Genomic DNA, 144,179 nt, shown 5'->3' on the forward strand with positions numbered 1-144,179 from the left:
GCCATAGCCAAGAGGAGCCTAAGGAGATGTGACCAAAAAATGCAATGTGGTGTCCTGGATGGGATCAGAACAGAACAAGGACATTAGGTAAAAGCTAAGGAAATCTAAATAAATGATGGACTTCAGTTAATAAGAATATACCAATCTGGGTTCATTAATTGTAACAAATGTATCATACTAATGTAAGATGTTAATAATAGGGGAAACAATACAGTCACGGGCCTCTCTAAACCATCTTCTTAGATTTTCTGTAAATTTAAAACTTGTCAAAACCAAAGTATCAAAGAGAAAAACAGGTGGGCCATGCCAATATACCCCAGCCCTTCATCCAAGTGTAGACAGTGGGTCAGCTACTTGGGAACTGCAGAGCAGACCCCCTGACCCAACATTGCTGCCCAGGACCGCAAAGAGAGGAAACTGAATCCCCAAGATCTGAAGGCATTTATTTGATTGACCCCATCCAACCATGGGCCACTGGCTGTGACCCCAAATCTGGTCACTAAGGTGGCCTTCATGGAAGGTCAAGAAAAGGTTGCAAGAGGCCAGATATGTTTCCAGAGAGGCTCAAGGCAAAGCACTCAGCACGTGGATGCTTGGGCTTGGCTGTCTGAACGCAAAGCCTGGGTTTGCCACTTTCTCCCTGTGTGACTTTAGCAGGTTGCTTAACATCTCTGAGTCTCAGTTTTGTGATCTGTAAGATGGAGACGGCAATAGAATCTACCTCAGTGGGCTGGAGAGGATTAAATTAGATCCTACAGCAAAGTGGGTGGAGCAGTCCCTGGTACACAGTAAGTGCTCGATGAGTGTAAGCTGTTATTATTACTCTCATAGAAACAGAAAGCCAGGGAAAGAGGTGCTCTCCCTGACCTAGCAATCAGCGTGGGAGAGGATGCTGTAGCCCAAGAAGCAGCCCTTGCTCAGGCAGGAAGGTGAACAGAATTGAGGGGGGCACGTCAATGCTGTGGCCACAACCCAGGGTACATGTGGGAAGACGGGCAAGATCAGACTGGAGTGGAGATTGGCTCAGCTGCGAAGCCAAAGAATGCCAGGATTCTGAACTTCTCTAGGGAGAGACAGAAAATATTAAAGCTGCGGTATGCAGACTTTTTCTATAAAAGGCCAGGTAGTAAATATTTCAGGCTTTGCGGGTCAAGAGTCAAAATCAAGGACATTATGCACCTGTTATATAACTATAAATACAGGCCTACCTCGTTTTATTGTGCTTCGCTTTACTGTGTTTTTTACAAATTGAAGGTTTGTGGCAACCCTCCACCGAGCAAGTTGGCGCCATTTTTCCCATGGCATTTGCTCACTTTGTGTCTCTGTCACATTTTCGTAATTCTCATGGTATTTCAAACTTTTTCATTAGTATTAGATTTGTTATGGTGATCTGCCATTAGTGATCTTTGATGTCACTATTGCAATTCTTTTGGCATTTTTTAGCATTAAGGTGTTTTTAAACTGAGGCATGTACATTGATTTTTTTATCCATAAAGCTATTCCATGCTTAATAGACTACAGTATAACGTAAACATTTATATGCACTTGGAAACCAAAATCTTATGTGACTCACTCGAGTTCAGTACTTGCTTCACTGCCTTTGTCTGAATCCGAAATGTCTCTGAGGTCTGCCTGTAAATAACAACTCCTAGGTGAGCCTAGTGCAGTTGGATGGCTTAATTTCACCCCATCTCAAATGCACCCCACCCCACTTCAGTGTAAGCATAGGTTTAAAAATTAAAACAACCGAGGTAAATTGTGGGATTCTCTGGTCTACAGTTGTTAGCAAATCCATCCTCAGCAACACTATGTTAGGACCCAGAGCTTCAGAGTCACTCACTTCTACCCTCTTGTTCTCTGTCGTTTGAAGTCTCTGGAACAGCTGGTAATAAGAAATAAAAGGAAATGCTCTAGTACAGCCGTAGGGGCAGCTCCCCAAATGCTGTTGAGTTACAAACGCAGATTTACAGCGAGCAGAGCAGCAGAGCAAGGGGATGAGGGCATCATTTGGGCTCTTGGCGACTTCTCTGCAGCTATGGCAGGGAGCCACCATAGACAACTTCAGACCAGTGGGCGTGGCTGTGTTCCAATACGACTTTATTAACAGACTGAAATTTGAATTTCAGATCATTTTCACATGCCACAACATGTCATTCTTCTCTTGATTTTTTTCCCAACCATTTAAAAGTGGAAGAACTACTCTTAGCTCCAAGACCCTGCAAAAATAGGATGAATTCAGCTTTCGGGCCATAGTTTGGCCACTCCTGTTTAGAAGATGGTTCTAAATAAAGACTTAATCCTATCAAGTCATTAGCAAACTACAGACCTAAAGTGTCTTCTCTCCGTTTCCTGGGGCTGATGGTAGCAACCTCTCTGCTTGGAGGGTTCTCTGCATCAGAGACTTAGTGAAGCAGTTTGACTTACTCTGTTTATCCATTTTCCTTGTTTGCAGCTTCTCACCCCTCCCTTCCACAGCAGTTGCTGTCTCAGATGGCAGGAGGATGAAACTCAGAAAAATCCTTATCACTCTAAACTGAGGTGATTCTGGGCTCCTACCACCATTAAGAAAAAGCTTCTTTTAGCCTCATGACTGTTGCCAGGACTGAATGAGCTCAATTCAGTCGCTATAATTCACTTCCGGAGCAGCCACGCGAGGTGTTACACTAGATGGAAGCTCTAAGCTCCCAGCCTCCTGGAAAGGGGCTTAGGATGCGCTTGAGGAAAGTGACATGTAAACAACCAAGGGTATGGTTCAATCTAGTAGCGACACCTCCACAATTAAAATAGTCTCTGATTTGGTAATCTAGTGGCTTGCATATTGAAACAGGAGATTTGAAATAGTAACAATAACCGTAGGTGCTGCCATTCACACGTTGGTGCAGAATGAGGGATGAACAGGAGTTAACAAAGAAAAGGAGGAGGGAACCAGAGCACACGTTCCTTAATCAGCCCTGAGACTGCACAACTGGCCCATTTTACAGAGAAAGAGACGAGGCCACAAAGACCAGTGGCTCATCCAAGCTCACTGGCCAGGTAGAGGTACAGTGAAGGCTGGACCTCAGAGTCCCAGGCTGGGAAGCACACGTCAGACATAGACTTCTATTAGCAAACTGGCTGAAATCACAGGATTTATATCAGTTTACACCGTCGGTTTCATGTTCCTCCACTTAAGGAAGTGGGCATTAGGGTGGGTGCCCAGGACAGTCTCGTATATATTTTTGTCCTGTAAATAACAGTACCCTTTTCACTCTCAACAGCGTCTGGCTGAACAGTAAATGATATGGTCACCCTAGTATTTGGCTGGACAGATAGCCAGCGTCTGCCAGGCCTCAGAGACTAGTCAGAGGGGAAGCGTTCCCCGACTCAGCTGTAGGATGGCAGGCTCCCTTGGGATGGCCTGAAGCCTGTGTTCATAATGTTCTGTGTTTTTTCACCCAGCTCTTAGCCTAGGTGTCACTTCAAGTTCAAAGAGTCTTTGGCCCTGTACACTCTGTAGTCATTTTCTTCATGCACACAAACCGACAAGTTCAAGAGCAGAAGCAGGTCGGTGCTGACACCACCTTGCAGCACATGTGCACCCGCCCCTCAGAGCAGCCCCGGCCCCTCCTGACTCTCCCGGGAGAGCAGCCACGCCAAAGCTGCAGAAAACCTTTTCACCCTGCAAGGTACGGCTTTGAAGCTGGGTGCCCTCTGGGAAACAGAAAGGTTAGAAATGCTTACTTGGTGTTGAAAAACAAGTACCTAAGTCTGGACTGAAGGGAGGTGGAGGTAAACACCAAATGGGCCAGAGAAACACAGTGTGACTCTAATCATCCTGACGTGCAGTTAATAAAGGAAGGAAGGAGGGAGAGGGACAGTATTTTGAGCAGGTTTCCCAGAATGCGACCTGAGGGCCCCCCCCGACGGGCACGGTAGAATGAAGATTCCTGACCTCCCGCAAGGAATCTGAGGATGAGGTCGGAGGTTGCATCTACAAAGAAGACTCCAGACGATTCCAATATGCACCACATGCTGGGGTTTAGAAACATGTTTCAATAAATATACTTTGATCATTCTTCTCTCTTCTTCCTACCTTTTACGCTGCCTTGTGGTGGCTTCACAGGCCTTTTTCCTAGAACTGAAGGTGAGATCTCCAAAGACGGATTCTGATGAGAGAAAGAACCAGTCAATCAATCAAAGAGGGGCAAAGGGAGCAAGAGGAGAGGAATCAATCATGTGAACATCCGTCTCTAGAAGAATTTCCAGCTGCTGTGTGCTGAACGCCCTCTGCCCTCTCCTCCCCAGATAATGCAGCGTGACTGGACTCATTAATTCACAATATGCCCCGTTTTGTGGGGTGGGTTACAGGTCTGATCCCTCAGAGGCCAGCTTCTCCGTTTGCTGCACTATGCCATCAAATATCTCTTTCAAGGCATCTTGTGAGGTGAAAAAGATTGGGAAGCGCTATAATTACTGCACAACAAACATGTGTATTAGCCTTCTCATGATTGCGCACTCAGATCTAATGTGTGTGACTGTGCGTGTCGTATGGATTCCCCCACCAACAAATTCTCCCACGCCAGCAGGGTGTTATACAATTCAACCCAATTCTGACCCTACCTACCAGGAGACAGCATCAGATCTCACAGGTTAAGAGCTCAGTCCTATAGGAATGCCCCCTCACCCTGCTTCAGATGCCAATCACAAGCCCAGGTTGTCACCTGTGCTTCTGACTGACCAGCTACAGACCAGAGGTTCCAAGGACCCCCTCCTTGGCTTCGATGCATTTGTTAAAGTGGCTCACAGAACTCAGAAACATTTTACTTACTAGATCACTGGCTTATTATAAAAGGATGTAACTCAGGAACAGCCAGATGGAAGACAGGCTTAGGGCAAGGCATGGGGAAGGGGCTCAGCGCTTCCATGCCCTCTCCAGGTGCTCCGCTCTCCCCAAAGTTCCTCGTGTTCACCCACCTGAAAGCTCTCTGAACCCGTCCTTTTGCATTTTTATGGAGGCTTTATTATATAGGCATGATCGATTAAATCATTGGCCATTGTTGATTGACTCAACCTCTAGTCTCCTCCTCTCCTCCCAGATCAGGGGGTAGGACTGAAAGTTGAACCCTCTAATCACCCCGTTGTTTCCCCTGGCAACCACCTCCCCTCCTTAGGTGACCTAGGGGCTTTCCAAAAGTCGCTTCATTAACATAACAAAAGTCACCTTGATCATTCTCATCACTTTGAAAAAATTCCAAGGGTTTTAGCAGCTCTGTGCCAGGAACTGGGGCTAAGACCAAATACACATCTTATTTTAATTATAAATCACAATATCACACCTTCTCTTCACAGATTAATTTGGGGTGTGGGGAGTGCTTTCAGCTTGCTTGCAATTGAGTGGGAAGAGGATGCAACATTGTCAGATCCATGTGTTTCTGTCAAAGTCCCACAATCAATACAGGACTGGCTTATCACCAGGAACAGATGGAAGATTACGCTTCCTTTCAGAAAAGGCTGAAGCTCGCAGCACTAATCTGATCTGAAAACCTCCCATCCAGGCCCTCTCCTCTCCCCTGGCTTGCTTTCTTTCTTTCCCAGTTAATTTCTCCCAGCCCTCGCCATGTGTTCTGGATGCTTCTGATGTGTCAGCAATGAAAAGGAGAAGGTGGGGGCGGAATCCGGGTTGAGGGAAGGACACAGAAGGAAAGTGCCGAGGTGACTGTTTCTTGCCACAGCTGGGTCATTTCACTTCAGGTCATTCTCCTTGAAAGATCAAAAGGCCATTCATCCCTGCAACCTGAATGGACATGGTGTTTCTCCTGAATCATTTTACAACTGATTTGCCCTTTTAAGCTACCCAGGTGCAACTCTAGAAGGTGTGTGAAGCTATATTTAACTTCAAACCCAAATCTGAACTACTGCTGCTGTGAAGGCTGGTTGCTCCACCAGGAACCGGCCAGACTGGCCTTTGCTCTCGCCCACCCCTCACTCACCGGGCCAGGCCTGCTGGGAGCCCCCTACGAAGGATCATGCCCTTGCAGCTGCTCTACAGACACTCCTTTTCCAGAGCGAGGGCTGCAGCAGACTAGATGGACACGCCCCGGCCTGTTGGGTTCCACGGCAGAGAAGGAAAGCCATCTGCTAACTTTCTACATGCTTAAGTAGCAGAGTCAGAACATATGTCCAGGGAGTTGTGGAGATACTGCCCATTTAGTGCAGCCTTTGTCCACACACTTTCTAGAACAAAAGCCCTTATTAATTCAATGCATCCCTCACATATCCCCCCTCCCCAGACATCTGTCAGCCCCTTGACAATTCTACCGAGCAGTTTTTTTGTTGTCCGAAGAAGGTTGTGGGTCTTTCTTCATATCTTCCAGACAGTGAGGGCCTAATGTCATCTATCACCGGGGGCCTGAGAAAATGGGCTATGAGCACACCAATTTTTTAAGTTAACTATAAAAAAAGACTTTTCTGACAGAGTGGCGAATATTGCAACGGGAGGTGGTGATGTCTCCCTGGTTATGTCCCTACAAGAGGAGCGAGCCCCAGCTACCTGATGAAGACCTTGCTCAGCTATACGTAGGTAGATATGCACAGACTAACTTGTTTTCTTGGATTGCTTTTAAAATCCTGTGACTTCAAAAAAAAAAAAAAAAAAGACGGGAAAAGGGCCAAAATGTGTGGTAAACAGTGTGTGGTACAATTATAGATTAGGTTTCCCTTTCTTCCTATTGGATGTATTTTCTAACGTTCCAGCACAAGCTTTTATTACCTTTATAATCAGAAAGAAGGGGGAGACACTGTCCTGGCGCTTGGACAGCTATAGGCTGTACTATGCAAATGAACTAACTTAGTGGCAGATGCTTCATGGGGGTGGGGGAGGGCGGGCACGGTGCATCATTTCCGTGAATCATGCAGTTGGAATCCAGCGTCAAGTATTCCACGTGGGCAGAGCTGCCTTCCTTCAGGAACATGCCCAAACCCACCCAGCCCTGGGGTTAGATGTGGAAGCAGAGACTGGTGAGGTATCTCCCAGCCACGTTCATAAAACCAGTTAAATTCAGGCTTCCAGAAACTTCCTTATGAATTTGGGAACCTCAACTATAATGAGAGCTACCATTAGCCATCCAGTCTTGGCTAAGGGGTCCAGGAACAAAATTAGAAGAGAAAGAAAGGGAGATGAATGAGCTGCCTCTGACCCATCTGATTCTGTGTCTCTGGCCCATAAAAGCGACCATTGTCAGCAATTCTCTTGGAGCTTGCCCCAGCCTGCTTTAGCAAATCATTTCTCCAAACTGCAGAGAGCTTAAGCACAAATTGGGATCAGGGAAGAGGGTAATTGTTTAGACCTTTCTAGGTAAGTATATTAAAAATAGGAAGCAATGAGAATTTCCCCTCTCGCCAACTCCCGGCATTGATGTTTAATGGCATATGCTGGACAAAGGAATATTCAGATACTTCCTCAGTGCTGTGAAGAGGATAGCTTGGTAGGTCTTTATCTATTCCAACCTTCTTCTAAGAGCTTTCATATACTGCAGTCACTTTGAAGGATTAAAAATGGAATTTCCCAGACCCTTGGCCGGTTTGTCCTGCAATCATGTTCTCCTGAAAATCATTCCTGGGGACCCAGCCTAAAATCCCACGCCTTTAGCCCTTCCAACAATTTTCTAAGCAAAGTAACTACAGTGGACTTTGCTATCTGCAATTGAACCCTGACTTTCAGCAAAGATGTGCTGAATGTCCCATATGCCAGGCCCTGTGCTACCTGATGAGAGCATAGACATTATGTCACCTGTTTTGAGCACCTCTTATGTGCCACAGATCACTCTGCTATTCTTTCCCTTCAAGACCTTATTGATGATAAAATTACATTTGGATAAACAAAAATAATTACGAATGGTACGTTATGATACAACCAGTTAGTGGATAACAGGAGAACTAGAGTTATGGAGGAACAGAGAAGACAGAGACCAAGGGTTAGATAAGCTTTCAAAAATGGGGTTCCGTGCCCCCTAAATGAAACACTGCTATTAACTGCTCTTAGGCTTCTCCAAAAGCCTGCTTCCTTTTCTGGTTGTCTGCCTGCCTGCTAGGCTCAACACTTTCACTCCAGCCAGGTTGGTGTTCTCGTGATTTCTCACCTCGCCGTCTCTGCTCATTTTAACCCTCGTACCTTGAGTGTTCCTCTTTGCCCATCAAAACCTGACTCCTCACTCATCCCTACTTTCTCTGAATTCCTACAGCACTTGGGGGCCACACTCACTGCTTTGTGCTCAGTCTTCCTCGTGTGGGGTCTGTAGAGTTTGTGACGGTCACCCATCTGCTTATCCTGCTATGGATAAGCACGGGACTAGGCACTAAGCACGCGGCAGTCGCTAGATACATTTGATTTGTGAACAGCCTCTGCTGTGTGATTCACCTGTTTATCCACACGGCCCTCACCCTTGCTGTCCTGAAGTGAGATCAGCACAAATAGGAATTCAAGGAAGCAGAGGGCGGGGTACACTCAGTTTAAGAGTGAAGAGGGGGGCTTCCCTGGTGGCGCAGTGGTTGAGAATCTGCCTGCCAATGCAGGGGACACGGGTTCGAGCCCTGGTTTGGGAAGATCCCACATGCCGCGGAGCAACTAGGCCTGTGAGCCACAACTACTGAGCCTGCGCGTCTGGAGCCTGTGCTCCGCAACAAGAGAGGCCACGATAGCAAGAGGCCCGCGCACCGCGATGAAGAGTGGACCCCACTTGCTGCAACTAGAGAAAGCCCTCGCACAGAAACGAAGACTCAACGCCACCAAAAAAAAAAAAAAAAAAAAAAGATAAATAAAAAAATAAAAAATATTAAAAAAAAAAGAGTGAAGAGGGGACAAGAAAGACGGGGGAAAGGGATGGTATTACACACGAAAGCAAATGAAAGAGGGAAGGGAAAAAATACTTTGCCCTTGGGCTAGACAATGCTTTTCTGTCTTCCTTGGGTAGCATCTCCATCCTAGCTGGTACCTGTTTGACTTCCTGAGCGCCTGTTCAGATGATATGAATCATGTTGGATTCTCCTGATGCTCACACGAGTGTGACAATAGAGGCCAAGTTCTTCATAATGACCCCAGCCTGCCATTCACAACCCCCATCAGCTGAGGCGGTGCAAACCACTGGCATTTCCTAAGTACTTACTGTATTTCCATCGTCCCGGTACCCAACACAGAATCCTATCCATCCTTTCCTGTCCACCACACTGCTGGGAAAACCGATCTGCCTCTCTTCCTCTACTGAGCTCAGAAAAGCAAAATACTTCTCCTGGGAGCAAACTAGGATTTGGAAGCCTTTGTAATATTTATTTCCACCTATTTATCTCCAGATGAGAGTGCAAGCATTCATTCATCCGTATTGAGCACCTCTTACGTGCCACAGATCACTCTGATATCCTTTCCCTTCAAGACCTTATTGATAATTACATTTGGCTAAACGAAACAATAGTTACAACCAGCCAGTGCTATAACAAGAGTTTACCTGGGAGCAAACCGGGTTTGGAAGGCTTTGCAATATTTATTTAATCTACTCACCTTCCACATGTCCCCATATAGGGTCGTACATTTGACCAATGAAAAGGCTCGTCAGCAGCTGCGCTGAATATTCTATGAGCATGGATAAATACAAAACCATCACATGGAGGTACTTGGCCCTTAAATGGATCCAAGGGTTTTTTAAACTTGGAACTCAACGGCCCTTGCTTTGAACACAGAGACTCTCGCTCATGCTGCTGTGATTCTTCCCCAGGGACTCTTCTAGACACCATTTATTCATCTAGATGCTCCCAAGAGAGAAATTACTCCCTTCGTGTGGGGCACTCAGGGCAGGCACGGTAGCTCTCTGACGCCCCTGGACGCTCATTCATCACAGGCTGCTGACCGTCCCCCCTCAGAGCAGAAGGTCGTGGTGCAGTTGCATCCATGCGCCAAGGGGGAGGTGGGACCCCTCCGCGCAGGCACGCGGGTCCCCGCCCGCTTCCGACCCCTCGGCAGGCCCCCCTCACACTGCACCACACGGCAGCCTCACAACCTCTCGAGGCAGATGTTTCCCTCATGCGTCTAACGATGAAAAGGAGCAAACAAAACAAACAACAGCAAAACCCAGGCCCAGGTGGTGTTAATACCTTGGCCGAGGTCACACTGCAAGATAGATTCCGAATCCTCAAACTCTTCAATGGCTCCTTTTGCCGATAAAGTCCAAACTGCTCAGCACATGTGCGAAGCCCCTTGCGCATGGCTCTCGGCTTCACCCCTCCCGGCCTCGCACTGCGGCCTCCAGCCCTGCTGAAATCACTGACGTCAGAGACTCCTGGTGCCCGTTCTCAGCCAGACGCTTGAGCCGTGCCATTACCGCCGCTAGAACATCCTTCTCCAGCCGCCAACCCACCACCTCGGACGCCTCGTCCCGGCTCATTCCCGCTCCTCCTTCGGGTTCCAGCACCTCATTCATCCTGTCGGTCAGTCAACCCACAGGCATTCTGCTAGTTCCTTCCCTACGTGATGGTACCTGGCCCTGAGGGTACAGCAAGGAACCCACAGACCTGGTCCCTGCCACCCAGAGTTCATAGCCCAGTGAAGGGACATAAGTAAACAGGCAGTGATAAGATGCTGGGAGGAGACGGTGTGACAGGATAAGAACAGGGTGTGTATTCAGGGTTCTCTGCAGAAACAGAGCCAGTAGGCAAGAGACTGTGTGTGTGTGTGTAGATAGAGATATAGAGATTTATTATAAATAATTGGCTCGTGTGATCCCAAAGGTGGCCAAGTCTCAATCCCTGCAGGGTGAGTCGTCAAGCTGAGACCCAGGAGAGCCAATGGTTTAGCTCCAGTCCACGTCCAAAAGCGTGAGTGCTAGGACAGCGGGTGGTGGAGTTCCAGCCCAAAGCCAGCAGGCTGCAGATCCAGGGAAAAACGAAGTTTCGGTTCTAGTCCAGAAGCAGAAAGAGATCTGACGTCCCAGCACAAAGGCAGGAGGAATTCGCCCTCATTTGGGGGAGGGGCGGCTTTTTTGTTCTATTCAGGCCTTCAGCTGACTGGATGAGGCTTACCCGCAGCAGGGAGGGCAATCTGCTTTAGTTGCTCTACCCATTTAAACGTTAATCTCATCCAAAACGCCTTCACAGAAACACCCAGAATAATGTTTGACCTAGTTTTCCTGTGGCCCAGCCAACTTGACACATAAAATTAACCATCACAGGGTGCCATGGGGACACATAGCCAGACCCCCAACTCTGGAAGTGCTTCCATGATGCCCCCCAAGACTCCATTCAGGGTCCCTTCTCTCTGTTCCCACAGCCCCCATTACACTCCTTACCATAATTCCTGTGGGCTTGCCAGTCTCTCCCTCTAGACCGTAAACTCCTTGATGTTTTTAAAATGCTGTTAAGACCTTGCTCTGAAGTCAGACCAATTAGGCTAACTTCCTGACTCTCTTACTTTTAGCTGTATACTTGGGCAAGGTTTCTAACCACTCTGAGCCTCAGTTTTCTTTTTTTTTTTTAATTAATTTATTTATTTTTGGCTGCACTGGGTCTTTGTTGCTGCTCCTGAGCTTTCTCTAGTTGCGGCAAGCCGGGGCTACTCTTCTTTGTGGTGCACAGGCTTCTCATTGCGGTGGCTTCTCTTGCTGTGGAGCATGGGCTCTAGGCACGCAGGCTCAGTAGTTGTGGCACGTGGGCTCGGTAGTTGTGGCTCACGGGCTCTAGAGCGCAGGCTCAGTAGTTGTGGCGCACGGGCTTAGTTGCTCAGCAGCATGTGGGATCTTCCCGGACCAGGGCTCTATCCCATGTCCCCTGCATTGGTAGGCGGATTCTTAACCACTGTGCTATCAGGGAAGCCCAAGCCTCAGTTTTCTTATCTGTAAAACGGGATAGTATTACCAGCCTCACAGGAACGTTGAGAGGATTAAATGAAGTAATATATGGAATAGCTGAGTGCCTACTGGCACATGGTAGATCCCCAGAAAACAGCAGCTCTTACTATCATCCTCTGTTGAACTTCCAGCCCATGACAGGCTCTTGTTTAGACCTGCACGGCGCCACCTGACTCTCTTTCCTGTCCTGCCAGCAGTTATGTCTGTGTCCACGAGCATCTCAGGGCCTTGTTCTCACAGAAGGCTGCTAGTATCACACGAGACAGGCGTAGTGGGAAGGGAAGTGTCTGGTCTTGTCGGAAGGAAGGTGATAACAGTATGCATATTTGTGAAAGGCTGTAAGTGCCTGGAGCAGCTGCACCGAGAACTATTCCCAACAGCTGACCAACAGTTGTCTTTAGTGACCAGCTCCGCCAGGCTTGACCTTCAGTTAACAGCAGGACCGACTTCAATTGGACAATTGATTTTTGGCCAATCACCTTCAAAAGGTGGAGGCCTCAGGACAACTGGTTATTCAGTATTTGATTTCCACTTCAAGGAGAAACAGTACCCAGGGGAATGAATTAACACTGTGCAATTTCACCTTTTCCCATCATTAAGGGTTCTCCTGTCTTTCTGGGAGATTTGGAACAAGTCCTTTGTGTATTTTTTTTTTTAATTGAAGTATCGTTGATTTACAATGTTGTGTTAATTTCTGCTCTGCAGCAAAGTGATTCAGTTATACATATATATACATTCTTTTTTTAATATTCTTTTCCATTATGGTTTATCATAGGATACTGAATATATTTCTCTGTGCTATTAGTAGGACCTTGTTGTTTATCCATTCCATATATATGAGCTTACATCTGCTAACCGCAATCTCCCACTCCATTCCTCCCCCCTCCCCCTCTCCCTCCCCCTTGGCAACCACCAGTCTGTTCTCTATGTCCCTGAGTCTATTTCTGTTTTGTAGACAGGTTCATTTGTGTCATATTTTAGATTCCATATATAAGTCATATCATGTGGTATTTGGCTTTCTCTTTGTGACCTACTTCACTACCACTGCGCTCCCAGGGAAGCCCCCACCATAGCTTTTTATTTCTAAATCATTCCAACCCATGTTTCAGCACTACAACCACCAACTAAATGAGTGTTTATTGTGAGATACAAAAAAAAACGATGTTAAAATATAACAATGTTAACAGCACAATGGCCCCCAACATCACTCTGGCTGGGGTTCCTCAGCACATACCACAGAGCTGTTTGGAATTGGGTATTTACTCATCAGCTAAAGGGCACTGCCTGAGGCCAGAGTATAAGCTATTTACAGTTCACTGGGCCCAGTATGAAAGCTGGGTATCATGGGTTTGTGTCCCCTCCAAAAGACACTGAAATCCTAACCCCAGTACCTGTGAATATGATCTTATTTGGAAATAGGGTCTTCGCAGATGATCAAGTTAAGATGAAGTCATTAGGACAGACCCTAACCCAATATAACTGGTGTCCTTACAAGAAGGGGAAAATTGCACATAGAGACAGACACACATAGAAAGAAGACAATGACCATGTAAAGACACAGGGAGAAGCCAGCCTTCTACAAGCCAAGGAACACCTGACATAAGCTACAAGAACCTAGGAAAGAGACATGGAACAGATTCTCCCTGCAGCCCTCAGAAGAAACCAACCCTGCCAAAACCTTGATCTTGAACTTCTGATCTAATGAACAATGAGAGTATAAATTTCTGTTTAAGCCACCCAGTTTGCGGCACTTTGTCTTAGCAGTATATTGCTAGTATATTAGCAAACTAATATACTAAGCTATCCTTGATTATTTTAATTTGGAGGGACTCTCTCCCATAAGGTAATATCTTTTAAATTATTAAATAGCATACTGCTTCCAGTGTGCACAATTAGCAGTGGTAACCTAGGAATCTATGAACTGTTCAGGAAAGAAGAATTTGTAGAACTCTGGCCTTCCTACAAGTGAAGAATGTGGGGCTCAAAGCAAAAGAGTCTAGGATAGATGTGTAAATAATAATGGGAATAATAGCTAATATTTATTGGCTATTTCTATGTACCAGGCACTGAGTTGAGCCCTTCACATGTATTAACTCACTTAACTTGCACAACAACCTTACGTAGTAAATACAGTTATCACCCCCATTTTTCAAATGAGGAAGACAGCCAGACAGGTTTAGTTACTTGCCTAAGGTGGTACAGCTAGTAAATGGCAATGCTGTGATTCGATCCTTGGCAGTCAGGCACCAGAGCACATCTCGTATGGCTAGAAAGACCTGGAAGTCACCAATTTTATAAGATAAAATTAATTCCGTGATCAGCGTCTCTAAGATCCCTTCAGTCCATATTCACTGAAGGCCTCCCATGACCAGGCATCATTCTGGGCACTGGGGATGCAAAGCTGAACTTGATGCAGACCCTGCCTGCACGGGACACAGCGTCCATGGAACACAGGCCAGTGCATAAATCCTCAAGCTCATTTTCATCCCTCTGTGCTAACTCTTATTTCTGCTTACCACAAAACTGAGACTTATACTAGGGGGATTTCTATGATATAGTTGTGATGGTTAGTTTTATGTGTCAACTTGGCTAGACTGTGGTACCCAGTGACTTCATCAAACAGTAATCTAGGTGTTGCTGAGAAGGTATTCTGTAGATGTGGGTAATTTCTAAAAGCAGTTGATAGTAAATAAGGAGATTAAGCTCGATAGTGTGGCTGGGCCTCATTCAATCAGTTCAGGACTTTAGGAACAAAAACTGAAGTTTCCCAGAGAAGAGACATTCTGCCCCAAAACTGAAGCATTAACTCTCATCTGAGTTCTGGCCTGCCAGTCTGCCCAAAAGGTTTTAAACTTGCCAGCTGCTACAATCACATAAAATAATCCTTAAGATAATAATAATATGATAATATTGATAAATAACAATATTAATAAATAATATTATATTGATAATACATAATTCTGCAATTAAAAAAATAAATTTTATACACACACATATATACACATACACATTTGTATCGATATATGCATATGTGTATATGTATGTGTGTATTCTATTGATTCTGTTTCTCTGGTGAACCCTGAGGGAACAATAGTTTTGTTAAAAAATCTCAAGATTAAGAGTTGAAGATTTGGGTGTGAGTCCCAGATCCATCACATACCAGCTCTGGAAACTTCAGAAATTTCTGGAAGACATAAAAATTACCTTCAGAAATTCTCTTCAAGCTTTAAATTCTGTATTTATAAAGTGACAGTAAAAATTTTTTTGAATAACACTACTTGCCTCAACTCTATTTCATAGAGTCGATGTGATGAGCATCAAATAATACAGATGAAAATACTTTTTAAACAAAATGCCACACCAGTATCAGTTATTAAATTCCAAAGGCATATTTCTTACAGGTGATAGGTGACTATTTCTTTTCCTTTCCAACTTTGCACAACTGGCCTCAAAGTGGGACAATAAAAAGACGGTGCTTGGCGTCAGAGGGAATGAATGAAAACGAGCCAGCTGGAGGTCACGGCGAGTCAGGGCCAGGAGGTGATCAATACATGCCGCGGGGCATCGGGGAGGACAGAGGCAGGCAGGCAGGACCTGTGTGCGCTCTGTTGGCATGGAGACAGAGGAAAGAAGGTATTTTCCATCAACCCTGCAATCTCTTTAGGAGACACGTTGTAACAGGGAAGAGCCAATCCTGACTCCATGTTGGACCTGTTTCTTTTACTTTAACCTTTGCTTCCTATTGCTTTTGTTCACTAAACGGATACTGTCTATACATAATGGCCTGCCTCGGGGAACCCCGCCCCTCTGCTTGAATGTTAAACCAAAGTGCCTTTGTTCAGGGAAGTATCCTGACCCGGTCCACCTGTGAACCGCTGCAAGAAAGAAGAAATTAACACATCCCCACCCCGAGGCTGGCTATTCCAGGGGATATTCTCAAGATTGCCTTTTTACTTTACTTCCCCACCTCCTCCCCCTCTCTGTTCTATAAAAGAAACTGGCATCCAAACCCCGATGAGATGGTGTTTTGGAGACATTAGTCTGCCATCTCCTCGGTCCAGCTTTCCGAATAAAGTCACATTCCTTGTTTCAACACCTCGTCTCCTGATTTACTGGCCGGTCATGCGGTGAGCTGAGCAAGCTTGGACTCTGTCACAGTGTGACCACGAAAACCAACAGGCAGAGTGCCTGCTCCGAGCCTTGCAGTGAAACTACTGGCCGAAGCCTTGGGATCTTGGGTCAGGATGTCCCTGGGCTCCGGCTGAGCAGCCCCCTGTGATTTGAGAGGTGGGGAGGGAACCCCTTGACCCACCACTGGGCCAGAAATAGGCCTTCGGAGATGTACAGCCTTTGGCAGGGTTAGGAGCGGTGTCCCGTGGGAGGGGTGCCTCCTTGTAGGTTGCACGTGGGCAGGGCACGAGACGTGGGGCGCAGAGTGCCGGGGAACCCAGTGAGTGTGCTTGCGAGCAAGGCACCCTGTGTGCCGCATGCAGAAGGGTGTGGACAAGTCAGCCACCAAACCACCCAGCAGCACCCCTGTCACTGGGACGTCCTGCAGTTACTTCCCCGTCTACACAACACGGAGGCCAAGCTGCCAGTTTAGCTGCGTTCCTCCAGGAGCCCCTGGTGACTCCGCGTGCTTCCGCCCCTGCATTACAGAGCGCTCAGCGGTCACCATCTCAGGTGTTTGGGGAGCAGCCTCCATCCAAGCCCTTCTCTTTACTCCTCTTTAAGCCAATGACACCAAAAGCCAAACGACACCACACCTGTAGGGCCACAGGGCCACTGAGTATTTCCCTGGTCTTCCGGGTTTTATCCAGGCCAACCAATTAATTCTGAGAACAAAACGCTTTCTTCTCAAATCCAACAGGGTCAACCCATTCCTCTAATATCATAGTTGGAACTTAAAACGTGTCAAGTGTGACTGGTGTGAGCTTGTTTGAAGCCCTGCAGCCTGTGGTCTGGAATTTCTCCATTTTCTCAAAGCTCCTTACCGTACACTTTTCATTGCAAATATTGATTTCACACTCAGCCCTCAAGACGTGTCATATTTTTCTTTTGTATTTTCAAGACTGTTCTGTGTTAATGTTATCTTTGTCTTCCAGGATTACCGCCATTCCCCATATGTTTTCTTCCCTAGATAATCATAAAAATTAAAAGCCTTCATTAGTATGCATCATTAAGAATGTCAAGTAATCCAAGCACATTTATGGCTATGCGTCCAGTGAACACTACCTGGCCCGCCCCGTGTCCCCAAGCAGCATCTGTTCTGGGGCTCTGGCTCCGAGAGGCAGGAAGCATTTCCGCACTGTACCGCCTGCTTGGGCCACACACCGGTTTCCAGAAGTGGGATAAGCTTCATTCTGTAAGAATTTTATGGAGAAGAGTGACTCTGGCACTCTGCTCCTCAAAGGTAATTGATAAACATCTGAGTTCAGGGCTTCCCTGGTGGCGCAGTGGTTAAGAATCTGCCTGCCAATGCAGGGGACACGGGTTCAAGCCCTGGTCTGGGAAGATCCCACATGCCGCGGAGCAACTCAGCCCGTGCTCCACAACTACTGAGCCTGTGCTCTAGAGCCCGTGAGGCACAACTACTGAGACCATGTGCCACAACTACTGAGCCTGCATGCTTAGAGCCCATGCTCCGCAACAAGAGAAGCCACCGCAATGAGAAGCCCGCGCACCGCAATGAAGAATAGCCCCCGCTTGCCACAACTAGAGAAAGCCCACGCACAGCAATGAAGACCCACTCAGCCAAAAATAAATAAATAAATTTACTTAAAAAAAAAATCTGAGTTCAAGCAAGAGGTTCCCATAAAAATGATAAAACGTGCAAGCAGCATATTGGATGGAAGGAAGGAAGGGAGGGAGGGAGTCATGGACTATCAGGGAGAAAGGGGAGGTGACAGATTTTGTGACTCTCCAAAATCATCTCGGGAGCATTTGACAGTATCTAATAGGTTCAGAGACACAGGTAGCCTCAGCCCGGTGGTACTCAGAGCAGGACCATGCACTAGCTAGTTGGCCAAATCTGCCAGCGTACTGTGTACAGTCCTCAAATTAAGAATGGTTTTTATATTTTTACAGGATTGTAAAGAAGTTGGCTTGGAGGGTGGGGTGTAGGGAGAGAATTGACAGAGACTGTCAAAAGCTTTGTGGCCACAAGGCTGAAAATTTTTACGATCTGGCCCTTTATAGGAAAAGTTTGCTCTGGAGTTTCCCAAACTTGCCTGATCATTTTAAGACTCACCTGTGAAGACAGTCACACGCATAGATCCCCTGTAATGACGAGTCCTTCATAGCATTGTTCATAATCACTAAAAGTCGGGGCCTAAACATCCATCCAGGAGAGAATGGACACCTCCTGTAGAATAAATGAAGTGGCCAAATTATCACACAGGAAATTTTCACATGTAAAAACCAGGTTACAGACAGATACATGGAATACGATGCTATTTACATGAAGTTTTTAATGCAGTATTGTTTATGGATCCTACATAAGTAGTGAAAGTATGAAGACATGCATGGCAAGGATATACACCAAATTCAGGTTCATATTTACAGCTGCAGAGAGAGAGGGAAGGGTCAGCGAGGTGTATAAAGAGGGCTTCAGTTTTATCTGTTTCCCTTCTTAAGCTTATGACTAGTAGATAAATAGGTGATGAATAGATACAGATATTTACATGGATATAGATAGATACAGATATAGATTTTTTTTTTTTAATTTATTTATTTGGCTGCTTCAGGTCCTAGTTACAGCACACGGGCTCTTCGCTGCGGCCTGAGGGCTTAGCTGCCCCGCAGCACGTGGGATCTTTGTTCCCCAGCCAGGGATTGAACCTGAGTCCCCTCCACTGGAAGGTGGATTCCTAACCACTGGACCACCAGGGGATTCCCCAGATATAGATATTTTGATATTGTTCCTTGGATTTTTTTGTACACTAGAAATATTTTGTTGTAATAATTTCTTTTTAAAATTACTGCTCAGTAATTTATAGCTCTTAATAGATATTCCAAGAAGCTGAAGTCTTTTAGGGTCAATATGTGGATCACATGAAAGAAAATGCACAGTCTCTGTTCCCTTTTTAGATTAATTTATCAAGTGATGAAGATTTAAAATATCAAGTGACTTTTTCTAATCATTTTAGGGCGTGATGTCAACTGGGTTGATGCTTGATTAAGGAGGTTCCTCCATTTCTTCCCCTGGAATTCCTTTTACACTTTGGTTTTTCTGGTTGAAGGAGGGAACATAGCTTCTGTGAGCTTCTTTCTGAAAGCAGCAAAGAATGCTGGTCAACATCTTTATTAAATACATGGACAGGTGGAGACTGATTTGGGGAAGAGCCAGGAGTGAAAGTCAGTGGGGTAGGGATAGGCAGGGGATGGCGGTTTAGCAGGCTGTGGTCTCAGCCGGGCTTACAACAAAGACACACTGGGAGAGAAAAAGAATGCAGCCTAAGGCAGCCAGGGTAGAAATCGTACAGATGATGCTTCCAGACAGAATGAAACAGGTTGGAGCTGCCAGAGTACGGTGAGACCTGCAAATAAAACCTCGGGGCTAGGAGAAAGGATTCTGCTAGGAGAAAGGATTCTGTTAATTGGAGTGTATAATTTAAGAGGTGAACACAGTACAAAGCCCTAGAGGGACTGACTGCAGGTTTAATTAAAGATGATTTTCCATAGCCTTGTCCTTGATTTAAAAAACATCGCCCTGAGAAATGCTGGAAAAAAACATGTGTGCTTTGTTAGACGGATTTCTCCTTCTTTGAAACTTAGATATGGAGGTCCATTTTCCTACCCATAATTTTCCCCCATGGGGATGGCTACTGGATCTAGGGTACTTACTCAGTGACCACCTCCACCCACAGCCAAGTATGACCCCAAGAGGGAGAAATGATACAAACACATTTCAATACTAACGAGTAGAAAGTGTAATACACAGACAACAAAGATCAAATCAAAAGTTCTTTCAGGTCCTCCAAGCTTCTAACTATGGAATTGGAGAGCTTGAGAACTGTGGGGTACAGACACTTGTCCCTCACAGGCAGGTGCTCCAGTCTTGCTTCTAGAGACTCCTGATGGTGGCCTTGCAGACTTAAGGTGTGCTGTCAACTCCTCTGAACTCCCCCTGGTTTCACACCTGTGGTCGAGCAGAATCAGATCAACGATGGGAACAGATCAAGAAGGAAGAGGGAGGAGAAAAAGCAAGGGCCTTAAGGGTAGAGATCATCATTTTTAAAACTGAAAATGAGCAAGAAAAGTATTCTAAGTAACTACATGCAGTATCTCTCTATATAATAGTAGTAGGGTGCTGTATGTTTATATATGCTAATATACATATAAACTCTAATCCTGTTGCTTTCCCACTTTACAGATAAAGAAAGCAAGGGGCAGACACTTAAGGCAGCACCTGAAATCACATAGATAGTAAGCAGCAGAGCTGGGGCTGATTCCAAGCCCAATGCTACTGATTGATTGATTGATTGATTGGCACCATGTCTATGCAGCTACTCAAGCTTCCGATCTGATGAACATACTTACCATACTTACTTGCTTCTGGTAGATGGTTTTTTTTTTTTTTTGGCCGAGCCTTGCGGCTTGCGGGATCTTAGTTCTCTGACCAGGGATCGAACGTGGGCCCTCAGCAGTGAGAGTGCGGACCCCTAACCACCGGACCACCAGGGAATTCCCCTGCTTCTGGTTGATGTTTATGCTGTGCCCGACCTTTTGCATTTATTGTTCATTTGCACCTTTCTACTCCACAAGATAGTTAAGGCAAATATTCTTAATTTTAAGAGGAGGAAACAGAAGCCCAGACAGAATCAGTTGCCCAAAGACCCCAGGCTGGGGTGTGACAGATCCAAGTGCTTTTTTCACTCTGCCAACCTCCTAGAGCCCACTTGAGGCCCACTGTGGACCTTATCACAGTGAAGACCGCGCCTGCCCCATCCACCCCCTTGCAAACTTCAATCTCATGGCCCCTCGGGTATTGTTCTGAGCAAGACCTTTCTCTATGATATTTGTATTGCATGAAATTTTCTGTGGCGGAAATATGCAGATCGATGTACCAGAATCACAGACTGCTTCATCTAGCACCAAGGGAGGGCCTGCCTCAATGCATATTTAGTTTTGCTATTTGAAAACTTTTAGTTATGAGAGATGCCCTTACTTTGTTTGGGGAGGCTTATATCACAAGATGGGGGCCAAAAGACGTGATGGCCCATACACAGCCCTCACCCACCCAGACCCTCCCCCTCAATAAGGAATCTGACAAAAGCAAAGATGACTAAAGTTTAAGACCCCTACCAAGAGTATGTGCTGGTTAACTTGAAGGAGAACAAATGTCTGATTGTTGGGTCTTTGATGAATGTGGTGGAGGGTGTGATGTGGAGGAGGGCAGGGGACAAGGGGCCCCCCCTATGGCTGCTGAAAACTCTTCTAGTAGGTGCTGCTAACCCCACCCCTCATAACAACCTAAGCTTGCTTCCTATAGGAGTCTTTCTTGTAAAATAAGTGGCACTAAGGGAACTATATTCAATATCATGTGATAACTCATAATGGAAAAGAATTTTAAAAAGAATGTGTATATATATGTCTACGTATGACTGAATCACTTTGCTGTACAGCAGAAATTAACACAAAATCGTAAATCAACTATACTTCAATTAAAAAAAACAAATAAAATTAGTGGCACTATAGCTTGGCCTCAGGGCCACCATTTAAAATGAAAGGGGGAGACCAGAGGCGGCAGCAGCATTATTTTAAAAACCTGAAATGCAGAGGGTGGTGGGCAAGCTCCATCCACTTTCCTGAGGAGACAATCCCATCTGACAACTACAGGTAATTTAAAAGCTCTTGCATAATGAGAACCTGCTGTAGAGCACAGGGAACTCTACTCAGTGCTCTGTGGTGATCTAAATGGGAAGGAAATCCAAAAAACAGGGGATATATGTATACGTATAACTGATTCACTTTGCTGTACAGCAGAAAATGACACAGCAGTGTAAAGCAGCTATACTCCAATAAAACAAAAACAATAAATAAATAAATAAATAAAAGCTCTTGCAAAGCCTTGGGTGGAAAACCAATGCAATTTCCACACTCAACAAATCCCGTATAAAGATCTGAAGAGTTAGTCATAAAATATCCATGGCAGACATTAACATGTACTTTCCCAATTACTCATAAATAACCCCCAAGGACTTTTCACTGAAACTCTGACAACATAAAAATAATGACCCCCTTAGTAATGAAGTTAGTATTTGAGGGAGTTGACTGGATTAATGATTGGTTATCAGTTTAAAACCTCTTCATTTCTGCTCGTTTTTCCCCAGACGGTCATCACTGAATTAACATTCAGTTCGATATTTGTTGTTGGCAATAAAATGGGAGTTTCAACTCTTAAAGGGTTTCTGCCTTCAGGGTCTGCAGCTCATTAGAAGTATTGCTTTGTCTGGTTCATCCTATATATGGATGAGTCATTCTTGATATCAGGGAGGTGGAAGGGTGGGCGACTGCTTAAGTAAGGGCAATTTCTGTTCCGAACATTAAATGTGCAACCTGCTTGTAGAGTGGCTTTATGAAGTATCTTTCACGTTTCCTCCACATAAAGATCATAAATTATGAAGCAGCACCTTGGATTAAATGAGACTCATGATAAAACACGAACAAAAAGAGCAATTAAGAGCTTCTTCCTAGAAGTTATAAAATATTTTATGGAATTTAAATTCCTGGCCCAAATATAACACAATAACTTTCTTTCTTTGCACACGTAGGAAACAACAGAAGAATGTACAGAAAAGTGGTTTGTTGAGGGCCAGGGCATCATTCTTATCCTTTCTTCCCTTGGTTTTTTTCCCAGGGACAGGATGATAAAGTGTGGACTTTTCTTCCACTCCTTGCTCTGCACTGCACACCGCTGTTCACATGCTTGTCCTTCACGTGTTTGCTTGTTTGATGACCTAAACAAGATGCTAGAAGGGATGGGTGAGGGAGGAGGAGGAAAGGTATTTCTCCAGGTGTTCTGTCAGCCCCGGGTGTGCACAGATTAGGCAAAGGGCTTTGGCCTTTGAAGCAGACCTGTGAAGCTGAACCTGTTCAAGGTAAATCTACACCAAAGGCTTGTGACCCTCAGAACCTATGGGCGGAGCTCACCACAAAAAGCAGAAGAGGAAAGGGACGTGGAACCCACCTCCCAAACGAGCCGGTGTGTGAGTGAGACGGGACCAGCCCCACTGGCTTCCCTGCCGGGCAGACTGATGCTTGCTTCGGAACAGCATCTCGGGGAGAAGCTAATATGCGTGGAAGGAATTCAGCAGAGTAGAACCTCCCTCTGAGGATGAGGTGGGAAGGAAGGAGACCAGGACATCAGGGAGGTCTGAGGCCCAGGAGGGGAGGCTGGGCTCACCCCAGCTCTTCTGGGACAACCAGCGACCCTGGCTTCCTGCAGGGCTTGCAGTCTCCAGAGCTCGGGGTCCTGGTTCTTCACCTGTTCTAGGTACGGACATCTGGGGAACCTGAGGGGAGCCTAGACCCTCTCCTCCCCAAAATGTTCCCACCTCTCTGCTGCTCTTTGTGTCTCTCCTTTCTGGCACTCTTTCTCTCTCTCTCCCTGGCACATGATCTCTCTCTGCTGCTCTGTGTGTGGCTCTATCTCAGTCTGGTCTCTCCCTCTCTCTTACAAAGTTTCGGAGATGTTGAGGACCCCCTTAAGGCAGGGAGTTCTCAGCTCTAAAAGGAGCACACGTTTGAAACAAAAAATAAGTTTAAACAAAAACCCAAACAAACAACTATGCTTTTTTTTTTTTTTTTTAAAAAAAAAAGCAGTTTGGGAGGTTTTATTCAACTCCTCGTCCATCATTAATTTCAGAAAGAGGTGATTCTCTAAGGCTTTGGAGCAGTCTGTTAAAGAGATACAAGCCTACACTAGGGATTGTATATTTTGGTAACCCATGTTGGGAGTACAGCCAAAAACAGTGAGGTGCTGTGCTAACTGCTATAAAAATACATTTTTAAAAAAGATGCATTGCCTTATTTATCCCATAATCCATAGCTCAGAAAGGGGGTTTGAGTCAGCAATGACCCCTTTTAAGAATCTAATCCACACCAGGAGTGATTTCCTACTATTGTACTAACAATAGGAAAACCAAACTGTAAATCACTTACCCTCAGGCAACTTGTGACCCAGAGGAGCGTGTGGGGTTACACTTTATATGGATCACCTTGCAATCTGGGAGCACCAGATATTCATTCCATGAGCTCACTTTGCTATTTCTGGGTTCAGTGACCACTGGGTAGACTGTGATACTGCAAATAAATTATGCTCACTAAACTGCTTTTGGAGTTTAATTTGGGAACATCAAGATGACAGGTGATAATATGCTACTCATTATTTAGGCACGTATTTTAAAGAGAACGATGCAAGGCAAGAACTGCCATTTGCTTGTCTTCTCTACCTCACTCTAGAGTGTCGTTTTTCTGTAAATAAGGTATGTTGCTCTTCCATCAGCCCATTTTCCCTGATCTCCACCAGGCGGCATCCCCCTTTTGTTGCTAACAAGGAGGAGAGAGAACGTAGCTTTTGTGAAAGTAAATTCTGTCCACAGAACACCCATTTCCAGGCATAAAATCTCTTTAAAGAAAACTTCTGACCCCGTATAGTTGAAAATGATGGATCAGATTAGGGTCTAAACACAAGAAATTATCTACTAGTTACAAGAATGATGCAAATCATACTCAAAGAGACCAGGAAGACTGACCATTGTCAAGACTTGGGTAGGGTATGAGACTTGACCCTACTTCCAAGCTGACAGGTTAGCCCGCCCCAGCACCATGGATGCACCAAAGACCGGACACTCCTGGATCAGAGAGAGAGGACGGCTTATCACTCACAGCAACAGCAGCATCCAGAGGAGCAGCATTTCTTGGCAGTGATTTTGTAAGTCCCAATTCCCACAGGGGGTTGCAAAGAAGGCTGGGTGACAACTGCACTTGCGGAGGGTTGCACTGTAGGAGAAAGAACGCTGAGCTTAAGGAACTCGCATTTTTATTTTTTATTTTTTTTAAATTTTTTTATTTTCTGGCTGCTAAGATCCGGGGATCTTAGTTCCCCGACCAGGGATCGAACCCGCGCCCCCTACATTGGAAGCGTGGAGTCTCAACCACTGGACCACCAAGGAAGTCCCCGGAACCTGCATCTTTTATAATGGGCAGTAAGCTCACGTGCATTTTGCTTTGGAGGGAGAAACAATCTCTATCCTCCAAGGCTGTTTGCTGCACATACAAACATATTGAAAACATTTGTCCATAACTAAGGCAATGTCTGCCCACAGACATGCAGAAACATGAGAGACCTGTGTAGAATTGTCTCCTTACAAGGATAACACTGAATTTATATATATATATGTGTGTGTGTGTGTGCGTGTATAAATGTGATCAAGTCAACAGCACTAACGTTAAAAGTGCCCTTTTTTAAATCCCCATGTTTGATAGGACTTCCTACTTCTAGAATCCACCAAAACAAGGTGAACCCCCCAGCAAGGTCATTTAATACACCCTACTTGAAGAGCCTAAAGTCAAAGGCAATATGTATCAGAGATAAATCTGGCCTTATTTATTCAATGGAGCCAATAAAAGCACCAGGAAAACAGATTTCCAGGACCTAATTTGCAGTCGTTCTCGTATCATTACTCTACTGAGATGCCCGTCTGGTGTGCTGTGGTGGGAACGTGCACACAGCCAAGAGAGGTGGAGAACAGTCCAGTCTTACACAAACAATTCATCCCCAGGCAAGCAACACCACAGTGGCATCAGAACCCTTAAGAAGTGAAGCATTTCCAGCCCTTGTGTCTGAGTCAGGGCGGAAGGGAACTCCATGAAGTCTGGATTGTTCTTTCTTGCTCACAGAAGACTGTCAGAAGCCACTCGATTTTCACAGGCAAATTACAAACACATAGCTAGTTCCATCCCGAATCCCAAAAGGAATGGCACTAGCTCTCAGTAGTAACTCTCCAGGATCCTTTGGGTTGAAATAAATTCAAGGAAGAAGAAAACAGCAATGTGGAAAATCACCAGTCCCCCCTGTCTGTGTCCAATCTGAAACTGGCTTTCCCAAAGTTCCAATTACCAAATACACTGAGTTCTTCTGTGATTTTGGACAGACCACAGACAAGGGGTCCTCCCCACCCACAGTACTTCCCCGCCAAGCCATCTTGAGCCATTTGAGCCATCAAAGGGTCCTGAGGCTAGTGCCCAAAGCAGGGGTGAAAGGAGGGGGATGACAGGGGTGGGAGGAAGCTCCCGCAAAGTGCCTACACTCAGGGAAGGTCCCTGAGAAGCAGAGGGAAACCCCAGCATCTTTGACTCGGAAGCAAAAATGAGGTGGGAGCGGGGGGGGGGGGTGTCAATCAGCAGTCACACGAACAGGTGGCTCTGGGCCTGGGCGTCTCACCGAGTAACAACACCCGAGGGGCAGCAAAAAGAATGACAAGCTCAATCCCAGTGGGCTGGGAGTGGAGCAATGCCCAGAGCAGCGCTAAGCCACAGGGCAAACATCTGGCTCCCACTTCTGACCGTGGAAAGGGACAAGGTCATCTCCCAGATGCTCTCCAACCTGGATCTCCAGGTGTGGCCCTAGTGCTTGGCTGGCTATCTCTTGGCTGTGGCCCCTTCTCTGTACCCCTCCGTGAAATGGTAGTCATGACTCAAAGAGGGCTCACGTTCCCAACCATTTAGTCTTCTTGGAAAGAGCCAGATGTAACCACATACTCCCCGACTGTTGATAAACTGATTCCGCGCAGCACACAGTCCTTCATGGGGACTCCAGGTTGTAAATGAAAATCAAATATCTGTGTGTTACAAGAATTGGAAACCACACTACCCTGGGCTGCTCTTTCTCCTAATTTTGTTCTCTCAGGAAACTGATGAAAGGGTGCTCCATGCGAAGCTGCTAAGGCCAAGCCCAGGAGCTTTTTGTTAGGGGAGAAGGCGTGAGAGCCCGGAAACAGAGGGGCCGCAGTACAGAGCCTGGCTGTCCTGCGGCTCGGGAGCCCTTCGTTCTCAGGACTGAGAGAGAACTGGCAGGTGGCCGAGGACCCCTCTGACCCCAGAGCCTCCCCACGCCCACCCGCCAGCTCAGGGGCCCGGCTCACTGTAGATGGAGTTCCCAGCTTTCACTCCTGCGCATGGGACTGACAGTAGCCCCTGTAAGAGGCAGATAAGCCTAATGGTCAAAGGGTTTGAATCTCAGCTCTGTAACTGTGTGACCTCAGGTAAGCTGCTTAACCTTTCTGAGTTGATTTTCTTATCTGTAAAGTGAGGATAACGCAACCCACCTCATGAGATTAATGTCGAGATTTAATGAGATAAGGCAGGTAAGCACTTAGCACGATGATCAAGAAATGGGAACTATTATTATGATTGTTGTAAATGGACACCACTCCGTAAAGTTTAAACTTAGATTCCCCAGTGTTCGAGAGATCACTGGGCCAGAAGTTGGATACTTTGCAGTCATTTCCCTAGGGCTGTGCTTTAATTCCCCTCCAGCAGAAAACACAAGGAGAAATAGTTAATGTGCTCACGTCACAGCTGCCACCTGCCGTGACAGCACAAGCAGGATGCCATGTGATCAGATGTGTGCATCAGACTACACAAGAATGACCCAGTGGCCCAGGGCCGCTCAGCCTGGGGACCTTAAAAAATGCCTAAGCTCTGCTCCTACAAATTCTGATTAAGTTGGTCAGGACTGGGGTCTAGGCATCTGCTGTTTTTAAAGCTTCCCAGGTGATTCAAACGTACACTCAGGTCTAAGAACCACTCTCCTAGCTGGGAAGGAAACAGTTGAGTTTTCTTGAAGAATCTTTTATCATATTTATTCAACTGGCAAACACCAGGGGTTTGATTTATAAGACCCAGTTCTAACCTCAAGGATCCTAGAGTCGAAGAGAAGAGATAACAGGTGAATAGCCAGTAGTAATACCGTGGAGACATGCCACGAAGCTGTGCACACACTTAGGAGGGGTCCAATCCAGCTCTCCATAGAGACTGTTGGTGGAGAGGGTGTTCCAGACCCACGCAATAGTTTTAGCAAAGCTTTGGAGGAAAAAAATACAGAGAACCTTCCAGACACCCCAAGGAATTCAACATGACTGGACATTAGTCTAAGGCCAAAAGAGAAGGCTGGAGAGGCAGGGACCAATTCCTCGTAGGGAAGTCAGAAGGGTTTGGGTTTTAAGTAGGCGGGTGGAGTGATCAGAGCTGTCTTTGGGAACGATTATTCTGGCTACTGGGTGGAGAACAGCTCAGAGGGAGGTAAGACCGGCCAGGGGGAAGCCAATTCCAAGGTGGTTGCAGGAATCAAGGCAAGATTCCACCAGGGGCAGATCTGAGGGGCACTGGCGGGGGAAGAGCTTAGAGACTAAGGGTGTGCTGGGACCGGGATGGGGGGTCGAGGAGGAGGTCCAAGCTTGTGGCTTGAGCGCTCAGGGGAGTCAGGAGATGCCAGTCCCTGAGCAAGGGCAGGGAGGAAAGGCAGGCAATGTGTGATGTGGTAGCATCAGAGGCCTTTGGAGGAAAAGTTCATTCTTATTTCCTCTGAAGACCGTAACTTGGGCTGGTCAAGCCTAACAGAAGTCCTGCAAATTCTGATTTTTCTGTACTCACAGGGTGCATGGGATTCTAACAATAATTGGAATATCTGATTAATCTGAAATCTTGAGGATTTACACCAGATGGGCAAAAGGGAGTTTTAGTGAAACGCAAGGGGCATGGCCTGAGAGAGGCAGGCAGGGCCAAGGGCACAGAGTCACTTCCTGTTTCCTTCTCAAGCCGGGAATGTGTCCCGGTCCCTTTGCTTTCACTGCCTGATCTGGAGACACCTCAGGTGAGGTCTAGGATCAAATGACCAAAGACCTGAAAATGAAAAGCTAGAGAGAGGTGCTTGGTACCCTTGTCTGCAGAGCATCTGACAAAGTGAAATCATCACGTCAATGTTGTTTTTTCCAAGGCAAACACGTAAGCAGAATTGTAAGCAGCTTCATTTATTTGCGTAAATAGCTTGTAAATAAATCATTGGTAAACATTACAAAATTAAATACATTTTCAAAAGCTTGCCAGTGTACGTAAAATTCACAAACATAGTTCTTTTAAAAAATAAAATATGTTCTGAGCACCCTTGATATAAAATGCCTGACCCCTGTCCTCTGACAGAGCCACCTAGTGACACCTTACAGTATGGGTGGTTTCTGTGGGGAGGCAGTGGGGACCTCCTGGAGGAAAGCAAGAGTTTCTCCTCTGACCTTTGACCCCGCCCACATCCATCTGCATTTTGATCCTTCTCCAAGGAGCTGGTATAGAACTGAGAGGGACAGGGTAGGCATCCCAGGTTCCGCTCCAAGCAAAGGGATCAGGGTGCACAGTTAGGGCCAGAGTCCTCACCGTACGCCACTGAGAGAAGCCAGAAATGAAATCTCCACCACGCTTCCAAACCAGCAAATGCTCCTGTATCCACTTTCTTGAGAGGAGGTGAGGCTTTCTCCCTTTTACACCCTGGTCTGATGCTGCCCGGGCACCGAAGTGACCAGATCTACTTCTAAGGAGGAAGAAACTTAATCTGCTCACTTCCTTATGACCTGCTTTCATGGAGAGAGAATAATACATAGTATTTGGTTGAAAGCAGAGAATGAATTGCTACACGGCGCTTCCTTGTTCCACTGCAAAACACCACTCAGGTAGCATGGGCATTTCTCTAGAAATCTGAATAAACATTCAAAGAAAGGGTTCAGGAAACTTGAATAATACCACAAATGAGGCAATAAGTACATAACCTGGCAAAGCATCCGATTAACAAAATAATACAAAGTCCATAAATTAAGCCCTTGACCAACTCCACATTGTTGTAGTGTAGCTCATTAAAATAACGGATACACTGAATTCTTTCACTTTGGTGCATAAAGTGAATGTTGTAGGTCTCCAGCACTCACACAAAGAATACCTAGTGGCCTCTTGAAAACATACGTGCCGTGACCTCCAATGAAAGGACAACCACAAGTTTATTCCATCAATGTGAAATAAAACTCACATCAACATGTTAACTTAGTTGCCTGAAGATATATACAAGCACGAGAAATTCAACCTCTGAGTCAAATGTACAACTTAAGAAAAAAGCCTAAGAAAACCATCATCCCTGTATAGTTAGGCCCTAAACATCTGGTTTCTCCAAGAAGATGCCTGGCCCAGCCCAGCCCTGCGTGTCTGCCTGGTTTGTTAATCCCTGGTTGGGCTGAAACCAGAGTGGTGATGTCTTTGCTATTAAAATATCACACCAACAAAACCTTTAAAAACAACCAAAAAAAAGTAATGTTCTTGAATAAATGTCTAATAGATACCACCCCTCCCTACCCCCAAAAAAGTTGCTCATAAGGACAACTATTCTTTAATAAAAGTCTTCGTGAAGTCGAAATCCCTTCATGGGTCTCCAGGAGAGTTCCACCTGGTCCGGAATTATACAGTCTTCTTCTGCGGGGGGCTCAGTTTCCTCATGCCTCTTACCCGGGAGAGCAGCTCCTTGATAAATTCCTAAGAGATCAGAAGAAGTTATATGAGGGGGTCATGCTATTAAAATTTGGGTTTAAAATCTGCTTGAAGTCACTGATGTCAACTGCAGTTAACCTTAGTTGATGAGCTTAGTTGGGTGTGTTAACTCAACTGGTACAATATAGGACATTTTTAAACAAATGAAGATGCTTAACCTTCACACCATCCTGCCTTCTCACTGTTGTACTCTTTAGAGAGAAAACCAAGCTGCCTTTACTCACTGACATTAACCACTTGGCCCCTGAAGGCCTATGTGGTTTAGATCAATTCCTCCCAACCTTTACTAAATCTTTAATCCGTGCATACAAATCACCTGGGGAGCATGTAGATTCTGAATGAGTAGGTCTGGTTGGGGCTGAAGATTTTGCATTTCCAACTGGCTGCCAAGTGATGCCAGCGTTAGTCTCTGGACCACACCTGAAATAGCAAGGCTAGACCAGTGGTCTTCAAATTTGAGTGCACATCAGAATCACCAGTTGTGGGGGGACCTTATTATATAAACCAAAGAGTGCTGGGCCCACTCCCAGAGTTACTGACTCAGTAGGTCTGGGGTGCGGCCTGAGAATTTGCATTTCTAACTAGCTCCCAGGTGACACCTATGCTTCTGGTCTCAGAATATTACTGAGAACCACTGGTCTAGATCACAGTAAGAGTCTCTTGACTTTATTTGGCTACAAATCACAGTTTGAAAAGAAAAACAGACACGTTTACATTTACAGCCCAGTACATACAAAAACATACCTGAAGTAAGAATTTAAAGAATGAATACTTACTATATGCCATGCACCCTATCGTTCCTATTCTGTTCTAATTTCATTTAAAAGGTAATGCTGGGGGAGACCCACTAAAATGATGTCGTGACTATTCATGGATGAAAACCCAAAGATTAAAGGACAACCTAGAATGCTTCCCACTTTAAACCCTCAGCAATCTTTCATTGTTGCCTCATGTATTAAAGTTTTTGCCTACCAAATGTCACATTTATTAGATAACAATTACTTTGTCCTCCTTTTTTATATTTGTTGAAGCAAAGCTGACAGCCAGTCAGACTTTCTGATCAGCAAAGGACAGCCAGTGCACGACAGAACTGCACACAGTAGGGGCATCCCAGAGCAAAAACACTAAGAAGCCTTCCTCTCTGTTACGGCCTCTGAAAAACAGCTCTCAGACAATCTCGCCTACCAATTACAACCCCTAGGCATAGCACCCAGACTAAATGGTCCCTGTGCTTCTCTCCAGCTCTAAAACACAATATGCTTAAATAGTTAGTATTTTATTAGCCACCACGATTTCTTTTTTTAATAATCTTTTTGCTATTATAAAAGTAACATGTGCTTTTTCTAGAAAACCTAGAAAATACAAACCAGCAACAATTACTCTTCAGAATGAACCACTATTAACATATTTTCTTCTATGGAAATTATTTTTACCTAATTAAGATCATACTGTATAAATATATCTTTTTTTCACTTAGCATTATGCCAAGGCTTTTTCCCACAACATTAGTCTTTTTAAAAATTAATTTTAATGGTTATACGGTCCTTTATTATATGGATGTTCTACAGTCTGCTTAATTCCTCTATCACTGGATATTTGGTTGGTTCCTGGCTTTTCAAAATTATAAATAATGCCACAATTAACATCTTTGTGTATAAATCTCTCTCTGCAATTTGGATTATTCCCTTTGGAGAGCTATCCAGTAGTAGGTCAAAGGACATAAACATTTTAATCACCACTGTTTCTGAACTTGGACACAATGGAATACACGGGAGGTAAAATGACACCCTATTTTAGTTTTCTGAACACTACTTTTATCTAATTTAAGAACTTTCTAGGATGAAATAATGTCAAATTTCCCCACTTATATTTTCCCCACTTATATTAAATTTTCATTTTGTAAAGTTAAATGCATTTCTTGTTGCCCCCTTTACCATGTGGTTTAAACAATACATAGGATACTGAGCATACAGTTTTACTTTCATTGTTTTTGCAATCTCTTACTCAAATGACTGCTGTGAAAATTTCAGCACTGGAGTGTAGTTTTCCTTTCCTTTCTTTTTATTTTTTTGAAGCAAAGGTCAAAATCACAAACCTTACCATTTATCTTAACTCTGGTCATATTTCTGCACTATTTTAATAACATTTTTCATAAAGACCATTATAAAAATAAAGACTAAAATCACATAAGGAATAATGTACCCTAAGCTACAGACGTTTCTTCTTCAAGAGAAAAGCGATTTGGTAATTTAAGTCAAATTCAAATTTTCTCCAAAAATTGGTCATGCTGTACATAAATCTCAGTGATTAAGAAGTTTAAATAATGCATCTTATATTTATGATATATTGACATTAATGAAAAACTCTAATTTTAAGTTTTATATTAATGCAATTTATATGTCTATAACTGTATTGTACATATTTTAAACCATTCAATAAATTTGCATAATGAGATGCTCAGCTAAGTTAAAAAATAGCAAGACCAATATTGATTCTTCAGAGAGAAACTTGATAACACCACTTGTACAGAAAGATTCCGTTGATCACAGATGATTCTCAAAGAAGATTCAAGGATCTCTAATCAAAAATACTGACTGATGAGTCTTGGCTTATATTACTCAAAAATACTTTATAAAAGTAACAACATATGTCACTCACTTCCAAAACAGATCACTCGGACTTGGGTTGGGGACACTAATTTAGCCAAAGAAGGACTGCCCCTTTGAAGAAATGACTTCTGAGTTGAAACTTGAATTAATAAAGAGAGCCAGCTTGAAGAAGATCTGGGGGTCTGGGTCATGGCACGTGTGCAGAGTCATTGCAGAGAAACAAGCAAGGACATGGGTGTTCCTGGTGCAGAAAGGCCAAGGTGAGCATGATAGGCGCCACGCTGGAGGTGCGAGGGCTAGCTCACCAGGGCCTTGTAGGCCACAGGGAGGCCACGAGGGAGTATCCTCGGTGTAATGGAAGACCACTGGAGGCTTTAAGTAGAGAAGCAACATCGTCTGGTTTAGGGTTTTAAAAGATCCCCTTTGGCTGCTATGTGGAGAATGAGTTTTATGAAGACAAGAGTGAAAGAGAGATCAGTTTGGAGCTGTTGCAATGGTCCAGGCAAGGGATGCCAGTGGCTTAGAGTAAGTCCATGGAAGCCAAAATGGAAATAAATGGGTAGATCGGAGATCCATTTCAGAGGCAGAGCCTAGACCTTGCTGCCGGACTGAAAGTGGGAGCAGGTGCAGGGAGCAGGAACAGGAAAAAAGGAAATTAAGGTCGCTGATCCTCAGCAGAACACTGGCAGAAGGGCGGTGATGATTACTGAGACGGGGGATAACTGGAGGGAAAAAACAACAAGTTTACAGACTTGAGTTGCCTAGTAGGTACCTGAGGGTAAATGTCAAGAAGTCAGATAAATGTAACTTCAGGTCTCAGCTCATGGCTGAAGACATAAATATGGGCATCACCAGCATCTAGATCAGTGGCTTTCACCTAAAAACAAAAACAAACAAAAAACCCTAAAAATCTCTATGCGATCTATCCATGGTTATAGCAACCTAGTACACAGAGATGCAAGAAGGAAACAAAAGTTTTTATGTAAAAACATAACTTATACTACATGTATGATATTTTCTATTCTATTTCATATTTTGAAAAAAATACAGGTCAAGACCACTTAATGGTTACCACCCATAGTTTGTAAACACAATGATCTAGACCCAGGCTATTCAATACAGCAGCCCCTAACCACATGTGGCTATTTCAATTTAAACTAATTAAAATAAATAAAAATTAAAATTTACTTCCTTGGTCACAGTAGCCACATTTCAAATACTCAATAACCATATACATCTAGTGGCTACCATATTGGACAATGCAGATATAGGATTTTTCCATCATCTCGGAAAATTCTATTGAACGGCACAAGATGACAATACTTGGAATCACAAAACCAGATGAGAAAACTTTGGAGGAAAGTGTAGATAGAGAGGAAGAAAAGGCCAAAACCAAGGCAAGAGGCCCTCTAACAAGTGAGATCTGGCAAAAGAGTTGGAGCCAGCAAAGGACACCTTAAAAAGAAGAACCGGGCTTCCCCGGTGGCGCAGTGGTTGAGAGTCTGCCTGCCAATGCAGGGGACACGGGTTCGAGCCCTGGTCTGGGTAGATCCCACATGCCGCGGAGCAACTAAGCCCGTGAGCCACAACTACTGAGCCTGCGCGTCTGGAGCCTGTGCTCCGCAGCGGGAGAGGCCGCGACAGTGAGAGGCCCGCGCACCGCGATGAAGAGTGGCCCCCGCTTGCCACAACTAGAGAAAGCCGTCGCACAGAAACGAAGATCCAACACAGCCATAAATAAATAAATAAATAAATAAATAAATAAATTTATAAAAAAAAAAAAAAAAGAGGAACCGATGAGATAGGGGAGAACTCAAGAAAGTGTGCTGTTTTACTTTATTTAAAAATTTTTGTAATTGAAGTATAGTTGATTTACAATATTGTGAAGAAAGTGTGCAGTTAAAGCCAACAGAAGGACTTGCTGATGAGAGGTTGAGTCAGTCAAAGACAAGCTATTGGATTAGGCAAGAAAGGGGCCACTGTGTCCTGGAGGAGAGAAGTTTCAGTAGAATGGTTGGGATAGAAGCTCCCAACACTAAAAGGATTCCAGGGACTTTTCTGTAAACAGCTTTATTAAAATATAATTGTTATGCCATAAATTAGACATATTTAAAGTATAAAATTACTATGAGCATACCATCTGTACAGTGAACATAATGGACCTATCCAATACCTCCAGCAGTTTCTTCATTTCCCTTGGCAATCCTTCCCTCTTCCCCCTATTCCTCCTACCCCAGGAAAACACTGATCCGTTTTCTGTCACTATAGATTAGTTTGCATTTTTCTTGAGTTTTCTATAAACAGAATTGTAACACTATATACTTTTTAGTCTGGCTTCTTTAGCTCAGCATAATTATTTTGAGGTTCAGTGATACTGTTGCATGTATTAATAGTTCATTTCTTTTTTACTGCCAAGTGGCATTCCACTTTAGAGAAGTATCACAATTTGTTTACCCATCCACCTGTTGATGGAAATTTGAGTTATTCCCAGTTTGGGGCTATTACAGATAAAGTTGCTGAAACATCACGTACAAGTCTTTGTATGAAATATGCTTCCATTTATTTTGGGTAAATACCTAGGAGTGGAATGGCTGAGTCATTGATCTGTTTATGTGTCTGTCCTTACACCAATACCACAGTCTTGATAAGTATAGATTTTTATAAGAAGTCCTAAAATCAGGTAATGTTAATCAGCCAAATTTATTAATCTTTTTCAAAACTATTCTAGGTCCTTTAAATTTCCTTAATAATTTTAGAATTATTTAGCTTGTAAATGCCTACCAATAAAAACCTGCTGGGTTCTCACTGAGACTGCATTAAATCTATAGATCAATTTGGAGAGAACTGACATCTTAACAATAATGAATCTTCTCACCCATGAAAACGGTATATCTCTACACCCATCTAAGTCTGGTTTAAGCAACATTTTGTGGTCTTCAGTGTACAAATATTACACATCTCCTGTCAGATTTATTCCTAAGTATTCAATATTTAATATTTATGTTATTGTGACTGGTGTACATTTATTTCAATTTTTCATTGTTTGCTGCTAGTATATAGAAATACAATAGATTTTTAAATATTTACCTTGCATCCTGCAAGCTTGCTGAACTCACTTATTAGTTCTAGTAACTTTTTTGTACACTCTATTGGATTTTCTACATAGACAATCATGTTGTCTGTGAATAAAGACAGCCTAAGTGAGTATCAGCAGAAGAGAGGATAAGTGTATTATAGTATATTAATACATAAGAATGTTATTGCTTTTTTTCGGGAAAGACTATTGCCCTGCATTTGCAGTACTTGCATTCTCTTGGGATTCCAAAAAACTTGATTTGGGGAGAGCAGAGCAGCCTCGCCTAACTTCTTTGCAGTTAACACTTAATCCTTTGGGGTCCTTTACTTGGCAAGGAGAGCTGGTAAAGTGAGTAATACACTATTTTTGGAAGATAAGCCTGGACAGTTTGCAAATGTTAAGTTTGGGCACAATTATTTAACCCTGGAACTGCACCTTAAAAGCCAGTAGAGTAATAGAATGTTCTGTTGCCCAGGTGCCCACTGAAATTTATAAGGAATTCCAGAAGACACTTGAGTGTGGGCAGGTCTGCTAAGACAGTATAGTCTCAGGACCTGGGAGGCCCAGCGACCCTTTCAGGTTTCCTATGAGGTGAAGACTTGTCACAATGACACTAAGATATTGGCCTTTTTTACCATTCTCTAATAACGGAGGATTTTCTAATGAGTGGAAAGCAGATGCCCATGGGAATCTAGATGTCTTACTAAAGAGATCCATGTCGGTTTCTAATGTATTCATGAATTATAATAAGGATGACTATACACATTTTTTAAAATGTTACTGCACAGGAATGCAATAAAAATGAATAAACTAGAGCCTCCTGTATCAACATGGACAAATCTCAGAAATCTCATGTTGGGCACAATAAGCAGGCTGAAGAAGAAAACTTGCAAAGTATCATTTATATAGTTAAAAAGCATGCGAGATAATCCATGTGCACACTTGTCACCCCTACTTGGTTGCAAGGATCCAACTCCTCTTTGTCTTCCTAGCATGGTGCTTAATACACAGGAGGTGCCCGGCAAAGGTTTGCAAAGTAAAGAAATGTGTGTATGAAGCAATTAATTCATACAACTGAGGCATTAAAGTGAAGTAGCAGAGAGAGGCAACACGAGAATCTTTGTGTATCAATGGGGGAGGGTGGAATTGTACAAAGTATCAACTGGCTCCAGCTACCATGGAGGAAGGTTCTAGAGGTTCTCCTTTCAGCACCGGAACATTAGGCTACCTGGGGGAGTTAGGGAAAAGGAGAAGCACTTGGGGAAGAGCGGAGCCTAGGATGCTGGCGGTGGAGGGGTCAGGGAGGCATGCGCGCGCGCACACACATACAGAAGCGAGCAAAGAAGCAACAGAAAGAAAAGAAACATTTCCAGTGACCCTGGAAACCTGACTTTACATGACATGCGGCCACCTGATTTACAGAGAGACTCCTAAGAGAGAAAGAAGCCAAAGTACACTTCTGAAGGGACCTGGCAGCATCATGAGAACACAAAGGTCCCTCCTCGCTCTGGAGTTTTGGCCGTGTGGCGCTGGCACAGGGCATGGCCTCGCAGTGGCCACACTCTCTCCGAGCTCTTGTCCCGGATCCCTCCTGGGCCCCGTGGCTTTCAGCTGCGACCCCCTCCTGCCTGCTGGGGTCTGCGCCAGAGGCGGCAGATGGACGCGCGTTTTGTAATTAACTCCATAGGCAGGCGTCTGGGACCCTTCCCTGGTCGCTCAAAGTGAAGTGGTTCATCCGTTACACTCAGTCATGACCCTGCTCTGCTTTAAGGAAGGTGGGTCCAACGGAAAGGGGGAAAAGGAGAAAGCAGGGTATCACTGCAAGTCGCTGCTCTGTGCATGATTAAACTGCACTCGTGTTCTTTCAAGCATTTCAAGTCATTGGAAAAGATAAACAAGATAAATGGATATTATGCGGTAGCCCTTTGATTAGAAGTATTTCCTGACAAAAGGACTTTCCAAAGAAATGCTTAAAACCGCAGCTCAGTGAATGGTGCCACCAACCACAGTGATTGTGTAGATCATGCAAGCTCCGAATAAGGGCACCCAGCAGAACGCTGGAAGCTCTACCTACTTGCCAGAAAAATACCACCCACCCCTTACACGGAGTACCGACTGGGGTGAAGAGAAACAGCAGGGGAGGGTTCTGAAGGCTGGGATCCATGGGGGTCAGCGACTCCTCTTTGTCACCCCAATCAATGCACTAGTCATTTCCTAAAACTGCACATTCACAGGGCCCATCCGCTCCTGGTCCTGAGCCTCACTGCCAAACGACGGCAAATTAAGTCACCTCGCACACGTTTTACATAGCTACCTGACGCTTCTTCCAAAAAGCCTGACATTCAACAGATGACATGGCAATCAGGCAAGTAGTGATTGGGTGGAGAAAGAAGAATTTCTTTTTTTTAAAAATTGAGATGTAATTGACATATAGCATTATACTAGTTTCAGGAGTACGACGCAATGATTCAATATATGTATATACTGCGAAATAATCATGACGGTAAGTCTAGTTAACACCCATCACCACAAAGAGTTACAATTTTTTTCTTACGATGAACACTTTTAAGATCTACTCTCTTCCCAACTTTCAAACATACAATCCAGTATTGTGAACTAGAGTCACCAGGCTCTATAAGAAGAATTTCTAGATCCAACAAAGATTAGATACGTGAGAACAATGGAAGGGTAGGTAGTACGTACCTCTTTTCAAACGTGATGGCAACACCTGAAAACTGTTCCAAATGGCAAAATGTCCTCACCTGAAGAACTGGCTAAGCATTTAAAAATCACACTGTAAACTTTCATTGGCTTGAATATCGGGGTCACACAGGAGGCCAAAGGGGCACGCAGTGAATCAGCCCTGTTGAACACAGCTTCGGGGGCGACCCCATCCCTGTGCGACGCTGGGAGTTGCTACCTGCAGTCACTGGGATTATTCAGCACCACAAGTGCCATCATCACTCATCACTGAAATACTTCATTTCCCCCGCTTTTTGGGGGGGAAGAGAGAGGGTTTGTCTTTAGAGGGGTTCGTTTGCTGACAGGGCACACCAGAACTGATCCTGTTTTTCATTATTTGAAAAGAGGTTTATGAATCTGCTTTGGGTGAGGGTTTGTGCCTGCTGTGCTTATAATGACTTCTGCCAACATGAATTCCTGAAGGTCTTAACTGCATCCTGGTTCCCCCGCCTTCAACTTAAAACCACTGACACTATTCTATTTATTTTCTTGACTATCCACTATTTATTTATTTTTATTTCTGTTGTTTAAGTCAGTCCATCCACATATTTTTTTAACATCTTTATTGGAGTATAATTGCTTTACAATGGTGTGTTAGTTTCTGCTTTATAACAAAGTGAATCAGTTATACATATACATATATTCCCATATCTCTTCCCTCTTGCGTCTCCCTCCCTCCCACCCTCCCTAACCCACCCCTCTAGGTGTTCACAAAGCACCGAGCTGATCTCCCTGTGCTATGTGGCTGCTTCCCACTAGCTATCTATTTTACATTTGGTAGTGTATATATGTCCATGCCACTCTCTCACCCTGTCACATCTTACCCCTCCCCCTCCCCTTGACTATCCACTATTAAAGATTAATTTGTTCTGCTGGTGAGAGCAGTCGCATTAATCTATTTTAGAGGTTCAGACCAGTGCTCTTAGATTAATTTATTTTGTACCCAAATTCTAACCTTGGTTTATATACAGCAGAACAGTTCATTTGCCCTCACCAGATTCAACCTTACTGGCATTTAATTCTTCCTTCACTTACTAATGGGTTTCTCACAATCCGTACACTTGCAATTCACTCAACATAAGGTCCACATAAGTAATCCAACCACAGTAAATAATCAATGGAATAAATTCAGCAAAATTATAATCTCCCACTCTATAATCACTAAGGAAACTACTTTCATCATGGGTCCCATTATCAATGAAGAACAATATTATTTACTACAAATACATGAATCTTGTCTAAATGAAAGAAACCCATTTCTAAACTGTTTGAGACTTGCTTCTTTGATTGTGACTCCCTTTGCTAAAGATATAGAAATCCAAAAGTCATGTGTCAAATTGTCTTTAACTCATATTTTTTCTTCTGTCCATTTAAGTCTAAACACGAAAGAATGTAAAGCTGTTTTTAATATAGGGTTGATGAGCTTTTAAAAGATGATCATTCATTCTGAATTTAATGGAAAAAGAAAAGGCCATAAAATCACAATCAATCACTGGAAAATGCCAACCATTTAAAGGTCCACTGCCCTTTAAAGCCTGTACCTCCTCCACCAAGTCTTTTATAAAATAACAATCATTAATTTCTTGGGGGGGGGGAGGTTGGAGGGGGGAAACATCCAAAAAGGCAAGATGCATGTGGTCTTCCTATAATGGCATCTCTTTCTTCTTTCCTCATGTTTTATTGCAATTACTGTTGTCATCATCATTATCATTATTCTCATGGTCATCCTGCTTCTAAGAATGTAGTAAAGAATTTAACCTTGCCCTAAAGGAGGTCTGGTCTTTACCCAGGGACCTTGGGCCACGAAGAGAGTCTAACAGTGTGATTTCGGTGGCGGGGCGGGGGGGACTTCAGGTCATGTGGTATCAGCTCTATATCCCCAGGGTCTGGAGACTGAGCTTAGCTACATGCACAGTCAACCATGTCTATGTGACCAGGTCCCAGTAAAAACACTGGAGCCCCAGGCTCAGGTGAGCTTCCCTCATTGGCTACTCTGTACATAACACACACATCACGGTTGAGGGAATCAACACCGTCCATGACACCACTGGGAGAGAACAGCCTGAGGCTCTGCATTTGAATTTCCTGGATTCTGTCCCAAGTATCTCTCCCCTTGGCTGATTTTAATCTATAGCCTTTCACTGTAATAAAACTTAACTGTGAGTATGACAACTTTCAGTGAGTTCTGTGGGTCCTTCTAGCAAATTGTCAAACATGAGTATGGTCTTGGGGACCTTGGAACTTGCAACTGGTGTCAGAAGTGAGGATGGTCTTGTGGCCCATCCCCTAACACTGCAGAGTGCTGAATAAGACCAGGAAATAAATGCCGAGTTTTGCTCCGTGACTACATGTCTTTGGCAAGCTTTCCTAATATTTCAGGGTTGATTTTCCTCAATAAAGACAATCATAATCAGATTTATAAATACTCCCAAGTAGAGCTTGTGCTCACCTAGTAAGAATTAAGAGAAAGGCAGTGAGAAGTAGACAGAGCACAGGATGTCGACTCAAAATGTGTCCAAATGCCAGCTCCAGCACATCCTGGCTCTTTTTCCCTGGTCAGAGGAGGCCTAATGAACGTGTGTGAGCAACTGACATACTGGGACTAAAATCCTTCGGGCCATAGGTAAAGCTTCCCATGTTTCTGGTTAATGAATCCCAACTCTTTATTATTTACCTGTCTAATTACACTAAGACATAATTAGGCTCTCATCGCCAATGGCTCCAACCACTAGAATATCATTCTCATTGATTTGGGTCCTTCTTTGTAATTTCCCAATTCTCACTTTTCAGAAACATCGTTCTGAAGGTGACAGCTTTCAAAGGGTAGATTTCAACTCGTTAATCTCACATTCAAGTTCTGTTCCTCATCCCAGCCCAAAACTGCAGTCGTTTTTGAGGAAACCCCATGAGAAGCCAGATGAAAAGATTTCCCTGCATGTAGCCTGCCTCTTCTGCTTTTTCTAGCAAAGCACAGATCCCCTAAAATCACTCTCCACTAAGCAACCGGCTCCTAACTTAGAGAACCATGGGATAAGCTGACACCCTGGCATTTCTGTCCTTTTATTCCTATTTTAATATTCTTTGAGCATTGAAATTCTCACCATAGTTGGCTGTGTCCTTCTAAGAGATTGTTTTTAACAATCACATATTCACTACCCTAAGTCCCTAGATTAGTTACGGGCACACAGATTTCAATAAACATTTGTTGAGCAAATGAATAAAGAGAACATAATAAAATGCCAAGCCATGCCTCCTCCAGTCACTCACCCAGCCTCTCCCAGCTTATATTTTCTCTCTGCTGCAGTCAGCTCAGTGATCAGGGGCTGGGAGTACTTCCATGTGCACATAAACGGAACAATATTTTAAACGACAGGTTAAGATGTTAAATGGATAGAGGACTGATGTGAGTAAGATGAGTTGACAATGGCCATCACCAAAGCCTGTCAGAAAAGTAAGATGCAGTCACTGTGACACCAAGGCAAAGAAGGAGAATCTGCCTTCCTACCACCAACACAGGACGAACAACAGAGCAGCCCAGCCTTTTTGAAAACTCTGGTCAATTCCTATGTGCAAACAATAATTAGACGTCCTTCTTCTGTACCGTCACATGGCATGACATTTCCGTGACCCAGCTGACTACTGGGATTCAAAGATGCCTTTCACCACCTACTCACAGACTGAGTCATCCTGAGTGAAGCTCTGATGCATATCAATTTACAGGCTTTGATTGCTAAGATGATAGGTAGTACCTTGACCTCCATATAACAGAAAGGAAATACATCAGAAAGAAAAATCCGATGTTTATCAGAGAGCGATGGCACAGCCACCTTTAACTATGAAAAGAGGTTTCTAGAAGTCCACAGATAAGACTGGCAATTCCCTTAACAGATGGTAAGAGAGATGCCCTCAAGCCCATATTAAATGCATTTTTCTGTCCACCATCCCAGCACAATGGAAGCGCTCCTCTGTGATCCTGAGATTTGAAAACCATGCAAAGTAAGAGTGAGAAATAAGAAAAGAAGCTCCTCTCTAGCCTGGCTAGCTGGCCTCGACATCCTTCTCCCTGATTTCTACAATGTCCACTAGGATCCTTCAAATCCAAGTAATAACCAAAACAAAATTACTCCTTTTCTTCATGCTTTATCTAGAAACATCCTTCTTCTACCGTTAGATCAGCTCTATTTTAATATCAACTACATCAGAAATGGCATTTGCTCAAGGGGAAAAAATTAAAACACCATTCTCACTAGTTAATCACTAATCTGTTAGCGTGGTGGCCACAATTATACTGCTGTGTTTTCTAAAGGGTCTCAGTCAGGAAAGATTTAAATGTCAAGGGTCCACAGTTTGGAATATGAATCAAAATGGGGACACATGAGTCCCTTTCTTATTAGCCAGGGAGCCACACAGGATGAAACCATGGACCCAAAGTCTGTGACAGAAAGTGACATGCCAAAACCATATCACTTCTGTGAAATCAGCAGCTTCTTTAAAGTCTGCTCTTCAAATTGAGTATCATTATCCGTGGATTTGGGCATTTTGTGTATTTAATATGTAATGGAGTAGCAACTGCCTTATATGGAACCAGATTCAACTAGCAAGTGTCAAGCTCCATGTTATTTGCTTTCCTATGTACCCTGACTTCTCCACTTACTTACTATGTCACCTGACGCAAATTATGCAGCCTTCTGTGTCTCACATTCTCTAGCTGATGATCATAGCGGCAACCTCACAGCTCTGTTGCGAAGGTGAAATGAGTTAATACATGTGATTAGATCAGTGCCTGGCATGTGCTCAGTAATGACTGAGCTGTTATTATCATTGTTGTTGTTCTTATCACTAAGAGAATTATCATTGCAAACAGCCCTTACTAAAACCCAGGGAGGTGGTTATGATTACCTCCATTTTTATAAAGGAGGAAATGGAGGCTCCGAGAGGTTGAGAAAATTGCTTAAAGTCACACACGTTTGGTGCTGGTGCTGGTGTAAGACTCTTGATTCAAAGCCCAGCCTTCTTTCCACCCCTCACTCCCCACCCCAGCCTCTGCAATGAGACTATAAATAGACGTGTCTGAGTCAGCAAAGATGGCTTCCTTACGTTTCTAACTTCAAAGTGGCATAATAATTGTATGTAAAATTCTTTTGATCAAAAAAATAGCACCTCCAGAGAAGACGACTTGAAAAAGAACATCATTAATTTGTTAGGCATTTAGCTGAGATAAGACAAAGTCCTTTAATGTCCTACAGGTCTTGCCGAGTCAAGCAGCTTAGGAAGACTGGCAGGATGGAAAGAAAGAGCACAAGATCAGGTGTCAGAAACTCGGGGATGAGCCCTGGCCTCTCTGCTCACTGCTATGAGGTCTTACACAAGGTACGCAAGTTCTCTACTTCAAGTGATGGTTGTGAGGATTAAATAAGATAATGCTTGTTCTCGCAATCTGAACTCTAGAGCTCTGGGGAAACACAAGCTATTACGTTTATCATCACAATCCAGGGGCCAGTAAAATCTGTTTCTTATGCACGTAAGCTCAAAGGCAAAACTACCCAAACTTTTCTGAAATGATCCTTTAATAGATCAATGAGCTTGACTGAAATTCCCCAGCATTTGACACCATTTCCATTCCTAGAAACCGTGAGCTAAACAAGGAACACGAGAGGCTCACTCGTAAATTCCAGCACTTTTTTCTTCTTTCTTCCTTTGGAACTCTGAGAGCATTCAAATACCATATCCTTTCATCTCATAAGCCTCCTTACAGAGACCGGATGAGGAACGCTTTTGTTCCAGGAGGACAAGACCTTGCATTTCATCTAACTGTTGTGAATGAGTGTAAATATTTTTCTCCCTAGACACTGCAAAACCTCGAGGGAGAGGGGGACTCATGCATATCCAACCTTTCTCACCTAAACACCAAAACATGAACTTCTCCACCCAGAAGAACTGAAGAAAAAGAGAATGATAAAGTGAGTAAATGGCACATCTATACCCACCAGTCCGGATCTACTCTCAGCAGCAATCCCCCACCCCCTCATCACGTGTTAACTCATCAGCATAATCCATCACTTTTCCTGACTACAATCCCACTAAGCTTGTCTAACCCTTCACAACAATTTGCTACTGCTCTCCAAATACCTAATTGTTTTAACTCGTACATTAATTTCCCAACTAACTATAAATAAAGGAGTTCTAGTCCCCAGAGAATTAAATGGTGAGGTCTTCTGCCACCTTCCCATCCTTACTTCCAAAAAGGCTGAAATCGGATGATCAACGCTGAGATAGGAGTTAACAGGATCAAACTTAAAAAAAAAGAAAAACTCCAGAAAAAAAGATGTTCAAATAGTGACAGTATGAGGAATCCCCCTGCTCCATACACACACAGGCTGAAAAAAATCTGATTTGCAACCTGGTCACTCCATGGTGAGACCCACCAACGGACAAGCGGTGCTCACACAGAGTCCAATCAGTGTGCTGGGTCCTAACATTCAAACATGGGTACACACCCCAGAATCACTAAAGACAGACCAAAACAGACAGAAAAAAAGGTGATTCTGAGAAAATGCAGAGGGCAGAATAATCTTGAAAACAAAACCAAAGAAAATAAAACATCTGATTGATATTCTCAAAGGAAAAAAAAAAAGAAATGAGTGCATCCATAATATAAGAAGAAATACTAAAATGAAATAGTAGACAGGGATTAAAAAAAAGCATTCTTAGGGCTTCCCTGGTGGCGCAGTGGTTGAGAGTCTGCCTGCCAATGCAGGGGACACAGGTTTGAGCCCTGGTCTGGGAAGATCCCACATGCCGCAGAGCGGCTAGGCCCGTGAGCCACGACTACTGAGCCTGCGCGTCTGGAGCCCGTGTTCCGCAACAAGAGAGGCCGCGACAGTGAGAGGCCCGCGCACCGCGATGAAGAGTAGACCCCGCTCGCTGGAACTGGAGAAAGCCCTCGCACAGAAACGAAGACCCAACACACCCAAAAATAAATAAATTAATTAATTAAAAGGAAAGGAGGGGGGAAATTGATAAATGAAGATTAGTGTTACTATACGTATACAAATACATATTAAAAAAAAAAGCATTCTTAGATATTAAAAATAAGATAGCTGAAATTTTAAAATATCAGTAAAAAGGCTAGAAGATAAAGTCAGGGAAATCTTTCAGAAAGTAGAACAAAAGATCAAGGAGATGAAAAACAGAAGGGAAAAGATAAGAAATTAGAGGTCCCATCCAGAAGGTAAAACATCTAAATAACAGGAGAGCCAAAATATAGAACACTGAAGGAAAAAGTAATAAATAATAAAAGGCAAGTTTTGAAGAACTGAAAGGCATAAATCTTCAGACTGAAAGAGTTTACAAGGGTGGGAGGAATTGGGAAATTGGGATTGACACATATACACAATCGATACTATCTATAAAATAGGTAACTAATGAGAACATACTGTATTGCACAGGGAACTCTATTTAATGCACTGTGGTGACCTAAATAGGAAGGAAATACAAAATAGAGGGGATATATGTATATGTATAGCTGATTCATTTTGCTGTACAGTAGAAATTAACACAACATTGTAAAGCAACTATATTCCAATAAAATTTAATTTAAAAAATAAAAGAGCTTACAAAGTACCCAGCATATGAATAGAAAAGGACCCACACTAGAGCATATCACTGTAAAATTTCAAAATATGGAGATAATCCTAAAAGTTAACTGAAGGGAAAAGAATAGGTCACCTACAAAGGTCTGAGAATGGAAAAGGCATCAGACTTCTTAACAACAGAAGTAATACAACAATAGAATAACGCCTTTAAAACTGAGTTTTAAAAATGAATTTTATTCTAGAATTCTACACCATCCAAACTATTGATCAAGATACATTTTCATATATGCAAGGAGGGAAAAATTTACCTTTTATGCATCCTTTCTCAATAAGCTACTGGATGATGTACTCCAACTAAAATGAGGAAGACTGGGATTTAAGAAACAAAGCATCTGAACAGAACTTTCAGGACAGTAGCTACTCAGTAAACCCAGAGAATAACTTCTCCAGATTGTTGCATAGGGGCTCCAGGAAGAAAGCCTGGCATGGAGGAATAGTAATTATATGTTGGAGCATACAAAAAAATATATTACAAGTTTGACAAAGATTCTGGAGAGTTTAACAAAAAATATCAATAGGTATTAGACAAAAATAAATGACAAGGTAGTTATCAACTCCAGGAAAAACAAATGACTATACAAGAAAGGAGCAGTGGTCATATTTCACTGTTTGACTTAGCAGTGAAAAAATTTGTTTAAATCATAATATTATGAACCTTGACTACTGATTTAAAATAATACTGTTATATAACTTTATTGAGGGGATGGAGGGAAATGAATTGTGTGGAGAGTGAGGGATCTATCATATTTCCTCTTAAGTCAAGAAGTGAAAAAAAAAGTAGTAAATGCATATTTAGGAATAAAAGAGTAAATAGCAGAGAAACAGCCAAAATTGTTAGTGTATAAAAATATATAAATATAGTATGTAAATATAAAATATACACCTCTAGGGAAGGGGACTAAGGAGTGGGAAAGACACTCCTACTTTTTCTTCATAAGCCTAATAGTATTTTTGGTTTTCAAAATTATGAATATGTATTACATTGATTAAAAAATATATATTTTAATAACTAAAATTTAAATTTAAAAATCTCTATGAATACAGAATGTAATCAATATAAAGGAAAACTGGAGATTGTAAGAATAAAGCTCAAATAAGTAACTGACCTCAAACCAAATTACCCTAAAACCCCACACTCGTTTAAATTTTACACACTCTTAAAAGCATGCTTTCCTCTCACTTTGTAATTATACCACTTCAAGAAAACAGAAGTCCTACCATCATTGCTTTGATATTGCAAATAGACTACAAAACGTCTGATGGATCTTCTAATTTTTCTGATTTATCACAGGAACAAACTGAAAGTACCTCTTTTACCAATATATTCATAACTGATCAAATTCTTAATTTGTACACTATTCATGCTTTTGGTCATTAGAGTATACATTAAATGCTTTGGTCTAATCAAACTAACATCTATTTTTTTTACATTAATACTTAAACACTTGACAAATATCCCAACAAAGCATAAAATTTATCCTTCCAATAAAGGCAATCACTCAATTATGAATGACAGAATCAGCTTTAAGCTTTTAAAAAATACATACCTATACCCTAATAGAATGTATTCTCCAGTTATAAATCTAAAACTTTTACTAAAATGATTCCAAACCCTCTCACAATTTCCTTTGAAGTTTGGCTTTTATATAAAAGCAGGCAACACACCCAATTCCATTAGTTTTAAGTCTTCCAGAACCAGACATGCTTAGGTTTACAAATAAGCAAGTTAGTACTATTCAAACACATGAGGGCTTCCCTGGTGGGGCAGTGGTTAAGAATCCGCCTGCCGGGGCTTCCCTGGTGGCGCAGCGGTTGAGAATCTGCCTGCCAATGCAGGGGACACGGGTTCGAGCCCTGGTCTGGGAAGATCCCACATGCCCTGGAGCAACTAGGCTCGTGAGCCACAACTACTGAGCCTGCGCGTCTGGAGCTGGTGCTTCGCAACAAGAGAGCCCGCGACAGTGAGAGGCCCGCGCACCGCGATGAAGAGTGGCCCCCGTTTGCCGCAACTAGAGAAAGCCCTCGCACAGAAACGAATACCCAACACAACCAAAAATAAATATATATATACATATAAATTAAAAAAAAAAAAAAAAAAGAATCCGCCTGCCAATGCAGGGGACACGGGTTCGATCCCTGGTCTGGGAAGATCCCACATGCCCTGGAGCAACTAAGCCTGTGCGCCACAAGTACTGAGCCTGTGCTCTAGAGCCCGCAAGCTACAACTACTGAGCCCGCGTGCCACGACTACTGAAGCCCGTGCGCCTAGAGCCCGTGCTCTGCAACAAGAGAAGCCACGACAATGAGAAGCCTGCGCACCGCAACCAAGAGTAGCCCCGGCTCACTGCAGCTAGACAAAACCTGCGCGCAGCAACAAAGACCCAACGCAGCCAAAAATTAATTAATTAATTAATTAATTAAAAAAACAAACAAACACATGCCCTTCACTTATGGATAATAATGGCTACTTAGTATACACATAATCACCCCACTTATTGTGGTTTAGCTTTAAAAACAGACAAACTGATTTAATAAAAACCAATTCAAACTTGGCATTTGGGAAAAGTAATTTGTTTACCTCTGTTGGTTTGTAGCAGTCTACGAGAGCCTCCTAGAATGAAATACACAGAAGTTTTATTTTAAAATTCAGTATCATTTTAAAAGTGAAGTCAAAAATCATTTCATCTTTATAGTATTGTTCTTAACATGGTAAATCAATTTTTCATATTGACTACCTAGAACCACACTTTATTTCAGCATTTGCTGGTCCTCTGAAAATACAAAAAGTTGTACCCGAATGCCTTGCACTCTTCAGAATACACACACACACACAGAAGCACACACACATACCCGTCCTTCTGGCTGCCAGTGTGGTTAATAATGAACTGGATACACTTAAGTTGAGACAGCCTGTAAGAGATGGTGACAATCACACTGGACGTGGAGAGTGAGGGTCTGGCTGTGACTTAACCCCAGAGTGGGCTGTCACATCTCAACAGGCTTTGGTTGTCCTCTCCTGGGAACCAAAGGGGCTGACCTGATGGCAGCCAAAGCCCCTTTCAAGTTCTTACTTTTAAGAAGAAAATTTTATGTCATTACATTTTTTTATAGAACTGGCGCCTGGTTTTTTGTTTTTGTGTTTTTTGTATTGTAACTTTCAAAACTAGGATGCTATCTTCTCCCAGCTAAATTTGCCAACAAGAGATAAACATTAAACTGAGACTGTTCGCCACTCAAGGGACACTAGCAATTATTAACACGTTCAACACATTCAAATGTGCCCTTTACTTGCCTTTAGTGATCATTTGCCATCAGTGATAACTAACAGCCATTAACAGTAATTATCAGTAAACATTAAGAACAATGGCAGGTCAAAGGTTAATTGGTTTTAGAAACTCCCAAATGCAGATTTTAAAATGATAGATTTGACTTCCTTCCGGAAGGGAAATAAATATTTTATTGCTCTGGACAAAGGAGACATGGGGCATCTCAACATCCATTGTATCAGGTGAGCATACTCCAGTAAAGGATATTTTATTAAATAGAATTATACTGTAGACAATCTTATCTAGAAATTAATTTCATGAATGATATAATCCACAACTACAAGACCAGAAGCCTGAGCTTAGATACTCCAGTTCTAGCTCAGCCCCTCTCCTTCTCATATAACTATAGGACATCACTTCCTTCTCTGGCAAACGGATCTTTGGAGAGTAGAAAGAAAGAACCATCTTTCTTGGAAAGAAAGAACCATCTTTCTCCCAAGAAGTTAAGGCTGGAGAAACTCATATCTGTAAGGTGCTTTAAGAACTGACTATAGTCAAGACCTGCCTTATCACCAGAGATGCAGTTTGTGAGGGTGAATACTCAGCATCCCATTGCTTTCTCTCTGCAAACGGCCATTGCCCGAGTGCCACCCCAGGGCAGAATCAGTGCAAGCCACGCTCAGGAGACCCAAGTGGATTCAAGCATCCATCAAAGGTTCTAGATTTTGAATGCTGCTTACCCGTAATTTTAAAGCTCTCTCTTCTTCACTGTCTGCATCAAGAAGCTCATCAATATCAATTTCCACTTCTGGCATTTCTTCTTCCTGGGGGGCAAATGTGAAAGCATTCTATTTAATGAGATACTACATTGTATCGAACCAATTTAGTTCAGTTACATAGATGCGTTGACAATTAAGGGGGGGAAGAAGCAACTAGGAGGAAGGGGAGGAAAAGAAGAAGGAATGGGAAGTAGGAGATAGAGAGAAAGGCGGAAACAGTAGAAAAAAGGAAGAAGAGGTGGGAAGGGGAAGGAGGGAAAAGGAACAGAGGGAGGAGTAGGGAGCAAAGGAGACCTAAGAGTCACAAAGTGTAGAAAGTAATGTTATTTCAAAGATGATGATTTCCTACTTTCTGGCAAAAAAACTGCACTTCTGATGTGCAATGGGGGATTGGCAGATTATAGGAAGAGTAGTGAGACTTGCAGTTTCCTACCCAACATCTACCCTTCCCTGATTTTTTTTTGGGGGGTGGGGGGAGGTCCGCATCTCCCTTCCTAGTTCTGGGTCTGGGAAAACCTGAGTGTGCCACGCATTTCTGAGGCAGGGCTCTTGGGTCAATATCACCCCAACCCAGTTACAGACTCAACCGAGACCAATGGGGGTTCTGGGAACAGAAGCTCTTTCAATAGAAGCATCCCTGCTGGAGAGCCGGCTGAGGAAGCCTGTAATCTAGAAACTGCCGGCAACAATCGTGCAACCACGAAGGGAGAGCCTGACTCACGGTGGGCAGAGTGGGGAGAAATACGGAAAGAGGGTTCTGGATAACGTCACCAAGTCACCGAGTCAAACCACTTCTGAAGCCCACCGACATTCTAGTAAAGCTCCATTATTGTGAGTCAAGTTTCATATTCCTGCAGCCAAAGACATCCAGTCCATAACAGAGGGCAGGAAAGTCCAGCTGCAATGCGGTGATAGACCTCACTGATTTGGAATCTGCAGCTTCAGCCCACAGTAGATCTTGGCTACCTCTCATTCTGTCTGTTACCTGATCTCCCCCACATCTCTGAGAACGCTGAGAGAAAATCGCATTTAGGAGAGGGCTGTAATTTTGCATTTCCCCTTCCCATGAGGAGTCACCTGCAGGCCAACTCGTCCCAGCCACAGGGATGGCCGAGGGGTGTCTGCAGAAGCCAGGGAGATACCTGTGTGTGGGACACCTGTGCGGACACCTGGGCTTAGCCGCTCTGTGCCAGCTGTGCTGTCTGGTCTTCAGGGGCAAGGCTGACTTTCTGAGAACTTCCTTTCTAGTAAAATGCAATTACTAATAGTGCTCAACCATTCTTTTTCCTGCTCCAACACAAAAGTGAGGACCCAAGTGTTTTCAGGAAACGGAGGAATATTATACACCGCTGTGAATAATAATAAGAAATATATATATTGGTCTCTGCCCCAAGTTCCTGACACAGAGCCCCTAAAACCCTTGTAAATAGGGGTGCTGACTTTTGTTTCTTTACTACGGTGAGATATGCAATCCATATTGGAAAGCCCAGATAAAGCAGAAGGAAAACTGAACCCAAAGCAGAGGGGCAAGTCTAACATCTTAGTCTCATTAAGGTTAAAATCTCTTTAAAAAATTTTAATAATAATACTCACAAAAAATGGGGGGGGGAAGCATATCTCCTTAGAGAGTTCAAATGACCTTAGAACTAGGAAAGAACGCTTCTTACTGGAGGTGGGGGGATAGGAATAAAACTCAAACATAATCACCTGGCTTCCGAGGATGTCAGGAAAACCGTACAGGGGTGGCGGTGTGTATCTGCCTATGGGAATATTGGACAGTACGTACCAGGCCCTGAGACTCAAGCTACACATGGCAGTGAACACAGCATCACGGCCCTCCGCTTAGAGCTGGCTGAGCTCTGTGGCTTTCCCCTCCTTCACTAGAAGCCATCCATCCCACACTTTCATCCAGCCAGCCTGTCTCTCGGACCGGCACAGAGCTGCTGTTTCAAATGAGATGCCATTTCTAAGCCCTCTCCAGGGCAGAGCAGGGAGATGGGTACAGATGTGACCTCCCTCGGGGGGAGGATGCTGGAGGATCCCAAGGCTGTACTCCGTTCAGTCAGGATGCTGAGCACTGCTTCCCGGTGTGGGTACCAGCCTCCCTGGCGACTGCGTCCCCTCCACCCTGGCATTCTCTTGCCCCAGTGCTGCCTGTGCCCGACTTCCCATTTTGTGTATATTTGAAATTGCGGCTGAAAGTAAGACTGCGGGGGGAGAGGGGAGTCACTGGGGAGCCACCAAGAGTGGTACAGCTCTCAAGGGTCTGCCAGACTTCCCACAGTGAAAGGACCAGTGGGAACTGAAACACCAACAAAGAAACTCACTAGATTACAGAACAACTGGCAGCCCATGTACACAGGTTGCAACTGGGAAGCCGCAGTGTGGATAAATCACACATGGACCACGTGGACCCTCCCCAGGCCAAAGAATGCTGAAGCCACGGCAATCCAGCCTCTGGAGCAGCACCGGGCACACGTTGTGTGTGTATTCTAGCAAATGTGGCTCAAGATTAATTCACCTACGTCCACAGCTTGGCGTGGCTTTAATAACCACCGTGTGAGGTCAAAATACCCAGAGCCGATTTCAGCTGACTCTGTTCAAGAAAAGCCAAGCAAAAGCGATAAACCCACAAGTATCAATCTGTGTAACAGTCTATACAGCCTCCCGCTAAGTTCCCCGACTCCTCCCCCAAAACCGTCATTTGGGTTCAGCATTTATACGTGGTTTGGGCACCAAGTATGTATTTATGTCACGGTTTAATGAAATCAAGCAGAGGAAGCAGGTTGTAGAAACTGTTCAAGTAATCACAGCTAAGGGGAGCTCTGTGTCTGCTGTTCTGAAAGGAACTTAAAGAATAAGCGAACAATGCCCCCGTCAGAACAGCACAGCCGTGGGTTTCCCTGCAAACATTGTGCAGCTTTGAAGCCCCGCCAAATTTGGTCCAACAGGCTTTTACTTGCATAGCAAAGTAGAGTCGCACCCACGCAGCAGTATCTGCAATTAGGTGTCCTCTCAGCACGACTGCGCTGGGCTCTCCCGCAGGCGCTGACCGCATCTGACCCAGTTTTCCCAACCCTTGAGGTCTGGGCTGTATTTCAGTTTAAATTCGCTAAGATGAAATACAGTTAAGAATCCACTTCCTCAGTCACCTTAGCCACGTTTCAGGGCTCAGCTGCCACACATGGCGAGTGACTGCTGCACCAGTGAAGACACAGGGCCTTTCACACCGCTGGACGGGACTGGCCCTTGAGTCCACTCACCCTCTGGCCCAGACAAAGGGGAGCCTCCTCCCCTCTCAGAGGAGCTTGACAGGAATAAAGAAAACAGCTAGCATCGCAAGGTCACTACCATGCCCCAAGGGCATGTGGCTGGGAAACCCTGGCCTGGGCTTTCCAAGCGGGAAGGTTGATGCAAAACAAGTATTCACTGGCTGAGTAATTATAACAAATCACTAGACATCAGCATTTTCTCCCAACCTATGAGTTTCTCATTACCCCCACCCACTTCTCTCAGAGGCCAGGAGGAGGTCAGGCTCAGCACGTGTACCAGGAGCGTGGAGCAGGGTGGGTTCTGAAGGTCGGTGATACTGAAACCAAAGCCCCACTGAGGACGTAGAGATGGGGGCCATGGAGGTACATGTAGGAAGAAAAGACTGATCTAGTATCAAGCACAGAATCCTGTGTATATTTGGTATTAAATATTTTTAATGAGTGTAGCAATACTCCAAATTCAATTGTTCTCTTGAGCTCTATCGTCTGTATAAAGCAGTATCACTGAACAACCTTGGTGATAGATCAAATCACTTACCAGGGAGTGACTACATCCACAGCCTACTCTGGTTTGCCAGAATCTAGCTGTGTTTGGGGAATTTCCCCACGTTAAAAATAGATCTGCAAACAGGGGCTCTGGTGACAAAAACGAAACAACCTCTTCGGAGTGGCTGGGGTAAGTCACCAGCTAACAGCACCCTATATTCACCCTCCTGTGGATATCCACAGAACGAGGCCCTTGACCATGTCTGTGCATCTTTCTGGTTGTGCGTCGCTGAGCACCCACCGTACACGGGCACGGTATCAACACCGTGAGGCCCTGCTCTGGAGGGGCAGCCGAAGCACAGAAACAAATGATCTCCAACGGCACCAAAAGACAGAGACAAACCCAAAGGGCTTTATGATTAAGGAGGGGGAAAACCTCCTCCTGGGGCAGGCGGGGAGGGTTTCACAGAGAAGAGAGCATGTAAGCTGGCCTTGTAGAACGGCAGGATTTGGATAGGTTTAGAGGGGGAGAGAGAGCACCCAAAAGAGGCAGAATGGTATAAACAGAAGGCAAAATACAAGGGTTGTTCTAAGTACAGGGTGTAGAAAGGTCCTTGGCCTGGGGGTCAGACAGCTCTGGGCTATGAATATTAATGACTATGAAAGCCAGAATGAGAGCTGAGGCAGGTGGGGTGCTATAAGGAGCAGTGAGGAGTGCGGCAAACAAGAGAAAGCATGCCCCAAGGAAAGGCAGCAAAAAACAAAACAAAACAACCCTCCATTTCCAACTATTGTAACCTTTTAGGGACATGTGCTCTATGCTGCCAGATTTTCCAAGTTTTCAGAAAAGCTGAAAATACAGATTTTTAATGTTAAAGTATCTTTTTTTTTTAAGTTGGTTTACAATTCTTTAAAATATTGTGAAAGACAAACGAAATCCATCAGCCTTCATGCTGCCAGTTTCTCCTCAGCCTGCAGAGACTGTAGCCAATGAGGGCTCCAGAGCAAGGGTGGGAAATGCTGGGAGAGCTGGCCCAGCAGCAGGGCCCCGGGAACGAGGAGGGGGCAGGGGGGGCTGCTGAGAGGCGGCTGTGGTCATCCCGTGGGAGGTATCCGGGCCTGGATGCCAGCTGTGGCAAGGATGGAAAGATTTTAAACAGTGATTTTAAACAGGAAGGGAAAAGGGATGGAATTTGGAGATGAACTGGATGTTGGAGGAGGGAGAAGGGAAAGGTAGAAAGAAGATGCAGGTTTTGAGCCCGTGAGATTTTGGGGAAACATGAACTGACAGAGAGCACGCTTGGGACCTCGAAGACACTCACAAACCAACAGGCAGGTCAGAGGGAAGCCACCTCCAGCACCCCCCGACCCTGTACAGAAGCGGGACCCCACGCTGCCACTGCACAGGGACACATGGTAGCGCCGAGGGCCAGAGGCACAGCCCCGCGCAGGCAGGACCTCAGCCGGGCCCGCGACCACCCCGGGCTCGGGCACCAGGATGCAGTGATGCAAACGAGTATTGTGTTCCCGAAACAGACGGCCTGCGGTGAAAACACACCTGCACACTCACACACACTTCCAACTCGCCAGAGAATTCACACCACGAACCCCGTCAAGTGTGGCGTCAGCTGCTAAAAAAATACAAATGCTCGCTGACCTCCACAACAGTGAAGGGGGCAGGAAGGCTGAGGCTAAAACTGCTTGAAAATGGATGATGGTTTTCACGCTCCACAACACTCAGCTTAAGGGCTCCCCGAAAATGACAGTGGCTCACAGCTCTCTGCCTCTCTGCCCCAAGATCAGGACGTGAAGGACCGTGAGATTAGAGTGCTGTGAACACCATGGCACTGAGGGAGAAACGTGGACAGCAGGGGTCGGGGTCGGGGGGCACTGGCCTATTCTGACAGCCCACACTCCCCAGGGCTCCCCTCCACAGGCCTACGGGGAAACTGGTGTAGGAAAACCTAAGAAGAACAGAGGCACACCAGCTCCCAGGGACTATGTGAGTATTATTATTTTCTCTGTGAAAATATTTACATTTCATGTTTTCATTTTAATGACAACCCAAAAACATTTCTATAAGCAAGCGCGTTTATTCTAAGAATCATCTGGAGGACCATTCTATATAACCAGATCAGCCCTGTGTTAATCATCAAGCAGAATTAGCTTAATGACCTAATGAGAAAAAGGCCAAAGAGTAGATTTAATGTATAACTGACTTACTTATTCACACCAAGTGAAGCCCAAAGCCATCGCTCAAAGGACTCTGTGCTACCCCCAACTGTACCTAATTCCTCTCACAGAGAGAATGACATCAGCCGTCCCAGGTGATTCACGTTGGACATCTGAGTTCCGCTGGTTGGTTACTTTGTGTTTAATTTGCAATTTTGATTTTCTAATCGGGAGAACCATAAGCATACAGAGTTTTCGTTTTAAGTGGTACATATCTAAATATGATTGTATTAAACCTTTAAATCAGCCCTGGAATCTGCAAGAAATTTTTTCTACTTAAAAAGGAGCCCAGGGGCTTCCCTGGTGGCGCAGTGGTTGAGCATCCGCCTGCCAATGCAGGGGACACGGGTTCGAGCCCTGGTCTGGGAAGATCCCACATGCCGCGGAGCAACTGGGCCCATGAGCCACAACTACTGAGCCTGCGCGTCTGGAGCCTGTGCTCCGCAACAAGAGAGGCCGCGATAGTGAGAGGCCCATGCACCGCGATGAAGAGTGGCCCCCGCTTGCCGCAACTAGAGAAAGCCCTCGCACAGAAACGAAGACCCAACACAGCCAAAAATAAATAAATAAATAAATAAATTTATTTAAAAAGAAAAAAGGAGCCCAGCCTACCCTATGCACATCACTGTGGGATATCAGAACACTGGGGATGAAGCGGAGATCTGGGAAGCTTTCAGGAGGAAAACAGGCCACACACAGAAGGACAGAGAATCAACGTCACCAAGATTCCCAGCAGCAACGCTGTGAGCTGGAAGCCAAGGGAACAAGCATTCCAAAATCCTGAAGGGAAACGATTTCCAACCTGGACGCCTACGTCCCCCCGGACTGTCGACTAGGAGTTAGAGAAAAACTATAGACATTTTATGACACATCAGGCCTAATATCTTATATGTTTACCTCCCATTTCAGGAAGAAGTGCTCCAGTGAAACAAAGAAATAAACTAGGAAAGTCACCTGTAGCTGTGGACCATGAAGGCCAGAGGGCATAAACAAATCAAGACTGAAGGGGGGAGGCTTAAAGAGCTGGGAAGCTGAGTGAAGAGAGAGGAGATGAGCCTATTTTAAATATGGGCATGGGGTCCGGTGCCTGATGGGCACACATCTGCTGGGCCACTTCGAGGGGCTGGGGCAGGAGAGGCCTTAAATGGAACTAAAATGGGGTAAACAATTGGAGGTCATTCCAACTTCAACACTGGTGAATGGTACCATCCCATGTTACTAACATGTCCCTAATACACACTTGTTTTAGAAGTTAAATAACCTTCAAAGGCTGACGCTTGCTCAAACAGCAAAATCCCCCAAACTCCTCCTCTAAAAAGATTAAAATATCCAGACTGAACTTCATCCTATGCTGAAGTGAAGGGATGCTTTAAATAGTATGCAGAGAGGCTGCTGTCCTTGCTGCCCAGGAGAGCAGGTCTGGACGCCCCTTTATACCACACTCCCCACAGCTAAGGTTCATTTCTGGGGCATCAGCGCATACAAATGACGGCTGCAGCAGAAAGCAGAAAAGCCACAGGGCATGCCCTGTCCCGAGCGCCCCCCTTTCCTCCTGCTTAAGAAAACACACTGTGATACCAGTGAGCAAAACTGACATTATTTTACAAACACCCAGAATATGTTTTAATGTTTTGATAGTTCACTACCTTTATTTGGTACTTTCACTATTATCATTGAACCAATTACTCGGGACACATCCTCGTGTCACAGCAGCCCAGTTGAGGACTGTCGCCCTAACACTCAACAATATAAAACAAATGCCAGCTCAGAGATATAAAGATCCACACTACTGGTCACATGAAAATCCATGTGACATCTATTTACTGAGGACCTGCTATCTTCCAGAAACTTTCTAGACGCCGGGGATAAAGAATGAACAAGTGACAAAAATACTTGCTCTCACGGAGATTAAACCCTGATGGGAGGACTTCCCTGGTGATGCAGTGGTTAAGAATCTGCCTGCCAATGCAGGGGACACAGGTTCGAACCCTGGTCCGGAAGATCCCACATGCCGCAGAGCAACTAAGCCCGTGTGCCACAACTACTGAGCCTGGGCTCTAGAGCCCTCGAGCCACAACTACTGAGCCCACGTGCCACAACTACTGAAGCCCGCACGCCTAGAGCCCGTGCTCTGCAACAAGAGAAGCCACTGCAGTGAGAAGCCTGCTCACGGCAACAAAGAGTAGCCCCCACTCACCACAATTAGAGAATGCCTGCGCACAGCAATGAAGACCCAATGCAGCCAAAAATAAATAAATAAAATAAATAAATTTATTTTAAAAAAACCAAAAACAAAACCCTGATGGGAAAGACAGACAATAAACACCTAAGTACAATATATGATGTAGCAAATGGTGATAAATATTTTCAAGAAAAAACAGCAGAGGAGAGGGACAGGGACTAATAGGATGGCTGGAATTTTAATAGGGTGGTCAGAGTAGTGAGAGAAATATCTGAAGAACAGACCTGAAGAAGGACCGTGCTGAAATCTGAGGGCAGAGCACCGAAGGGGAACAGAGCAGGTGCCCAGCTGAGTCTGAGAAGCAAGGTTCCCAGGGTCACTGCAGTGGACTTGGGGTAGGGCCCTGGTAAAGACTCTGACTTGGACCCCGACTGAGACAGAAGCCTCTGGGGGTTTGAGCAGGGCATGGCGTGATCTGATTTTCTTTCTTTTTTTTTTTTTTTTAACATTTTTATTGGAGTATAATTGCTTTACAATGGTGTGTTAGTTTCTGCTGCATAACCAAGTGAATCAGCTATACATATACATATATCCCCATATCCCCTCTGATTTACCTTTTACAAAGGCTCGCCCTGGCTGCTTTGTGAAGAAAGGGCTGAGGGCATAGGCAGGACCACTGACAAGGCCGCAGAAATAACTGGGTAAGAGATGACACTGGCTTACACCAGGGCGACTGCACAAAATGTATTCTGTTCTTATTTGGGTCACCGCTAATCCAAACCTCAAAGGGCAAACTCCACGCACGCTGCTTCCCCTCCACAGGGCAGCTGGGGTGGGCCTCCTCCACCCCCAAATCTCTGCCCTTCCTAAAACATTTAGCAATTCGTTTGAACAAATGATTGTCTCTGGAGAGATAATCGTAACTCTCCAAACACGGTTTTTAAAAAAGGACTCAGAGTCAGGGCAGAAAGGGTTATATGTCCCATCCTTGGTCCCAGTAGCTCATGAGGCCACATCCTTCTGTGATAAAAGGACACCAGGGAGATCTGGGTCAGAACCTGCATGTTCCCACACAGGCCTCAGGCGGCTCTGCTTCTCAGCACATATGATACCCCTCTGGCAGGGGACACATAGTGGTGGGCCCAGTGCGCAGTATTTGGAGAGAGACAGGCCCAGGTTTAAATTCTGTCCCTGCCCCTTACAACTGGCGTAAGCGGGGCAAGATAACTCACCTCCCTAACCCTATCTCCCACACCTGTAATTCTCAGGGCTGGATAAGAAGCTGGCCTGAAGGTGCCTGGCCAGGTGGTGCAAACTAGCAAGTGGTAACATGACCTCCGAAGGTGCTCAGTTGACTGGGCACTTTTGATCACTTCATTCCTCTTTAAAAATAAATAAATAAAGTTCAATGTAAATGTCTCTTCCAAGAACTCTTTCATTCCTGATGCCTGAAAATGGTAAGTAAAGACCTAGCACATTGACAACTTGTTCAAAAACATAAGGATTAAGAGGAGAAAAAAAGAAAAAGAAAATGTAAGCAAAAAATCCCCAGATGCAGAGCTTTCTGGAAACGATAACACTTGGTTCTGCATTTCTGCATCTGAACATTAAAGATGCACAACTGGTTGCTAACAATGTCCAAGTGACAAGAAAACTAGGAGGTTGTTCCTAATAAGGTATTTGAAAATAAGGGATGGCTAAGGCAGATCATAAGGATGGCAGGGACAACCTTCTTAGCCACGGCACACCTGAGGACAGTGAGGACGGGACATCCTAAAGGCTCTAGCTACAGCAGATGGACAATCACCATCCCCATGCCCCCTGGGCTGCCTGACAGCGGTGCCTGGCCTCTGACCCTCTGATCTCCATGGCAGCACCTACATCATGAGGAACACCCAACGTAAGCTCCCAAGTGGGTACCGAGGGCGTGGAGGACACAGACATTAGGACACCATGAAAAGACAGGAGGGAGTGGGCAGCTCCAAAACAAAATACGAACAAGGCAACTCAGCAATGATCTCCAATTGGTCCTGGACTGCAGCAACGAATGAGGACACTGGGGAAGAATAAAGTAGTGTGCCAAAGGTCAGGGCTGGTGTCGTCCAAGGAGAGCAAGAGGCAATGGCCATGCAGCCTGTCTCTAAGAAGCCACACTTGGCTATGACCCGCCTCCCATCCATTCAGTGATCTGGCCAGGAATGTCTTCTGATAGAAGATGGTATACACTCACCTTTGCAGTAGAACTGCTTAGGGACCAAGCAAAACGTCTTAGGCTGGAAACCCTCAATTTACCCCCAGGGTGTCACAAAGGTAATAACAACTCAACGTCTGGTACAGCCCAATTCTTAGAGGAGGCAGTACTCCCAGCTACCAAAACTTTCACTGAATCATTCCGATGGGAATAAGGAATCACTGTGGTATCAGATTTCCTGAACACGGAACACTGAATCCAGTCATTTTCTAGCTCCTGTCCTGGGAAGACTCCTAAATCAGCCAAATGTCTTCAGGACTGACAGGTGCGGAGAAGAGCAAGACTGAGAAAATGATGTGGAAACGCCACTTGGAAGAGACGCCAGGCACTGAAAAGAAATTGTGATTTCCACATGGAAACCTCCAGGTGCAGACCGGTAGCCACGGTGCAGATGGAATTCGAAAGACTTGGTGAAAGGAGCTATCAAGTCATGAGAAGACGTGGAGGAACCTTCATGCATGTCACTAAGTGAAAGAAGCCCATCTGAAAGGACTACCTACTGTATATGTATGTCATACTGTATGACATTCTAGAAAAGGCAAAATCATGGAGACAGTAAAAAGATCAGTGGATGTCAAAGGCTCACAGGAAAGGAGGGATGAACGGGCGGAGCACGGGGCATTTTTAGAGCAGTGAAATCATTCTGTATGAAACCGTCATGGTGGATTCATGTCATTACTGTCAAATCCCACAGAATGTGCAACACACAGAGTGAACCCTAATGTAAACTATGGACTTCAGTTAATAATAACGTAACAATATTGGCTCATCAGCTTAACAAATATACCAGACTAGATAGCAGTTGTTAATCACAGGGGAAACAGAGGGAGGGGCGGGGACTGTGAGGGGTGTATGGGAGTTCTGCACTTTCTGCTCAGTTTTTCTATTAATGTAAAGCTGTTCTAAAAATAAAGCCTATTGGGCTTCCCTGGTGGCGCAGTGGTTAAGAATTCGCCTGCCAATGCAGTGAACACGGGTTTGAGCCCTGGTCCGGGAAGATCCCGTATGCCATGGAGCAACTAAGCCCGTGTGCCACAACTACTGAGCCTGCGCTCTAGATCCCGCGAGCCACAACTACGGAGCCTGCGAGCCACAACTACTGAAGCCTGCGCGCCTAGAGCCCGTGCTCCGCAACAAGAGAAGCCACCACAATGAGAAGCCCGCGCACCGCCATGAAGAGTGGCCCCCGCTCGCTGCAACCAGAGAAAGCCCGCGCACAGCAACGAAGACCCAACGCAGCCAAAAATAAATAAATAAATACATTTATTAAAAAAAAAAAGCCTATTGATTAAAAAAGAGAGAGAAAGACTACTGTTTGGTGGTGACAACACATAGCAATGTGAGAGGCTGACCCTCCCGTTAATGGCCACGTGAATCCTTGTTACAGTATATGGAGGTGTAAAAGGTCCCAAGTGTGAGTCAAACTATGACATTCAGCCAACTTAGGTGCATCCAGGCTCTAAGCTCCACCGCGGACCAGGATGAGGGTGTAGGATGAGGACCCTGGGGGAGACTGAAAGCAGCCTGCTCGGCCTGAGTGGAGGGTTCGACTCCTTGCTGAAAGGGCCACATCGGTGTCAGAGGGTACATGCGCCCAACTGCCATTGGTCAAACACCAGTCTCAGGGAGACAGGCCGGCCCTCTTGTTCCCCCTTAAAAGTCATTTACTGAGAGCTTCCGTGAGAACTCAGCAGACCAAAGGGAGAGCTGCTTTACAATTAGCATAATAATTTACATTTAATGAGGGCTTACTCTGTGTAGGCAATGTGACTATTCAAGGATACCTTGCCCCCTGACCCCTCCTCTCCTTCTGTCCCCACCATCAAATCATCACCAAGTCTATCAATTCCATGGCTTAACTGTCTCCTGAACCTGCACTTTTACCACCTCCCAAGTCTAAGCTAAATCATCTCTTGCCTAAATTATTCCAGGAGTTTCTTAATGGCCTCCACACATTCACTCTCATTCCCCCTCCATATAGTTTCCAACTTTGAGAACACAAATCTGTCAATGCCCTGCTGAGAACCTTTAGCGGTTTCCCATCGTTCTTAAAACCCAAATTCTTAACACAGTCTACCAGGCTCTGGATGCCGGGCCCCTGGCCTCCTCTCCAGCCTCATTTAATTCCTCCTCGCACTCCCCACTTAGGCCTCCACAGGGCCTTTGCACATGCTGCGTGCATATGTGGTATGCAACACTCATTAGCTCAGCAATTACTTCCTTGGTCTCCCTTGTAATGAGGTACCCCTCCCCACCCCTGAAAAGTGCGTTCCTAACATCATGCATCTCTCCTCTGTGCACTTACCAACAGATAAAATTTACATCTGTTGGTCTCCCTCCCTAAACTCCAAGTCCATAGAGCAGCGCCTTGCACAGGGCCTGGCGCACAGTAAGCCCTTGATAATCATTTTTTGAGTTAAAGAGTGAACAACTCCCGGAGGTGGGTATTATTATCATCTCTATTTTACAGATGGAGTGTGTCAGGGTCTTGACCAATGGGGCTGATAGGTTTAGTTTCAAACCCGGACAACCTGAGCCAACATGCATGCTCCACGTCTTTCAGGATGCGGTTGGGGAAAAGCCCTCTCCCTTTGATTTCCGTGACTTCTGGAGCAGCGAGGGAGGACGGCGGAGCCCTGTCAGTGGTGGGGGGCCGGCAGCCAGGGAGCCCTCCAGGTACTCAGCACATCAGAAGCAGCCGGGGCACCCGCGGCAATCTGGAAGCAACTCTAAATTTCCATGGACCACACCCTTTGTGAGACAGAAGCGAATGGACTCAGCGTTTCAGGGCAAGTCTGGGAATGACTAACCATTTCCAGAGAACATGCTAAACCGCCAGCTGGAGGCCTGGGCCTCACCTGTTACAAATCCTATGGAGGTTTTTTGATTTAGACATTGCTGTTCTCTGAGCCTGTTACATCTGCACCTGAGGGGACTGTCCAAAGGGCAGGAGCCAAGGGCTGGGCCAGTCCCCACTACCCTCCACTCAGCAGGGAGAAAGGAGTGCTCCCCAGGCTGAAAGCTGGAACTGGATGGATTTCCTTAGGGTGCAGAGGATAAGCCTAAGTCTGGAGACTTGGGTAGAGAAGGGTTCAAGGTTACCGAGAAAAAAAAAACCTCAGCTGTTCTGTAGAAGCAAGTAATTAGGACCCTGACAGCAGGAGGGATGGTTGTGATGTATCGCCAAGTCTCCTGGGGCTAAAATCGAGTTTCTTTAAGATCTGGTATTTGGAAATTTACGTGGTTTTAAAATGTATGTCCGGTAATTGTTTATTATTGTTCTCCTACTAAAGTACTCAATTTTTAAAATGTCAACTGGTTGCAACCATGCCACTGAAGATTTAAAGTGTACTTGAAGAGAATTGTAAAGTGTGCCTCGGAGACTCAATGTGGGACGGCAAAAGAAATCAGAGGTTGGGAAACCCCAGGTGCACGATGAAAGCAGGGGGAACGGGCAAGAGCTCCCTTCTCCAAGTGTTGATTCCCCACTTGGAGAGATTTTTCCAGAGCACTTCTCAGCTAGAAGCTTGAAGGTCTCTTTCTCAAGTCATGATGCATTAGAATACCTGCCCCCGAAGCCCCCTGTGGAGATGCAGATTCCTGGGCACCCCCCTCAGGGTCATCTGGACCCTAACATGTAGGGAGGAACTCAGAAGCCCCACAGGTAACCGGAGCCCAGGGGAACTGAGGCCAATTACAGCTTGCAAACCACTGCTTCAGGAGGTTCTGAGTGTCTTCTAAGATAGTGCCAACAAAAAAAGGAAAAGCCTTTCCTTGTTCGTGGTGGCTGATTTCCAAAGCCCTTTAAAAACCTTCATTCTACACTGGCTGCCTACCAGGGCTGGGCAGGGGCTGGGTGCTGAGGACTAGACATGAACAAGACAGGAGGCCCACACCTGTGCACAGAGGATGCTGACGGAGGCAGGTGGCCGCTACCCAAAGGCACGCTGCTGCTTGGCCGCGGCAGCACAGCTCAGCTAAGTGAGCGGGAGCCGGCCGCCCTGTCGCGACCAAATCAGGGGCCCGGGAGCTTCTCTCCAGGCCCAAGGCCACCGCTGCTCTGCTGCTGCTCAGGACCCTCTGCAAACAGATGGCACTGCTGCGATCACCTGAGTGTTTCCCAACTCCTGCCGGGGCCTCTGTTTTGGAAATGAGTCCCCAAAAAAGCCATCTTCCATAGTTTTTGTAATTGTGCAGGTCTTAAACACAGGAAAATGCCCAGGATAAAGGGAGCTGCGGCAGGGGACCTGAGCCATCCACCAGCCCTCACCAAGGAGCTGCCCTCCTCCCGCGAGGGACGAGGCCATCTGACAACAGCGCAGCCAGAGCAGGGCCTAACCCAGGGCCTCCTCCGCGTCGACCGTGGCAGTCAGGGGACAGATGTCACAGGCAGATTGCTTCCACGCTGGAAAGCGATACCTACCACCAGACATCCCATAACAGCCTGGAATTCAGCAATCTGCCAACCTACAAAGGCAGCCCTTTAACTTTTGGGCCACCGGCCCCTTCTCTCTCACTTCACAGATCCCAGGGATGGGGTCAACATCAATTCAATTCAAACACTTGGTGCCTTATACATGCAAGCCAAGCGCCCTCCGGAGACACAGTCTGCTGGAGCAGCTTCTGGAAGCTGGTGCTGGTGAGAAGAGGTCCACAGTGGAACCTCCTAGACAAACGACAGGAATGGAAAGCAGTCTTCACCTGAACTGAACCTGCCGCGGGTCCAGTTTAAATTCTCAGGTGGGGCTGAGGTCTCACCCTGGGCTCCTCTCCTGACTTTCTCTCTCCCACAGAAATACTCCCCCATCCTCCACTGTACGTGGCCGGAGGAAGGCAAGTTCGGCTGATAATCCTCGTAACCCCGGCTGTCCTTCGAGGACAGAATTTGAATCGTTCCCCCAGGCTACGTGTCTGGAACTAAAGGGGTGAAGCAAGCAGAAGAAGTTCAAGGCTTAGTCAGTGGTGAATGGAAGGTTACTAGGTTTATGTGGCACCGCGGGGAGGGGAGGGGAGGGTGCCCAGGCCTTCCTGAAAACCTGGGAATTCTCATCTGTCTTCCATAAATGCTGTCAGCCCTGATTATGATAGAGCTTCCCCCTTTACAATACAGCTTTGTGACTCAGACCCTGGGCAAGTCACATACAATTCCAGTAATCCCAAAAACTCCAATTCTGTTATTCTGATTCAGTCACAAAGTAAGCTTCACTAGTGAGGCAGCAGGTTGTCACCACTCACCTCCATCTGTGAACTTTTGCGACTGGAACAGACACTCATTTGAGATCACAAATATTGGCATATGGAACAAGAGCAGGGGGTGCCATGCTTTTTCATTTTAACAAATGAATGGATTGAACGACAGATTTATTTTTCAAGGAAAAAAGTGGTGACAAATAACAGGGGGGCAAATTTCTTGCATTACTACGTTTTTATTCCCAGAAAGGTGCTGAATGTCAGATCTTTCCCCAAAGCTTTATTTATTTTGTCCTGAGCAGAGAACAATTTGGATTGATATGATACACTCAAAAACCACCTTACCAATTTTTTAAAAGAGTCCTCAGAACAGAAATTAGATTCAAGAAGCCGATGCCTGCTCCTACTCTGCTAAATATTGACATAATGGGGGAACAGAAGGCCTCACACCTAGTGGGCACTCCGTAATTATCTGTGAGTGACTGCCTGAATGATTTAGTCTGAGTCCCGATGGGCCTTTGCACCAACAAGCTAACTCCCCTGTTACAAAGGCAAGCAGGGTTGAAGATTTATGATGGCCCAGTTGCCCCCATGACCATAAATCTTCGCCAGCCTCTAGGCTGTTTGAAGCAGCCCAGATAGTACTCAGCAGGCATAACGACAGTATATTGTGATGATTCCCTTCTGAAAACCCTGTTGGTTATTCCCTACTTTGGAAAGGGAGGGTCTACTAGGACTATGGTCAGAGTCTATGACACAGGACAGGAGAATCCCGGTTTCTCCCCTCACTGACACAGGTTCTTCTGCCCAGACAGTGACCAGGCCAAAGGGTCTCGGGCCTTCTCCCCTCGGATCCAGTTGAGCATCAGGAGATGGGGTGCAAGCCACTCAGGGCAACCACTGCCCACACCCGACACTGTGTTAGCACCTGGAGTCTCCAGCCGCCCACACTCTGCAGTCGTTGGCACATTAAATCTCATCATGGTCACTAGCACATTAAAACTCATCAAGATGTATATCTGCTGTCTCCACCAGCAAACTCAGGGCTCCAGAAGGGCGGGGGCTGTGCTTCGTTTATTTTAGTAACCCTCATGTATAACATGGTATCCAACCCACGTACCCGCACAGTGAAATTTTATTGAGTGAATAAATGAAACCCTCTCCCAATAAAATGCTTAGGCCTAAAGCTTACCATTAAACACACTTTCTAGACTATTCAAGTTAAGAACGAAGAAGCCATATAATCGCATGGGTACTTAAATTTCCTCTTGAAATTGACCCAGAATTGGAGATAAGATAATCATGCAGGTTATATAAGAGAGGCTGTAAAGTAGTAACTGCTCTAGGTATGTAAGTAAGGATAGTCCAAAGAGAAAGTGGGCATACATTCTTTTATAATTCTTGCCTTTGTTGATTGATTCAACCCAGACAGAGACCCTCTTGGATCAATTGTTATATTTATGAACTGGCTCAATCTCACCTTTAAATTCCATATCAATAATTAAATTCAATAAGCATCAGTACTTAAGAGGATTTCCCCTTGACTCACTGAGATGTTATAGAATAGAAAACATCTACTGCCAAGGAGTTCAAATAAATGAAACAGGGTTTTAAATCATGGAACAAATTATAAGAGCATCTTTTACATTTTGTAGTCGGCCAAGGCAGGCATTTAATCAAGTTAACAAATGCCAGAACTGTTGGCGCTAAAGGTGAAATGAAGCAAGAGTAGCCGGCCTCTTACTAAGTAAAGGGTTAGTAATGTCAGAATGAGGAGGCCGATGTACTCAATATGAAGTAAAATATTTTAAATAAGAAGTTCTTTCATCACTTCAAAATAACATTTAAAAAAACCATCCTAGGATAATAACTGTTACTTGGTAGACAACTGGAGAGTTCTTCCTTTAATTAATGGAAAAAGAATGATTTGTAATTGACATGTAAATTATGGTGGGACATTATTTGGTTCTCGTCACTAAGTTACACACACCACTTAAAGTCCTGTTGACTGTATCCTTCTGTGCACATTCTTTAAAAAGAAACAACAGAGGTGTGCAATACAAAGATAAATCTTGGCTCGAGCTGTGTCCGAATCCTCAGAAGGGTTACAGATCGGTTGAGTAAACCATTTCTTGGGATAAGAGAAGGGTATGAAAATGGAAAAGGGATTTGGGGGAAAAAGAGCTAAGAAAACCATGCCCACATCAGGCATTCATGAATGTCTGCCAGAGAAACTGGATGACAGGCAGGTAAGGAGGCTTAGGACAGTGGTGTCAGGAGCCACATCATAGGAACGACAGTTGAAAGGAAACGGGGAATGAGCTATTCTCAAGCCCAGCTGTTCAAAACCAGAATGGCTGCACTGGAAGGCCATTCCAGACCTGAAAGACCCAGCAGAGGCTGATGGAGGGCGCCATCCCTCCTCCAGACTGTAGTCTCCTTTTGTTTTTCAATGTTGATTCTTGGGTGGCCCTTTCCTCTGGAGATGCAGATGAAGTAGGCCTGGAGTGGCTTTAGAAAACTCCACCGATGACTCTGATAAGCAGCAAGCTTGGGAAACAGAGGACTTGATAACCTCCAAGCTTTTCTCTCCATGAATCAAGGCCTGGCCCCTACCTGTGGTCCAGTGGCAGCCTACACAAATGATTTTTACTTTTCAGTTAAACAAGAGATTAAGAGAGGAGACATGCAGAAAGGGAACCAAGCACTCAGAATATTCCAGGGTCGATCTCCTACAGGAAGCTTAGAAACAGACAAAATGGAACTGCAAACCAAGTGACTCATTCTGCACATCGAGTCTGAAAGCTCCCGCCTCCACGTACATGGGCGTCCACACTTGGAACGCTCTTCCATCCCCATCTACACCTCATTCCCAGCTTAACACCACTCTGGTGCCTGAAACCACTTCCTTGTAGAACAGATGGCAGGGTAAGATCGCTCTCTTTTAAAGCCTCATATTGGGATGGCACTTAAATAATGATTCTAAAAATAGGTGTTATGCACATGTCTTTTCTGTCGTGCTATTGAGAACACTCTGAGAGCATTATACATTCTAATTTATTTTTGTGTCCCTCCCAATTCTAAGCACCGTTCTTTGTGCATAGTGACCATAAGTAAACATTTGGCAGATAAATTCATTACACAGATATTTATTGAGTGCCTACTATATGCAAGGCATTGTTCTAGGTACTAGGAATAGAGTAGGAAACAAACTAGACAAAATCCTTGTCCTCTTGAAACTTATTTAGGTATGCAAAATAATGTTAAATGGAGATAAGTACTATAAGGAAAATTAGAGCAAGAAAGGGATATAGGAGGGGTTGAGGTATTGCAATACCAAAAATGTTGACTGTGGAAGGTTCACTGTGAGTAAAATGTTGAAAGAGGTGAGGGAGTAAAACATGCAGGTGTCCAGGGGAAGAATGTTCCAGGCAGAGGAACAGCAAGTTGCAAAGCCCTGGAGAGGAAACACACATGGCTTGTTCAGGAGAAGAGCAGGCCAGTGTGGGGAGAAGAGTCAGTGAAGGGAAAAGAAGGGGAAGATCAGAGAGGTAATGGGGTGGGGGTGAGGGTCAGATCATGCAGACCCTGTAGATCAGAGGAAAGAAATACACATGATTTGACTTACAGTAACAGGATCACTCTAGCTCCTGTGTTGAGAATAAAGGGGTAGGAGGCAAAAGAGGAAGCAAGGAGAACAGGTAGAGCTAAAATAATCCAGGCAAGAGAAGTAGGTGATACAGATCACGGTAGAGGTGGTCAGACTCTGGTATACTTGAAGGTAGAGCCAATGGGATTTGCTGACCGCTGGAATACAGGATGCAAGGAGAGGACGGCTCCAAGGTTTCTGACTTGAGGAACCATTAGGATGGGGATGCCATTTCTGAGATGAGCAAGATGGGTTGGAAGAGCAGTTGGGGGAGGGATGGAGCTACAGGTCAGAGCTTGGTTCTGGACGTACTGAGGCTCAGCTGCATTCTAGGTATCTAAGTGGAAATATAGAGGATGCTGTTGGATATGTAAAGATGAAGTTTGATGGACAGGTCCAGGCTAGAGACATAAATTTGGGATTCACAAGTGTATAGATGACATTTTAAGCTATGAAACCAAATAAGAACCCCCAAGAGATGGAATGTAGAAAGAAAAGAGAAAAGGTCTGAGGGCTAATCCTTGAGACCTCTAATGTGTAGAAATTAGAAAGACGTGGGAGGGTGTTTGGAAGGTCTTCCCTGAAGAAATCCAGACCATAAAGTCTGGGAGAATTTGCTGATTCTTCAGATGTGGAAATCCTCACAACAAAAATAACAAGGCAGGGAGTAAAGATGACATACTAGGAAGAAGCGGAATTCGCATCTCCTCACAACTAGGGCACCTACCAGGCACCGGAGGGGGACCACGGACACCTAAGGACACGGGAGGAACCCCCAAAGACCGGGTAGGACGTGGGGCGTGGGGGGAGTGAAGGGGGAGGAGAAGTGGAGGCAGGATGGGACTGGCGTCCCTGATGGGCGGCTGGGGGAGGGGAAGGGGTCCCACGCCCGAAGGGGGAAACTGGGGAACCACTGGGAGGGCAGAGGATCAAAAGGGAGCGTGGCCAGGTTTCCCCTGCCCACTTGGGCCCCCAGGAAGCTGCTGAGATCCCGGGCCTGATCCTCTGCCCACTGAGGCCCCCTCCAGCCACGAGGGTCCTGAGGGAGTGGGAGGGAGGGAAGGGGGAGTAAAAGTAAAGGCTGGACCTCGGGGACCGGCACCCCTGAGGAGTGGCTGGGGGAGGGGAGGAGTTCCTACACCCAGCGGGACCCACCCACAGTTAGGGGTCCAGCGGCGACAGAGGAGACCCTGGGGGAGACGGTGGGGGAGGGGCGCGAAGGGAACGGGGCCAGCACTTTCCCCGTCCACTTAGGCACCGAGAAGCCTCTTGGGCTCCCGGGCCTAATCCCCTGCCCTCAGAGCTTCCCTCCTGCTGCACAGAGCCCAAGCCCCGCCCCTACACCCCCCCCAGGGCCCCACCTCTACACTCGGAGACCCCGAGCTGGGCCTAAACCACACCCACACACCCTCCTCGAGGCCCTGCCTCCAAGCTCCAGAACTCCACACTCGGGAGGCCCTCCTTTCCACATGCTGCCTCTTCCCTTCTGCGCAGGTCCTAAGCAGAGGCCCCACCCCACGCTTGAACGTCACCCCGCCTAGGCCCCGCCCCATATTCAAACGTCACCTCCCCACCTGCCTAGGTCCCGCCCCACCCTAAACTCTGCCCTGCCTAAACTCCACCATGGCCAAGGCTTTTTCTTTTCTTTTCTTTTTTCCTTTTCTGGATTGGGGTCCTGTTTTACCTTGTTGAGTCATTGTTGTTGATTCTTTTATATTTTTATTTTTCCTAATAAATCTTTTATTTTTCTAATTTTATTTTATTCTTTTTACTTTGTTAGTGATCTCTCCTTTTGGCTTGTTCCCTCCCCCCACCCTTTCTTTTTTCTTTTTTCTATTGTGGTTTTATTTTACCTTGTTGCAGTTCTCTCAAATATAGTTTTATTTTTCCTAATATATTTTTTATCTGTCTAATTTTATTTGGTTTTTTTATTCTTTGGTATTGTACTGCTCCTTTTTTTCTTTTCTTTTTTTTTTTTTTTTTTTTATTGCACCACGAAGCTTGCGGGATCTTGGTTCCCAGGCCGGAGGTCGGGCCCGAGCTCCTGTGGTGGGAACTTCCGAGTCCAAACTGCTGGACTAACAGAGAACCTCAGACCCGAGGGACTATCAATCAGAGTGAGGCCTCCCAGAGGTCCTCATCTCAGCACCAAGACCCAGCTCTATCCAACTCTCTGCAAACTCCAGTGCTGAGCGTCTCAGGCCAAACAACCAGTAAGACAGGAATACAGCATCCTCCATCAAAAAAAAAAAAAACAACAAAATGAAATGACAAAAAAATTTGTTACAGACAAAGGAGCAAGGTAAAAACCTACAGGACCAAATAAATGAAGATGAAATAGGCAATCTACCTGAAAAAGAATTCAGAGTAATGATAGTAAAGATGATCCAAAATCTCGGAAACAGAATGGAGAAAATACAAGAAACATTTAACAAGGATCTAGAAGAACTAAAGAGCAAACAAACAGTGATGAACAACACAATTACTGAAATTAAAAATATTCTAGAAGGAATCAATAACAGAAAAACTGAGGCAGAAGAATGGATAAATGAGCTGGAAGATAAAATGGGTGGAAATAAATGCAGGGAGCAGAATAAAGAAAAAAGAATGAAAAGAATTGAGGACAGTCTCAGAAACCTCTGAGACAACATTAAATGCACCAACATTCGAAGTATAGGGGTCCCAGAAGAAGAAGAGAAAAAGAAAGGATCTGAGAAAATATTTGAAGAGATTATAGTCGAAAACTTCCCTAACATTGGAAAGGAAATAGTCAATCAAGTCCAGGAAGCACAGAGAGTACCATACAGGATAAACCCAAAGAGAAACAGGCCGAGACACATATTAATCAAACTATCAAAAATTAAATACAAAGAAAATATATTAAAAGCAGCAAGAGAGGGCTTCCCTGGTGGCGCAGTGGTTAACAATCCGCCTGCCAATGCAGGGGACACGGGTTCGAGCCCTGGTCTGGGAAGATCCCATATGCCACGGAGCAACTAGCCCCGTGAGCCACAACTACTAAGCCTGCGCATCTGGAGCCTGTGCTCCGCAACAAGAGAGGCCGTGACAGTGAGAGGCCCGTGCACCACGATGAAGAGTGGCACCCACTTGCCGCAACTAGAGAAAGCCCTCACACAGAAACAAAGACCCAACACAGCCAAAAATACATAAATTAATTAATTTAAAAAAAAAGCAGCAAGAGAAAAGCAACAAATAACATACAAGGGAATCCCCATAAGGTTAACAGCTGATCTTTCAGCAGAAACTCTGCAAGCCAGAAGGGTGTGGCAGGACATATTTAAAGTGATGAAAGGGAAAAACCTACAACCAAGATTACTCTACCCAGCAAGGATCTCATTCAGATTCAACGGAGAAATTAAAAGCCTTACAGATAAGCAAAAGTAAAGGGAATTCAGCACCACCAAACCAGCTTTACAACAAATGCTAAAGGAACTTCTCTAGGCAGGAAACACAAGAGAAGGAAAAGACCTACAAAAACAAACCCAAAAGAATTAAGAAAATAGTAATAGGAACATACATATCGATAATTACCTTAAATGTGAATGGATTAAATGCTCCAACCAAAAGACATAGACTGGCTGAATGGATACAAAAACAAGACCCATACATATGCTGTCTACAAGAGACCCACTTCAGACCTAGGGACACATACAGACTGAAAGTGAGGGGATGGAAAAAGATATCCCATGCAAATGGAAATCAAAAGAAAGCTGGAGTAGCAATTCTCATATCAGACAAAATGGACTTTAAAATAAAGACTATTACAAGAGACAAAGAAGGACACTACATAATCATCAAGGGATCAATCCAAGAAGAAAATACAACAATTGTAAATATTAATGCACCCAACATAGGAGCACCTCAATATATAAGGCAAATGCTAACAGCCATAAAAAGGGAAATCGACAGTAACACAATCATAGTAGGGGACTTTAACACCCCACTTTCACCAATGGACACATCATCCAACATGAAAATAAATAAGGAAACACAAGCTTTAAATGACACTTTAAGCAAGATGGATTTAATTGATATTTATAGGACATTCCATCCAAAAACAACAGAATATACTTTCTTCTCAAGTGCTCATGGAATACTCTCCAGGATAGGCCATATCTTGGATCACAAATCAAATCTTGGTAAATTTAAGAAAATTGAAATTGTATCAAGTATCTTTTCCAACCACAATGCTATGAGACTAGATATCAATTACAGGAAAAAACTATAAAAAATACAAACACATGGAGGTTAAACAATGTGCTACTAAATAACCAAGAGATCACTGAAGAAATCAAAGAGGAAATCAGAAAATACCTAGAAATAAATGACAAGGAAAACACAACAACCCAAAACCTATGGGATGCAGCAAAAGCAGTTCTAAGAGGGAAGTTTATTGAAATACAATCCTACCTCAAGGAACAAGAAAAATCTCAAACAACCTAACCTTACACCTAAAGCAATTAGAGAAAGAAGAACAGAAAAAACCCAAAGTTAGCAGAAGGAAAGAAATCATAAAAGATCAGATCAGAAATAAATGAAAAAGAAATGAAAGAAACAATAGCAAAGATGTATAAAACGAAAAGCTGGTTCCTTGAGAAGATAAACAAAATTGATAAACCATTAGCCAGGCTCATCAAGAAAAAGAGGGAGAAGACTCAAATCAACAGAATTAGAAATGAAAAAGGAGAAGTAACAACTGACCCTGCAGAAATACACAGGGTCATGAGAGATTACTACAAGCAACTATATGCCAATAAAATGGACAACCTGGAAGAAATGGACAAATTCTTAGAAAAGGACAACCTTCCAAGACTGAACCAGGAAGAAATAGAAAATATAAATGGACCAATCACAAGCACTGAAATTGAAACTGTGATTAAAAATCTTCCAACAAACAAAAGTTCAGGACCAGATGGCTTCACAGGTGAATTCTATCAAACATTTAGAGAAGAGCTAACACCTATCCTTCTCAAACTCTTCCAAAATATAGCAGAGGGAGGAACACCCCCAAACTCATTCTACGAGGCCACCATCACCCTCATACCAAAACCAGACAAAGATGTCACACACACAAAAAAAACTACAGGCCAATATCTCTGATGAGCATACATGCAAAAATCCTCAACAAAATACTAGCAAACAGAATCCAGCAGCACATTAAAAGGATCATACACCATGATCAAGTGGGGTTTATTCCAGGAATGCAAGGATTCTTCAATATATGCAAATCAATCAATGTGATACACCATATTAGCAAATTGAAGGAGAAAAACCATATGATAATCTCAACAGATGCAAAAAAAGCTTTTGACAGAATCCAACACCCATTTATAATAAAAACTCTCCAGAAAGTAGGCATAAAGGGAGGGAACCTACCTCAACATAATAAAGGCCATATATGACAAACCCACAGCCAACATTGTTCTCAATGGTGAAAAACTGAAACCATTTCCTCTAAGATCAGGAACAAGACAAGGTTGCCCACTCTCACCACTATTATTCAACATAGTTTTGGAAGTTTTAGCCACAGCAATCAGAGAAGAAAAAGAAATAAAAGGAATCCAAATTGGAAAAGAAGAAGTAAAACTGTCACTGTTTGCAGATGACATGATACTATACATAGAGAATCCTAAAGATGCTACCAGAAAACTAGTAGAGCTAATCAATGAATTTGGTAAAGTAGCAGGATACAAAATTAATGCACAGAAATCTCTTGCATTCCTATACACTAATGATGAAAAATGTGAAAGAGAAATTAAGGAAACACTCCCATTTACCACTGCAACAAAGAGAATAAAATACCTAGGAATAAACCTCCCTAAGGAGACAAACGACCTGTATGCAGAAAACGATAAGACACCGATGAAAGAAATTAAAGACGATACAAACAGATGGAGAGATATACCATGTTCTTGGACTGGAAGAATCAACATTGTGAAAATGACTCTACTACCCAAAGCAATCTACAGATTCAGTGCAATCCCTATCAACCTCTCAATGGCATTTTTCACAGAGCTAGAACAAAAAATTTCTCAATTTGTATGGAAACACAAAAGACCCTGAATAGCCAAAGCAATCTTGAGAAAGAAAAACGGAGCTGGAGGAATCAGGCTCCTGGACTTCAGACTATACTACAAAGCTACAGTAATCAAGACAGTATGGTACTTGCACAAAAACAGAAATATAGATCAATGGAACAGGATAGAAAGCCCTGAGATAAACCCACGCACATATGGTCACCTTATCTTTGATAAAGGAGGCAAGAGTATACAATGAAGAAAAGACAGCCTCTTCAATAAGTGGTGCTGGGAAAATTGGACAGCTACATGTAAAATAATGGAATTAGAACACTTCATAACACCATACACAAAAATAAACTCAAAATGGATTAAAGACCTAAATGTAAGGCCAGACACTATAAAACTCTTAGAGGAAAACATAGGCAGAACACTCTATGACATAAATCACAGCAAGATCCTTTTTGACCCACCTCCTAGAGAAATGGAAATAAAAACAAGAATAAACAAATGGGACCGAATGAAACTTAAAAGCTTTTGCACAGCAAAGAAAACCATAAAAAAGACGAAAAGACAACCCTCAGAGTGGGAGAAAATATTTGCAAATGAAGCAACTGACAAAGGATTAATCTTCAAAATATACAAGCAGCTCAATATCAAAAAAACAAACAACCCAATTCAAAAATGGGCAGAAGACCTAAATAGACATTTCTCCAAAGAAGATATACAGATTGCCAACAAACACATGAAAAGATGCTCAACATCACTAATCATTAGAGAAAGGCAAATCAAAACTAAATGAGGTGTCACCTCACACTGGTCAGAATAGCCATCATCAAAAAATATACAAATAATAAATGCTGGAGAGGGTGTGGAGAAAAAGGAACCCTCTTGCACTGTTAGTGGGAATGTAAATTGATACAGCCACTATGGAGAACAGTATGGAGGTTCCTTAAAAAAACTAAAAATCGAACTACCATACAACCCAGCAATCCCACTACTGGGCATATAACCTGAGAAAACCATAATTCAAAAAGAGTCATGTACCACAATGTTCACTGCAGCACTATTTACAATAGCCAGGACGTGGAAGCAACCCAAGTGTCCATCGACCGATGAATAGATAAAGAAGATGTGACACATATATACAATGGAATATTACTTAGCCATAAAAAGAAATGAAATTGAGTTATTTGTAGTGAGGTGGATGGACCTAGAGTCTGTCATATAGAGTGAAGTAAGTCAGAAAGAGAAAACAAATACCGTATGCTAATACATATATATGGAATCTAAAGAAAAAAATGGTTCTGATGAACCTAGGGGCAGGACAGGAATAAAGACACAGACGTAGAGAATGGACTTGAGGACATGGGGAGGGGGAAGGGTAAGCCTGGACGAAATGAGAGAGTGGCACGGACATATAGACACTACCAAATGTAAAATAGATGGCTAGTGGGAAGCAGCTTCATGGCACAGGGAGGTCAGCTCAGTGCTTTGCGACCACCTAGAGGGGTGGGATAAGGAAGGTGGGAGGGAGACATAAGAGGGAGGGGATATGGGGATATACGTATGCATATAACTGATTCACTTTGTTATACAGCAGAAACTAACACAACACTGTAAAGCAATTATACTCCAATAAAGATGTTTAAAGAAAAAAAAAAAAAGAAAGATGTGGGAGGACCAGCAAAGGGAACGGGAAGAGGGTCATGCCTGGGAAGCCAGATGTAGAAGAACAAGTTTTAAGGAGGAGGGGCCAATCAGCTGCATCAGATCCTGCAAGTGAGATGGGCCACTGGACTGAGCACAGTGGACGTGACCGCTCCCTGACAAGAATGGCCTTGGTGTAGTGCTGGGGCAGAACCCACGGTTGAACACAAGTAAAGCAGGTTCCTTTTTAGTGGACCTCTCACATCACCTTGCACACTGTTGACCCTCCATTCAATATTTGCTCCCAAAGGAATATTCTCAAACCCAACATCACCTGCACCTTCAAGCCGTAATAGTATTTCAGAACATAGACACTAGAGCGGCGCAGACCAGGGTTTGGGTCCCAGCCCTGCCACTTATAGGCTGTGCAACCTAACCCCTCTGCAGCTCCGTTTCCTCGTCCATAAAAATGGGAATAAGAATAAGACAGCCTACCTCACTGGGCTGTTTCAAGGATTAAATAGCACGTCTTTTGCTTAACACTGTGCCGGCCTTATGGTAAGTGCTCACCAATGAGAGCTTCTATAAATCTGAGGAAGTCAACGGTGGACCCAGGCCAGAGAAAAGATTCGTCTTGATTCAAATTCTTTATCATATCTGAGTGATGCCTTTGTTTACCGAGCTCAAAATATTTTATTACTCAGCTTTTTAGGGCGACTGGCCTCTGTCCAGAAGACCGCTTAGCAACCACCAGACCTACAGCCTCTGAGAATCAGGAAAGCCCCAGAGTAGAGACTATTATATCCAATGATTAGTAGTAAAAAGGCAAAGTCCTGCACCATAAATCAGCTATGAATCAGTGACTTAGAGCCTATGTGTTTATTTTCTCTAAGAAATCTGTGTAAAACACAAACCATCACAAAGCACAGGTGTAGGTCTGGTCAAATAGTGCAAAATTAAATAAGGCAGTCCTCTGTTTTTCAAAATAATAATAGCTAATATTTATCAACACCTCTGTGCCAGGCATTGTGCCTGTGACTTTTACAATCAAGAGTTTAATTACTTCTCATCTCAACCTAATTGTAGGTGCTAGTATAACAAGTGAGGAAATGAAGACTTCCAGAGGTTCCATGATTTGTCCTCCGTCAGGCAGCTTGACCCAAAGGTGATCTAACCAAAAACATCTTTTCCCTCCTTTAACCTGCAAGTGAGATGGAGAATCAAAGCCAGACTAAGAGCCGGGAAGGCCTTGATGGGCAGTGACCTATTTGACCTTCATCTTCCAGGAGTTGGTCTGTGCTGGGGACAGTGGGAGGTTACAACCCAGAACAGATCTGTGTGACTCCATCGATTCAGAAGACTAGGAAGAAGGGGGTTGGATTCAGTACAGAACCAGCCAGGATTAAGATTCCAAACCGTAGTTGTCGGTGTTAAGATGTCCACGGCTTTCAAACTCTACCCAGAGGTAAGCTTATAATAAAACATTCCATATCAGTCTGAAGAAAGGTTTTAAAGCTTTCCAAATGGGAGCAGCCCTAGAATGTAAGGGCAGACAAATGTTCTCACTGAAAGAAAAGCTAAAACAATCAACATCCACATGATGAGCTTGGCCGTCACCAGAATCCCTCCAAGGTAAAAGATGGCTTGATAACATATTGCGGATGAGACTTGGGTATTTCCTCAGTCCTCCACAAGGCGACCAGAACATCTGCCAAATTCAATCAGGGACACGCAGGTGTCTTCCTTATCAAATCAAGACTCCAGAGTCTCCCTCAAATCCAATAACAGTGACCATGAAAAATGGGACGAGGATGTCAATTAAGTCATGAAAGAACACTGCAATCTGCTCTATTGCATTCTGACCTCCGTCTGAGCTGGCACTGTGTCAACAGAAGGAAATACGTTAAGAAGCACAGCAGGTGAGGGATGAGGCGGGGACGCAAACATTTTAAATGTATCAGTCTTTATCCGGCACTTTGCGGGGAGAGGGATCGCACTGCCTCTCAAGGATTGATTTCAGTCAGATCCAGAAAAAATAACTCAAAGGAGGGGGAATTTAGGGAGTAAACAAAAGGAAATGAAAATACCTCCTACATAGGCAGCTCCCTTTGTTCTGTTCACCACCAATCTTTTGATCTCCCTTCTCAGTACCCTGGTGCCCCTGCCCTGCAGGACAGCTGCCCTGAGCAAATGACCACTGTCGCCTTCCTGCTAGACATGACACCCATCCACTGGCAAGTCCTGTCAATCTCACCTCCAAGGAGCACCTGCACCCACCCCCTCCCCCCAGCCCCACCCCCTTGGTCCAGGCTACAGGCCCCCTCCGGCCTCCTAGCTCTCTCTCGACCTTGGCACTGTCTACACACAGCAACCACATGGGTTTTCTCCAAATTCTGATCTGCCTTCAAACACTGAGAAACAAAACTTATAGTTTTAGAAGGTGTTGGATAAACATTTGTCTGACCATCTAATTAAGCTCTTACCAAAAGAAGAAAGATTCAAGTAAATAGATTATCTCACCGTAAAACCAGCAAAGCCAGAAGTATGTAGATTAATCTGTTGAAATTAGAAACACTTAATGCTTTAAGCACACACATACAATGTTAAATTTTGACAAAACAACAAATGGTAGCAATCACCTAATGAGGGAATAAACCCTGATAATAAACAGATCTCTCTCCACAGTGACTGAATCTATGTGACAGAATAATATTCTCCCTCGGTTTTTTGTTGAATTTTCTGTGTGAATGAAAAATACTGGAAAAGATGAGTTTAAATGTGGTTATTCAGTGTAAAATATAGCTTTAGGTTTAAGACAGAAATTTTGTGGAGAGTCATTAGTTGTGGAAGTATAAATCATACCAAGAAGTAAAGCATGGGAAACAAAAAATTATGACTAAATCAAGAGTAACTTTTAAAAAAATCAAATCTGAACACCTCGCTCCCCTGCTTCCACCGCGTCGGACTAAACTCAAAATTCTGACTCCTCAGTTTGCCCACAAGGTTCTCCTGATCTGACTCTACCAGCTTCATTTTGTGCCTGAGGCAGCGATGTAGGCCTGTGAGCATGTCCTTAAGTGCCCCCCGCCTTTCACTGCAGGCCAGCTGACTGCTGACTACTCCACCTCCTGGTCAGCACCTGCGAGAGGCCCAACCCGCCTGACCCTCCCCTCATGCTTCAGCCCAACACTTCCCTCTGCTTCTCCTCTCAAGCCACCATCGTTGTGTTTATTAACCGCATGACCATCGCACCCCAGCTCCCAGCACAGTGCTGGGCACAGGCAGGTTACCCGCCCAAGGGGTTATTTACGAGATGATCAAAGCAGGCTTACTGGCTGTGGAGCTTATCCGTACAATGACAGGCCCACCCAGTCATCAGGATGCAAGGCTGTATAAACGCCTGGCAACAGCCTGATAAAATAACTGAGTTAACTGAGGGGCTTTTCTTGTAAAACACTCCCCTTTGAGGCCCGGCTCTAGATTACATAGGACATGTGCTCTTCAGACAGACAGCAGTTATTTCCTTCAACGTGGATGGGAAGACTGTTCCGGGGGGGCTTTGGAAGACCCTCAAAAAGGAAAACCCCATTTGTTAAGCTTTCTGGGATGAATTTGTCTCCTTGACTAAATAAAATAATGATTTCATAGGAGGGCAGAGACGTGGCAGGGAACAATCTCTTTAGTGACAGTAACACTCCATTTTTCAGCAAAATCTCTCTGGTTGCAAATATTCTGGTGGCTCCGTCCGGGTACAGGGCGGGTCTGTGCTTTGCTGCTCCCTCTGAAGTCAGGTGTGGCAAGTGACTTGCTTTGGCCAATAAACTGGGAGTGGAAGTGCTGTGTGCCCTTCCTGGTAGAAGCTTTAAGAGCCCATGGGTGTCTCACACGCCACTTGATCTGCTTTGCTAATGGTGGAAACACGTGTCTAGAGGGATCCCCATCAGCCTGGGCCCCTGAGTGACGATGAGGAGTAGAACCCCCCGCATCAGCCCACACGGGATACACGGCATGAGTGAGAATTATGATTTTGTTGCTTCAGACCACTGAAATTTGGGGTCACGCCTGATGGCAACATAACCTAACCGATCTTGACTGACAACGCTGAGCTGATGTGTCACTGATTGTTGTAATAAAAAATCATCATCAGTTTCCTATTACAGACTAGGAGGCTGCAGATCTGTTAAGTCGTAGAGGCCTTCAGACGGTGGGGCCCTGAGCCTCACACCTGGCAGGGGCCTAGGCAGGGAACCTCAGCACCGTCCAATCAACAGTTACTCATTGATATGCATTACTTGTCAGACCCTGGGCTAAGTGCTAGGGATACAGTGGACTGTACCTGGAAAATTCCTCTGGTGGCCATGAGGAGTGTCCCCAGGGCAGGGTGAACAAAGTTCAGAAACCAGTGAGGTAGTTGGCAGGGGCAAGAGTAAAGCAGGGATGGCCCAGGGCCTGAGTGGAGACAGCTCTGCATGTGCACACGACACTGAGAGTGACTGTTAGTGATCAGAGCTGACTACTGCCAGGCACTTTCTAACTACTGATACTTCACACCATTAACTCCTCTCCTCCTCACAGCCAGCCTTCAGATGGGCAGAACCACGGTTGTCATTTCATGGATAAGGAAAGTGATAAGGAAAGAAGTTCAATAACTCACCCAAAGCAACCCAGCTAAGCTGAGAGGTAGGGATGTGAGAATACAGACATTAGAAATTAGGTATCTTCATAATAATATGAAATTAAAAGGGGGAAAGATCTGTAACAGAATGTGATAGCCAAGATCTAACAACAGATGGTATGGTTAGCCGAGAGAAGGTTCTGGCTGCCCAGCCAGGAATCAAGGGCAAGAGGGGGAATCAGTCATTCCCTCCCCCGGTGGATGAGTCAAGACCAAAACCTCTTGACTGTATCTCAGCCAGGCCACGTGTGCCAGCTTTGGTTTGCTCAAAGACATAAATTCATTCATTCGCTGACTCATTCACAAATCTTTTGGGGCGCCTGCCACGTGCAAGGTACTATTTATTGTACATTCAAGGATACAATTGTTAATGAGCCCATGCAGTGGCTGAACTCCAGGAGGCTTTTATCCAATGAAGAAAACAGACAAACTGCGAGTGTGGACCCCCTGGGCAAAGTTCAGTGACCCCCAGGGGTCACTTATCCATATCTTTGGCAAAGAGAAGCTCTAAACATGCCTAAAAAGTAATATCCCCCAAATTGCAAGCAATGGCGAATCACAGCACATGGCCATAAATGGAGAGCAGTGGGGAAGGGGACAAAGAAACAGGCATCCATATGTACCTGGAGGTGGCTGGATGTGCTCATCAAAGAGAAGGCAGCTTGCCTGCTAACAGGAGGACGTGTCAGTGAGTAAGACAGCCCCTCGGTGCTCCACACAAGTGCCACCTCAGCTCAAAGACGGGACAGGCCCAGCGCTGAGCCCCTGCTGTGACAGCATCACATGCTACCTGGGATACATGCTCACCAGGTGCAGCATTTACTGTACTCAGATGCATGACTACACCTGCAGATTAGTCAATGGAGAGCCCAGACATTAACTTCTGAGTCCATCTATGACAAAGAAGAAAATGATATTTAACCTGCCCGATTTAGTTGCTCATCAAGTTTTGACAACCAATCCTTCTTCAAAAGCCAGATGGATCACTGACCTGACACCCAAAGTGACTACCCAAAACTTGAGAAATATGTGAACGGTCAAAAGGAGAGCATTACACCATAGCACATCTCCTCTGCTTTTCTCAGATGTTTAAAATAAAGACTTACTAATGTTTGCATCAGTGTGAGATTTTACATAAATCACTGAAACTTTTCTATGTTTTACTCACTCATCTCAAGAAACTTCCCAGTTTAGAAAGGTAGAAAACAACACTCAGATGTTCGGCCACAGGTTTGCAATAACTCTCCATGTACTACGACATTGGGAAGGATTTTTCTGAACGCTGAACTTCCCTGAAGTCCTAAGACAAAATACATTCTATTTTTCATTCTATTTCCATTCTGTGGAGATAAAGTTGAATTTATAAACCCATTTCACCAATTTGTTTTCCTTTTTATAACTCTATAGCTAACTGTATGATAGAAAACTCAATTCAAATTTATGACTAACATTAAGCTAGAGTTGCTTGCTAAGAGTCCAAGATAACTCATTTTAAAAAATCACTCCCTTTCAAATGTGGAAAGTCTAAGTTACCACAGCAATTATGAAAAAGACAATCCACAAGCCAGCAGAATATTTGCACTTTAAATGGGCATTTATGAATTTCTAGAGTTATAGCATGCTTACTTGGTGACAGTACAGTGCACCTTACCTGTATCATTTCATTCAATCCTCACACTGACCCTATAAAGTAGGTATACACCTTTATTATCCTCATTTTACAGTTGAGCAAACAGAGGCTAAGTAACTTGCCCCAAGGCACACAGCTTGGAAGTGACCACGCCAGATTCAAACCCAGCAGGTCTGAATGTTGAATATGTGCCCTTGGCCATACTAAACTAAAAGTGCTTCTGTTACTGACCCTAACCAATTTGATAAAAATGGTTCAATTTAATCCAATGACAAGATTAAGTTCTATTTTTCTTTAATATTGTTGACACCCAAGTTAGTTAGCTGTATAGTCCACATCAAGCTCAGCATTTCCAAAAAACGGATTCTTTTTTTTTTTTTTTATAAATCTTTTTTTTTTTATTAAAGACTTTTTTTTTTAAAGGAATTCCTTTATTTTTATTATTTATTTATTTATTTATTTATTTATTCTTGGCTGTGTTGGGTCCCCGCCCCTGCGCAAGGGCCCTCTCCAGTCGCGGCAAGCGGGGGCCACTCTTCATCGCGGTGCGCGGGCCCCTCACTATCGCGGCCTCTCTTGCTGCAGAGCACAAGCTCCAGATACGCAGGCTCAGTAGTTGTGGCCCACGGGCCCAGCCGCTCCCCGGCATGTGGGATCTTCCCAGACCAGGGCTCGAACCCGCGTCCCCTGCACCAGCAGGCAGATTCCCAACCACTGCGCCACCAGGGAAGCCCCAAAAAACGGATTCTTATTCTACCCCTGCATCCAATGTCCCACTTCATCTAGCAGCTGCTATGGAAGAAAAGGAAGAAAGAGACAAACCATTTACCACACAAGGTAATTTTATTTCAAGTCTCAAATCAGAGGAGCAATGAAAAAGAAAACCGGTCAGAGACCCAAATCAAAATTAAATCATCGGGACTTCCCTGGTGGCGCAGTGGTTGAGAATCCGCCTGCCAATGGGGGACACGGGTTCGATCCCTGGTCTGGGAAGATCCCACATGCCGCGGAGCAACTAAGCCCATGCACCACAACTACTGAGCCTGCGCTCTAGAGCCCGTGAGCCACAACTACTGAGCCCGCGAGCCACAACTACTGAAGCCCACGCGCCTAGAGCCCGTGCTCTGCAACGAGAGAAGCCACCGCAATGAGAAGCCCGCGCACCACAACGAAGAGCAGCCCCCGCTCACCGCAACTAGAGAAAGCCCGCAAGCAGCAATGAAGACCCAATGCAGCCAAAAATAAATAAATTTTAATAAATAAATAAATAAATCATCACATTAATGAAAAATCTTAACAAAGATACCCACAAAGTGTGCCATGTTTGTCAGGTGGATGGCTCACACAGACTGTGAGCAACCTCTCTCTCCAGTGTGCTACAATTAAGGCAAAGGACAAAGCATCTTATTATGCTTAGAAACAAGAAGTCTAGGCTCCTATGTGACATTTTCCCTAATTAAGGTATAAACAAGAAAACCATTATGTGTAAGAGACCTTTTTTTAATTTGAGAAGTGTGACACCTGGGGAAACAGGAAGCAGTAAAAGTGAAGAGCTGGCATAACAGAGAAGAACATGAATAACTAACAGTTAAATCAAGACAAGATTTTTTAAAGGTTCTATCATACTGTTAACATTTCTCCTCTAAGGACAATCTGAATCCTAAAGCAGAAAGGAAGGGAAAATGCCCACCGGCGCCTCCCCTCCCTGAAAAAGGACCCTCAAATGCTAACTCCAGGTGAGGAGCTGATTCCCCACCGGGCTGGGCAATCCTTATCAAGACCATCTCCTAGAGTCTGTCATACAGAGTGAAGTAAGTCAGAAAGAGAAAAACAAATACCGTATGCTAATACATATATATGGAATCTAAGAAAAAAAAAAAAAAAAGGTCATGAAGAACCTAGGGGCAAGACGGGAATAAAGACACAGACCTACTAGAGAATGGACTTGAGGACACGGGGAGGGGGACGGGTAAGCTGTGACAAAGTGAGAGAGTGGCATGGACATATATACACTACCAAATGTACAATAGATAGCTAGTGGGAAGCAACCGCATAGCACAGGGAGATCAGCTCGGTGCTTTGTGACCACCTAGAGGGGTGGGATAGGGAGGGTAGGAGGGAGGGAGACGCAAGAGGGAAGAGATATGGAGACATATGTATATGTATAACTGATTCACTTTGTTATAAAGCAGAAACTGACACACCATTGTAAAGCAATTATACTCCAATAAAGATGTTAAAAAAAAAAAAAAAAGACTATCTCCTCAACTGCCAGCCTCACCAGAAGCAGTCAGCCCCTTACAGAAAAATAGACAAGGAAGCAGAGTGAAGAAAAATTGCACTTCTGAAGACAGCTTAGTTGATTTCACCTTAAAAAAGATATATATCATTTACTACTAAATTTAACTCTGACCATTAGTTCCTAAGGGAGAAGCTATAGTTTGCCTACCTTGCTCTCACCCAAATAAACCTAAACTCTGACTGTCCTTATTTCAGATGCACTGCGATAAGCACATGGACATTAATTTTTCTAGTGACAATGCAGACTGGCCCTAAGTCACTGCTTTTCTTTAAAAATTATTTATTTATTTATTTATTTTTGGCTGCGTTGGGTCTTCGTTGCTGTGCGCAGGCTTTCTCTAGTTGCGGTGAGCGGGGGCTACTCTTCGTTGTGGTGCGCAGGCTTCTCATTGCGGTGGCTTCTCTTGCGGAGCGTGGGCTCTGGGTGCGTGGGCTTCAGTAGTTGTGGCACGAGGGCTCAGTAGCTGTGGCTCGCAGGATCTAGAGCATAGGCTCAGTAGTTGTGGCGCACAGGCTTAGCTGCTCCGCGGCATGTGGGATCTTCCCGGACCAGAGCTTGAACCCGTGTCCCCTGCATTGGCAGGCGGATTCTTAACCACTGCGCCACCAGGGAAGTCCCAACTGAGTCATTTCTTATTTCAAGCAGAGCCCCTCTGAAACCTGATGATACGGTTCAGGATTAGCATCCAGCAGTAAAAACCACACCCAGGCTTCCTTCAAGTTCAAACCTGCAGTTTTCACACTCACCCACCCTTTCCCCCATCACACTGTTTGGTGATAGTCCTAAATCTCTGCACAATCACCCTGGTGTCACTCTGATCTCCACATCACATGTGCTCAAGGAGCTCACACAAATGGCTTCTCCAGTGACTCCCACTGAAGTGACCCCAGGGAGGTCCCCCAGACCCACGCTTAAAGCATCACTTGTATGGCTGTGACAACGTTTACATCAGAGAAAACAAGCAAAGGCAAACTGAGGAGCTCTCAAGATTTATCTACATGTGTAGAGTTCTTTATGCAATGCTGGAGAAATAAAAAACTACCACGTATGACAGTCCAAAGTACTTATATTTCGTGAAAGCACTTTCCCCAAACACTATCATGGTTGCTCTTGTGACAGCCTTTTCATATAGGTGAACTAATCTCCCCATTTTACAAATGAAGAAACTGAGGCTCAGAGAAAGAGGTTCAGTTACTTGCCCACAGTCACACAACCGGAGCCTTGTATCAGTCTACACTATTCTGACTCAAACATTATAATAGCGAACATTTACCAAGAGCCTAGTATCTACCAGACACCGAGCTAAATGCTTTATCACCTGGATCACCTCAATTCAATCTCACAACCTCCCTTTCGTGACCCCCAATTTTACAGATGAGGAAACCGAGGAACAGAAAGGCTAAGTAATTTCCCCAAGGTCGCACAGTCACTATGTGGCACAGTTGCTACTCAAACTTTCCTCTTCCTCACTCATTCTTTGCATGCTATTATCCTTCAGTTTCATCACAACCACACTAAAAAATAATCAGAAGGATGTTTCATCGAACACATATAACATCATCATCCTGAATAATGGCCATTATTTTAATAGCTCGTGAACCAACAATAGAGTTTTAACATGAGATGCGTATTTGGGGATTTAGATTCTAATTAAGGGCAAATCTGCTGGATTAGCTTCCCCTTAAAAGACAGGCCCCCAAGTCCGGACACTTACTGGGACCCTTGGCCCCGGGGGGCCGTTCCCGTCACTGTGAGGAGGAAGGCCTCTGGGGCTGGAAGTCTCTTCCCTCCCTGTGCCCCTCCCCAGGCTTCCCCACACTGGACCCACTCTCAGGACCGCTGACACCACAGGCCTCCCTTCCTCCCAAGAGGAAGTGGGCTGGGAGGGTAATTTAGGAAGTAGAACAGAGCTTTGAAAAGGACTTCTGCACTCACAGTGACAGAGAGTCTAGAAAGCTAACAAGCACCGCTGGCTGGCCTTCCCTGGAGAGCTTGCTGTGTCTGCGGCATCCAAGAGGAGCACGGATCTCATCTTCCCTCCTTCTCTGGGGATGAAGAAATGAGTCGGCTGTGAGATTTGAAAACCCCCATCTCGGGGAGCGCGCCTACGTGCCTCCGTATCTGCTCACGCCGGGTCAGAGTCTGCCGGCTCTTCATCTCGGATTAGACGTGGTAACACAGCAACCAACAGCATAGAGAGCCTCTTCAGTGTTCCTGATACAGTGTTTTGTAGCACCACGACTATTTTGAAAGCCAGGTGTAACTCTGATTCCAAAAAAGGAAAGTGGAAACCAAGCCGTTGTGGTAATGCGTCTATGACTGTGCTTTGCTCAGACACACAGTCACTGCTTGGGTTGAGATACTTTTCCAGCAGGTCTCTACGTCAATCATCAATTTACTAACATGAAGCACTGAACTTCAAGGGCTGGCCGGGCATAAAAGGAGAACAACAAATCTTCACCTTCTGTAACCCCCTTCCCCGCCAATCAGAGCCCAGAGTCTCCTGAGACCCTCCAGCTGGTCTTGCCCCTCCCTCCCTCTCAGCCCCCATAGGACTTCCACCATCCTCGTGGCCCCCAACACGCCCCTCTGCCCACACTTGGGGTTTCCTCCAGCCTCCCGCACGGGCTGGGTTATCAGACGGACCAGACCCTTCGCCAGGCCTCCCACTACTGCTCCCAGGTGGGCCCGAGACAGGTCACCACACGCCTTTCCAGTGTGGTGCCAGCCCCTGATCCCGGGACACAGACGGACTAGGAAGCCTCCTCAGGGAAACTGTGGGTGGTGGTGAGGGGCCCCGGGTGCCAGGACACACACACGAAGCCCGCTGGGAAATGACGTCACAGCCCACAGCCATGTGGGGAAAGCGTGTTCATGATCGAGGCAAAACATTAAACCAATGAGCAACTGAACAGTGTTTGTTCCACGGCCAGGGCTAAGTGCAAAGAAGAAGGACACAGACAGCAAAGACGCCCATCTTCCTCGCCCGAGACAGGGCCTTGGCGATGAGGTCTGTCCCATCTACTCGCTGGGAGGATCACTGGGCAGCCCTGGCCGCTGGGTTCTGATGCAGGACCAACTGGCCCAATTAAAGTAACTCTCCCCCATCGGTCCCCTGCCTCTGTCCATGGGAGAGGAAGACAGGCGTGCAGAATGGAAAGGAGAAGGGAACGGCAGGGGTGGGTACCCCATCCCTGCGGTGGAATCACCGCATCTCCACAGCCCCTCGGATACACCTCACATGACCCTGTTCCCCTTCTTTGTTGTCAACACACAGGGTCCAGTCCTCGGTCACACTGGCAAGGATTTTCACTTCTTATCTGCCGAGGTAGTTCCCTTCCCAATATAGACTTGGCCTGAAAGCCCCACTAAGTGAGACCCATACCTGGGCCCAAACTGTCACTTCATTTTCCATCTCTTCTCCCCAGATCCCTTCACACAAGCGACAGGTACAGAGTGGTGTGTCTTTGTTCCTCTGGAACAGTTGGGATGCTTCTCCTGAAGCAGACGCCCCTTCCCTCTTGGCCAGCCCACAGTGCAGGGGAAAGGCCTGCATTCTCTCTGCTGCCTGTTGAGACTGGGCTTATCTGCGTACAGAGGACAATACAGGGCCCAGAGCATCTACAGCAAAACCACCCAGCAAGTCACCTGTCGGGAACTAGGGCCCAGTTTGCAGGCTGGGAACAAGGATATTAGAATTTCTGGTAACAGGAAGGCAGCAAACAGGACATGGAGTCATGAACTCGGGAAGCCAGAAGGTAGAGAGACAGGCCAGCTGACACACAGGGCAAGGCCAGGTCACTTGCCCGGGGGCACCTGCCTTAAGTAATTGGCTGTGCCTGCAGATCTTTCGTCCCACTTCCCTGAGGGGCCTCATCAGTCAGTATAAAACCCACCGCCTCACCCACAGGGTCCCCCCAACAGTGAACAGGATTCTCCTGATTCAGTCACCCCTCCAAGTCCTCTGCTGAACCCAGACATCTGCCCAATGGCGGGGACCTGCTTGACACGGGCCTCACCCCCGAGAACAGCTTGAAAGAAAAATCTCGCTTCTATGACCTGAAAGGGATTTGTCTGAATGTGGACTAGTCGAAGATGATCGTGAAAGCTCTGCTGGTTCCCAACACGCTAACCCACAGATCCACCGAAATATCCATATAAAGAGGCAGAGCGTGAATTAGAGAACAATTCCTTCAGATGAACTAAGGCAGTTCTCACATTTATTGAGCTTGAACTTATTTGGTACTTTAAGTGTCAGCACAGACAGAAACAGGATGTTGTTCTTCTGTCATCCCTTTGGCATTAAGACTTGCAATCAAGGAGAAAGTTCAGTTTAAACCCAAAGATATTGCCTCGAAACAGGAAACAAAACAAGAGGTAATTGCCCCAAGGGCGTCAGACACAAATTGTACCATAAGCATCCTGCTTCAAGCTTGATTTTTAGGAGCCACTCCTGGCTTTGTAACTCAAGGAGGCCATGAGTGTCCCTTCGAGACAGAGACGGCCTCCAGGGTGGCCTTTCCAGACTAGCCAGCTGGACGGCTGCAAGCATCACACGGGCTCTGCCCCCAAGCCCACACTCCCTCACCTAGTGGTGACCATCAACAACCCTCCCGTGTACCCCAGTCATGAGAACTTCTCCCTCCCCACCCCCAAACCAGGTAACCAATCAAAGGATAAACCCACAAGAAAGGGGGGGAAAAAAACCCCCACAGACCATGTCAGGCCAGAGTTCCAAATACTCCCAGTGGAGTTTTGAATTCTTCTTTCTTAGAGTAACTTGAGACTTAGGTGTTGCTGGTTTAGAAATCTTGTTACCAAACAGAGAACTTCAGAAAGTTCAGGACCCACTGCAGCAAACCAAATGGTGGTTAAAAATGCCACAGGTATTTTCTGAACCTGTGGTACAAACTGCACTTCCCAAAACGCACCTGTAGTATGACATCCGAGTTTTGCTTTAACCGATTCTGCTGAGATAAACACCAGCCTGGAACTTAGCAGAGTCAAAAGCCATGTGTTATGGTTATCCTGCAACACAGGGTCGTACGCTGTAACATGATTAAGCGTTGGAACAGACAAACCACACAAAGTAAGAGTTCTGGTAATTACCTACCTTTATCCTGGGGGAACCAAACCACCACCCAGGAAATAGAGCAACTTCCTTGCAGTGAGAAATGCCCTCACAAGCGCCAAGCTAGGGAGCTCACCTTTATTTGTGCTTTTTATTGTTGAAGTAATATTTTACAAAGGAAATTACTGAGCAGTCATAAAGGGCGAGGAGTTAAATACTTATAAAGACTCACAATATTAACGAACTCACTTTCTCCAAAATATACTCAATGTGTCGAAGTTCTGTATCCTTAGTAAATGACCACTCTGATTTCACAAAAAGAGAAGGTGGGTTCCGTATCCGTCTGTGACCTCTGCAGGCAAGGACCCCACTGAATCAGATCCAAGAAACCCATGGGGAACAATCCTTCCTGCCCCACCTGCCTCTCTGCAGCCCTCGGTAAGTTACTGAACCTCTCTGTGTCTGGTTTCCACCTTTTTAAATGGGACCAGTGACAGCACCCACCTCATAGGTTTGTTAAGAGGATAAACAGTTAATATGGGGAAGGCTAACTGTTGTTTGGGTTTTATTATTTGCTCAGCGGGGATTAGAAGCCATAGCAGCACCAGTAGCAACATTCAAGCCACTCATAGTATGCTTCAAGTAGAATGAGACCAAAAAAGACACACTCTTCATTACTTATTATCACATGACGTCCCAGGAAATCACACTTACTTATTAAAACACATTTATCAAACAGGGAACATCTGCTGGACTTTTCGGAGGACACAATATACTATAAACCAAAGTTCCTACCCTCTAGGAGTTTACAGATGAATTAAGAAAACAAAACACGTACACATAAGAAGTGCCAGCTGAGCGATGCCTTAGCATTTATTTTCAATTGATTTATAAATACTAAGAAGTGCTGTGTAAGCTGATTGATTTCAGCCTAAAGTGAAAAACATCGTGGAGGTGGAATCTGAGTTGGGCTTCAGAGGATGGATAGGAGCCTAACTGAGAGAGAGAGAGAGGGTTTGAGGAAGGGTAATATTGGCCCGTCTTAAATTTGAGACGATAGACTGGTGTGTTTAAGAACTTAAGGTCCTGACTCAGACGGCCCCTGTCCAAACCCCTGCTCAACCACATACTAGCTGTGGGACTGTGGACAGTTAGTAACTTAACCTTCTCTGTGCCTCAGTTTCCTCATTGGTCCCCTCTCATAGGTACTGTCCTGAAGACTAAGATAAAGCATCTCAGGAGCTTAGCACAGTTCCTGGCGCACAGTAGGAGTCAAGGTCAGTCATTGTGAGACATGAAGTGGTGTTAGGGAGGCTGCCTCTTCTCTGCAGAAGAGGCCGAAGTCAAAGCTGGAATGTGGTGCCAGATGAAGCTGGAAGGTGAGAAAGGAGGCTGTGGAGAGCTCAGCTTTCACTCAGGGACAGATCTGAGCCGCCCGGGAAGAGTCACCTTATGACGGTTCACCTGGCATCTCTGGGCATCTCACAAGAAGGTGGGAGAACTGGGGGCAGGAGTCTGATAATAATGGGCCAGGGTCCACATGTGAGCGATAAGGGGCTCGAGCTGCATCCAGGCACTTGCCCCAGGAATGGGAAAGAAGGGCAGGTGTAAGGGGCCAGATCAGGTGGCTCCAAGAATGGCTGGGCCAGGAGAGAAGGGGTCAAGAACAAACGCCACTAAATGCACTGGGATATTCTAGATTAGGTCCTGGAAGAGAAAAAGGACATTAGTGGGAAAAAAACAACAACAACAAGGAAATCTGAATAAGACTGTAGTTTTAGCTAACAGTATTGTACTGATGTTGATTTCTGAGTTTTGATACATGGACCAGATGATAAGATGTGGCATTAGAGGAAGCTGGGTGAATGGGGATATGGGAAAACTGAATACTATCTTTGCAATTCTCCTGTAAATCCAAAATTATTTCAAAAACAAAAAAAAACCTCCAGGTCTTTTTGGGCGAGTCATCACATCATCAATAAAAAAGAGGGAAGCCACGGCAAGTACTGGTTTGGAGTTCAGGTAATGAGTTGATTGACCAACTTAGACAGCAATACGGTTGCTGGGAGACCAAGGAGATACGCAAGCCTGACATGGGAGAGCGTGACCTCGTGCCCACATCCATTAAACAGGGAACATCTGCTGGACTTTTCGGAGGACGCAACATACTATAAACCAAAGTTCCTACCCTCTAGGAGCTTACAGAAGAATTAGGAAGATAAGACACATACACATAAGAAACCACAGGCAGCATATGGGAAGAGCCAGCTGAGCGATGCTATCACATTTATTTTTAATTGACTTATAAATGTGCTAAGAAGTGCTGGGTAAGCTGATTGATTTCTGCCTAAAATGAAACACATCATGGAGATGAGATCTGAGTTGGGCTTCGGAGGATGGATAGGATCCTAAACGAGGGAGAAGGAGGGTTTGGGGAAGGGGAATACTGGGCCATCTTAAACCTGAGCGGAGAGACTGGTGTGTTTAAGAACTTAAGGTCCTCAGTCAGATCTGGACAAATCTGGCCTCTCAGGGACGTGGGATGGCCGAACTACCCTCTCCAGTCACCACGTTCACGGTCCTCGTCAGGAAGCCACCTCCCCAGCCCGGTTATACATAGAGCACCCCCCTACACGCACGCTGCTTCCTGTTCCAGCAACTTTGCCCAGCAGGAGCGGTGTCAGATAGCATTTCCAAAGAACTTTATCTTCAGACCAAGAAGCTTCTGTTTTGAGGCCCATAATACACCAAGGCTTCTTAAGGAAAATATATCCCTAGCAGCGGCTCTCAATAACTCAGGTCTGCCTTGCTCTGCAGCAACTCTTGCTCTGCAGCGGTTCTCCCCACCACTCCGTGCGGCCTCGTACAGAAGGCCATGTCTGGTCTGTTGCATTGCCAAACACACACAGAAATGCACTTTCACAAAAGAGCTTCACCATCTCACAAAAGCACCAACACCCCAGGGTTAGAGAGATCTTCTAGAAAGTTGTCTAGTCTCACTGGCCTGAGAGAATCAAATATTTCCTACCTATACAACTTGAACCATCAGTTCTGAATGTTGAAAGTAGCATAGACTGAATATATATGTATACAAAATATATGTATCATATATACATACCTGTGAGTGAATATACCATATAATGAACATATATAGGTTAAATAAAACCTAGGCTTCCCTGGTGGCGCGATGGTTGAGAGTCTGCCTGCCAATGCAGGGGACGCGGGTTCGAGCCCTGGTCTGGGAGGATCCCACATGCCACGGAGCGACTGGGCCCGTGAGCCACAATTACTGAGCCTGCGTGTCTAGAGCCTGTGCTCCGCAACAAGAGAGGCCGCGATAGTGAGAGGCCCGCGCACCGCGATGAAGAGTGGCCCCCGCTTGCCGCAACTAGAGAAAGCCCTCGCACAGAAACGAAGACCCAACACAGCCATAAAGAAAGAAAGAAAGAAAGAAAGAAAGAAAGAAAGAAAGAAAGAAAGAAAGAAAGAAAGAAAGAAAGAAAGAAAGAAAGAAAGAAAGAAAGAAAGAATTAAAATAGCTTTAAAAAAGAAAAACCTATATAATGAATATCCTCTAAAACATGAGTGATGAATCAGTAAATTCTTCAGTAAAACACAAGAGAGATTCTGAACACCTACCATATAATAAATGCTAATAAACATTCGTTGATTTTACTTAATGACATGGTTTGGTGGTCTTTAAATTAATCCTTACAAATAAAATATATCTTATGCTAAATTATGGAATCGGGTTGTTTCCATAAGAGTGAAATTAGAGAGCAACAGGAGAAAGAGATTAAACTCCTGTCCTGGTTTGGAGCCTGAAGAAAGTCCCTTAACTTTCAAATGTGTATGTCAGTTATGGGTTCTGTACAGGGACGTGAGAAATCTGAGCAGCGGAAGCCCTGGAATATCCTTTTACCCGACTGTAGATGGAATTAATGTGTCAGGCAGAGAGGGCGGAATAGATGATCTCTAGGGTCTCTTTTAGACCTGAGCTCCTGGGATTCTTTCACAGAGTTTAGTTTGCTGTTATGGTCAAATAAGGTTACGCGGCATCCCTCAGCTCTAAGGAGTTAGGTAAGCGCAGTGGGGTGCTGGAGCTGGCTTATACCAGCTCACCAGAGACAACTGGTAGGTTTTCAGGAATTTTACAAGACAGCTAGTAAACAAGCATTATTAAAAATTAAATTTTATAGACATACAAGTAACTTAATTATATTTAAAACAAAGTTAGTAAATACTCAAAACTCATCACTTTCTAATGATTTTATTAATTTCACTATTATCTACGCTCTTGAGGTGAATTCCCTGCTCTGAGTTCGTGACTTCACAATGGTAGCCTGAAATCAACCATGGAGGGAGTGTTTACACCAAGGACATGGGCAAATGCTGTAAATCAAGGGAGTTTTCTTCTGAGAGCTGGTTGTTATACATTTACCATCATCAACCCATTGGACATCCGTGTCCTTCAAAGACAATGCAAATGGGAAACTGTATTGTGTTGGGGAGGGGAAGGTGATGGGGAGAGAGGAGAGAAAGTGCAAGGGCAGAGAAAGCAGTAAGGGGAGATGGGGAGGTGGGGAGGTGGGAGGAGGGAGATGAGGAGGTGGGAGGGGGGAGATGGGGAGGGGGGAGGAGGGAGACAGGGGAGGAGAGTGGGGAGGGGAAAGGGAGAGAGAAGGGCAGGAAGGAAAGCAAGAGGGGGGAGCAGAGGAAGAAGGGAGAGAGGAGGAGGAGAGATGGGAAGACAGAGAGAGAGAGAAAGAATTGTTTTATCTATTTAGTATTCTGAAGAAAATAATGGCTCTTTATGTGTAAGCAAATTATTCCAGATAACCAATATTTACAATTTTTTTTTCTGAAATTTGCTCTAAATGTGCCTGCCTTCTGAAGCAGAGGTTACCAACAGAACTGAATATTCTCTTAATACCTCAGGTCAGACGTCCTACTGCGCTGCATTGCAACCCTCCAGGCCACTGACACGCGTCGAGCTCTTTGTCTTCTGCGAAGATGGCTCCGATCTCCTGAGCTTTTTACAGATTCCCTGTCAACCCCCTACTGTCAGGCTGTCAGCCGTCTTGAAGATGTTCTCCCCGTACTTATATCTAGCAGCCTACTTTGTGGCTTCTAAATCAGAATGAACTAAGAAGACAGGAAATCAAGCTTGTTAGAACCACGGCTAAAGTAGGAGGAAATAAGCTCTCCCCAAAGCCTCAGGCCCTCTCCAAGGAAGAAAGAACAGACACTCCAGGACAGCTCCTTCAGCTCCCAAAGTTACCCTTTCTGCTTTCTTTTAGGTTCTTCTCTGTGTTCCAAATGAGTGACCTCTGGATAGGTGAGGTTTGACTCAGCATATAAAAACATTCAATTGAGACAAACTAAAAAAAAAAGAGAGAGAGAAAATAAAGGGCCAACATTCACTAAATAAGAAAGTGAATCAAAGTCCTGCATGTAAGTGACAGTCGAAGGAAGGAAACCCTGTTCTCTTGCCAGTCTCTGTCCCTTTCCCGAGGCAGAGGGCAGAACCGGCCATGGCCCAGCTCCAGGGCTGCCTCTCCCAGTGTGAACAAAGGGCTCTGAGCGGCTGGAACCCACCAGAAACAGGCAACAGTGGGCAAGGAAGTGCTGGCGGGGCAACCCCACCTTCCAGCAGGTAATGCTGGGGACTGGCTCCCGCTTAGGGCATCTGCCCAACCCAGCCCTCCTCATTCACATCCCTGGAGAGAGGCAAGGAGCGGGGCCCTGGGACATGAATAGAGCCCTAGCAACACGGAGCAAGATGGCGGCCACGGAGAAGCCACCAACTGACAGGTCCCGCAACGGACAGGTACCAGGGGCGGCACCAACATGAGACCCACTTACAGTGCAATCAGAGGTAACAACGCCGACTCTTCTCCTAGGCACAAGGCCAACCTCCTGAGAATGCACGTCTCTATTCCTCTGAATGTGGTCTTTGGGCTAGCACTAAATTCTGAAAATAAAAAAAGTATTTCACTACTCACTAAATTCACTGGATGAAATAATGTACTTTTAAAAAAAAATGTTTAATCTCTTTTCTTTTGTAGGGTTTTGTTTTAAAATATTCTGATAGCAACATAAAAGCTCTAATTCTTAGGCTTGTTGCCTGTTTACCCAGACTGTCCCCCCAAAATTTTTAAGTAACTATAATAGAACAACAAAGCTATCCCCGAAAACAGAAGAAAATTCCAAAAATTACCCTCCTCGCACTGAACGTTTAACTTGTAAAGAAAGAAACAACAAATGTACTAAAATCAAAAATAGAAACTCTGGAAGTAAGTCAGAAAGAGTAAAACAAATACCACATGCTAACGCATATATATGGAATCTAAAAAAACGGTACTGATAAACCTAGTGGCAGGACATGAATAAAGATGCAGACGTAGAGAATGGACTTGAGGACACGGGGAGGGGGAAGGGGAAGCTGGGATGAAGTGAGAGAGTAGCATGGACATATATACACTACCAAACGTAAAATAGATAGCTAGTGGGAAGCAGCTGCACAGCACAGAGAGATCAGCTCAGTGCTTTGCGACCACCTAGAGGGGTGGGATAGCGAGGGTGGGAGGGAGACGCAATAGGGAGGGGATATGGGGATATATGTATACATATAGCTGATCCCTTTGTTGTACAGCAGAAACTAACACAACATTGTAAAGCAATTAAACTCCAATAAGGATATAATAAATAAATAAACAAACAAATAAATAAGAAAAACAGAAACTCTGGAAAGAATCCCACTGTTTCATAGTTCTACTTTACACCTGGCACATAGTAGGCCCTTAACAGATATTTATTGGGTGGCTGACTGGATGGTTGAATACACGTGGCCCTACCGACTCGTCTGAAGTTAACTGACTTTCCCTAGGACTGTGGCCAGCAGGGCTTTTCCAAAACCATATTTGGGCCTGTTGAAGAAATATAATTAAGTAGTCAGCAAAGTCTTCTCTAAAATGAAATCTGAGTATCTTTTCTTTGAGCCTGAACCTAGGGATTTTACATACTCTTGCCAAAAAGGCAAGTTCAGACCTGATCATCAACTAGCTAATACCTACTGACCATTTACAGTGCATGGGCCATTGTGCCAGGACTTGGAGATGCAGTACAGTGAGCACGACGGGAAGGTCCCGTCCAGCATGAAAACACACCCAACAGAATCTATAATAGACCCATACATACAAGGTCCTCTGTTTTGTGACTACCGCACAGTGGGGAAGAGGATGATCTTTTCAATGAATAGTGCTGGGTCAACTGGATGTCTCCAAGGAAAAAAACGAATCTTGATCCCTGCAGTATACCATCCACAAACATCAATTTCAGATAGATTACAGATCTAATTATAAAAGGTAAAACAATGAAGGGTCCAAAAGATAACATTGGAGAACACCTTCATGAGCTTGGAGCAGACAAAGATTTTTTAGACAGGATGCAAAAGGCACTAACTCTTAAGAAAAAAAACTGGTAAACTGGACAGTGTTAACATTAAGAACTTCTGTTCATCTAAAAACACTTAAACATTAAAAGAGTAAAAAAGGCAACTCACAAAGTGGGAGAAAATACATATAATACATATTTCTGACAAATGACTGATATCTAGGATGTATAAAAGATTAGCATCCAGGATATACAAAAATCAGTAAGACAGACAACCCAACCCAAAGTTTTATTTTTTAATGGGCAAAGGAGTTGAACAGTCACCTCACGAAGAAGATACCCAGCAGGCCAATAAACATGAAAGAGGACTGAACTTCATGATGAATGCAAATTAAAACCACAATGCAACAACAATATATACCTAACAGATGGTTAAAGTGAAAGAGAAAATACCAAGTGTTGGCAAGGATGTGAAACAACTGGAACTTTCAGATACTGTAGTGGGAATGTAAGTCACTATAGTGACTTTGGAAAATTGTCTGGGAATATCTAGCAAAGCTGAACATATGTATACCCTATAAGCCAGCAATTTCTCCACTATGTATACAGCCCAACAAAAATGCAGACATATGTTCACCAAAAGACATGTGCAATAATGTTCACAGCAGCTCACTTCAGAATAATCCCAAACTGGAAACCTCCCCAATGCCCACCGAAAGCAGAACCGATTAAAAGCAATTGTGATGTATTCATACATGGAACACTATATGGCAACTAAAACGGACAAACCTCAATGGCATGCAACGACTTGGGTGCATCTCACACAATGTTGAACAAAAGAAACAGACATAAAAGTTATTTTAAAAGGCAACCAGATTACCTTGCAGGCAGGGGTGGTGGGGGTGACGCTAATGATGGAAAGAGGGCACAGCAGGGACTCCTGTGGTGCTAGCAACGTTCCCTTTCTTGATCTGGACGGTGGTTACGCGGTGGGTTCAATTCGAGACAATTCATCAACCCGCACACTTAGGATTTGTGTTCTCTGTATGCCATACTACAGGAAAAAGTTTTTTTAAAAAAATACTCTCACTCATGATCTCAGCTCACATTTTTTTCTGTCCCTAGTCCCTTGACCATGTCAAGGTCCATCCTGCCTTGGGGTCTCAGCATTAATTGAGCCCACTGGGAGAAAGCTCATCCTCTCCCGTCTTTGCACAGCTGGTGTCATTTCTCACCACGTAGGTCCTGGTTCAAATGAAACGAACTTCCTCAGAGAGGCCGTCCCTGGTCCAGCAACCTAGGCACAGTCATTCATACTTTCTTCCATTAGTCTGTTTTATTTCTTTCACAGCACTTCTCACAAGCTGAAACCATTCTGTTTTACTCATGTGTATCTGCTTTCAGAGCACAGGGACCCCCTCTCTGGTTCACTGCTGTTTCCCTAGCACCATACCCCTAGCACTTAAAAGTACATCTGTCATATTTACCCAAATGATTTGAAATTTATAACCACACAAGAGCCTGTGTGCAAATGTTTATGCCAGGTTTATTTATAATTGCCCCAAAACTGGAAGCAACCAAGATGTCCTTCAATAGCTGGATGGACAAATTGTGGTACATGCCAATAAACAATGGAATATTATTCAGCTATAAAAAGAAATGAGCTATCAAGTCATGAAAAGACATAGATGAATCTTAAATGCATGTTGCTAAGTGAAAGAAGACAGTCTATAAAAAGGCTACATATTACATGGTTCCAATTCTATGACATTCTAGAAAAGGCAAAACTATGGCAATGGTAAAAAGATCAGTGGTTGTCAGGGGCTCAGGGGGAAGTAGGGAAGGTTGAATGAGTAAAGCACAGGAGGTTTTTTTTAGCGTGATGAAACTATTCTATATGATACTGTAAGGGTGGATACGTGACATCATGTGTTTGTCAAGGCACATGAACTTTACAGCACAAAGAATACGTCTTGGGTATGCAAATTTTTAAAAAATCATTTAAGAGATTGGGGGATCCCAAAATGGAATGCAGAATGTGATAAAACAATCTGACTGTATTACAAATGTACGAAACAACCTCACTGAAGGATGTATGGGGAAAAGGTGCTGACCTAAGTAACGGGAAATGAATAGAGTCTGTAAGACTAAATGCAAGTGAATTGCGCATAAGCACTCTAGTTGATCAAGTTGTTTCCCACAGGGGTATGGGTTAATTCCGATGCTGCTGTACCTGTATGCCACAATCAAACAATTAAGTGAATGGATGGCAGGTGGTGGGAACCGCAGGTTTCTTACTGATGGAGTGAGAATTTACAGATGGGCAAGAGAAAGAGGCTAGAATAATCCAGGTGGTAATGGATTAGAGCTGGAGACATCATCTTGAACTCATGTTTCACTTAATATAGATACTGATGGCTACATACAGAAATATTTACAGATATATGTATATACACAGGTTGGTATACACACATACATTTCCTTACTCTGACAGCTGACAGACCCTAGAAACAATGACAACCCAGAAGCCACGAGCACACCTAGCATCCATGTCTTGGTTTCTGATACCATTCTCCAATAAAGGAACCAGATCTCCTTGGAGAAATGGCTGATTCTATGCCCGGGGCAAAAAATATACAAGATGAACCTGGAACACCTTGTAGCGCCAGAAAGTAAGGAAGTATTAAACACACACACACACACACACAAACACACACACACACACACACACACACACAATGATGGGAGTATGTCAAACATACAAAGGAGCTAACTGAAATAGCTCCCAAAGTTGAAACAATTCGAGCAACAAATAAATACAGCAGCATTGAATTTTAACCCAAAGTACATAATAAATATCCACAAGTCCATACTGATTTAAATAAATTATTGACTAAATAAACAAATGGGGGAGAGGAGACAAATGTCCCATGCAGAAGAATTCCACAGAAATCATATAGAAATATATGGAGTTGGAGCATTAACTCCCCATTCCTTAGGTATGGACTGCACATCGTGATTTCCTTCCAAAGAATACAGTATGGAAAGCGGGAGAGGGAGTAACTTTACTGTGAAGGAACCTGACAGACACCATGCCTGCCAGGTGGTCAAAGCCAACATCAACAGTGATAAGTCCTGCTGATAGGATGCCACTTGACAGGATGTGATGAGAACTGCCCTTTATCTCTGTGGCCTTCCTCCCCAAAACCCATAATCCCAGTTTAATTATGAGAAAAACATCAGACAAATCCCATTTGCAGGGCATTTCTACAAAATACCTAACAGTACTTCACACAACTGTCAAGGTTATGAAAAACAAGGAGAGCCTAAAAAACTGTCATAGCCAAGGAGTCTAAGGAGACATGACAACTAAATGTAACGTGGTATCTTGGACAGAACCCTGGAACAGAAAAAAGACCCTGGATAAAAACTAAGGAAGCTAAATAAAGTGTGGATTTTCGTTAAAATAATGTATCAATATTGGTCCATGAATTGTAACAAATTTACCATAGTAATTTAAGGTGCTGCTAATAGGTAAAACTGGTCACAGAGTACATGGAGTACAGTCTTTGCAATTTTTCTGTAAATCTAAAGCCATCTAAAAAAATAAAGTTTATTTGTTAAAAAAAAAAAGTAAGTGGGCCCAGCAGAAAGTGGTTGCAAGGACTGATGGATGGGTATTGGAGACAGGGACAGATCGATGGCACAATGGCTGATGGGAGGATGGACGGAGGGCAAGATGGCTGACGGATGGATAATGGATAGCGTGGCTTCAGAAAGCAGGGCAAACACTGGTGGGGGGGGGCATGGTGGGATGAATTGGGAGATTGGGATTGACATATATACACTAATATGTATAAAATGGATAACTAAAAAGAACCTGGTGTATAAAAAAATAAATAAAATAAAATTCAAAAAAAAAAAAAAAAAAAAAAGGAGAGAGAAAATGCCCAGGATTCCAACTATGGTCTGAGATAAATAAATTTATTTAAAAAGAAACAAAAAAACACTGCTGAGAGCACAAAAGACGAGAACTGAGATGGGCACGAGGGTCTCAGCAACCTGAAGGGCATAAGCCCTCTAGGTGGAGAGGAGAGACAGCGACACAGCAGTGGGCTGCGGGGGAGGAGAAGGTGATAAAATGCGGACAAAAGGTATAGACAAGCTCCCTGTTAGATCTGGGCAAAGAGAGGAGGAAACAGGGAGAGAGAGTCTTGTGTCTGTGTGTCTAGGACTTTATTCAGGCACTATTTACATACCATGAAATGCACAGATCTTAAGTGTACAGCTCTATGACTCTTGAAGGAAAGGCTGAAGATGAAGAAGAAAGCCCCTTTTGAGTAGGAGGATGGGGATGGGCTCCTCAGAGAAGGTAAAGGGTGATCCCATCTTCCTTCTGAACTTCCTTCTGTCCCATGGTTGGTAGCACCATCCTCTCCACAGATGGTCTTTCCACCCAAAAACATAAAGACACCCTAATTTCCAAAAGCCTTATCACTAGTTATTCTGAAAATGGAAAGAATTTAATATGAACACACTTGTTGGCTCATTTTCCCCTTAATTGTTTGCAATTTAAAAAAAAAAACTGCCTGAGAAGAGAAGGCAAAACACCCCAAAAGTCGCTCTGAACATTATCAAGCCCTGTGACAGGAGAGAGCTTGATCATGGAAGAGAAAGGAAGCCTTTTCTTATGATGACAACAGAGCAGGATACCCACTCCCACCTCTTTTTCTAAATAACTTAGATTTCTCTTATAAAAGGAATACACATTCATTGTACAAAGCATAAATAAACTTAAAATTACCCATAATGATACTAAAAAGCACTTTTTATTATATCTTTGCAGTCTTTTTTCTAAGCACAAAGACATCCTATGAAAACAATTTGTATCCAGAATGCACGTTATCCATTATCACTTAACTCAAATGTGGTAATTCTCTTGAATTAAAAAGGTAATTTTCTTGAAGCAACCCAACAAGAAGACTTTTCATTGGGACACTAACTAGATTATTCTATATCCACAAAACCTGGTGTGTGACCAAAATTCTCAATCAAGGCGTAAACTCCACCAAAAATTATTCAAAATAAAAAAACTCCAAAAGCCTCTTCTCTCTTTTTGACCAATGGACGTACCTTTCATTTGAATCGGTGTATTAACAAGGCAGAATTAACTATGGAAAAAAAGATCACAGATGTTGCTAGTAGTACTTTCATAAGTATCCTTGACTTTTCCTGGGATGATTTTTAACCTTATTAATCCTCAAAACATCCCCGTGAGGGCTCTATCATTTAAAGGGGGAAATTAAAGGAAGCCAAGGATGACGGCTCACACCCAGTCTGCAAATAAAGGCGGGTCGGGGGAGCCTGCCTCCTCCTTCTGGAAGACCACGCCCACTCCTACCCCAGGGAGGTGGGAGGGGCTATCTTAGAACTCCATGCCCTGCATCCGGGCATAAAGGATGGAAAAAGAACCGTGATCCCTACCAGTAGGGATCTTGAGATGAGACAACCTATTTCCTATCACCAGTAAGAAGCCGTCTCTAAAAACTTTTCAGTTTGTTTTGATTAGTGAAATGGAAAAGATAGCCTGAATTCCTTGGGAGGAAGGCCAGGTCCACACTCACGCCCTCCAGGACTGCTCAGAGGTCGGCCTTGCATCCGCGGAGGCAGCCGAGGGGGTCAGTGTCTTAGTCATAACGACTGGCTTGAGAATTTGGATTTCGCTTTACTGTTTTATATGTTCTCTGTATCTCATTCTTTGCCCTCCTTGATTGTTTTAAATTGCTTTATGCAAGGCAATTTATAGTAAGGTGTCAAGGATAAATAAACTAGTTCCTCATTTTCTTCTTCTTCAGAACAATGAGTTAACTCAACCCAAGGATCTTCCACATATTAAATGCAGCCCACTATCCCTCTCTGAAGTTTAACATGGGAATGTTGCAGAAGTTTGAGACGTGACTTGCAACTAAATGCTTTTAAAGTCTCAGGCTAGTTTGGGTGATGGTCCGTCTGTTTACCTAGATACACACACACACACACACACACACCCCACAAACACACACACACACACTTTCACTACCTAAACATCCATCCATATAAACTGCTTCTGGTATAAGCTTACTAAATACTGAACCGTCTGGGGTTTGATGAAGAAATGGAATATTTTAGCTTAACAAAAGGCCCTTGTCTACCAGAGATAGTACATGTTATTTTTTTTAGTTGTAATATTTGTAGTGTTTTCATTATAGCAAGCATAATCATGTTTTAGCACCAAATCAATGACTCACTTTCTTCCGACTTGTTAGAGAGCTTCCACACCCCATCACAAACAGGAGAAAAACCAGTTGACTAATTAGAATTGTTATGTGGAGTATTAGCTCATAAGAACTAAGCAGAAAAGCTATCTTCACCAATCTGAAAACTCAACATCTTACCTGCTTGGCTTGAAACAGATTTGATTCCATTAACATTTGCAGAAACGAATGAAGCAGCTCTGTCAGTTGTACTACTGACACAGAAAACATAAAAGATATTAATAGATGGTTGACCATAGCAGCTCAGGACAAAAACATCCTCAGGCAGAAGCAAAGGATGTTGTTAAGGGTTTTTCACATTTCATTTTGAAGAAGCATTATTTCTTTACTTCAACCATGTCAAAGGTAATATTTGGTACTTTCAAACATGTAGGATAAAATGGCTAATTTAAAGTGAGTTTCCAACTTTTTACCTCAAAATTCCATCTAAGTGGATAAATAGAGAACATAAGGACTCCAATAATAACTGCTCATGCAAACCTGGCAATCAGAAATAAGTAGCACACTCAACTGTGATGTATACTTGAGAACTAATAGATTTGAATTTTTCTAAAGAAACAGCTGAATCCTGTAAATAGTTCATCTAAAAAATAACAGAATACTGTAAATTGTTCAACTAAGATGCAGTATATTTGAAAATATGTCAAATAAGTTAAGCAGAAAAGGCTTGCCCAGTGTATCAGTCAAAAATGCTAGAATACAAGGAAATGATCAGGGGGTGAAGGTGAAACTGATGTTCATGGTTTCCAAGAGCCGTTTCCAACTCTGAGTCTTCCTTCTCTTCTTACTGGCAGTTTCAACATGGGCATGTTACTAAGCCCCTCTGAGTCTCAATTTTCACATTTTAAAAATAGGATAACTACTTACATCACAGAGCTTTTGTGTGGATGAATGGGATTATCTGATGGTGCTTTCTGGATTCTATCATGAAACAAAATAAGCAAATATTATAAAGATCAATCAATTCTGCTTTTCACTTCCTACCGGAACTGCCTATGAAAAATCTTACTTTCTTTTTTCTATCCCATCATGTTCTAAAACTAAGTATAAAGTGACATTCCAGGAATAAATTCCCCAGTGAAAATTAATTTGTTTAGTACAGATTTATTCAGACTCTTATTTAGGCTAATTTGTACTCTTTGCCTTTTTAAATTTTTTTTTAAATTTATTTTATTTATTTATGGCTGTGCTGGGTCTTCGTTTATGTGCTAGGGCTTTCTCTAGTTGCGGCAAGTGGGGGCCACTCTTCATCACGGTGCGCGGGCCTCTCATTATCGCAGCCTCTCTTGCTGCGGAGCACAGGCTCCAGACGCGCAGGCTCAGTAATTGTGGCTCATGGGCCTAGTTGCTCCGCGGCATGTGGGATCTTCCCAGACCAGGGCTCGAACCCGTGTCCCCTGCATTGGCAGGCAGGTTCTCAACCACTGCGCCACCAGGGAAGCCCTCTTTGCCTTTTTAAAAATTTATTTGCTAAAGCGGCTGCACTTTTCTCTCGCAGATGCTCGTTTTATATCTCAACACAAATCTTCCTCAAGTTAAAATAAATACCACCATTAGTTAATTATGAGCTGCCAAGATAATGGACAAATAATAACAGGAAAGGCCTCCAACAGGCAATATTATAACTTATATGCCTAAAAGCTTTAAGTCAAATATGCCAGCTCTTCTTAAAGGTTAACCCAATTAAATGCAAAAAAAAAAAAAAAATAGGCAGATAGGGTAGCTCTGAGTATCTGCACTGTTAGATTTCAAATTGAACTTGGAAATCAACAGTGGGGAGGAAGTGCTGGAGGGAGAAAGAGGATTTTTTTAAAAAGGCTTCTCAGCTGGATCCTTCCCGTCCAAGTGGCATCACATAAGACATCATGCAAGGGAAGGTTGGAGACACTCACTTTAGCTACTGAAATGACTACGTAAATCAGATGATCCTTTGGTGAGCTAGTCTAATTGTCTCAGGTTTGCCTTGAGAGGAAAGACCCTCTATTACTGCTTTAAATATCACCCTCTCTTTAATAAATCTCATTTTCTCCAATGCACGGTCAGCTTTATTATAGAATCTCTATAAAGATCAGAGCTTGAAAGCCCTAGACTTCCCTCTTTTTTTTTTTTTTTTTTTTTTTCAGATGAGGAAAGAAAACCTGAAAACAAAAACCTATCATGAAAATGACTTGCCAAGGTCATGTGGCTGGTAAGCGGCAGCCCTGCTAGAACAGAGGCCAGGACCCTTCCCATCACATCATACGGGGAACACGTTTCGAGTCATAGATATCATAGATGCCAACGTGGTCTCCCAGCCCACAAATGATACAGCCTGCCCTGTGTATTCACTCCTGAAGTTCAGCTATTAAGTGACGACTTTCTCTTACTTAAGACCTTACTTCCTATTAACATGAACGATAAAGTGTTTTTAGTCATTTACATTATAATGTCAATGAATTTAAGATAACCCTTCCCGAAAACAGGCTTTGAGTAAAGGAAGAAATACACAACCACTATGTGGTAAATAAATGTATTGATAACACTAATACAACCGTGAACAGGAAATAGTTGCCACCCTCAAAGGGCTTCCAATCATATGGACACCTCCATTCTGCCCCTATAACAGGAAGGGTTCCTTTACTTTCTCTTTTTCTCTTACACAGTTTAAATGGATGAAGGCATCTTATTCCTCTTTCCCCATCTATGTAAATGTCTGTTGGAATGAATGAATATTCCTTCCCTCCACAGGTCTTTCCACAGTTTGACCTAAGGATTCTTTCAAAAAGGAAAAGCCCTTCTGTGATCATTTTTTCCTCAACCATAAAGTGATGCTTTACAGACTCATTCACACTCTGGTCTCTTCTTTTTTCTAAGCTTTTACGCAGTGGAACAGATTTCCAAAATGCCAGTGGTGACTAAGAAAAACCTGGTGAGAATTTATTGGCCCAAACTTTTAAGCAGAGGCAGGAATCCTGGCTTTCATTCCTTGTTCTATCAAGACTTGTGCGAGCTTGTTGCTCTGAATCTTATCTCCTAACGGAAAAGCCCTCACCCCTTCCCAGCGCAGCAAGCATCTCCACTTGCAAAGAAATGAACGATTACTGTGCAAACAAAATAATATTCTTGTACATACTGAAAAGCTAAAATTACAGAGAAGAATGGCAGTAATGTGTGATTACTTCCTTTGAAGACTTTCATCACCCGGGCATCTGTGCCTTATTCCATCATAATGTCCTTTTAGTTCACAGTTTCAAAACACCACATGTATATAATTCCTAAGCATGAAAAAGAACCGAAACTTCAGGTCAACGATAGAAGAGCAGACTTTTTTTTCCCCCCTTTGGCCGCACCGCGTGCAGCATGCGGGATCTTAGTTCCCCAAACCCGCGCTCCCTGCAGTGGAAGCTCGGGGTCTTAACCACTGGACTGCCAAGGAAGTCCCATGAAGAGCAGATTTTTAATAGAGGCAGAGCCAAATTACATTAATGCACTTAATTTGGGGTATGTATTTCTGAAATGCACGGCACCGGAAGATGCTGCCATCTGGTCTAGGGGACCAGTTTCTGCGTCACTCACTTGACAGCCAGGTCCTGGACCCCTGAGTGCAGCCAGGATGCAAGAGGCCACCGGGGCTGCAGGGACCCCAAGATTTTGCCCTCAGAAGCTGCAGGAGACAGGATCACAGAAAGGTGCCGAGACAGGGGTGAGCACAAGCCAGCAAAGGCCTATCAACCAGCCTGCCAGTGACGACACCTGTGCCAGAGGTTTCCTGGAGGAGAACAGGTAAGAGGTAGGCAGGTGAGGCGGAGGAGGAGGGAGGGAGAGGTGATTCTGGCAGAGAGAGACAAACGGGAAGGGGTTTCTGCCTGACCCTGACCTGCACTAGGATCTCGGTTGATAACTGAAGAAGCAAGGGTGGGGTGGGGGAAGGAGATGAGCCCAGAGAGGGGGCAGCAGCAGAGCCCTGAGCTTGTCTCAGGCCGTATCCTGAAGGCTGTGGGGAGGGACTAGATCCGGTCAGGATTTTAGAAACACTCCAGCCGGCCGTGTGGAGGGGGCTCTGAAGCTCCCGTGGTGAGGGAGAGCTGGAGATGAAGGACCAGAGGAGAAGACCCCAGCCCAGGAACCAGAGACGGGGCTTCGCTCCGGCCTCTGCCGCTTGAGAGTGACGTGACCTCTGACTGGGACCTGTCGCTCAAGCTCTCTGTGCCTCAGTCTCTCTACCTCCCTTGCAGAGTTACTGCAGGGAATGAACGAGGGCTCAGGAAGGACGGATTGTGCAGTAAGAACTTAATAAATGCAGCTGCTGGGAGCGATGGTAGCATCGAGGCTATGTGACTTTGGGAGTCAGCGTGACCTTGGACGAGGACAAGGAACAACTTCTCTGACCTCGGTTTCTTCTTCTATAACGAGAAGAAATTAAGATAATACCGCCCACCTCATAAAGTTGCTGTCAGGATCGATTGGAGGAGATAAAATGTATAAATCACCTGGCCCTCGACCGAGAGCTACTTGAGTCGCAGAAGTAGTAATAACAGCAGCAGTAGTGGAGGGCTGGTAGTAGTACTAGTGCCAGTAGTAGCAGTAATTTGAGGGACATGAGACCAAAGTGTCTCTTCTATAATGCAGGTGAGAAATTATACGGTGCTGGACTAAAGCGGTGGCAGTGAGAACTACTGAAGCCCGCGTGCCTAGAGCTCGGGCTCCGCAACAAGAGAAGCCACCGCAGTGAGAAGCCCGTGTACCGCGTCGAAGAGTAGCCCCCACTCACCGCAACTAGAGAAAGCCCGTGCGCAGCAACAAAGACCCAACGTAGCCAAAAACAAAATTAAAAATAATAATAATAACAATTTTTTAAAAGACAGGTGAAGGTTTGAAATTGACAAGTGCAGGAAATGGGAGACAAGAGAGTAAACTACAAAATGCAATTATGCACATGGTGCACACACCACATGGAAAATGAAACAGACTCAGTTGTTCCCTCCATCTAGAAAGAGATGATGTCTTTGAGGAGACTATGCGCTGGGCAAGGGTACCCTATGAAGCCAGGTTGTTTCAAAGGTGAGAGAAAAACGGAAGATACTGGAAGCAAACAGGTGTCAGAGATGAGAAGGGCAGGTAGGCTAGTGTGGCGAGGGGAACAGTAGAAGCAAAGGAAAAGAGTGGACGAGAGACATGAGGAAGATTCAATTTTCAAAAGAATTCTTAGTCTAAGCTTAAAAATCAATTAGCTGCGACTACTGCCTTGAAATTTCTGTTTTGAGCAAATAGGTCAATGGAGGTAGGTGTATATCCAAAAATGCTGAAATAAAACAGTAATGATGCAAGAGCTTGATATAGATGATTGTAACAAAACCCTGGATCAGATTTTTTCCATAGCCCTGAGTATGATAACGGAGCACCACCAAATAAGCCGGTACTAAAAGATCAATGACTTTTAAAAGGTTTTCGGAAGGTTGACCCTTTTTCATTCACTCAAATAAATGCTTAAGGGCCGAAGAACTGTGCCCTACAAGGAACACAGACAAAGAAAATTAAGGCCAATCCTGCCTTCAAATTGTTGACGCCTAACTTCTCTCCACATATATGAAAATCCACAGGAACTTCCAGAATGAGGAAGGCTCTAGGAAAAAAGGGAATGATAGAGCGAATATTTGCCCATGTTCAAGTTCAAAAATACACCAGCGCCTCTGACCCCACATCCGTCTCCAAACTCTACCATCAAATAGGTATGAATACTTCTTTTTTCTTCCCCCCTCCTGCTCTCCCACATCACAGAGAATGACCAACAGTAAGTGGCTGGTTATGATTCCAACTACAACACCGACTAAGGTCCAGCTCCACGGTCTGACCCATTTGGTCCTCATAACAACACCACAAAGGGGCCAGGATTATTCCCTTAAACGCAGGGGGAAACGCAGTGGGGCCCAGAGAGGTTAAGGAAATTGCCCAGTCTCTAAGCAGTACTAATTGCTCGGGCCAATGTACCTTTCAGGTTCACCTCACTTCGAAGCATTTACTCTTTTAATCACTGCCTCCACACCAAATTTCCCTAACCATTGTTCCAAAGGGAAACCTGTTAAGTACAGTTTTCATTTCATCCTTTGGCAATTTAGAATTCTTTTATTCATGGACTTTTAACATGTTTAATTCATTCCTTAATATTTTACAGATTGAGTTTATGGAGGTTTTTTTTTTAAGCAGTTTGGTTTAAAAGTCTATTCATTCTCAAATACCTACACAAATGGGGATTCACCACATAATCCACAAACCATCTTCTAGACAGCACTTTCTACCTTCCAGCTGAGGGACTAACAAAGCAGCAAAGCACGCTAATTTGGTGTTGCAGAGTAGGAATCGAGAACAAAGCAAGGACCTGAACTAAAAACAGGAGGCCTGATCAAAGAACAAACCCACAGACACTGGTGTCCCCCTACATGCAACATCAGTCAACTCAGAAGTTACAACAGCTGCATCAGGGGAGTAGGCAACCTACAGGGATTCGAGAAGGTGCCAGGCACTGCCCCACCTCAAGAAGCAGTGATTAAAGTACATCTGACTTTCTGGACACAGCCCTGCTCTGCTGTGTCCCAGCTGAGGGGCCTGGGGCAACTTCTTGATTTCTCTGTGCCTCAGTTTCCACATCCATGAAATGGGAATATCAGAGGTTGTTACTAGGATTCCATGAACCATACCTGATACACAGAAAGCACTCAATAAATTTTAGCTAATTATCTTATATATGTTCAAGCTTTTTCCCTTCGGGACAGTATTTTTTTAATGGCAGGTTACAACCCCAAAATGTGTTATGAAATCAATTTAGAGGGTCACAACCAGCAATTTTGGTAAATTAGATAGAACAGAATATTGTATTTCAACATTAATAAAGTCATATTTTATATCAACTTTGTAATTTGTCTTTCACGTACATGGTAACATTAAGTGGCGCTTTGTGAATCTCTGTTTTCATCCATCCACGTGTCAGTGTATGTATCAGAGAGCAAGAGTGTTTCTTTCTAGGGCCACAATCAAAAAAATTTGAGAACCACTAACTTACAGAATGAGGATGGTAGGGAGTAAGGGAAGATGAAAAAGTGTAATGTGCCAGAAACCACTTTTTAAAATGCAGACAGCTGCAGCAAAAGGAAAGCCCCTCTAAATGGACATTCAGGATAACCCAGGAGATACCCTCAGTGTACAAGTCTGTTCACGGCTAGGCTGCTGCAGGCGTTTCAGTAATCCGAGGTTAACAACAGGCTTTTACTTCCAAAGCAAATCAAACTGCAAAACTGGAAGTACAGATGTTATCTTGATGCTGGGCAAGATGGGAAAAATTGACATGACTTATCCAGTTAAGTCCTCTTGCAATACTCGTCAAAGTAGACACTATGCCAGATATCAAATGCTCTTAAAAACTATCAGGGTTTGGGAGAGATATGAAAATGTCTTAAAACAGAAATTCTTACATGTGGAGGTAGATTTAACCTAGCAGTTCTGTTATAAGCAAATTCCTAGGTGAAAATCTAACTACCTGTACAAGAAGATGAAATGGAAAATAACTATAAACGTAAATAATCATTTTAGAATCTATAAAGACATTTATTTACGTATCCACAAGGCTGTATGATGTGGGGGTTTTTTAAATTTTTATTGGAGTATAGCTGCTTTACAATGCTGTGTTAGTTTCTGCTGTATGTACGATGTAGTGTTTAACAATACCACCCTTAGACTGTGTAGGAGGGGCCACAGCCCTGGGCCCCACTCATCTTCCTGCAGAGGTCCTGGGACCAGGTGGACCTGGTGGGACCATCCAGAGCCAGTATCCCTCAATCTGGTTTTAGGCTACACTCTGAGTCCCCAGAATTCCCGGATCAAATACCAGGACACTTCCAGGGCATGAACAGGCTCCTTTCAGGTCTGGCCTCCCAAAGGGGGACTTTGCCACTGGTTGGGGCCAGAGGCATAGTTAGGGGGTGGCAGAGGGTGTGGACAGACTGGACATGCAAGTGGACACGATGCCCTTTACCTCACTGAACATATCACAGGTGAAGAACCAAGGGAAGCAGGTCCTGGCCCAGGGGAAGATTCTCCCAACCAGCTCTGAGCTCTGGGAAATCTGAGAATTCAAAGTTCAAGCCTAGCTTTCCAGGCCATTATGAAGATATCTTTGCCAAGGTAGGAGGATAGAATATATATAAATGCTCATTAGCTTGATTCATAACATTTAAACATTTAGACACATGCTACACAAGGGCCTCCATCTGTTCTCTTGCACAGGGCCCTGCAGAGTTATAAGCAGGCTTGGTGCTTAGAACATGGACCAGAGCCACACTGCTGGGTTCTTACCCCACCTCACCCAGTGACATTCACCGGCTATGTGAACTTGGGAAAGCCTCTTAATCCCTCTGTGTCTCAGTTTCCTCATCTGTAAAACAGAGATGATAACAGCACTCTCTTCATATGGGTTGCTGTAATGACTAAATGAATCAGTGCCTGGAACAACACGCAGTGCATAATGTAAGTACTCCATAAATTCTGTCTTTGTATTATTCTCTGTATAAAACCGATTGGCCACTGCAAACTTCTAGATAAAACCATAGCCAGGAAGTTATTCTGTGTATTTCTTCTCTCCCACTCCTTTCTAATTTTAAATATCATACTTTATGCCACTCTAAAAGACCACTATTTTCTATTCTGAAAAGGACAAGTCATCTAACTGCTGACCTGCCTGATGCAAGTTCTTCTGAAATTAGATACACGTTCATCTGGAAGACCCCCAACCTGGCAGATAGCTCAGGCCTCTGGCTGGTTCGAAGTCTGGCAAGCTGGCTTTCCGTGTCAATTTCACGGACTAAACATTTGGAGACATTACCAATTTTAAGTGTAAAAAGGACATTTCCTAACCTTCATATTCATGAGATTCACAGCTACAAGCCAGGCAGGTCCTTCTCGATTCACAAACCAGAGGCTGAAATACTTGAAGCTATCAGCAAGGAAAGGCTACCAGACCAGAGAAATGAAGCTAAAAATAGAGCCCTACCAGTGGAAAAACAGATGGCAGAAGACAATCCCTTACGTGGCTACTTATTAGTCCACAGGCTTTTTATTATTCAACGAAGGTGTAGCATCAATATAGTATTTACAAATTGCCAACAACCCTTTCAATGACTTATATTTTTTCAACCTAAAATGACAGAACAACTTGAACAGGAATATTTGCCCCATTTTAATGACATGCGGGCAGCCTATAGCATCTTGTGTCATTTCACCACAAAACCTCTCAACTCTCTAGCTGTTTGCTATACGTTGAGGTCTGAAATGGGAGAAGTACAAGGAAAAGATTCAAGGTCATATTTACCCTTTAAAATAGGTACCTAACCTACATGTTTAATACAGTGAGTATTCAATCTTTCATTTTTTTCCAATTATTCAGAAGAACCTTTAAAATATATGATTTGCCAACCTGCTGAGAGGCTGGAACTCTTTCCCAAGCTACATCTATTTAGTCTCCCATAAAAAGAACATTGCTAAATCATTGTTAATTTCAACAATAGTTTCTCTATTAACCCAAATCTTCTCCAAACCCAAAATGGAGTATAAAGACCAGTATGAAATAAGTGAAAAGTAACTGGATTCTACAGAGGCCAGACTGAGCACATCCATCCATCCCACAGTAATCCCATCTAAATCAAATATATTGTTTCTTTAAAGGGTTTTGCCAACTTCCTATTTTAAGAAAACCCCGTAAACACTTCCTATTGTGGCCAGTTTTATTTATGCAATTAAAATGGTTTTTTATAAGAGCTGGGTTGGAGAAACAATATATTTTTACAAGCCCATTAGTCATATAGTCAAGCTTCATTATATCACAATCATTCATCAGGAGTCTGTAATGAGAATGCTGTTTCCTTGCGCAATGAGAATGTTAAGGAAAATATGTATTCACAATAGGCCATAAAATGTGTGAAATCTAAACCAGAGGAAAAACCAGTGGGTTCATCTGGCTTTCATTTTTGCTGAAGAGGGTAACAGCCCTATAGACACAAACCTAGCTTCAACTTAGAAACCATATCCTTAATTATTAACCCTCTTCATTCTTCCACCCTTTCCAAACTCCACTCCCTTAAGAAAAGTAGAATACTTCATTCACAAGTACTGTTATTAAAGACTCTCATGGGCGATCATTTTGGCTTCGGTCATTTTTCTGCCATACTTTTTTTTTTTAATTTATTACTTATTTATTTATTGGCTGCATTGGTCTTCGTTGCTGTGCATGGGTTTTCTCTAGTTGCGGCGAGCGGGGCCTACTCTTCATTACGTTGCGGTGGATTGTTGCGGAGCACAGGCTCTAGGCGCGTGGGCTTCAGTAGTTGTGGCTCGCGGGCTCTAGAACACAGGCTCAGTAGTTGTGGCGCACAGGCTTAGTTGCTCTGCGCATCATGTGGGATCTTCCCGGACCAGGGCCCGAACCCATGTCCCCTGCATTGGCAGGCGGATTCTTAACCACTGCGCCACCAGGGAAGCCCTCTGCCATACTTTTGTTACAGCTTATTCTAAGCATTTCTCCTTACATCAACTATTTCTCCTGACGCGGCAGTCGGATTTGCGTCTAAACTTAGCCCCTGAACTGTGGGAAGTAAATGTCGCGGCGGAGGGGGAGCTGGGCGATCCCGGGCATCCCGCATACCACCCGCAGGCTCCCTTCCTTCCACCCAGGCACCCTTCCAGGTTGCCCAAGGCTCTCATTCTGCGCCCGTCAACGGGAGTAACTGAAACTGGGCAGGAAGAAAGAAAGCTGCTTCAACAAAGCCCAACGTGTACAGCTTTGGTAATGCAAGGCCGAATTATGGGGATGTGCGTCGGGGCTGGCTGGAAAAGGGAAAGCGTTCAGCTTATGATTTTGTTGTATATTTCAGAAACCGAGGTGGTCTCTAAGATCCCCAGAACCTCTCCTCTCCGTTAAGCAGCTTTCAGTCTTTTCCCTGCTCCCCCTCCACAAAAACCGGGTCTGCCAGGGTCCCAGCAGTGAGCGCTGTTCCCGTGGGTTTGCGCGCAGCCGGGGTGATCCCCTCCGAGCCTCACTTCGGGGAGCTGCAGCTGGAGCCGAGAAGAGCCCAGGGCTGGCAGAAACGCAGCGCGCCGAGCAAGACCCAGCCCTCGGCACGGCCATCAAGGGGGCCCCCAGCTCTCCGGGAACCCAGCAAATGAACCCAGGAGGGGCGTCCCCATCGCTGCGCCCCGGCACCAGAGGGCACTCTGGAGAGAGAACACGCTGCGCCTCGCTCCCAGCCCTGGGTCCCCAGGAGCCAGGGCGGTGCGCGCCTCGGAGCCAGAGCCCTGGAGAATTCCTGTGTTTGCGCAGCGGGGCCAGAGAGGCCCCCGACCCTCCCGGCCCCGCGCCCAGGTACCTCGCAGCCGTAAAGCTGTACCAGCTGCTCCACGATCCACTCCTCCACCACGAGCCGCCTCCGAAGCTCCTTGCGATCGTATTTCACTGTCACTTTTCCCTGCTGGTGGCGCCGCTGCTGCTGCTGAACGTGCCCGGCAGCGGACGCCGTGGCCACGGGCGCCGAGTCCTCCCGGGAGGAGCCCGAACCGCTGCTCGAGCCCGAGCTGCCGCCGGCGCCGCCCAGGGGGCTCTGGAAGAAAACCCGCGCGCCGCCGCCGCCGCCGGCCCCGCCGGCCGCCTCACTGCTGCCCGTCGCCACCGACATGTCCCCTCGCGCGCCGTAGACCGAATGCGGCCCAGAGGAGGGGCGGGCGGAGCGCCCGGCGCCGCTACCGCCTCGGGCCGGGCAGCGGCATGCGCGGGCTTCGTCAGCACCTGCTCCGCGCCGCCGCCGGCTGGCGGGGAGGTCTGGAGGAGGAGCCGCGGCGACCGGGAGGAGCGCGGGCGGGGGAGGGCGGAGAGGAGGGAGGGGCGGGGGCCGCAGCCTCAGGGACGCCGCCGAGGACCCTCTGGGGCCAGCCCCGGAGGCGGATCCGGCGCCCGGCAGGCAGCGGGCCCGGGGCGTGGGAGTGTGGGCGCGCAGACACGCACGGGCGACCGGCGTGGGTCTGGGGCCAGGGATGGTCCTCTGCGCGGGTGACCGTGTGCTGCCCTCCAGGACACGGGGATTGCGCTTCTCCCGCCGCCTCGGCCGGCGCTGCCGGGGACTGCGCTGGCGACCGCCTGGGGCAGGGGACGCGGGAAGGGGCCGAGGCGCAGGTTCCTCGCAGAGGTTTCCTTCTCCCTGCCGCCTCCGCTGAGGGCGGGGCGGTGTCTCCTCCCCTCCCGGGCCCACCCCGCCGCTCCAAACACCCGTTCCTCTCCGTGCCACTTCCTCTCTCGGAGAGTGAGAAAAACTGACGAGGCGATGTTTGTGCAATCAGGCAATCACCGCGCCTGAGAAATTCTCTGCAGACCAGTTTTTCCCCCCTTACACAGTGTCTTGTTACCTCAAAGACAGTGCATTCAGATATCTTTGTATCTAAAGGGCAGAAGGCTTGATGTCTCTTGGGCAAGGGACTGGGGATATCCTGACAGCAAATATTTCTCTAAGAGTCAGTGCTGGTTACTGGTCTTACATTTCTAGTATTGTACTCCCTGCATCGCCAGCTTTCTTAATACCATTTCCAAACAACGTCTTTGAAGCTAGTAAAGTAACAGCACTGACTGGCTACTTTTAAACCATCAGGCAGCCAAGAAGGGTTACAAATGAATGAGCTTATTATGCGGTTTAGGGCAAGGAGATGGGGAGGAAAGTTCTAAAAAGAAAACTGCATGCGTATGTGTGTAAAATTATAGGGAGACACTAATATGTCTCTGTTGTACATAACAATACATTTCTGTTCAGGCAACTGAAAGAAACCGCAAAGATGTTCAAACACAAGTAGTAGCTTTTATGAACTTTTTAAAAACCTGGTAAAGTTTACTGGCAGCTACTCAAATAAGTTTCTCAGAGATAAAGAATCAAGTCAATTTCCTCTGAACACTTTCTATGATGGAGAGGAGTCTGGGTGGGCTCCTAGACTCACAGCTATAAAGACACTGAAAATAAATGTAGCCAGCAGCTTTGTCCTGACTCTTCTGGCTGGTGCCCTGGTCTGCTCTATCCAGATTTGTGTTTGTGCTTTATTCCTTCACTTGGGGTTTTCCAGCCAGAACATGACTGAGAAGGGATTTTCCCAAGTGTTCCATGCCTAATGTTCATCATCGGGACAGGTCTGGCCTTGAAGAGTGAAAGGAAAGATCTAGTGGGGATTGTGTGAAATAAGGTGGCTGGTGTCCGTCTTGGACTCTTCTTGTAATTAGAGGGGGTCAAGGCTAAAAACCCCTGCCCCATGGAAGAGACCAGCTGTCCTTAAGGTGGTAGGTTTCCCACCCAACTTTTCATGGAGAAGGGAGACAAAACTACCCTGATTGGCTCCTAGAGATTTTTTTTGTTTAATAAATTTATTTATTTACTTATTTTTGGCTGCGTTGGGTCTGTGTGGCTACGCACGCACTTTCTCTAGTTGCGGCGAGCGGGGGCTACTCTTCATTGCGGTGAGCGGGCTTCTCGCTGGGGTGGCTTCTCTTGTTGCAGAGCACGGGCTCTAGGCGTGCGGGCTTCAGTAGCTGTGGCACGTGGGCTCATTAGTTGTGGCACACGGGCTTAGTTGCTCCGTGGCATGTGGGATCTTCCCAGACCAGGGCTTGAACCCGTGTCCCCTGCATTGGCAGGCAGATTCTTAACCACTGCGCCACCAGGGAAGCCCACTCCTAGAGATGTATGACAGTTCTCCACATCACCCCCTCTAGACATCCGGCGCTTATCCAAGTTACCTAGTACCAGCTTTCACCAGCTGGACTAACCAGGAGAATTTCATTCAAAACCAAAAAACAGCTAAAATTGTAGTTAATGATGGAGAAACTATAGAAAATCTTGGCCTCATTCTGGTGTTGGGGACTGGCCATACCAATTATTTTGAAAACTGTGCCTGGTTTCCAGGAGTGTGGCAAAGAGTGGAAAATTCCAACTCCTCACTTTGAGTCTTTGGACAATGAATTCAGTCATTCAATTATAACTTCAAAGGATTTATAGAAATTCACAAAGTTCTTTCTGAGAATTTCTTGTGTCAGTCTTTTCTCACTGCATAAGATTTCTTCCTTTATGCTTAAAATTCAGCTTTCACTTATATGACTACAAAAATGACAAGTACTAAGTACATATAAGAAGAAATTTAGAGTTTTAGGCATCCTAACTTGTAGAAAAATAGCCAGGGAAGAGTCAGGCTCTTTGCAGGGGTACACTGACCTTCAGATACCCAAATGTGTTACCTTGACTTGGAATTATGAGTTGAAGTAAACAAGAGTCCCTCTTCCTATAAATCCAATAGCTCCACCCAGGATATAATTTACATTTGAAGTGAACTCCACAGCCCCACTCTTGCCACAAATACACACACACACACAACTTAGTGTTTGAATAATCAAAACTCAGTGTTCAAATCTTGACGGAGAATAGAATTACCATTTTTGCAGATTTCAAATACTGAAGACAAAATATTTGGGAACAAGGGAATTATTCTCAGGCCAGAAACCGTTTACACAGATGAATATTTAAATTCAGCAAAACCGAAAATACTTCTCATCTCTAAGGTTAAAATGTAAATTTTTCCAGGGCAAACCCCTTCATTTCTACTGCAAACAAGTTTTTTAAAATGGTAGTTAATCTAAAACAATGAATAGTTTTTAGTGAATTAAATGGTCTGAGAGTTTCCTAGAACACAAGAGATGAGCTTCTATCATCTGAGGATTCTATCAGTTGCTCACAGTATTTTCAGTTTGCAGAATACAGTCCATTATTTCATTATTCTTTATGGCGTGAGAGCAGCGATGTTGTTAGCAGTATATCAGTGTAGTTTTCCTCTGGCTACTGTTTCTTCTCCCCACCCCGCTGCCACCCCTCTTTTTTTCCTTCCTAATTCTGGGCCTTTGATTGTATCATGTACTACAATTTGGAATCATAATTCCAAAATAAACTTAGCCACTACTTGCATAAATAACCAGAGCCAATAACAGTCACTGTCACAATTCTAAAATTTTGTCTCGGCAATTAACAGAAATTCTTACCTGACTGTTCAGAGATGATGAAAAGCAGGGGGGGAAATCCATAGCTTTAGCTCTTCCCTTCTAACAAAGATTAAGTATCCTGCGCCTTCTTGTAAGCCTAGCCTGCGGAAAAGTTTGTCTCTTTCTGTAAAACTAAGGTCAAATTTGTTTCGAGAGGAGCCAGTTATCCCCTATCCAGCCAAAGGCCTCCTGCCCTCCCCCTTTCACCGTCCAGTGTTCTGGAAGAGTGGTCCATTCCCCCAGGTCTCTGTCTTCCCCTCTCACGCTCCGCCCTCTGCAGTGCCGCTGCCACCACTGCCAACCGAGGTCTCCCCCCGAACTCCATGTTGCTCAATTCAGTCTGTGCTTTTTCAGCTCTTATCTGCCTTGACCTCCTGCCACGTCTGACAATCTTGAACCTCTCTTTGCCAACACCCTCCTGGTTTTGCTCCCACCTCTGTCTATTCCATCACAGTGATTCCAGCGAACTCCTTTTCCTACATCTCTGCCTTAAAGGTAAGCAGTTCTCCAGGGTTCTACTGTCAGCTCCTCTTTGTTAATTCACATGCTCACTCCAGGTAACTTTGTCTCCTGATGAAGATTCCAGTTTGACAACCTACCATCTACCTGCCACAGACTGCCCAAATCATGACCTCCAGCGGATTCCTGGTCCGAGCTTCAGATGTACAGGTACATCACCTTTAGTGCCCACGCATGCAAATACGTTTATAGTTAAAGTACACAAATATACACCCATCTCAATTCATTAGAAAGCAAAACAGTACAGTGAATATGGTTTTGGTCGTGGATGGTCAGCACAGTAAGATTTTTTTACCACAAACCACAATAAGAAATACATTTCTGGGGCTTCCCTGGTGGCGCAGTGGTTGAGAATCTGCCTGCCAATGCAGGGGACACAGGTTCGAGCCCTGGTCTGGGAGGATCCCACATGCCGCGGAGCGGCTAGGCCCGTGGGCCACAATTACTGAGCCTGCGCGTCTGGAGCCTGTGCTCCGCAACGGGAGAGGCCGCGATAGTGAGAGGCCCGCGCACCGCGATGAGGGGTGGTCCCCGCTTGCCGCAACTAGAGAAAGCCCTCGCACAGAAACGAAGACCCAACACAGCCAAAAATAAATTAATAAATAAATAAACAAATACTTTAAAAAAAAAAAAAAAAGCTCTGGGATGCAAAATAATGAGGCTGGGGACCAACAGGTGTATATATTTAAAAAAAAAAGAAAAAAAAGAAATACATTTCTGGCATGACCCAAATAGAAATCCACACACATAACTTACCCATATTACACGTAATACACTCTGACATGTCCTATTCTCTTCTGTTCTGTTTTATTATTTTTAAAGAATGCTGTTCACAATCTACTAAACCCACTAAAGGGTTGCACCTCAGAACTGGAAAAGCGCTGCTGTTGACCAGAACCATGCCTGCGAGGGCCAGTCCTGGCTCTCCTCACTCTTTATGGCACACTCCAGACTGGTTATTTATCTCCCTGGCACTCTTTTTCTGTCATTCTTAAGTTAAGTGTTCTGGTCAACAATTTTGACCCCAAGTGGCTGATACAGAACATACGTGTGATCCTCCTGGCAATGCCACAAAAGAACTACAGAAAAATATTCTGGACATGAAGATGGGCCTTTGCTGGACCTCCACACTCCCTCAGGAAATGGTGGAGGGCCTGGATGGTAAAGATCGAAGGTCATCCGGGATTGGTAGAGCCTCCAGCCTCAAGACAAGTATATGGTGATGGTTACCAGCCCAAGCCCCAGATCCCAAGGGCCTGGGTTGAATCGGGCCTCTGCCACTTAGGCACTGTGTGACCTTGGCAAGTTACTTAACCTCTCTGTGCCTCCATTTCTCCATCTATAAAATGATCAGTAGCACTTGTCTCACAGGTTGTTCTGAGGGAAAATGAGTTACTAGGGAAAAAGCACCTAGAACAGTGCCTGCTGTTGTGTGTGAAGGGATCATAAACATAGCAGAGAGAACTCACTATAGGTCCAACAGTGTCACAGAGAAATTATCGCCACAGGCACATCCTATGTCCAGGGATGTGAAGAGAACAGTGGGAAAATATCTCCGTAGGGAACCTGCTCCAATCATTACCCAGCACGATTCAGTTAGCGTTCCCATTGACAAGTTCCAATAAATGGAGGTAAACACCTATACCCACTGCTTACTTAGGTAAACACCTATACCCACTGCATCCAGGTGGAGGTTGGCACCTCCACGTGGATGCCTTGAAGTTACCTCAAATTAACAAATTCAAAATGAAATCACCATCTTCCCAGGCCGGACCTGCTTCACTTCCTAGCTTCCCTTTGCCAGGACTGTTTAGCACCACTCACTCACTTCTCTGTTCAATCTAGAAACTTGAGAACCATCTACCTCAGTCTCTTATCCACCGTGTCCAATTAATAAGCAAATCCTAATGGTCCCAAGTTTGTCTGGATCTCAAACCTGCTTCCTCCTCTGGTCCCCACACTGAAGTCCTGTGGACTTCTCCCATGCTCTCCTACTTTGTCTTCATGCTTTGTCTTCCATGCACTCTCTATACTACTCCCACAGGGAGATTTCTGAAAGCAAATGTGATCAATATCCTATGCTTAAAATTCCCTCCCTATTCCCCATTCCCTTCAGGCTGAAGTCCGAACAACTTAGCATTGCACACAGGCTTTTCTTGCTCTGGCCCTTGCTTTCTGCTCCAGCATCTGTTCAAACACTCCCCATCCCACCCAAACACACATACACACCTCACTCTGCCCAATACCTCGCTGAACGTGGAGTTCCCAAACACAGAATGCTCCTGCTACTTTTGCCTGTGCCTACAACCCCCCTCCCAGCTCCCCATGGTGCCAGGCTGACCCCTCACCCCCTCCGGGATCATCTCAGGGTCTCACCTCCTGGACTAAACTCTCCGAGATCTCCTTGGTCTCAGCTAGGCGTTGCTCTCATGTTTGCCCGTTGGACACCATCTGTCACATCACCCATCAAGCCTTTTTGTGATCAAGTCTCTGCTCCAGTGTCACCTCCCCAGCAGGCCTTCTCTCTGCACCCTCTCTCCCCTCGATCTCTTTCTTCCTCCTTCTCATTCTTAAGACTACTTGAAGAACTTACATGTATTTGTTAACAGACTCACGCTCCCGCCGGAATGTAAATTTCACGAGGGCAGGGACTCCATTGTTCACTTTCTCCACTTCCTAAAACCATTGTAGCACTAGGCGTCTCATTGTGGACAGAAGGAGTCTGTTAAGTCATCTGTCCCTTCCACTAGATTGTAAACTCCCGAAGATGTGGACGTGGCGTGGCTAATTGGAGGTTATATTCTCAGCACCAAGAACAGTGCTTACGACATGGTAGGTGCCCCGAAATAGGGGATGAGTAAAACTAATCTCCACTTCTGGCTGTACTCATTTTTTTCTTGATTCTCCAATATAAATACACAGAAATACAGGTCTCTCTCATCTCTTCTCAGTATAGGCTCAATCTGGAGGTGGTTGTTCTTTTAAATCAAAGGAAATCACACTTCTCCCCTCTACAGAGATGCTCCTGGGTATTTACTTAGTTTCCACAGTAAACAAAGGAAATAACTGTCACTCTGCTCTCCCAAGGTCCCACACACCTTTTTCCACCAGTATTTAGTTTCAGCTTTTCAACACCTTGTTGGTTTGAGGCTGTTAGGAGATAGTGGCTCAAGAATCAGGTGTGAAATCAAATTGTGATTCCAACTCTCCCCTTACCTGACTCTGCCTTCAGCTGAACGGTTGTTTTCCCATCTGCAAAAGTAGGAATGATTCTAAAGGCCACCACCCCAGGCCATCTGTGGTGAAGGACCAGGTCATCGTGGACCGAGGCGTGGTCCTGCAGGACACAACTAATCTGCAGCTTGTGTCACCTTCGACTCACCAAGCAAGGCTGACAGCACTCAGACTGCTCCAAACCCTGCTCTCTGACACCAGTCTGTACTGGTCCCATGACAATGTCAAATGTCTCTAAAACTTTCTAAACATCCACTCTCACATTCTGCACTTGTCTTGCCACGGCCCAGCAACAGAACAGTTCACCAACAGTCACCAGCTCAGGGACCACCCTCCAAAAAACTCTGTGCTAAAGGTCCTGTGTTGTCATTATGAATGACTTATCAACTCTAATAGCGGTAATAACAGCAATAATAACGGGGCATTGCCCTCCAGCTTGAGAGAATGAGGTGCTGGTTTTAATTTCCTCCTCTGCAAATCTCTGTTAAAAAGAGAGCTGATCCTAGTGACCCAGAAAGATGTTCGCCTTCTGAGGAGGCTGCCTGGCCTCCGCACCCTGCCCGCCATGTGCTGTGGAGGATGGCGTGAGAATCCTTCCCTTAGAAATTCATATCCCTGTTCCTATATGTCTCTCAGGACTGTTGGGATCACTGCATTGTGTTGTGTTGTATTGTGTGTTGTGTTGTGTTGTGTGTTGTGTTGTGTTGTGTGTTGTGTTGTGTTGTGTTACAATGGGCTCCATCCCAGGGAAAAGGGGGCTGGGTGTCCATGAAGGGCCTGACATTCCCAGTGTCAATTTCCAGTGGAAAGCCAGAAGGTCCTTCTGAGAAGGCAAACTCCTTAGGTGCTGCAGAGGAAGGTGGGAGAAGTGATTTTTCACTGGCTTTGTGATTAGACCGTGTGGAGATGTCTAAACTTAACTATGCCTGTAGGTGTCCTCCACAGGGAAGTGGGCCCACAGCCAGGTTGGCGGGTCCTGAGCTAGTCTTATCTGGAGCAGATGACGCAGGTTTACGACAGTTTGGGTCTTCTTATAATACTAAAATCTCCCCATCACTGACACCTATTACGTGTCAGACACTTTATTATAAATGCTGTCTCATTAAGTTCCCGCCCCCAACCCTGCAGACAACCTACCTTCAAGGCTGATGATTCCACTCATTTGAAAGATAAAGAAACCAAGCTGTGAGAGTTGAAGTGACCCCCTCCCTCCACCCTGATGTTTTGTAGGTAGTGGAGCTGAATTCTTATTTTTTATCTGCTGCACTGGTCATTAGTAAGATCCTACCTGAAAGTTCCAGCCTCCTCTCAATTCTGTGCAGGATCTTTAAGGCAGGGTTGTGAGCTTAGGGCAGAGCCACGGAGTTACAGACGCCCAGCATCCCTTTTTCTTCCATTGGAGCTTGGCTTGGTGGAGCCCAGGGTCATTGTGAGAGAGCCTCAGGGGACAGGAGCCCTCATAGGACCATAAGCCCTCTCCACACAGAGATCTCCAGTCCGGTTCCAAATTTGGAGCAGCCAAGTTTTGTTTTTAAATGACGAAGGCAGTTTTTCCTTTCCCCTGCTCTACTCTGAGAACTGAGATATTCTGAAATCAACTGGCAGTTCTACATGGCGTCTGCTAGATGTGCAGTCCCCTGTTCCCTGACACATGGGATGCAAATCTGATGCTGGTCAAACCCACACCAATTAAGTCAAAGTCTCTGGGGGTCAGCCCTGGACATTGTGCTAAAAGTTCCCGGGTGGATCCACGGTGCAGCTGGGGAGGAGGGCCACCACCCAGGACCATTTGGGACCATCTTAAGTATAACAATGTGACTCTCCAAACACTGCCTTCTGTTCTCAGCCTTCTTCTGTTCTTTCCCACTCTTAACTATTCTCTCTGGCTTTGCTTCACAAAACCCTCAGAATCATCATCACCAATCCTCCATAAGTGCTTAAGCAAATATGTCAGAAATGGCTGTTCAGTCACAGTGTGAATTTCATTGTGCAATTCAAAACTGGTGATGCAACTTGGCAACTGTTTTGAAATATAAAAAGAGTGGATCTTCATGGACAGACAAAAACATCTCAATTATAGAATAATAAAAGGATCAGGTATAGTTGTATAATTGTATAAATAAGTAAATTTATCATATCACTAAGAAATCTAATTACCTAACCAGAAAAAAAATTTTAAACTGAAGGAGTATGGTCTGTCAGAACCCTAGGTAGAGAATTATGTTGATCCTAGGAAACATAATATGTTTAAAAGTAGAGAATGGTATTTCTTTCCAGCTTTCACATTTAAGATAACAGAAAAATCTATTGCACTATGTTGCATACATCATGTTTGAAAAACAGACCAAATTATAACATTGTATGTCATGGTACAGCAAAATGCTACAGCCCAGAAAACTATGCAAGCGGTAAGTGTGCATAATGTCCTCAGTACAGACTGCAAGGCAATAAGCTGTAGAATAAGTAATAAGTGGCATTACCCTCCTCTGTCCCCACTGCCCAACCCACAGAGAGAGAAAATTATTAAAAATTCCACAGATGCCCTTTGGCTGTCTGAACCCTTAGAAAGAGGTTCTGTACAGAAAAGCCCAGAACTGCTGCAGAGCATAATAAATGAAGATAAGCCTCAAGGTACTTCCAAATCTGTCACCGTAGATGTTGCTGTACTGCGATTGTGACTGCGGCCATCATTTTCGAAAATAAAACTTCTAGTAAATTCATGATTCTAGTGAATCAAGAAATGTGGAGACTTTCTGGGAAACACGGTCAGAATCTAACTTACCAACTGTGCTGTATGCCCTATTTTGTCCTGTAAAATCAGTCAGGCTGGGCAAGGAACAAGCCGGACCCCACCCATGGGGGGTTAGCTGGGCCGTCTGCAGTTGCTAATCCTGGGATATGCTGTTGTGGGTCGGTTCCAGCTGTGAAGCAAGCTGTGAGTGGAGGAAATATGTCCCTTTTCCTAGTTTTCAGGTCCCCACCTTCCCCAGGTGCATATTCCAAGTGCCCTGTCCGCCATTGCTACCCTTTGCTGGCAGACAGAGCCTCTCACGGCCTTTCTTCTGTCACGTGTCCCACTCCTCCCTCCCACAGCCAGCCCAGTTTCTTATCCTCCAGGACCAAGGCAGCAACTACTGATGGGGATAAACTGGCTGTGTGATAATGACAGAAGGCAAAGAGCCTGTACTAGGTTGAATAGTGGCCCCACCCCCCAAATTCTCGTCCTTCTTAGAACCTCAGATGTGACTTAATTTGGAAATAAGATCATTGCAGAGGTAATGGATGCAATCATACTGAAGTAGTGTGGGCCCCTAGTCCAACATGATTGGTGTCCTTCTAAGAGGAAAGGAGACACAGCGGCACAGACATACACAGAGGAAGACAGTGTGAAGAGAGCCAGAGGACGTCATGTGAGGACACAGGCAAAGATCTCAGGATTGCACCTATAAAACCAAGGAATGCCAGGAACCACCAGAAGCTAGAAGAGGCAAGGAAGCATCCTCACCCAGAGCCTTCAGAGAGAGCATGGCCCTGCCACACCTTGATGGTTGGACTTGGAGCCTCCAGAGCTGGGAGAGAATACATTTCTGTTGTTTATGCCACCCAGTTTGTAGTACTGTGTTACCACAATGCTAGGTACTAATACAGTGCCTTAAGCGTGTACCTGGCTGCTAACCGCAGACTCGGGGTGAAAATAAGTTTCATCTCAAATGGCAGTTCATATTGCTGCTGGGGGGCCACTTGGCGCTCTGCTTGGAGTTGGGCTGTGAGGCGGTGTCCAGGCTCTACAAGGGAGAACACTGTCAGGCACTAGTGTCGTCCGTACCCAGAAGAGGGAGTGACACCTCATGTCAGCCTAGGGCCAGCCTTGCGGGAGGCACCACCCAGGACTCAGAGCCTTGGCACCCACATTCTAGTTATCAGCTCCCACAGTCCCCCACTCTCCTACTATGTTGAAACATTATCTGTTTTTCACTTTATGGGGGAAAAAAGGGAAATGAATACAAAATAACACATTTAGAACTTTTTTCAAATGTCTGTTTCAAATAAATCTGATCTTTTTTACAAAAGTGGACTTATTTATTTTTATACAAATACACTGAATGTCAGTTGATTTCTTCATCAATGGAAGCTTTGTTAGTAAGCCAAAGAATGCTGCAAAAGGGTCCTGCAAGACAGGACCAGCTTAGGTAAGTGTAAATATTTAAGATATAAAGTCAAAGTAGTTTCGGAAATTTTGTGAGACTGGGAAAAAATGGTTTTTAACCAACAGGATTTAGATTATAAAATCTCGGAAGAAAAACAAAGAATGATCTGGCTTACCGTACTAGCTTGGCTTCCCTAGTACCTAGCAGGGGATTAGCAAACAGTAAATTGAATGAATAAGTACATGATTACATATGTTAATTTTTTTTAAAAAAATAAAGATATTTACATACCAAATGCTATTTGGACATGAAAATATCATCTTGATATGCTGTAACGCTTCTATACTCTTCTACTGAGCTTATTAAGAGAGAAATGCTGAGAACCACTTCAACATTCTGAAAGTCAATATTCAAGGAGAATATTCATACTTCTACTGTAATAACAACAGCAACACTTATATAACCCTACTAAATGCCAACTACTATCATAATCACTTCTTTTACATCTACTAACTGTTTAATCCTCACGACTCATCATTCGGCGGATGAGGCAATGGAAACAGAGAGGCTAAGTAACTTGCCGAAGTCACACAGCAAGTAAGGGGCAGAGCCAGCCAGTGTAGCCCCCTACACAGTGCAGCCTCTCATTAGGAGTCATTCCTCCAGCACACATTTATGAAGTAGCCACTGCATGCGAGTGCCACATCTGGCCATCACACTGAGACGAAGAAACACCACTGAGCCGCTACCGGGAAAGCTCTCCCGGGTCACGGCCCACTCACGTTCCTCCAACCTGAGATTCGGACACCGCACAGCCTCCGCTATAAAGCGCTGTTCAGGCTCCGGAAGCTCGCGCTTACTGAACTCTCTCTCCCCCCCGAGTCAGGCAGGTAAAGAGAATCCTTTCAGCCATAACACCCTATGACCAAGGTGTGAATCACGGTGTATTCATTGGGTAGGACCTAGAGTTCTGGCTTGTCTTCCGAAGGAGGAATGCTAGTGTTTGTAAATAAATTCCTTTAGCCTATTTTAAAAGCTGAACTATTTGTTTGCTTAAATAACTCTTTCTCCCGATGCCACAATTCCCCCTGGACATGGTTAGAATAGCCAGAATTGAAATTAAATTTTAAACAGACGAGCAAGAGGACGGCAGCGATGATTCCGTTTGCAAGGTCAAGACTGATGACTTCCTTTTGCCAAACTCCTGGAGGTTTTAGTAAATTTTCTGCGCGCACACGAGAAATTAGAATGGGAATGAGGGAGTTCTGCTGGTGAGGATAATTTACCTGATGTGGCCAAGGTCATATATGGATCATGTTTATTTACAGACTCCTTAGACCACCCCCAGGACACGTCCCAGACTGTAGCTAGTTCGCCTATCTTTACTAGCATTAAATGATATCTTGAAGCGATTCAGAAAAACTTTAATCAGTGCATCACTTTTCTGGGAAATAAATATCATGCATGGATTTTATGCAGCACTTATTTCCATCTGGCCTGCGAGCTGCACGCTTTGCTTATGCACCTGCTTCTGTACCAGTAACGCAGAATGTGTTCGTTAGAGTAGCTCACTGCTATGGCAAAGGCCCAAAATGTGTACCAGCTCCACCACCACAGAAGTTCATTCTGTGCTCACATATTAATCCTGGATGGATGAACAGGAAGGAAGGAAGCTTTAGAGAAAGTTCAAGCTTTTATATTATACCAACCTGAGCATATTAATTACTAGGTTGGGACTGGTTAACTGAAAGTGACCAGAAAAACTGCAAATAATCAGAAAAGCTTCTAGTTATTTCACCTTGAACAAAGACAGGACCAGGCCCACAGGGAAACTTAAGGACAAGGAGAGACAAAAATGCTGCTACCTGTGATTGCATTCGAGGATTCCTGCATATTCACTATAATAGTTACACACTCATTCATGACAGCTACTTATTTTAATGTAATACTCACAGAGTAGAATCACCTCTTAGTATTATAGTACTAAGCAGTACAGCACACACTAAAAATACCGAAGTTTACTTATGAGGCCAACATTTGCGGAGCTTAAAATGAGATCCAGATATCAAAACACATGGAGTGCCTCTTTTTTTAAAATTCTAAATCTAGACATCTAGGAAGAACTAGATTTACCCAAAAAGAAAAAATATATAATTGAAGAATACCTAGATATTCTAGGTTAGTTTCCTAGGGCTGCTGTAAAAAAATACCACAAACTGGGTGGCTTGAAACAGCAGAAATGTATTCTCTCACAGTTCCAGGGGAGAAGTCCAAAAGCAAGAGTCACAGAGCCACAGGCCCTGTGCCATCTGCAGGGAAGCGGCCTTCCGGGCCTCTCCCCAGTGCTGGGATGGCCACCAAGCCTTGACATTCGCCGTCCAGCAGCTGTAGCACTTCACCTCTGCCTTCATCATTACCACATGGCTGCCTCACCTGTGTGTCTGTGTCCTCTCCTCTCCGTATAAGGACACCAGTCACATTAGATTAAGGCTCCCCCAACTCCAGTGTGACCTCATCTTAACTAACTAATTACATCCAAAATGACCCTATTTCTAAATAAGATCACATTCTGAGGTACTGGGGGTTAGGACCTCAACAAATGTCTTGGAGAGGACACAATTCAACCCATAACAACTTATCAATTCACTTTCTTTTTTTTTGGCCGTACCACATGGCTTGCAGAATCTTAGTTTCCCAAACAGGGATCAAACCCGGGCCCTTGGCAGTGAAAAGTGCAGAGTCCTAATCACTGGACTGCCAGGGAATTCCCTCAATTCACTTTTTAATTGCTCTAAGGTCCATGTACGAACTAGCATATTTAGCAAAAGACTCTAATATAATACACTTGCAGAAATATTCCATTTGGGAGGTTTAGGTTCTGAAATAGTTTGGTTGAGTTAATGCTGCGGTACCCTGATATTTATGTGCACTCCTTAGGAAGGAAAGTAGCAACCCCGAGCGTGCTGTCCAAGGACAATGGTGCTTCAAGGACAAAGGACAACCCTGCCTGAAAAAGTGTCAGCGTTACACCCCCTACCGGACTCTTACTTGCCCTCCCCACCAAGTTGCGATGGTTATGAAATTCCTGAGCCCACCTGGGTGACGCCCACCTGGGCGACAGGACCTGTCCCAAATAAAGAAAGGCGTCTGCCCTGTCCCACTCCCACGCTATAGAAGGAAGGTATATGTGCCTCAACCAATCAGTAAACGAAATTTTCACCTCGGACCATTCCTTTGTTTTCTGGTTATAAAAACTGATCAATAGCACATGTTCGGGCTCGACTCTCCCAGACTACTAGGAAGTCGGCCCTCTGTTCTGGCAGCGACCCTTCCCTCTAATAAATTCTGTCTTCTTTACATTCTGCCTTATGTCTGGAAATTCTTTTCCAACCCGCATTCATACGACGACACCAAGTAGATTACTCTCCAGAGGTTTCCAAAGCATTTACTTGCACGTGAAGGCTGTGAGGCATTGCAGCTTCCCACCACCATTACTCCACCTGTGATCCTAGCTGTCTTGGGTCCACCCATCCAACAGTCTGCAAAATTTCTTAAAGCAGAAAAGATGTTAACTTCACCCTCCTTGAAACAGCAGTAGTCTTCTGCTCGTTTAACAGTGTGTTAAGTTGTTCCCACATTCTCCGGGAAGCCCTATCATCTATTGACTGGATTCTCTATTTTCACTGATTAGGCCAGTGTTACACAAAATCACTCTCTGCTCAGAACACCAGAGCTACGGGCATCCATCAACATTTCAAGTCTCTTTAAAACATCTCATATGAAAAATATCCCCTTGGTGAGGTGGGGTTCCTGTTCTGGTTAAGCTCTGCTGGGACTGGCTATGTAATTTGGGGAGATTGCTTAGTGAAAGTGAAACTGTGGGACCCTGGTTCAAATATTATCATTAATTTCAAGACAACATCTGCAGAGTATTAAACCAGCCGTGCAGCCCTTCCAAGCACGGGCCCTGCGTGACTGCACAGGTCACAGCCCCTGAGGCTAGTCCTGAGCTCCAGCCCACCACCCGTACCCACCCTCCGCCTCCCCAGAGCCGATTTTCCTTGACCTCTGAGGATCTTCCTGAGCAATACAGCCTCTGATTGGTTAGAAGTGTTGACATCAGCATCATTGTGAAACCATGTTTATTCAGGTGCAAGTTTGTCACTTACCTTCTTTTGATGCCAGACACACAGGTTCTGAGCAGAGAATCCTGACTCTGAATTCCTGCAAATTCTCACCAGGCACTAATTACCCAGGGACCTGGTGGCACCTCGTCCCCACCAGCAAGACCTTCCCCAACCCGCAGCCCTCAGGGCCCCGGCAAGGGAGTACAGCAGCTCCATTTGCATATTAAATTCATGTACATTCTTCAGTCCCCCAAGATCTACTCAGGACCCATATGGCCACGTCTTTAATTATTCAAAAGAATCTAGAAATACATTTTTTAAATGTGAATTCTCCTAATTTTAAAATGTTGACAACTAAATAAAAATTTAAGAAAACTGTGCAAGCAACCTGCCCATGACCATGTCCCCTCCTTAAGGCTGCGCTTTCTCCCCGGACAGTCACCACTGCGTTACAGAAGTGGGAGTGTTACACTCGTGCGCACAGAGCGTCGTAGGATGTACGTGTGCTCCCTCAAAAGCAGAGGAGGCTTAGGAAAGTGCCGAGGTCTCTGACTGGGGCATGAGTGGGCAGGACCTTATCAGGTTACAAGCCTGGAGGAGAAGGTGAGGAGGTGAAGCCGGGGGTGTCTTACCAGGGCAGGAGATGCTGGCCTGAGATGAAGCCAGCTGGCCTGGTAGTTGGGGGCCAGTGCTGAGAAGGGTGTGGCCAATGGAACAGGGGCAATGAGAGGAGAGGACAAGGAAACTGGAGAGGATGTGGCAGAGGAGAGAGGCCCGTAGGAGGGAGACCACGACACAAGCCCGCCACCGCAGAGCTGGCCAGGCTGGTGCCCAGCCTCATCAGAGCACTGCTCACGATAATGGCCTTTTGGCCCTGGTTGATGGATTGTCCTCCTGGAGAACAGCATTCCCTTCCAGACATTTCCACACGAGACTCATGATTGTGACTTAGGGGCAGCTGGCTGGGCGGCCCCCAGAGTCTCTCCAAGGGCAAGAAGCACAAAGTGCTTTCCTGCCCTGGCAGCCCTGAAGGGAGCAAACACTTGTAGAATTTGTTCATACTTCTCTTTGTGGGTTTCTGTTTGATGAATTCCACGTTCCCAGGAAGTTTCAGTAACGCAATAGCTCTTGTTGGCTATGGGTGGGTTGGGGGGAGGGAACCGTGTAAAGCACCTGATTGACATCGTGACTAGGAAAAGGCAGTCGGACACCATTCCATCCCAGAATGTGCTGTGTTACCTGGAGCCGGTCTGAGTGGGCCAGCCCTGGGCAAGGGGGGATGAGTGGGCAGGAGCTGGAGGGGCAAACAGCTGACCCTGCCCTCATAGGCAGGCCTGGAGTTGACCGTGATCCTCAGGAAAGGCCTGAGCTTCCAAAGAGGCCTGAAAGGACCAGAATCATCTGTCTTCCCTTAGGCCCTGGGGGCTCCGCTAAATTGTCAGGATTGCCTCAGACCACCAAGCCCACTGTCAGTGGGCGCTTAGCCAGGTTTGACCTGTTCAGAGCTTGAGCATCAGTAGATGAAAACCCTAAGTGATTTGAGGTGGGCAGTGGCAGGGGTTGTGTGTGTCCCTAAAGCAGGAATTATTGAGAATATCTTTCAAAACAATCTCTCCGTGAGATATGGAGCCAACTGGAAATTTGGCAGCTACAGTGTCTTGCAGATGTAATCAAAGTAGATGAAGTATATTTTCTTGCCTAAATTATCCAGTATGGTTTTGAACACTGAATACATTAACCATGTAGATTTTAACTTCCACTTCTCTCTAAATTGTATGGGTCCGCGGCAAATATTTGTCAGAGATGACTTGTGTTCTTAAACATTTTACAGGAAACATGTATACACTTAATATATATTTGCTTCAGTTTTGAGGATTCATCCTCACAGAATTTTACAAATGTTTTCCATACTCCTGGCCTGTAAAGCAATGCAGAATTTCCATTAAATAATGAAGTGCCTTAAACGCCCTGTTTAGAATGGTAAAGATGGACTTTATCATTGTGCCCGTGTGGAAGAGGGTAGAGAAGGAGGAGGGTAGAGGGAGGAAGATGGGGAGGAGGGGGAAGTGTTCAGTGTCTCAGGCAGGCAGTGTAGATAGCCCCAGATGGCTGGAGGCCCCTTCTGAAACAGACGGGAGTGGGCAAGGCCACCTTTTTTCAAGCCCATAACTGGACTCCAGTTGTGGATGTCTCCAGGTGTCTTTGGCAAAGAGGTACTCTGTCATGTCAGTAGCTGAGGTTCCGGCTTGTGCAAGTTACCTTTGGTGGTTTTACTTGCTCATAAAGGTAAAGGGGTCATCTGTGTCTGGGGCTGGTTTGTTCTGTTGAAGTAATGAATGACTCACGTTCTCTCCCCCAGTGAAATGCAGACTTCACCGCCTTCAGCTCTTTCTTCCAGTTGCCAAAAAAAGACCTGGCCTCTTCTGTGATTATGCACTTGCATCCTTGTCTAAGCATGCCGTCACTCCTTCTGGGGTCGACGAAGAAAATATTTCACAAAGTTCAAGGTCACGGCATCCCCATCAGGGCAGTGGGGATGCTGGCAGATGGAAGGGGCGTGGAGGTCCAGGTTGTCCTGGGTGTCGGTGGATGTCTCTGAGTCCTGATGGCAGAGCACCTGTGAGAAGGGGCCAGGGGGCCAGGAGCAGGGAGCAGAGGAGCTTGGGGGGTGAAACAAGTAAGGGGAGCATGTCTTGGGGCCATTCCAGGGGTCCAGGCGCAACCGAAGCAGGAAACAGGCAATCTCCCTATGCTGAGCATTTGACCAAACCATGGTGGGTTTTCTTTATACCATTGACTTTCACTTCAACCACAGAGTCATACTCTATATATCGCCAAAAATATTATTAGAACTGAAAACATGAGATAATGGACTCTCAAAGAACCAGGAAAGTGAAATTTCATGTGCCATGTGTATTGTTTATTGCTGCACAACCAATTACCTCCAAGCTAGGCGGCTTAAAGCAAATATAAACATTTATCATCTCACATAGATTCTGTAGATCAGGACTTGGGGAACAGCTTGGCTGGGCTGACCCAGCTCCAGTCCCTCATGAGTTAAAGCTGGGGCTGCAAACATCCCAAGGCTTGGCTGAGGATAGAGCATCTCCTTCAAGATGATTCACTCACACGGCTGTCGTTCGTGCCGGCTGTTGGCACGAGGCCCCATTCACTGCCACACGGACCTCTCCATAGTCTCACGGTGGAAGCCACAATGCCTTTTATAATTTAGTGTTGGAAGACACACCCCATCCCTTCTGCAATAGCCCACTGTTTACATAGGGTTGCTCCCCTATTTAGTGTGGGAGGGGACAAGACAAAAGCATGCCTAGCAGGAGGTGAGGATCACTGGAGGCCATCCTGGGGAATAGCCGCCATACTAGGGAAGGTTCATGTCTATGTAAGAAGACGACAAACACAAATACATTCTTGGGGAAAGTGAGAACAGAAATCCTCAGAAAATCCAATTGTGTTCAAGTTTCCAATCTGTCCTGCATTTGAACCAGAAATACCTGTGGCAGACGTGACTGAACTCCACTTTCCTTTCAACTTTCTGCCCACCCCTGAGAGAAGAGGACTAAGGGTTTCATGAAACGCTCGAAGGTGAGACCTGCGGGGAAGAAAAGCGTCAGGAGGCACTATTCTTCTCTTTCCTTGCAACTCACTGGAACACATATTGCCACACGCTTTAAAAGTGCCACCAGGATAAAAGACTGCTCTTAATCAATAAATCAAAGCCAAGAAATAATTGAAACCCAGTGAAATTCAGTTCTAATATAAAGACCAAAGGGACAATTTGCTAACACGACACAGATGAGAAGTGACAGCATCAAACTCAGAGAAAGGAGCACAGACAGAGGATGAAGCAAAATGTTTTGATGTTAACAAAGTCACTTCCACACAGTGTGATTGGGAATCCTAAGCCATGGTGGACAAAGTGACAAGGGGTAACACTATTATCTTTTGTTAAGTAGCAAAGCATTCAAGGAAACTTTCCTTTCTCTTAATTGCATTCAAGCATTATAACCCAGGGCTTCCCAGTGGTTAAGAATCCTCCTGCCAATGCAGGAGACATGGGTTCAAGTCCTGGTCCGAGAAGATCCCACATGTCACAGAGCAACTAAGCCTGTGCACCACGGCTACTGAGCCTGTTCTCTAGAGCCCACGAGCCACAACTACTGAGCCCACGTACCACAACTACTGAAGCCCGTGTGCCTAGAGCCCATGCTCTGCAGCAAGAGAAGCCACCGCAATGAGAAGCCCGCACACTGCAACGAAGACTGAACACAGCCAAACATAAATAAATAAAATAAATTAATTTTAAAAAAAAAGTTTTATAACCCAAAGATTGTGTGTGTGTGTGTGTACCGTGCTCATTGCTTGCAGAGGAGATCTAAAGACGAAGAAAATACGGTCCCAGTGCTCAGGGAGCTTATACTTTAGAGAGAGAAATAGACACACATAAATAAGTGAAACATGAGTGCCTGCAGGGAAGTAGAGGCAAGGGATTACGGGAGTGCTGAATGAAGATGACTTAAGGAAGGCTCCCCAGAAGAGATGGCAAACAAATGGGGCATTGCAGGATACACAAGATGTTGATAGGCAGGACCAAGGGGGAAAGAGAATGGACAGCAGAGCAATTCGGATAGAAGAGCTTGAGCGATGAAACAGAGGCTGGCAAATGCAGGATTTGTTTAGAGAACAGAAATAATCTAGACTGCAACTGGAGTGAAGGGTTGGAAGTGGTCAGGAGTAGAGGGTTGTCCTTGATGGGAGAAGAGATGAAGAGGGTACGCTGGGACTAGAACGGGAAGGGTTGTTAATGCCGTGACTTTACTTGAAAGCAATGGAAACCATATTACCAAGCACAAATCCCAGCTCTGCCAATGCTTACTAGCTGTGTGAATTTGAACAAGTTACTTAAACTCCCTGTATCTCAATTTCTTCATTGGAAAAAGGGGATGATAATGGTACCTACTTCATAGGTTATGAAAATAAAGGACTTCGTGTATGGAAAGCACTAGGACAGTGCCTGGAGCAGTGTTCCTCCATCATCATCACCACTGTCACCATCGTTATCATTTGTTTAGGGAGATAACTATGGCAGCTCTGTGAATGGAAAGGAGGGGCAGGTCTGTGGAATGTTGCAAGAGTAGAATGGAAAGGACTAATAATCAGTCAGATGTGAAACTATGAAATTACGAGTGCAAATATGTGGCTAAGTTTACACTTCCAGGTGAACTAAGAGGTTGGGGATGGTACTACTCATGATAAACAAAGTTAAGCTGAAGAAACGAACTAAACCCTCCAAATGCCAGGCTTAATACAGTAATGAATTATTTCTCACCTAGGAGACATACCCTCCATTGGATGGGGGGAGGTTTCACTCCACTCAGTCTCCCAGGGACCTGATGGAAACCCCACCATCTGGAACAATAGCCTCCTTGGTCACTGGGACAGGGGATAAGATTGTAGATGCCCACAGACCAGAGCTAGTGTACGGCCCCTCCTGACTGTGGGTGGGCAGGTCTTTCAGGTGGAATTACATGGATATTCAGTGAGCAGTAAATGCCTCTGCTGCAGAATGAATGGCTTTGAACAGGGAAATAATAAATTTGGCTTTGGATGTTGCATTAGTTTGTATGAGTTTGCTAGGGCTGCCATACCAAAGATTGGATGGCTTACACAACAGGAAATTTTCTCACAGTTATGGAGGCTAGAAGTCCAAGATCAAGGTGTCAGTAGGTTTGATTTTTCCAGAGGCCTTTCTCCCTGGCTTACAGATGGCTACCTTCTCACTGGTACTCACATGGTCTTTCCTCTGTGCCCATCCCTGGTGTCTCTTTGTGTACCCAAATTTCCTCTTCCTACAAGGACACCAGTCAGGTTGGATAAAAGCTAAGCCTAATGGCCTCATTTTAACTTAATCACCTCTTAAAGTCTATCTCTAGATTATCACATTTTGAACTACTGAGGATTAGGGCTTCAACATTTGAATTTGAGGGGACACAATTCAGCCCATAACAGATGTGTTGAGTTTGTCCCAACTGAAGGAATCATCTAAGGTATGTCTTAAGAATATATTACTTTTGTTAGATGTTGGAAAGTTTTACCCTAAGTCAAATGAGTCCATTCAGCTTGAGAAGCAGCAATCATAACTGTTATTTCTGTTCAGTTCAGAACCAACAAGTTAAATATCCTAAACATGAAACTAAAGGAAAAATTCCTCTTCCATAAAGAAAGAAAAAATCTGACCTCTGGAATATGCAAATATTAACAAAGAATGGAACCCATTCACAGCTGTGAAGTAAGTAATGGCTTTAACCTGGCATTCATTAAAGAAATGGTGGCCACAGTGATGATCCTAATTAAAATAAAATTAATCTCCATGTCATACAGTAAACACTGACAGAAGGCAACACGTCCATGATTATTTCCTTACAGCTTTCATTAACCGTGATTAGAATCTCTTACCATTTGCCATGTTTCAGTCTACATGCTGCCAACATTTAAAAGAACAGTTTAAAATTCAATCCTACAAAGTAAGCAAAAAACAGACAGATGATTGAATTTTTCTCTCTTCATACCCATGTTTCATCATCACAGAAAAATAACCAGTAACTAGAATTAAAAGAAAAGGTGCTTTACAAACTTTCAGTGAAACCCCAATCAAGTCAAATATGTTCTCACCATACTATTTTATGAAAACCAAACAAATACACTGGATATGTTGTGAGCTGCAGTTCTAAAATACAATATAAGGCCCAGGTGGTTCCTTCATAGATTTTTTTCCATTCTTGGCTCTTCAGGATGTTGTAAAATCTTCTCTAACAGCCTCCATCTCTGCCCCATACAATTCAGCACTTGGTTCTCTGACCTTGTACTAATGGTCCATGCATAAAAGTTGCCTCCTACATTTTGAGAGGGATATATCTTACATGTTTTAAGTCTGTCACAATGCCTCTCACGAGACTGAACATAGCTGGCCCATGGGAAATCTTTATTACTACAACATTAGGGGATAGTTTATATGTTATAAAGTACAGGGCTATTCTAGGTCAGCAGTTTTCAAACTTTCAAACAGTGCTTTCCAATAGGCACTCAATTAAATTTTCCCTCTTCTCCCAGGGAGTCTGACAACAATCATCTTTTTTTTCTCCCTAACCAGCAAGTGAGACAGGAAACCAAGGCTGGGTTATGAGTCAGGAAGGCCCTGCTGGAAAAGTGACTGTCTTCTTGACATGCACCTTCCTGTTGTATTTGTGTGAAGATTCTGTGTTGTAGGTCCAAAGTCAGCCCCAGACCTCCAACCACTGAATACATAAATGCAGCCACAGCTGCAGCATGTCATAAACACTTGCTTGTGGGAGGTTAAGAACAGTACTCAGTGTCTAAGAGCCCAGCTCCCGGAAGATTACAGGTGGGTAAACCATGGCAGGAAAGAGGAGCAGGAATCCCATCACACTTACTGGTGGACTTGGAGTCCAAAATGGGAAGAGCAATTTTGTTAATTGATAGAAAAGCCTCAGGTCCCACCTAGACAACTTCTTTATTTTGTAAGTTGAGAATCACCAGACCATTGACTTCTCATGTCATCCCCTAGTCTCTGGGCAGTCAGTGAAGTCTTCTCCGAGGACTGGCGGAAGAGAAGACCAAAGGCAGGGTAACAAGTTAGGAGGCCTTTTGTGGCTGCAACCCAGGCAAGAGGAGATGAAGGCCTGAACTAAGCCACCCCAGTGAACAGAAAAGAGAGGACAGACTAGAAGATTAGAAGGAGGTAGAGTTGACAGGATTTCATATCTGGTGAACTGTGGGGAGGAAAGGGAAGAGTGAGAGGTGACTCCCGCCCTGTTTTCTGACCCTGTGGGTTCCATTTGTAAGACAGAGAAGGCAAGAGGGGAAGATTTCAGTGTTGATTTCTGTCTTGGATAGGTTATATTGGAAATTCTTATTGGAAGAATTCTTAAAGGTAATAAAATAAATGGACCCTCAGCTCAGAAGAGAGGCTGAGATGGAAATATAGAGTTGGGAATCATACAGATATCCAGAGTATAGATAGGATCTCTTGGGGGGAATACATGCCTTGCAAAGCACTACTGGATGGCATTCAAAAGTGAGGCCTGCTGGTAAATCTTCATACAACTGAAACTTTGCATTCTCCTTCCTAGCTTTGAACAGTTATATTGAGAAGACCATCCTCTACTAAGACCTCTACTAGGAAAAATCCCAAACCAAGGCTGAGACCAATGTCTATAAATACTTTCATTTTCTATCGCTATATTGACCCAAAAAACAACCGGGTGTGGTGTCACTGCTTCACCATCTCTTATTTACCATTTTGGATCCCCTCCACCTCACTTATCTCTTATTTCAGCCTGCACAGGGGTGCCAGCTCTGGGACAGCTTAGTTTGTTTCACCTACACCTCAAGGCTCTCACCACCCAAGCCAGAACCTCTTTGTTGACACTACAGGGTGGGATGCCTCAGGAACCCATGATGCCTGCACATCTCCAATCTGGAAGATGGGAGAGTTAACAACTTACAGGACAAACCTATGGTCTACAGGGAAGAGAAGTTAATGGGCAGTCCTTTCCTCTTTCTTCCCCTGATGGACAGTTCTGAGATGCATTTCATATGGCTCCTCAGGTGGTCCCACATGATCAAGGAATCAGTGACCACTGCTGCCAGCAACTCAATAATACAACCTTCCTCCTTTCCCTGGGATCACACTCCCCAATAAGATCCTCATACATAAATAAGACTTTTATTCAGCCTCTTCTTTCTGCAGAACCCAAGCTAAGACACAATGGAAATGAGCAAGTAAAGAAATAAAACAATCAACCTGATTTTAAATATTCACCTAAGCGGGAAAAGCAAAGAAAATGACATACTTTGGGGAGTATGCAGTACTAGCCCATCCTGACAGTTTTTATAACCTAGGTCAAATTCCTTCCAGCAGAGTCAACAACATGGTTTGTTTTCGATTTTATATTCTAACACTCATGATTTCAGAATGTATTTATCAGGAAACCAATTCAATACATACTGCCTAATGACCCACTTTATAGAATGTTAAGATATCCCCAGTCATTTTCAGGAGTTTGCCCATCTAATATTCCAATCACTATTCACTGATACAGTAAATAGACTCCCCTTTTCCTTCACTTTGTCTTGTTCACAATAATCATCTAAGCTTTAGTTTTCTTTCTCTGTCAATTTCTTCTTTCGTCTCATACTAAGAGTCAGCAGCTGCCACAAAGTCTCTGGAAATAGGACCCAGGTAATCACATATTCTGGGGGCCCACCTGTGAGGCTCCAGCCATTGGCCCTTTGGGAAAGAAGCAGGTAAGGTAGGAACCCAGGAACAAGGAGACTGACCACCAGCCAGCCCTGGGCTGGGCCCTGACCTGTCTGAGGATGCACAGAGAGGACTTCTGGGCAGCGGGAGACATGTCAGGACCCCTTGGTGACAGAAAGGTCACAGTCTTTCATTCGACAGATACTTCTGTGTACCCACCACGTTGCTTAGACAAAAATGACCAACATCTCCCTGTCCTGGCTAATGAGTGGAGGCTGTTTCTTTACCAACCACAGCTCTAGCCTCCTCTGTTCTACCTTCTAGATAAGAATTATTAAGATATCCAACCATAGAATTTCCCCATTTCCTGACAGCATCCAATGTGATGCAAAACTATCCTCCCTCAAACTCTCCCTGATAGCGCTGAACACAAGCCCAAATCCTATCATTCCTTTCTCACACCCTCTTAACCTTGCCCTTGATTCTCCATGGGGTACGTCCTTCCCCACTGCAATGAGTAAAAAACTCAATCCACTCAACTATAGATGAGTTTCTGATGGTCTTTGGCTAAAAGAGACGTGTTTGTCTACTTGCCTTCCCGTGTCATTGAGAAGTAGCATAAATTTATTTATTTATTTATTTTAAAAAATATTAATTAATTAATTTTTGGCTGTGTTGGGTCTTCGTTGCTATGTGCGGGCTTTCTCTAGTTGCGGCGAGCAGGGGCTACTCTTCGTTGTGGTGCCAGGCTTCTCACTGTGGTGGCTTCTCTTGTTGCGGAGCACAGGCTCTAGGCACACAGGCTTCAGTAGTTGCAGCACATGGGCTCAGCAGTCGTGGCTCGCGGGCTCTAGAGCGCAGGTTCAGTAGTTGTGGTGCACGGGCTTAGTTGCTCTACAGCATGTGGGATCTTCCCAGACCAGGGCTCAAACCCATGTCCCCTGTATTGGCAGACAGATTCTTAACCACTGCGCCACCAGGAAAGCCCCGAGAAGTAGCATAAATTTAGAAAACAAGATGAAACATACTTCAGAATTCAGAATTCATAAGTCAATTAATCCTTCTTTAAAGACTGAGACTTCTATGTAACTATATTATAAACCAGTGTCAAAGGGTATGAGTGAAAAGGCAAGTGCTTTTACCTATGAACACACATTTTAATGAGCACCTATTTAAGCAGGCCCTACCTCTGGCTTCTACATTATTTAATGTTTAACATAAGATGACGGGCAAGCGGGCTGATGAAGAGTGTTCACACTTGGAGGTCGGACCCAAGGAGGGGCATGCAGAGGGCCTGACCCAACAAATGGAAGGAAAATGTAGGTTCCCCACTGTTCCAGGCATGAACACAGCAGGAGCAGATGGACCAGTGGATTCTCACGAGGACAGACAGATAACCAAGAAGCAAACAAATAACCAGGGGCTTCCCTGGTGGTGCAGTAGTTAAGAATCTGCCTGCCAATGCAGGGGACACGGTTTCGAGCCCTGGTCCAGGAAGATCCCACATGCCACGGAGCAACTAAGCCCGTGTGCCGCAACTAAGCCCGTGTGCCGCAACTAAGCCCGTGTTCCACAACTACTGAGCCTGTGCTCTAGAGCCCGTGAGCCACAACTACTGAGCCCATGTGCCACAACTACTGAAGCCCACACACCTAGAACCCATACTCCGCAACAGGAGAAGCCACCGCAATGAGAAGCCCACACACTGCAACGAAGAGTAGCCCCCGCTCACTGCAACTAGAGAAAGCCCGCGCGCAGCAACGAAGACCCAATGCAGCCAAAAAAACCCAAAACAGAACAAAAACAAATAAACAGGATAATTTCAGGTTATGAAAGGGAAATTAGATTAAGGAATAGTGAGAGAGAGGCTCCCTTCCATGGGGTAGGCTCATAAAAAGTCAGAAGTAAATAGCTGTGGGCTTCCCTGATGGCACAGTGGTTGAGAATCTGCCTGCTAATGCAGGGGACACGGGTTCGGGCCCTGGTCTGGGAAGATCCCACATGCCGCGGAGCAACTAGGCCTGTGAGCCACAACTACTGAGCCTGCGCGTCTGGAGCCTGTGCTCCGCAACAAGAGAGGCCGCAACAGTGAGAGGCCCGCGCACTGCGATGAAGAGTGGCCCCCACTTGCCGCAACTGGAGAAAGCCCTCGCACAGAAACGAAGACCCAACACAGCCAAAAATAAATAAATAAAATAAATAAATTACAAAAAAAAAAAAAGAAGTAAATAGCTGTAGTGTTATCAAAAAACGATGAGCTGAATCTTTTCCCTATGATGCATAGATACTGGCCAGATGCCACCAAATGTCTGGGAATTTCTATGAAGAATCAGCAATGCTTTTTAATGCTGTGGCTTGTCACATGGTTAGTTTGAGCTGGCTACCCACTGGGAGCTCAGCTGGTGCCGTCAGCCAGGGACCCAGGCTGGTTGACCACAGTCCTAATACATGTGTTGCCCACCCCTCCTCAAAATGAGTGTAAGATGATAGCGTGCTGAACCGCCGTAAGGTACACACATATTCAGCTGCTGGATAGAATTTATTGTAGCTACAGGACGGCTCACCTGGGATGGCGGGGGTGAGGTCGGCGGGGGTGGGAGGGAATAACACTTCAGTGATCAGATGATTTGATCACGATGATCTGGGGTTGTATTTTTTCCACATATTTACTGAAAATCTCTTCGCTTAGTTCTTTAGAAATCCTCAGGGTGGAAAGTCAGGGTGATTGGGGTGGCAAAGCTGCCATCCCAATATCAGGAACTATTTGTGTATGTTTAAAGTGTACGCGCTGCCAGGCAATTCCCTAAGCTTCATGGGCAAGCTCTCCATAAATGGAGTTGTTCACCTTCCAAATGAAA

The 144,179-nt window shown here is 44.8% G+C and overlaps 1 protein-coding gene across 1 annotated transcript; it reads right to left on the reverse strand.

Moving 5' to 3' along the window:
- Positions 1–28,883: 28,883 nt before the first annotated feature.
- PPP1R14C (protein phosphatase 1 regulatory inhibitor subunit 14C) lies at positions 28,884–117,179 on the reverse strand. The gene is made up of 4 exons (XM_036871998.1): positions 116,307–117,179; positions 50,544–50,627; positions 49,116–49,148; positions 28,884–30,440 (listed from the first exon to the last, which is right to left on the reverse strand). The coding sequence occupies exons 1-4, from the start codon at positions 116,610–116,612 to the stop codon at positions 30,366–30,368; spliced, it is 498 nt and encodes a 165-aa protein (XP_036727893.1). The 5' UTR covers positions 116,613–117,179; the 3' UTR covers positions 28,884–30,365.
- Positions 117,180–144,179: the final 27,000 nt, after the last annotated feature.

The sequence above is a fragment of the Balaenoptera musculus genome, chromosome 12, assembly GCF_009873245.2.
Source record: "Balaenoptera musculus isolate JJ_BM4_2016_0621 chromosome 12, mBalMus1.pri.v3, whole genome shotgun sequence".
NCBI lineage: Eukaryota > Metazoa > Chordata > Mammalia > Artiodactyla > Balaenopteridae > Balaenoptera > Balaenoptera musculus.

Bases quoted from the DNA above. Each gene is read 5' to 3' on its own strand.
- PPP1R14C (XM_036871998.1), bottom strand. From the start codon at position 116,612: ATGTCGGTGGCGACGGGCAGCAGTGAGGCGGCCGGCGGGGCCGGCGGC. The intron at 50,628-116,306 runs GTACCTGGGCGC...TTTGCCCCCCAG, and splicing joins TACAGCTTTACGGCTGCGAG to GAAGAAGAAATGCCAGAAGT. The intron at 49,149-50,543 runs GTAAGCAGCATT...ATTTCATTCTAG, and splicing joins AGAGAGCTTTAAAATTACGG to GAGGCTCTCGTAGACTGCTA.